Below are 119,720 nucleotides of genomic sequence, written 5' to 3' on the forward strand. Positions count from 1 at the left end.
CCAAGGGCGGCCTAGAATGACATCTGCTTGACTATTAGCGAGAACAAACAGGGCAAAGGATTCAGTATGGGTATTGTCTACACAGAGGGTGATTGGTGCGATCTTGATAGTCACATACCCCTTGTTGATCTTAGCTCCGGAGACACCAGAGATCGAAGGGGAATCAGGGAACGAAGGTTTCTCAGGAATCCTGGAGACAGTAGCAAAGGGACACAGAGGTTAGTTCTCAAAAGTACGTATACGTTACGTCATGGAGCTTCTTCGGATGAGAGGCAGGCTAAGGACGGAATCATGAGGTCTGTTCCTGTTGGAGGCTTGACGGTGAACTGAACTTGGGGTGAGTGCTTTATAGTGCCTTGATGAGATCGCTGATGGTGAACAGGTGAGGGTGATTAGTACTCAGGGGAAAGTGAGTGTTGTGGATTGGCTGGGACCGGGCTTGCCAGGTCCCTGACAAAAAGAAACATTCTTAAACTTTCAGTTTCTCATTTTTTACTGGGTTTCATAGATGCCAACAAAGAACTTTTATTTTTAAAAGTGAACTTCAACTATAAAACCTTTAACATAAAAACTAACAAAGGATGAGAAATAGCTAGTTGTAAACACATCTGTCACCCTCCAAAAACCAAAACCATACAATCATATGATGTCATAAAAATATATTTTAAGTTCACATTTTAACATCGTAACATTTAGCTATTCCAATACTCCAAGATTTTTCACAATTTAAAAAAATAATATAACATTCCTTATAATTGAAACCCACAGGAAGTGACATAATTAAAGCCTCTTCTACGACATTGTGGGAAGAAAAGTACAGATGCTTGTTCAATTTTACCAAGCTTTACGTAAAATGCAGTGTTCCCTGCTTTCATCAAGCTCTCTCTCTCTATATTTATAATTTATTAATTTATAGAGATAAAATCCATTATGATTAGAATTTAGAATTTATAAGTGAAACCACTATATAAAATATGTGGTTTGAGGTTGTTGTTCAATAACTTTTTTTCACTGATGATTTGCTGAAAAGTTCTGAGTTCATGTGTTGTTGTTTTTTTTTTTTCTTTCAATAAGAAACATCAGAGAACCAAACAAGAGCAAGGGGGGATACCGAGAAAAAAAAGAGTAATAATAATAATAATAATAACAACAATTAAACTTTTTTTTCTATAGAATGGACTGTTTTCTAAGCTTTTTTTTTATTATTATTGGACGGGATTTTATTTTGAAGTGATGACAAATATAAACTAATTCAAAAACAAATAATTTACAGTTTAGTTTATATTTATAAGGTATTTTGCTTTCTAAATGTGGTATTTATCCAACAAAAAAATTAAGTCCAGGACATCACCTACTGTCAGAAACATCAGGGTGAATCTGAAGCCAGAAGTGTTTAGTATAAGAACAGTAGTGTGAGAGATTTTGTGGAGAATCCGATTGAATTTACTTAAATACTTAGTGAAATGATAAAAATGATAAATAATTTTAAAATAGATCTTTTATTTTATTATTAAACAAAAAATAGTTCATACCTTCTGAAAATTTTTGGGTAACGTTTGGGTAAAGCATGAACCATTTTTCATAAGCTTTAATAGCTAAATTGTTACTAGAAGCAATGAAATTCCTTCCAAATTGATTTTTACATTTAGTATCCATAATACTAAACCCATAGATAAATGGCTGAGAGATATTCAAATTACAATATATTTTGTAAGAGTTTACTAAAAGCAACAAATTAGAGAAGGTAGTATTTGTAAGATTAATATAGTCCTGTTTTAAAGCATTTATTCCATATCAATACAATCATTATAGGAATATAAATCACTATGTTGCTTAGTAAATCTGAGATAAAAAAAAAAAACAATGGCCAAAAACCATTCAGTGAAAAAAGTAGGGCTGGCTCGATACCACTTTTTCAGAACCTATCCAGATCTGATACCAGAAATTCTGAGTATCGGATGATACTGATACCGAGCCGATATCAGTGCAGTTTTTTTTTTTTTTTTTAATCAGTGTAGAATTTCTATACCTCAATATGTTGCCCTGTTCATCACTCTTTTGTGTGTGAAAAACAATCCACATATAGACAACAGTTGTAAAGACAAATGAATAAATATATATTCATAATCTATATATGACAAAAGTACAGACGTCTGTCAGTGAACTTGAATTTAACGACTTAAATAAAGATCAGTTTCCAGGAGTCATGAATTTGATGAAAGTTTTGACAGTTTCATGGGGAGCCTTGTAGTAGAATTAAAATCACAAGAAAGGAAAAGTGAAAACATTTTTAGTCGATTTAGATTTTAAACATCCAGTTCAAGGTATAAACGTGTAACCCATTCAAACCTCCCTTTGAATTTGGTTGTATAGATGAACGGGCTTAAAAGAAGAGCAAGATGTTGAGGAACGGGCTTCACTAATCACACATACTATTTAGGATGGATAGTATGAACATTTGGACGCAGCCGGGGGTTGTGTACGCGCGTGCGCGCGTCCGCTGCGGGTCACGCCGAGTGCAGTGAAGCGCGCCTCCTCTGGCGCCCCCCGCAGGTGAGCCGCGGAACTGCGTCAGTCTTTGTGCCGCCGCCATCTTGACCAGGATCCGGATAATCACCACCTGAACACACTGATTTACAGCAAACACACGACTACAGGTGAGAACACGCATGATATACACATACGCCGCGCGTTCACACTCCACTCTCACGCGTGTCACTCCACAGAGCGCGTCCGTTCAGCGTTAAATTCAATCCGGAGCCGCGAATCAGCCGTTAGCCGCTCACACTAGCTAGCCGCTAGCAGCTCCAAATCACCGTAAAAATAACAGAACGCGTGAAATATCTCAAACGGAGAAATCCGGCCGTTAGCCGGTCAGTGTGTTAATGTGAGCGCTGTGTGTTACAGTAGTGTCGTTCTGATCAGCTTTATCTGACAGGAAGAGTAGCGACACCCACTCAGCTGATGGAGATTTATGTTTATGTGGGACAGTTTCACACTCAGTAACGTACAGCGCCTATAAATGATGCTACACAAAACCGTGTGCGTTAGTGTGAGTGTTTCTATCAGGACAGCCTGCTGTCAGTCATCTGATGTACACTGTGATTGCAGTGATGATGAGGATGATGAAGGTGTGTTAAGAGTGACAGACTGTCCTGCTGAGCACGAGTGTTCATCTCTCTCTGTGTGTTATGCTCGGACTGGAGTCTGTTTCTTCTGTTGTTCTCACACTCATGACATACTGTTTACCAGTGAAATTTCATCATGTTCAGTGATCACAAATTACATAACTGTGCTTTTCAATACTGATATAAATGCCATACGTGACATATATATAAATATATGTCATGTAGGAACTTCTTATGGTGGCACATTAGTGCACAATGCAGCAAAAACGCCACAACATAACAGGAACAAGCCGCAACACAAAGAAATTAGCCAACACAACGGAAGCTTCCTTTCCTGGATGCCTTAAAGCTAAGCACCAGAGGTAATAGTCTAACGAAATCCAAAATTTGGACATTTTACTGTAGTACCATTTTTTTTAAACCATTAGCCAAGTAATTTATATAGCTATGCAAATTTAAAGTGTCAATTGAAAGCCTGTTGCAGTAAAAGCTGTTTGAAATTGGTAAAATTATTAGACCATTATATCTAATATGAAGCCCAAATTTTAGCTTTGAAGCATCGTCTACGTGGTCACAAGTCATGACAAACAGCGTTGTGAAATGAATTCAACAGTAATAATCTGTGTGAAGTTCAAGAGTCCAGAAAAAAACAAAACACTGGTATAGTATCGGTATGGTATGGAAAGGTAAATTTTTCAAAATTTGTGTTTCATAAGTCCATTACCACTAGTATTAAGTGCTTGCGTGTTAGTTGCATGCACCTTTATTGAAAGGCACTGGCTATTTGCACTAAGTGTACAGTGTATATAAAATGTCTACACACCCCTGTTAAAATGCCGGGGGTGGGTTGTGGGGGGTTTGACTTGGCAATATTTGCCCACTCTTCTTTGCAAAAACGCTCCAAATCTGTCAGATTGTGAGGGCATCCCCTGTGCACAGCCCTCTTCAGATCACCCCACAGATTTTCAATTGGATTCAGTTCTGCGTCACGTATTAAAATCATTTAAAAATCATAATAAAGCATAATGCTATTGTGAATTCACAAATAAATAAATATATGCAATGATATATATGTGTAGGTTACATATGTGCATCTCAGAGCGGCTTCGTTCACAGTAAATGCTGCTCCACACAAACTGTTATCATTTACATGTGTGGAGCATCTGAAACTCCATCTCTACTGCGAGCAATACTACTTTTAACTTGTCTATAACTTGGCAGATGACCATGGAATAAGTGGGATAATCAACGGCGGTTCAACCAAACTCAAAGCGGTTCTTAAAATCCTTTAATGCATGGCAAGCCGTTGATTATGCTTTACTTAATTGCCATTATATATGTATTTGAAGTTCACTTAGGTCTATTTTTATGACTACAAACAAAATTAATGATTAATTATCTGATTACTTGATTAATCGTCAGAATAATCTACAGATTACTCGATTACCAAAATAATCGTTAGTGACAGCCCTGCTCTGGCTGGGCCATTACAGAACTTTAAACTTCTTCTGGTGAAGCCATTCTTTTGTTTATTTGGATGTATACTTTGGGTCGTTGTCGTGCTGAAAGATGAAGTTCCTCTTCATCTTCAGCTTTCTAGCAGAAGCCTGAAGGTTGTGTGCCAGTATTGACTGGTATTTGGACCTGTTAATTATTTCCTTCCACTAGGTCTGTCACAATAATCAATATATCAACTTATTGCACAATATATGTGTTGTATTGTATTGTACATGACCTCAATAAAATTTGGTGACACAATATATTGCCCATTATATTTACATAAAAATTAATGTCACCATGTTTTTTGCATTCCACTTGCGTCAGTGTCTTTTGCAGCTTCTCATACATAACGTGGTGTAGTTGGCGTTAATTCAAATTTAAAAAATGCTTCTACAAAAAAAGTTTAATCTGCAGATATGGCCTTGTTTAGGGATCTGTGCCTTTGTGCATATGGACATATGACTGCTAGGTAGGGATTGTGTTTTTTTTAACAATACAGTGCACCCTTAATTTACAGAGAAAAGAAGGTCCAGGAAAAATCTGTAGATGGAAAAATCTCCATACAAGTTATTTGTAACATTTTCTTTTTTCTACTTGTTACTTTGCACTTTTTGTTAGGAAATGTTTATTTACTATTTATTCAAGTTTTTTAATTTTTCTAATATTTTGATACTTAATTTCCATGATCTAAATATTCTTAAGAATTAAAAGTTTGTTGTCAAATGTGCTGGACTTCTTGCATTATTATTCTTTTATATTATGATTATATATTCAGTGGCATAAAATGGTCTTAAAATGGTAATAATATTGTTTATCGCGATTATTTCTGGGGCAATATATTGCACAACAATAAGTTGTTACCGTGACAGGCCTACCGTCCACTAGGGCTGCACGATTAATTGAAATTAAATCGTAAAGGCGATAAATCGCGATTAGGCAGAAGCTATGATTGCCACGCGTATCTTTCAGTGAAGCACGGTTTTGTGATCAGCAGTAAATCTCCATCCGAATGCCAGAGGGTTCTTGCACGGAAACTCCAAATAGGCCTCGCAAAAGAAATCCAGGAAATCCCTATAGCGGTTGCTGAATAAACAGAAGATTTAACTGCTTTCATTGATTCAATGTGACTAATAAACACACGACTATGACAATATATGGTTTATCTGAGTTTGTTTTATTATAACTTTTATTATAACAAAAAAAGTATATAATAATGCAATGCTAATCGACATAGCCTTTATCACTGCTTAGAATACTTTGAAATATGTTGCCTGCCTTGTTCTGTGTAAGAAGCCACATCATCTCACAAAAGGATTTACTTCAAACACTTGACTGACGTTATAAAGTGAGTTTGGAGTAAAAACATGTTATTAAATGTGGTATTTTCACGTGGTTTCAAATGGAACATTTACATTTACATTTAATCATTTAGCAGATGCTTTTATCCAAAGCGGCTTACAAATGAGAACAATAGAAGCAATCAGACCAATGAGAGAACAACAACAGTATAAAAGTGCCATGACAAGTCACAGTTAGTCTAGTACAGAACCCGTAGCTATTTTTTTTTTTTTTTTTTTTTTTCAAGAATAGGATAGACAAGAAAAGGTAAGTGCTAGTATTAGTTGGTCAAGTGCTGGCGAAAAAGACTTTAGATGTTTTTTGACAATGAGTTAAGACTCGGCTGTTCGAATTGAGATTGGGAGGTCATTCCACCAGCTGGGCACAGTCCAGGAAAAGGTCCGTGAGAGTGATTTTGAACCTCTTTGGGATGGCACTACAAGGCGCCATTCACTTGCAGAACGCAAGCTTCTGGAGAGCGCATAAGTTTGAACTAGTGAGTTTAGATATATTGGTGCTGTGCCAGTGGTCGTCTTGTAGGCAAGCATCAGTACCTTGATTTTGATGCGAACGGCTACTGGTAGCCAGTGTAACCTGATGAGGAGAGGAGTAACGTGAGCTTTTTTTGGCTCATTGAAGACAACCCTCGCTGCTGCATTCTGGATCAGTTGTAGAGGCTTGATAGTACATGCAGGAAGGCCCACCAGGAGAGCATTACAATAGTCCAGTCTGGAGAGAACAAGAGCTTGGACAAGAAGTTGGATGGCTTGCTCTGACAGGAAGGGTCTAATCTTACTAATGTTGTATAAGGCAAATCTGCAGGACCGGGTCATTGTAGCAATATGGTCTGTGAAGCTTAACTGATGATCCATCACAACTTCTAGGTTTCTGGCTGTCCTGGAAGGAGTTATGGTTGATGAACCCAGCTGTATAGAGTAGTTGTGATGAAACGATGTGTTAGCTGGAACCTCCAGCAGTTCTGTCTTAGTAAGGTTGAGCTGAAGGTGATAGTCATTCATCCAGCTAGAAATGTCACTCAGACAGGCTGCAATACGAGCAGCTACCGTCGGGTCATCTGGTTGGAATGAGAAGTAGAGTTGAGTGTCATCAGCGTAGCAGTGATAGGAAAAGCCATGCTTCTGAATGACAGATCCTAATGACGTCATGTAGATGGAGAAGAGAAGCGGTCCAAGTACTGAGCCTTGAGGAACCCCAGTAGCAAGTAGTTGTGACTTAGGAACTTAACCCCTCCAAGACACCCTGAAGAATCTATCTGAGAGGTAGGACTTAAACCACAGGAGTGCGGTTCCAGAGAAGCCCATCTTTCTGAGGGTGGACAGTAGAATCTGGTGATTAACTGTTTCAAAAGCAGCAGACAGATCCAGCAAGATGAGTACCGAGGATTTGGAAGCTGCTCAGTCGCAGGGCTTCAGTAACCGAGAGCAGGGCAGTCTCAGTTGAGTGGCTGCTTTTGAAGCCAGATTGGTTCCTGTCCATGAGGTTGTTCTGTACAAGAAACATAGAGAGTTGGTTGAACACAACTCGCTCAAATGTCTTTGCAATGAATGGAAGAAGGGATACTGGTGTGTAGTTTTCTAGAAGTGCTGGATTTAGAGATGGTCTCTTAAGCAGTGGGCTTACCAGAGCCTGCTTAAATGCTGAGGGAAATGTACCAGAGTGAAGAGAGATGTTGATAATGTGAGTAAGTGAAGGTATGACTAAAGAAGAAATCGCTTGAAGGAGGTGAGTGGGGATATGATCAGGTGGACAAGTAGTAGGATGACTGGACAGGATAAGTTTGGAAACGTCCATGGTGCGTGCTGGTCTGGATGACAGTGGGCAAAAGTTGTCCAAGCAATAGGTTAGAGTGGAGGAAGGTGTCTAGGGAGAGGGAAGTCTGGGCATCTCTGCTTAGACTGCTGCCCCCGTGACCTGGCCCCGGATAAGTGGAAGAAGATGGATAGATGGATGGCAACATACATTAATAGACTAATACTCAAAAATATAGACCTGCAAACTTCATAACTCTGTAACTCTGTAACATACATTTGTTTTAAGAAGTGAGTCTAAAATGGACATACAGCACATTTACTGTCAGCGCTGGAGTCACATGATGTTTCATGTGCTGTTATTGACTTCAGCACCGGTTACTACAAACAATAGCACCACGTTCAGGAACAACAGACATTTCAGTGCTGTAGTTTTGAAAACCTCTCTCTGAACAGGCAAAATCTGATATCAAGCCTTTATTGAACTTCTATATCTCAAAGAACTCAACAGTTTGATGAGTGTGAACATAATGAATTAAATGAAGCCTGTTAGAATTGAAAGAGTCTCCCATTGTTTTTGATCAGATGTGTGCTGATTGAATGGCATTGTGTGACTTCTGTGATTTGTCTGTCAGGCATGTTATCGAACTGTCAATGCTAACAGACAGCAGTCTTGTTCAGAAAATTGCTTAATGCACGTTTTTCCAAAAGATTTCACTGTAAATGTTAGTAGAGTAACTATACAGTGTACTGTTAAATAATTATAATAATAGACAGTCGAATCACAGAAGTCACATGCTATCAGCGTGGAGTGATAAAAAAAAAAAAAAAGATTTAGAAATATATATATTTCTTTCTTGTTTGTTTATTTTTATTTAACAATTTTTTATATTTTTTATTGAATAGGTCAAAAACAATGGGAATGTGGTCTATAAAATCTCAAGTAGCGCTGGACAGTTTGGGGGGGAAATATAATTCCGATTCATCTGGTAAAAATTGCAAAGTATTTATAAAAATTATTATAAATGTTGTTGTTAAGTAAGGGATAATGTACATCCAGCCGGTTGTTCTCTCATGGCTACTTGTAGGGATGCACCGGTTGACCGGCCATAAATCGGATTTTGGTCTTTTTCCGGCCGATTTTTCCGGAAGTGCGCCCGCGTGCACAGACTACATTGTAATCATTCGCTATGTCATTTATGTGCCAGTATTTCGAAATCTGTGCGCAGGACACGGCAGCCGTTTCCGCACTGGAAGTGCAGAGCTACATGTCTGAGGCACAGATAGCAGGAAGCGAACAGCCGTTGGTGTACTGGCGCACAAATAAGAGCCTTTCCCTGCGCTCACTGAAGCTGCGCGAGCGTACTGTACCTGTCTGTGCCCTGCACAAGCGTACTAGACAGTGAAGGGATGTTCAGCTCAACTTCTCGCGTGTTGGATGAGAAACGAAACAGACTAAACTGTGACAAAACTGAAATGTTTTTTTTTTTTTTGTAAAGTAGAACTTGCACACACGTTTGAAAAGCCAGAAGTAAACGTCAGTTCTGTATAGGATGATTATTTTTTTTTTACCTTAAAATTACATTAACTTAATTTGATTTAAAAATCACCTGCTGTAGCACACTGGAAAAAAAAGTATTTCATTCATCCAATTAAAAAATTTTAGGGTAATGATTCAGATCTATATATTTTTTTAACTTAATTTATTTTTCATTGGCTCAAGTAAAAATTATAGAGGTGAATCATTATCCTATTTTTATTTTTTTTAATTGGGTGAATGAAACACTTTGCATCTTTGTTTTATTCGCACCAACATTATTTGATTTTAACATTTTGGAATAATGTATTTATAGCATACTTTTATTTAGTCTCACTGGTAAAGACCTTTTCTTTTAATTTAAAACCAAATTTAAAATCTAAAATACTGAATGCTGATTAAGAAACATCTTATTGAATATGTGTTGATTGTGTTGTTTGGACTGTAGAACTATGCAGTTATTGCCTTTAATTTCACATGGTTACAGATAATCTTTTAATTTAAGGCCAGTTCTATGTAGTTTCAACCCAATTCAAAACAAAAGCTAAATGCTGATGCACTCTTTCTTGTTTGTTGCTTAAAGATAAAAAAAAAAAAATCGGAAATCGGTATCGGAATCGGCCAGTTTGATTGTAAAATATCTGTATCGGAATCAGCCTAGAAAAATTATGATCGTGCATCCCTAGCTACTTGCCACATAAGTAAATAATTAGATGCGAAATATTGATATGAGTTGAAATATTTGAACGTGAAGCTTCCGTGAAGTCAGCAGTTACGAGCAAGTGGCAAATTCACACTAGACGGACATTAAAGGGATACGGTGCAGTTAAACACAGCATTTCACCACAAAAATAATGAAGGCAATAAAAGAAAACGTTTTAAAACATTACCAGTTTATTAGTTGTCTTATAATCCATTACATCATACAAAACAATCGTAGCAAAATGGCAGCAGCTGCGTTTCTAGGAAATGAGAGTATTCCACAGAGCCGTGTAAAAAAAATGAAAAAAAAAAAAAATACTGTTTTAATATTTCATTGTAGAATTAAAAATGAGGAATTACTGCATTTAAGAAAAATACAATAATTTTATTTTACATTACTGTAAAAATACAATATGAATATTTGACTGTCTTAAATTTTTCATTTTCAAGTGCAAAACCATAGCACACATGGTTTCAACACACTTCAGAGGCTCTTGAGAGGTTACACAACTTGTAACTGTGGTCAGCAGCATGCTAACAATCACATGTGTGCGTATCTGTCTGTTTCAGAGCGGCAATGGCCACTGCACCCTACAACTACTCCTACATCTTCAAGTACATCATCATCGGTGAGTGAATCAGCAGCAGTGAAGCATTCAGTCGTGTGTTGTCAGGCTTTCATATCTGCTCTCTCTCCACAGGAGACATGGGCGTAGGGAAGTCCTGCTTACTGCACCAGTTCACAGAGAAGAAATGTGAGTACGAGTGATTGACAGGCCTTCCTTCAGCATGTTAAACACACACGATGCAGATTAGGGCTGTGCAATTAATCGAAATCGAATCGAAATCGCGATTTGAGACGTTGCTATTTGCTCATCGCAAAAGCCTGCGATGTGGACGCGATATTACTCTGTTCCAGAGGATATGCATGACTGCAGCCTTGAGTGGCAGTCTTACTAACCAATAGAGTGAGCGCACCTCCGTTCTCCCCAATCAGTTCTGCTCTAGCCAACTGCGTAAACACCCACCATTAAAAAAAAAAAAGGAATTTTGTAATGGTTTAATGGAAACTAAGATTTTCTGCTTTTTTTTTTCAGCAGGGTAATGATACTCATACTGTGCTTCACATTATTGACAATATTGAGCGGAAGCTTGACTTTGCAAATTTAAAATCGCAAATCAAATCGCAATATCTGTCAAAAAAATCGCAATTAGATTTTCCCCATATCACACAGCCCTAATGCAGATCAACATCTTGAGCCAGATAGAATGGTTATATGGGTTACATGAGGGTTTGCTGACAGTCCAATAGAGTTTTAAACGTCCAATCATTCATTAATAGTTTCAGTATGGTATCTTCACACGGAAATGTGCCCAACAAACATATAATCTCACACTAATGGGAATTTATGCAGATTCAGACACACTTTCCTAATGCTGACATCCTTCTGAAGTTCCTCTCAGTGGTAAGATCTGAACTGTTTTTAAGTTGACATGGTGTCCTACACACACACTGAGGCTACATTCACACGACAACGATGTAGTCAAAAACAGAAAAGTTTCACGTATACACGACAACATTTTTAAAACGATTCGTGTTTACACATATCTGCTAAAATGGCCAAAAGCTGTATTACGTATGCCAGGCCAGTGGTTGGTGCGGTTACCTTAGGGCCTTTCGCACCACGGGAACCTTTTCATAGTACCAGAACTAATTGTGGAACTACCCACTTTTTGGCATTTTCACACTGCCGGAACTGGGTCCGATTTTAGCACTGGACTGCCTTTTTCGAGAACCAAATTTGCTCCTACTCTAGAGCAGGGTCTAACCAGCACGACTGGTACTACACATGACATAAGTAGACATTGATTGGCCAAACGCATATGAAAACGCCCTCACCCGCCATGATTTAAAACACCATGAAAACATACTGTAAACATTGTGTCAACTTATTTCGCAAGTATGTAGAACAGCGATAGATGGACGGACGCTGAAGTGCAGGCACTTGTAGCAAATGTAGCACTGTCAGTTGGAGATTCTTAGTCCTACTTTTCGTTCTTTCAGTCGCTTTACGTATACGTCGGCATTCCATGTCCATTATTGTAAAACCCGTGAGACACAACAAAAACACAGCTCCAATCACAGCGTCCTCCATCCTCCTGTTGTTAACGTTGTTCTTCTTTGTTTCCGTTGTTGAATGCCACACACAAATGATGTCGCTGTCGACCGGCTTACATCACTTTCTAGTACACACTGTCGTTGTGAATGCAACCCTTTAAATGGTACTGGGAAATAGTTCGCGCAAAATCGTCCCAGTAATTTAGTACTGTACATTTATTTCTGGAACTAAAGCGGTGCGAAATGCCCTCTTGTTAGTAAACAGTACTTGTAGGGAAGTGACGATTATATGTTGTATATGATGCATCTCCGCTGTTGGTTGTAATATTGGAAGAAGCGTTAGCAAACTCTTGAGGAGCAACAACAGTTCCATGTACTCTGACATTGTTGTGCGTGTTTGTTCGCGCTTGCCTTTAAAATCGACACGTACTGCGCATGTCTACATACCTAACACCTACTACGGACGCGGATGACCTCACTGTTATAAAGATTCCCATATTGGGTGTTTACACAGAAACGATAACTGTGGCATTTTCAAAAATGTGCACTTTGAAACCCATTTTCAAAAATATGCGTTTTCAGTCCCCAAAACTCCATTGTCGTGTAAATGAACAGGCAAAACACATAAAAAGTTTCCCATTTTTGGCTGAAAATGTTGTGTAAACGACCCGAGACACGCCACAACTGTCAAGAACTTGACTGTCTAGTAAGTTTACGTCAAGAGACAATTAAAACTAGGGATGCATGAAATGGAAATCCATTTTTCAAATGCATATTATAGATCTTATTGTTAACAGTTCATCTGTACATATCTTCCTTTTCTGTTTTGACCCAGTAATGTTTAATCAAACTCATTTGTAAAAGTGGGAAGTCGTGGCCTAATGGTTAGAGAGTTTGACTCCTAACTCTAAGGTTGTGGGTTTGAGTCTCGGGCCAGCAATACCATGACTGAGGTGCCCTTGAGCAAGGCAATGAATCCCCCAACTGCTCTGTGGGTTTGCGCAGCATAAATGATACCCACTGCTCCGGTTGTTTGTTGGGAGTGTGTGTGTGTTCACTGCTGTGTGTGTGCACTTTGGATGGGTTAAATGCAGAGCACGAATTCTGAGTATGGGTCACCATACTTGGCTGTATGTATGTCATGTCACATAAATTATATTGATTATAACTGAAACAACAGACACTCTGACCTTGCCTTTGAATCGCATGCTATAAACCCTGAATTCTAATAAATACGATGTAAGATTACAAATAACTCCTTTATAACACTAATCAGTTTTGTCTTAAAAATTAAAATGAATCATAAAGTTAAAAATCTAGATAAGTTGACCAGTCAGTTTCACTTCACCCTCTTATTTTTTAACCCTCATTTTTCAAGGCAGCTTCACAGTAATAAACAGGAAAATCAGAACAGAATCAACTAAACAAATATTTAGCTATAAAACAGCTCTACAGAAGACAATAGTGTCATTATTTAGATAATTAACAGTGCTGATGTTGAGTTTCATCACTGATTTGAGTCAGTAGTTGTTGGTGTTCACCATGACCCCTCTGCTCTGCTCAGTCATGGCCGACTGTCCGCACACCATCGGTGTGGAGTTCGGCACCAGGATCATCGAGGTGAGCGGTCAGAAGATCAAGCTGCAGATCTGGGACACGGCAGGTCAGGAGCGCTTCAGGGCCGTGACGCGCAGCTACTACAGAGGAGCGGCGGGAGCGCTGATGGTCTATGACATCACCAGGTACGTCAGCCGAGTGACTCGGCTCTCATGCTGCTGTTGTCTCTAGCGATGGAAACACATGCTCTGTCTGTGTGTTGTACAGGAGAAGCACATACAACCACCTCAGCAGCTGGTTGACTGACGCCAGAAACCTTACCAACCCCAATACTGTGAGTACAAGCAAAGTCTGGACTGGCAAGGCTCAGGTGTATGTAGGTTGGGCTTAAGGCCTTTTCACACTGAATGCAAAAATTTGGCAGGAATGTAGATGGCAGTAGAGGATCACTCATTATTAGTTGCCATTCCAACTTTTTTTTTTCACATCTTGCTTTTGGATTTATTACTTTGTACTGAAGTATAAAGTATAGCAAGTGCAGGAAGTCTGTCTCATGTCATTTCAAAAATAAATAATTAACCCCAGACACGAAAAGCCTGGAAGGGTTAATTAACTACAAATTAAATAAGCTAATTATTAATGGTGTAACAATTAAATAATAATGCATAAAAAAAAATTAAAAATATTTGTAGATTTAATTTAAAAACTACATTTTTAAGTTTTATCTTTAACTGTAGAAGCTGCTTAATACATTCAGCCAATACAGACTTGCAGATGTAGTTTTGTTAGTCTGAATTTAGTCTGAATCACTTAATGCACAGCTTTATTTAAGGAAACTATTCAGCAGATTCACTTGCGTTATTTTTTACACTCGCGTTTGCCATTCCTGAAACAGTATATGGTAGTATACAGTATGGTCCTCTTAGACAAACAAATCTTTTCTTCAAATTGAGAAAGTGCACTCCCTTCCAGCATACAGTAGCTGATTTTGACAGTTGACCGGAAATGACTGAGCTGGCTTATCTAAACCAGGAAGTAACCGTGCATATAATCCATTATGTGTTCTGAAGAGCACTGTCCGTTTTCTTCCATGTTTGCGAGCGTTATGAGTCTGAGCATGGATAGATAATCGCGCTCTAACTGTCATGTCTCAGCACTATATCATAGTAGTATCATAGGGTTGAGCTCTGTTGACTTAGGGCACTGCCTGCTGCCGCTAAGCTAGATGTCACACTTTGGTGTAAGAGGTGAAAGGTATTTCTTATGATATCAAGGGTGTGATTGACAGGTTGAGGGTGGGGTTTATGGTTGGTTCTGTTGGTTTGGCTCAGAGACGTTTCTCTGGTGTGTTTGTGCAGGTGATCATACTCATAGGAAACAAAGCGGATCTGGAAGCACAGCGGGACGTGACGTATGAGGAAGCTAAGCAGTTCGCTGAAGAGAACGGTGAGTGAAGCGTATTTCTGTCACATGACAGATCACATGACACTGTTCTGATATCACGCTTGTTTGTGTTCACAGGTCTGCTGTTCCTGGAGGCCAGCGCTAAAACGTGAGTTATTCCAGCAGCTCCAGCTTTATGGATGTGACGTGTGCAGTGAAAACGTCACATATAAATCATCAGAGAATGTGTTTATTATTGTGTATTTATGAGGAAAACCCATTGTTACACACATGACAGTTCTGAAGGCAGCACTTACCTGAATATGGAAGGGCAGAAAAAATGCTTTGAAAATGTTCACAGAGATGAACTTTGAGAGAAATATGCTATTTAACATTATTATTATTAATATTTAGAGAATAACATTTCTGATACCAATTACTCTATCGTACTCTATCCATCCATAGCAACTAGCTAGAACACCCTAGCAACCAGCTTTAACACATTGCTAGCATATTCCTAATGATAACGGCATGTTTATAACATTTTTGTTATAAATATATAAAAGCTTGATGCTTGTATGTTCCTAACATTTAAGTATGTTGTTAGCATGTCATAGCATATGAATAGGACTGTGCAAATTCATTAGAATCAGCCACCGGTTCAGCAAAATGTAAAGCGTTTATGAACTGTCATGAGACTGTTTTGGAAAGCCTGGTCAGAAAGATTGAATCAACTTTTTTAAGTCTGAAAGTTTTAAAGCCATGCAGTCTCTAATGGATAGAATGTTACGATATTGGCAAGTTGCTAGCACATCTGTTAATAACATGCTTATAATGTTTTCACACATTGCTCATATGTTCCTTCCTAACAACATCATTGCTAAAGCACATTTAGCACATATTGATAACATTTTAATAGCATAATTATAACATTTTCACAAACGCTGACATGTTCCTAGCATGTTTTAGCTTGCGTGTTTTAACATGTTGCTAGTGTATTTTAATGATTTCTTAACAGGTTTTACCATGTTGTTAGTGTTTTTACATGTTGCTAGTGTTTCAGCCTTTTCTTAGCATGTTGCTAACATGTTTTATTGTGTTATTATTATGTTCCTAGCATGTTGCCAGTGTGCCACCTCATAGAATAGTTACGTTTTCTCATGAGATCAGGTTGGGTTTTCCCAAGCCATCAAGTTTGTCTTGATCTTTTATTTTTATGTTCCATTAATCTCATGTGAGTGTATAGATGCTAACCGTGTGTTTGTGGTCACAGAGGTGAGAACGTGGAGGATGCGTTTCTGGAAGCAGCCAAGAAGATCTACCAGAACATTCAGGACGGCAGTCTGGATCTGAACGCGGCCGAGTCTGGCGTGCAGCACAAACCGTCAGCGCCGCAGGGCGGCCGGCTCACCAGCGAACCACAGCCGCAGAGGGAGGGCTGTGGCTGTTAATGACCTTCATCCTCCACCCTCGCACCACAACCATCCTCCTCTTACGCCATCACACACACGCTCGCGGCCTTGGCCTGTACCAAAGAGCCGCGGGAACCGCAGACGGGAGGATCACGGCTACATGCGCTCATTTCCTCCTCCTGTCTCTCTCTTCATCTGTCCATCCTCTCTCTCTGGTCAGTGTGTTCTTACGTTCCCATCCTCACCTTCCTCTGACTGCACCACTGCTCATCACGTCACACGCATCAGTTCAGCTTCTTTTTATTGATTGATTTTATAGCTCAACAATGTGACATCACAGAAATAAGACCCATACTGAAGGAAGTGGCCAAACGTGACATGGATTCATAATAATGCTGCTGCTGCATGGGTTGTGTTAGGATCAGTTTAAGAACATCAAAAGCATATCTGCTGCCGTTTTTCCAACCGTATGAGAGTCAATGTGGTTGTGACGCGTTCAGGGCATTAAAATCATGCAGAAGACTCAATCTGGACACCCGTCTGATGCACCTGCAGATAAAAAGCATTAGGTTGAGGGTGCAAAATAATGCATCGCAGTTTTATATGCACTTGTGCTTAGAATTGTGCATTGCATTTTTTTATTCATCTGGAAATGCGCAGTGGTCGTATTGATTTCACTGATCATAGATTTAAAACCTAATGAATTGTCTCCTGTTTCAAACTCGCAATCATGTACATGTTCACATACGAGCGCATGTGTGAGTGTAGAGTCGGTTTGGGTCGGACAGCTTTATGAATCAAAGACAATTTACGGAAAGATTAATTCTTTCATCCCTCCCATCTCCTCTTCTGCTCCTTCATCATATCAACATTCTTTCCTCTGTCCTCACCACCATTATATTATGTTGCCTTATTGTTATTATTCATGTTAATATTATAACTATCACCGTTTAATCTCAACTAGCAGTTCAGACTTAAGTTAATAAACAAACGGTTTTACAACAGTGCTACTGTTTTTGTATAGATCTATGAAATGTGATGGAAATGGCTCCAGTCAGTGCATTGGCTTGTATATTAACAGCACCACTGCAAACTTCCTCTGAAGCAGCATCTGTGTCTTAATTCAGTGTATGTACCATATGAAATCGGATCTGATTCAGCTGCTGTAAATAAGGCTGTATCTGTAACAGTGATGTAAAAGAGCACTGACTCCTCACTTGGCGTGTACATCACAAACTCTCACACATCCAACTGAAGAGACAGGAGGCAAATTCTCCTACAGAAAGTCTTAAAAATGGAGATCAGATCTTGACTTATCTAAGCCAGGCAGTAGTCCTTTTGAACTGTCTGATTCTGCGATCTGAAAGACCTTGCTGTTCACATGAGCAAAAACAGTACATATGTATAAACTTTGAAGGAGCTGTGCTAACGTTTGAAAATCTGTTCTTGTGTGTATATGATTTAAAAATGTTGACATTTTGATTTTAATGACGATAATAAAAATGCTCTAGACAGAAAGTGTTTCTGCTTCATTCTGAGTCGACGTTTAAAATTAAGATGAACCACAAACACATGCAAAAGCACATTAGAATAGAGAGCAAACAACACGAACACACTGACAGAAACAAACTACGTTGTTCAAGTAGCAAAACCGCTTTGTATTTTTTGCAACAAAAATTGCACCAAGGTTACAGGAAGAATCATCTAAAAATAAGTGATGTGTATTTACAAAGACGAGCAATTAGTCTACAAAAGGGTGAAGCTTGAATACAAATTTAAAAGTAGTGGCATGATTTTAAGAGAAAAAAAAACATGAAATGTCAACACTGGTAGTACCATGTTGAATTAAAGGCTTGTCGTTGGCCTCCTCCTCGGGCGTCGCAGTCTAATGGCAAAGTGTTGGAAAAGACAAACTAATACTGAAAACAACTGCATTATTTCTATTACACAAGCAAAACAAACACGAAAGCTTTAGTAAGATAGTCATTGACTCGACTCCCACAACCTCAATTAGAATCATGGCTTGTGGTCATTGGATAAAGCTGCTCCATTTAAGTCTGTGATCCCGGAGCACTTCTGTCAGTGGTGTGTGGAAAACCTTTGAAATGACATCAAGTGGTAACTGAAGATCTTTCAGAGGACATTACAAAAACATCTATACATATACTGTTTCTGAACACCGATTCTCACTTCCAAGTCTTTCTCCTTGAGACAGTAGTGTTTCATTCGCTGACCAATGATTCATGTTCAGCGAGTCTCTTTAAGGCAACTGTAGTTTTGGAAAGGCATGTATGTAGTAATTGTGCTGTAGGAGCACTTGTTCCAAACCCTTGACGGGCCTGGAAAGGGTGATAAAACCTACTTAGCGACCCCATAAGTGAAATGTCAATCATGGCACAGTGTTGCAATCATACAATACTTGATCAGTCGGTTTGAAGTTCCTCATATCACAGGGACCGTTCACATCTCACAACAAAGCCCTTTCTTGACCAACCACACAAAGAAAACTAAGCTGGACACATCAATAAACAGTCTTTATCAATACTATGATCATGAATTTAATCAAAAATATATTTTGATCCCTTAAAAAGGTTGAAAAGTGTGAGGCACACGAGGTGTTTTTCTGTCAGTCATCTGCAATGCTGAGATAATGGTGTCTTGTAACAAATACTTTGAGAAAATGCAGAGAAGAAAAGTCAAGGAATTGCAGACAAAGACTCATAAAAAAAATCAAGTCACTAAGGCTTGGACCTGGGCTACCTTAAAATCACCAAACAGACTCTGGAGGAACATTACTGGTTCCCCTGCATTTATGCACAGTAATAAGACACTGAATCGTTCTTAAATGTTTCTCTATTTGGCATGAGAAAAGCTGAGGTGGGTCCAATGGAAATGTATGTCACGCCACAGCCAACCCAGAAAAGGCCCAGATATGTAGATATCAGTTCCATCTGTGCTCTTCTCGGCTACCTCTGAACAATGTCACTGATCTCCTTGATGGAGGAAAGCAGCTTTGAAAAGTCTTGTGGTGTGTTGGCTCCCCCAGTGGCAGCAGGGCAGATCTGCAGCTCGCGCAGGCTGCTCTCCAACTTATTGATGGCTTCACGGAAAGCGAACTTGTTGCGCATCTGCTGGATGGACTCGACATAGCTTGCGCAATACTTGGACAGATTCTTGCCAGCTTCTAACACTGCACTGTGGCTGCCGGTTTGCTCTGAAATGCGGCCAATGGCAGCCCGCAGGAGCTCCGTGCTCTCCAAAACCATCTCACGTGTGATGCAAGAGTTGGAGAGTCGCTCCGACGGCTGCCGTGTTTTCCTTAGCGAGCGGCGAGTCGTCATGAGGGGAATGAAGTTGGATCCTGGGTCACCAACAGCCGATCCCGTTCCCATCCCTGGTAGCTGACTGCTTGGGGATGTCGGAGAGGTCTTTGGGGACTGCACTTTTGAGGTGTTTTTTGGCAATTTTTTGCCACTTTCTTGGGAAAGACTTGTGCCCCTGCCTTGTTCTGTGGATCCGGGACTTGGAGGGTTTTGTTCAGAGGAGCCTTTGACTTTGGTATCCGAAGAGATATCAAAAGTGGGACTCCTTGAAGACTTTCCAGATTTTGCACTAGAGACAGGAGGTGGAGGAGGAGCCGGTTTAGGTTTTGCAAACTTCCCCTTCTCTCTGTCTCTTTGTCCAGGGACTTCAGAAGAGTTCTTTAGCCTACGAGGTCTGCATTCATCACCAGATGCTCCCAGAGGTGGAAGCACATTAGGCTTGAACAGCTCTGCTTGCAAGGCACTTGTTTTGGAATTTTCCATCTGCACATGTGGCCGACGTGTGAGCTTTGGTGTCAGAGTCAAAGGACTTGATCCAGGACTAGACTCTGAGTCCTTAAACACTTCGTCAGTTGCATCCTCAGTTTTCTTGGGAAGGCGCGGTGGCGGAGTAAGGGTGCCACCACGTGGCATGCAATCTGCTTTCTTGCGTGGTAAAGCCGGCTTGCCTCCAATGGTGCCGGAGTCAAAGTGAGATGACTGGATGTCACGCGGCAGGGTGACAGACTTCCACTCAGTGCGTTCAGACCCTGGGGGCATGCTAGAGGCAGAAGAAGACCTTAGGAAGCGCTTGGAGTTTGACATAGGATCTTCCTCTGCGGGTGGAGTTGTGGCAAGTTTCCCTCCGCCACCCGATGTTGTGGCTGTGCCCTTTTTCCGTGAATGAGAAGGGAAGAGCTGACCAGGATATACTAGGGCTCCATTGGTGACTCCAACAGCAGTCGTATTGTTGGAGCTGACCAGTTTGGAAGGGTCAATGCTGTGCAAGGCATCATTGGTGGAAGCCCCGTTGTTGAAATCATCTCTGCAGTCGGGACCCAGTCCTCTACGATCCAGGTGCCCATCCATCTTACCAAAGGAGCTGCTGCGCTTTGGGGGTGCCGGGGCGGTTCTCTTCTTTTTCTTGATTAAACTGAATGGATTCATTCGGAACTTATCTTTATCTTTAGCTAGGAGGCGGTCATCTTCGTTCAAGTTACTATCAAGGACAGGCCTCGGGAGCATTGGGGGCCCAGCCACCTCAGCCTCTGCTGCATCTGGAAAGGGTAAAACTTTATTAGTACAATCGCCCACTCTGCAGAAAGCAACTCAGAATTAACTGTGAATATTGGGAGAGTAAAACTTACCTGGACTGTCACCATCTCTACTGTCCATATGTCTTTGTAGTGTCCTCGTCTTAGTGGGAAGTTCTGGTGCCTGCTGTATTGGACCCAGTGTCAGCTTCTTACCTTTTTTCCCCAACTCCTTCTCCACCTCTGTAACCCATTTAGATTAAAGATGAGCCACGAGAAAAGTACACACAAATCTCTCTAAACCTCCAGAGACAAAGTCTTACCATCGGAGATACTGGACTCTTGAAACATTGTCTCAAATGCCTGGTGAGTTTCAGCAAAAGAAGGCCGCTCTGCAGGGTTCCATCTCCAACCTAAAGATAAAACACTAAAGTCAGTTCAAAGGGCAACTAAAGACCTGGATTAATTGCTTAATTGTAACCATATTATTCAAAAACTTTAGCTTGTCTACTTTTTGCTCCTTGGATTTTCTTCAGTGATCCGATGAGGTACTTACAGGCCCTCATGAGCTCATAGACTTTCTCTGGGCATCCTTCAGGTCTGTCCATGCGGTAATCTTTCTCTAGTAGCTCGTACACTTGGGACAAGTCAATTCCAGGATATGGAGACATCCCATAGGTGGCAATTTCCCAAAGCAGGACACCAAATGCTAAAGAGTTCAAGCAAGACTTTTAGTTTTACCCATAAGATAACATGGAGTGTTTAATTGATGTTTGCTTACCCCACACATCTGACTTAATGGAGAATTTGTTATAGGCCAGACTCTCAGGGGCAGTCCATTTAATGGGAAACTTGGCTCCTACATGGGCTATGTAGGTTTCTTCTGTCATCAGGCGACTCAGTCCAAAATCTGCCACTTTAACCAAGTGGTTTTCCCCAACTAAGCAATTACGGGCAGCCAGATCCCTGAAACAAGAACCATGTCTTAACTGGAAATGTGTCACTTCCTACAAATACCATGTTGTCCCTTATCCTTGTCCTGTAATGTTTAGTCATTTTTTAGTTCACAGAATGATAAGACTAGAATGGACACGGTATAAACAACACAATAAATACATTTTGAAAACTTCCAGTGAAGGACCTGACACATTCTGATGGTTTCTGCAATTGACTTTTTTACACTGCTATTCAGTTATTTTGTGTGCTTCTTTTAGTAAATCAGGCCGAGAGAATGATACCACTGCCTATATAGACAACTGAATTATTGTTTGTCAAAGTGCTATAAAACCTGTTCCAACTAGTGTGAAATACCTTCTGTCTGATAAAGCATCACTGAGAGAAAGGCTCAAGGCAGAAACTCAAACTATACACATCAAGCTACTATAAACAATAGTTTGAAGAGCCAAGACATTGAATATTTAATAACATTTGACTGGATTTAATACAAATGCAGCACCTATAAGTGTGTATGTAGGTGTCACATCTACACTGCAGAAGATCTTGCTCACCTGTGGATAAAGTTCTTCTTCTCCAGGTACTCCATGGCAGAGGAGATCTGTGTGGCCATGTAGAGCAGCACCACAGCATTGACCTCCTCATGATCACATTCACGCAGGTAATCCAGCAGGTTTCCATGAGTCATGAACTCTGTGATGATATAAAACGGAGGTTCCCGTGTGCAGACACCTGACATAAGAGAAAAATACAGGACATCAGCAGGTATCTCCTTCATATCCTTCAGGATCATCACATCTCTTTGTGAAGGAAACTTCATTTAGAAACAAATTCCTCCTAATCATCAGCAGCAGAGTTGGGTATAACGCGTTACAAATGTATTGGTAAGAAAAAAAATATTAAAGTAAATAAATTAAAATGCATTTCTAATCACGTTTTGGCGCGGCTGCGTCAGTTATTGAGCATGCGCTTTAATGAATTACTGGAGAACTCGTGCTGTTAATTAAAATGGACGGAGACGACAAGTGTGGTGGTTGTTTCTTCAAGTGGAAATATATACATTATTTTGAGTTTTGTGATCGTAAAAACAAAAATATAACTGTTAAATGCAAACTGTGCGCAAATTCTAAAGAACTTTCTACCGCTGTTAACTCGACCAGCAATTTGTTGAAGCACTTGAACAGAGTGCATTCTACGACAAAACTCGTCACCAAGGAGGATAACGTTACCCACGCCCGAGACGAGAGCGGTGCAACCTCGTCTAAACAAGCTAGATTGGACTTTTTTTTCAAGATCGGGAGGGAAGGTAACTTCTGGACAGGTGAAGAGAGCTGTAGCAGCATATGTGGTGGAGGAAATGCTGCCCTTGTCGACTGTGGAATCGCAGTCATTTAGAGACTTGCTTACGATGATACCCGTGACGGACAGCTCTGTACCCTTGCAGGACCGAAAGACATTTGCAAGGTATCTAGATAAATGCTATGCGGATATGGAGTATGAACTTAAAAAAACATTCGAGCGTTTGGAATATGTCTCCACAACCGCAGACATATGGACTTGTAATAATAAAAGCTTCCTTGGAATGACAGCCCATTGGATTAATCCTGTGAATTTCAGCCGTGAAAAAGCTGCCTTAGCCTGTAAAAGAATCAAAGGCAGGCACAAATATGATGTGATTGCAAGTGAAATAGAGCAAGTGCATTCAGCATTTGGATTGTCATTTAAAATCACAGCGACTGTCACGGACAATGGGTCAAATTTCCTTAAAGCTTTCAGAATGTATAAGCCTGCTGAGGATACAGAATCTGATTCTGAAGACGAATTGGATGATGATGAAGTGACATTCACAGATGTCGGCCAGGCTCTCTCCTCTGAGTCAGATGGACAGTTTACTCTTCCCCCTCACCTGAGCTGTGCTTCCCACACGCTTAATTTGGTGTCTCGTAATGATGTGGAAAAATGGCTAACAACCAAAAGTGAATCCAAAACTATATACAGAAGTGTCATCGGCAAATGCTCAGGTTTGTGGACTAAAGCCAGCCGCTCAAGAGTGGCCTCGGAGCTGGTTGAGGATGTAATAAAAGGAAAACTCGTTGTCCCCACCGCAACGAGATGGAATTCATTCCATGATGCACTATCACGAATATCTCAGATCGCACTTACAGATTTTAAACACCCTTTGCAATCAAATGGGGATTAAATGCATCACAGAAAAGGAGTATCATTTCCTTAAGGAATATTGCGCTATACTGAAGCCCCTCTCCACTGCCTTGGATATCCTACAAGGTGAAGATCACTACTATTATGGCACCATCTTACCAACACTAGAAGTTCTCATGTCCAAAACCTTGGCACTTCAGAGTGGGCTTTCTGCGATGACATCTGGTCTGCCAGATGCGATTGTAAAGGTAAGTCTATACACTAAAAAGTGGATACTGTACATTTAAGTTATAGTTTATTTTACTCATTCTAAACCTTAAAGATACTTTTGTTAGTGTCAGACAGTGTGTGATTTTTGTAGAAAAATGCCCTTAAATTCTGAAATGTATGGCTCGCTGTCAGATGATATTGCGTGATCATAATCATTCTTTCGATGACACGTTAAACCTCCGCGTTCTGTCTCCGCCCAAAACTAGCACAGATTAAACATGACGCTTTTAAATAATATATGACAGTGTATATTTGGTATGTTTTTATCCATAAAGTTTGGGGTATTTTTTTAAAAATAAATATTACTTGCATGATAAATGTTAACCATGTGCAGCTTATTATAAAAAGCAAAGAATAACATATTTCTGCATCAAATGTAATTGTATTTGTAAATACAAATAATTTTTCTTACAGGCCATACAAGTGCGATTCAGTTCTGTCTTGGACAGTAAAGATGCTCTTTTGGCGGCTGCCACTTTACCCCGGTTCAAGATACGGTGGATTAAAGATGAGGAGAGAAGAAACCATGTGAAGTCACTGCTGACTGTGGAATGTCAAGCTCAGCACTCTGACGGCCACATTGTAAATCCTGTGGAGCAGAAACCTTCTAACTCCAATGACAATGATTTTTTTGTGTTTGAAGATGAGGATGTGTGTTATTCTTCAGAGACACAAGTCATGGAGTATTTGAAGTCTTCAGGATTAGAGCTGGACATTCTCAACAAATTCCCAAACATTAAAGTCATCTCACTCAAGTACAACACTGCAACACCATCGAGTGCAGACTTTCTAGCAAGCGATTTGAGAAACTTCTTTTGATGAGATACAATCGCTATTTTACTGACAAGTAAAATAAATGAATTAGTACCCTGTAGTGTAGAAGAAATTTCCACTTTGTAGTTGAAAAACAACTACATTTCAGCATTCAAGTATGCAATGTTTTTTTTTTGTTGTTGTTGTTTTTTTACAAATACTGTTTTCAAGTGTTATCAATTTAAAGTATTTTTTCCTGTCTTTAATGCACACAAACACAGTTACAAGCTAGCACAGACATACAGTGCATGTTGCACGCAGCAAGGAATGTTGTAGTTAAGACATACTGTAGATACATTTAAAAAGACTACAGTTTTCATTGTTAGGCAAGTTTATGTTAAGTTATAGAAATGAATTGGATCTCTTTAAGTCAAGTTGCTGTTTTCATATTGCTCATAATGTGCTTTTTGATGACTGTGTTTTTACTTGTTCCCTACATTTTTAAGTCTTTTTTGGCTAATGTGTAGCCTATAGCAAACCCATTTTTTTTACTTAATGGACATGCGTCAACAAATCTAATTTAAGCCTAATGACAAAAGTAAGACTTAGCAAAAACCATAACAGAAAAGCTATGCTCTGAAATTTGCAAATATGTCACAAGTAAGTTTCAAGAAAGAAACTTGCTGCATGCATAATTGCATATTAGTACCCTGTAGTGTAGAATAAACTTTCACTTTGTAGTTGAAAAACAACTACATTTCAGCATTCAAATATGCAATGTTTTTTTCATATATATATATATATATATATATATATATATATATATATATATATATATATATATATATATATATATATAGAAATACTGTTTTCAAGGGTTATCAATTTAAAGTATTTTTTCCTGTCTTTAATGCACACAAACACAGTTACAAGCTAGCGCACACATACAGTGCATGTTGCACGCAGCAAGGAATGTTGTAGTTAAGACATACTGTAGATACATTTAAAAAGATTACAGTTTTCATTGTTAGACAAGTTTGTGTTAAGAATGTTAAGTTATAGAAATGCATTGGATCTTTAAGTCAAGTTGCTGTTTTCATATTTCTGTAATATTTTTCAGTCAATATTAAATTACGGAAAGAACTGAGTTTCACTTTGTTTGTAGTGTTTTCTTGTAGGTTTAATAGGTTTTCAAAGTAACTTGAAAGTAAAGTAATTAGTAATCTGATTACTTTTTACATGCAGTAATCAGTAATGTAATCAAATTACAATTTTAGAGCAGTAATTAGTAATTTGTAGTGGATTACTTTTTTTGAGTAACTTACCCAACACTGATCAGCAGTCGATTCATGTTTCAGCTCAAAAGCTCACAAAAATAGACCTACAGATTCTGCATGAAGAACTTACTGGTTGAAGGTGTTGGATTTGTTCCAAAGGTGCTGCTTTGATGACTATTATGACATTACCTTCCCTCGTTTAACGAAGAAATAATATTCAGTTAAGGCTGTTTCTTGTGACTTTCTCTCTTTAAAATTAGGTATTGGTAACAACTATGAAACAATGATCAATCCCTAAATTGGACAAATTCATGAAATTTATTTATTAAAGTGTTCATGTCTTTATCTATTGTGTGTGTTTTAAGTAAGGAATAACAGACGATGGGCCATTGAATTATTAGAAAAATAATGCTCACCTGAGGTGGTGATGCGGCCAACAACGTGAAGCGGAGTCAATTATTCTTCTTATACTATGGTTACCACACCTCAAGACATTGATCAGATGATATATTTAAAGGGATTCATCTGGTTTTTGTACTTAAATTGCTATTGTGAGTAGGATTATTTCTTCCACATCTCATCCAATGCCTCTTTTGCTGGTTCCAAAATGTAATTTGAAAAGCTGGAAATGGAGGCTTGAGCCATTGATAGCATTCAGTTATAACAATGCAGTTATTAATGAAATTATTAGAAAGACAGCGAGAGAGACAGAGACACAGAGAAAGAGAGAGAGAGAGAGAGCTAGTGTGAATTAGGCTCCCTCTGTATGTCCCTCAACAGTGTTCTGCAGCAGCGTGTCTAAACAGGGCTGTTATTACCTTGCTAATGAGAAGTGTCATGTGTATTACTTTAGAGAAAATCGTCTGTCATGTTGTTGTTTTTGTTAGTCCTGTGTGCTGTATAGGTACTGTATTCTAATTTCCGTTATTACAGTTAACTATCTGAAGTGATATGGAACTGTAATGCGGTCAAGAGAGCTGCCTGGAACTACGTTCGCCGTGCGTTTCCCTGAAAATAATTGCACACCTCAGAACATTCATCAGCCAATCAGATTCAAGCATTCAACAGCCCTGTAGTATAATTTAAAATAAATGTAGTTGAAGAAGTCGAAGTCGATTCCCAAACATTTGAAATCAAACAAGCCTGACAAACTGGCCCGTTACCGCTCAAACCTTTTTTATAAAAATTGTCCATGTTTTTCATGTGTATTACGTGCACATTTTTTAAATACTTTGTGACTAGTGTGAGAGGGGGTACGCAGAAGGGCGTTTATGGCTCGTTTCCACCGAGAGGTATGGGTCAGTACAGTACAGTACGGTATGATTCGGGACAGGTCACCCTGATCCAGTTTGCGTTTCCACCGCCAACAGTACCCTTACTTGATTGCCATGGTGTATGCCGGAAAGTAGCAATCGACGTCATTCACCCACAAAGAAGAAAGCGTGATATTGTCTGTGTATGTGTGTGAAAATTATAAAATACACTGCTGTGTTTGCGCACTCTCTCAAGCCCAACACGCATGAACAGCATGATGGAAAGAGTGAAGCAGACGCTTCATTCCTCTTGTAGCATGCACAAGTGACGATTCTCTGTCAACCAATCAATGTTCTAACGCAAGTCTAGCTCCACCCTTCAGGTATCAGACTACTGTGCTAGGTACCCCAACAAAAGCATCCCAAAAGAGTGGTACGGTATGGTTTGCTATTTTGGTACCATTCACAACTTCTGACAATGCAAACTTTTTTTTTCCTTTTTTTTTTTTTTTTACTATTTTGAAATACTTTTCAGTTCAATAGCATTACATTTCTTTATTAATTTAGTTTTTATCATCTGATAATAAATAAATAAAAATAAGATGCATTTCCCCAATTTGTTAGCTTTAGTCCCTGTACAAATGTATAAAACTACTGCACACTAAGAGTCATGCAATGCAGCACAGAAGAAACACTGGACTCACCTAACAGCTGCACTAAGTTTGGGTGCTTGATTTCTTTCATGACTGCAGCTTCTTTTAAAAACTCTTCCACTTCCATTGTGTCCTCCTGCACAAAAGAAAAAAAACAATTCACATCCAGCCTTCAACTGTTTTATGTTTTATGCTCAAAACTGTATGATTTAGATGATAATTTTTATGCTCTAATGCAACAGAGGGTCACATACAGCAGAGAAAAACAGCTAGATGTGGATAATTTGACAGTATTTTCATTGTATTCATCAGTCATGTGGTAGAAGCTCATCAAATTAGACAGATTTGAACGGACGTGGCCTCATCTTCAGAAAGCATGAACAAAACTACACAAGGTCCAAGCAAACACCACCCCACATGCCATTAAACAGGTGTGATGTGTTCTCAGTGTCTGAGAAGCTCCAGTCGTTGTCTCTATTTCACTGACCTTTAGTGTTTTGACAGCCACAGTTAGGTTGTATTTCTTCCAGACACCCTCGTACACCTCTCCATACTGCCCTCCGCCCAGCTTGTGTTTCATGGTAATATCAGTGCGCTCCATCTCCCATTTGTCATAGTTGGGTGAGACGCCATAGATGGTGGGCTTGTTGCGTTTGGGCGCTGGGTAATGCAGAGTCGTGATCAGACCATCGGACACCGTGGAATGATGGTGAACCAACTCCGCCAGCGTGTTGAAGCGGCTCTCCGACGACACATACAGCTGCGGGGCGAGAGACATGACAGCGTGAGCATAATAGGCACAGAACCAGCCTGATGCCAGCCTACAGATGCTCAAAAAGTTAAAAGCTCCATGCTGTCCCATGATAAAACGACTAGCCACTGAACCCAGGACAGACTGTGAGGTCACATTAAAGTCACCATGAAAACAAAATGAATCAACCACTGATGTTCAGAAGGAATTTGTTTCTATATGAAGTTTCCTTCACAAAGACTACTCTTATTTTTAAGGAATATGCAAGATTTATTATAAATGCTTTATCAGTGCACATCAATTTTTCTTTTTTTTATTAATTCATGTTTTCTCTTAATCTTTAAGCAGTCTGTCAATGCACAGGTCTGAAGTAGTAATTTAAGCCATATTGATAACTTATAGCCAATACTTGTGATTTTTATGTCCAATAATCAATATTTTAACATGATTTAATGCGTGTTTGCACAAAGACAACTAAATAAACCACTGGACTGTAACAATAAAAACAAGCACATCTTGATATGTTCTTTTCATTCTCAGAGTTGAAGTTTTAAAATTGTTTGAGTCAAGCATTTCACGCGAGTATGAATTGTTGTTACAGCATTTCCAGCTAACATTTTGTGCTCTGTTGAGCGGATTCTTAAACAGCTCTGACTGGCCTTTGTGTTCACATGCTGAAATTGTGTTCTCCTGTGTGTATCTGTGTAAGCGCTCAGTGAAGAGATGATCGTTGTAGCCAATCACAGACATATCTGTAGAGTACAAAAACACAATGGCCAATCAGGGGTGTCTGAGAATCCACACAACAACGCTCAAATTGCTAGCAGGAAATGCTGGTATCGTCACATTTGAAAAATTTCAGTAGCAACATTGGTACTTTTGACGACACTGATTACAAGAGTTAAAAATGGCACAAGAATTTAGGAGAGATGTGTCACGTGTCAAAGATTGTAACATTTCGAGAGTGATACACTGTTTCCTCTTCAAAATCTTAATTTCTGTGTGAATGCATTAATGAGGTTTCTTTAGTGAATTCATGCGTTTAAACTCACCTTTTTAATACTTTATTGGTGTAATTACTGCATTTTGAATATTTTCATCCATATGCTTCAGATGTGGCAGGAGGGTCAAGAAAACGTGGTTTCATGTCATAATCTGTCAAGTGTCCTGAATGGAGTTACATGATACTGGCTGTATATTAATTAAAAACAGCTATCCTTACTAATTGTAAATGTTTATCTTACACCTCAGAGCAGGTTAAATATGAACTGTTGTGCTGAAATGGCGTCTCAGACTCATTCCAGATGGCTTACACTGGAGATTCCAGCAGGGAAGTGTGTCGCGGCCTCATGCCGAGCCTGTGAGGCAGACGAGGCACGTCAGGCATGCGAGGAATGAGCGCAGCGGTCATCAACATGCAGCAGGAATGCAGCGCTGCAGTGCATGCGTGACACATGGACTCATTTATCTGCCCACGGGCTGCACTCATCATCGTCTGTCTCTACTACTGAGTGGTGCAGTCAGGAGAGCACTTCAGCATGCTATTGGAACACACTTGATTTAACTTTATTATTAGAAACTCAAAATACTATAAATGGAAGGTTAATTGACGCTATTGAACTAAACAATCAACTAGATGAAGCTGAATAATGACCCTATTGTCTTCTACAAAGCTACTTTATAGATGAAATTCTATTTGTTTCATAGTTTAATTCTGCAGCATTAACACTGTTATTTTCCTGTTTATTACTGTGAAGCTGATTTGAAAGAATCTGTATTGCATAAAGTATATGCATAAAGTTGTTTTAGAAACAAATGTGACTTGATTAATGCCAATAATAATTATTAATACAGTGGTTTGCCCCCAAAAAAATCTAATTCAATTTTCTTCAAGAAATTAAACTCTATTTTGTCTGATTTTACAAAAAAGTGGTAATTGCTAGCAAATGTTATTTAATTTCTACTGAAATATTAAGGGAGCTATGATGCTTCTCACCAGTCAATGTGATGTGTCAGCAGTGAGGAAATCAAGACTAGTTAGCAAACAGTTAATAAGCTAGTCTAAATAATGTGAGTGATTTCACTAGCTATTGTTGAAAACACCCCATTAAATTTCATCTGTCCTATAGGAGTAGGTAAGGAAATGAATCGTCACATTCAGCATGTGACCGACCATATGAAAAGTGCATACCTGTGCTCTGTCACAGAACTCCAGTGTGAATAAGCAATCATCTCAACGCATGAGTATCATCACTGAGAATTGCTTGCAGATTTATTTTTACATGAGAAACAATTACCATCTGAATAGTGCTTGAGCTTTGTCTTAAAAATCAGGTATTAAAAACTAGTTTTATATGTACACATCACACACCATTCTCAAAGTTACAGTAACTTCAAAGTGAGACTGAGAGTGTGTATTTTTACCTGCTGCTAATCAGATGTGTATGACATTATCTCTACTTACTGTGATTATCACCTGATCTCTGGAGTAGCACTGCTGTCAAGACATGTAAAGGGTAACGCTCTGTGGATGATGTGAGCCCAACTCGTTCTGAAGCACACTACTGCTGGAATATTCTGTGACTCTCACCTTGCCATCCGAGGCCGTGTTGATGCGGTAGTGGTAGACGCGTCCCTCGCAGCGCAGCGAGATGGACCTCTGTCCTGGGCTGCTCTCGCTCTCACGCACCAGGAAGCTGCCGTTGATGCCACTGCTCAGCAGGTACTCTGCGGCGTTGCGGGACACAGGCCCGTGGTACCAGCTGTGCTTCTCCAGGCTGTTGACGGGCGTGATGTAGTTGCTGGGCACCCAGCCCTGGCCGTTCTTGGTCTGAGCCTCGCACCACTCGCCATTGTGATTGTATCCCAGAACCCTCAGCTTCTCTCCTGATCAGAGCAGCATGAGAAATGGGTTACGTCATAGGAGTCATTCCGTGTCAAACCTACCAGAGGTCTCCGGCTCAAATTTTTGATTTTGATTTTTTTCTGAAGAAACATGTATAGTGATGAAAGCCTAAATATTAAGTGTTATGGATGAATATTTACTTAGTAAGAAAGATGGCAGCATCATAATGTTATTTTCACAGAGAGATTGGTTGGTCTGTTTATAAAATCTGTTGACTTTAGCAATCTTTGTTGCATTATATTCCAATGGTGACCATTCAAAAATGGGGAAAGAGCACTTTTCAAGTTTTTTCTCCAAAGTTTGCATGCCTGTATCTCAAGAAACATTAAAGATATCTTAATGCCCTTTAAGATATTGGGTCTTAACAAGCTTTCCTTTTGGCGTCTCCATTTTTAAGGCCCTCTATGGTTCAGTTCCAGAGATATTGGAATTTCAATATGGCTCCAGGATAATTAAACTGTACACGATCATTAAATAGCACACGTTCAGTGGTCAAAAAAAATGTGGGTCACTTTGCATAAATATGATACTTCTTTTCTTTTAAAGAGGAATGTCTGAAGAACAAATAATGTTGAAACTAGAAATGTATCTTGTTTCCCTCTGTCAAAACAACTGCATTGAACATACCTGTCTGAGTGCCATATATATACTTTTTCCAAAATGTGCGTGCCAATAACTCAAAATGTATAAAAGATATTGCAATGTGATTTTAGATTCTAGTTCTTAATAAACTTTTCTTTTGGAATCTTCATTTTCAAGGCCCTATATCATTCAGTCCCAGAGATATGGGGATCTTAATGAGGCTTCATGTCCAGATTGTTGAATATTACACATTTTCAGTGTTCAAAAACCAAATAAAAAAACGATTTACTCCTGGATCTCTGGAACTGAAACAAAGAGGGCCTTAAAAATTAAGATGCCAAAAGGAAAGTTGATCAAGAACTAGAATCAGAAATCATATTACAATATCTTTTATATATTTTAATAAAAAAAATTTAGACCCAATAACGAAAATAATTACATAAAGCACCTTTAAGCTTGATCAAGAGAAGCAGGAATCATTATAATGATTCAAATACAATTAAGTCCATTGGCTCGGAATAAAAACACCTTAATTTTGCTTAGCATAAGCTCAATAAGTATGTTTACATGCTCTTCAAAAAGTTGATTTCAATCAGAATGCCTTTTTAAAATGTGCTGATACTGCATTGAGTGATCAGATGCACTCTCCTCAACGACACACATGATCTGAGGAATCATTCCTGTCTGGAGCACAAGATTGCTTTCATCACATCACGAGCAGCACCAGTACATCACTATTATGTGAAATTCTTGAAGTGTTCATCAAAGACTCGTGACTTGGGCCAGTTTTTCATTATGTACTCTCAGACACAACAAGCAATTCACTCTCAGACAAACTGCTTGTGGGGTTCGCATTAGATTAATTTAGCAAATACTTTTATGTAAATAACCAAATCTGTACTAATTAACGTCCTGTCTGTGACTTCTGTAGTATATCCCGTGCCCTAATAAGAGCTCTTTATAAAACAGTGGTGGGAAATATCCAGGTACTGACTCCACACTCTCTCATTATCTAATGAAGTGATGGGCGTCTGGACGGCTGTAGATCTTCCCCTCACTGTTTTTCATGGGATGAACGGAAAGATCTTGAGCAAGATAAAGGAAGAGAGATGTGGATTTCCAGTCAGACATATGACCTCATACTGCGGCTAATAAATGGAACAAAGAGCCGCTAAATTAAGAAAACACATGCAACAACAAAAATAAGAAAACACATGCAATAATGTGCAGTCTGTTATTCTGAAAGATGAGCATGGGTACTAATATTTCTGAACAGTGTTGATACACAATAGTATGTGAGTGCTCAAACACATTTCTAGACCAAAATGGCCATCTTAGCGAGACTTTATTGTAAACAGTTCCTTGGTTAATGAAATCTGATCTGTGCATTGTTAGTTTGTAGATACATTGTTGTCTTGCAGATACCTGAAGGCACTATTTTAACAAGTTTGTGCTGAAAATCCTTCACAGGGTGTCTTCAGATATATACAAGTTAAATTTAAGACCTTTTTAATACCACCTTATATGAAATTTAAGACCTAAACCTATAATGGAAATATTAGATATGCATAATGTTTAATGTGTTTAATGTAAAAAGAAAAGAATATATCATTGCTGTCATAAATGTTATTTATTATTACAATATACAGTGAACTTTTCATATCAGCAGATAAAATTCCATACAAAATATCCCCACAAAAGCACCGCATCACAGAGATTTTTGTTTGTGTAAACAATGTACTCTGAAGCAATGTTTTCATTAGTCTATCAGTTTTTACATACTTAAATCTGCCTTTTTTTAAATTTACCTTTATAAAGGTCTGTTTTTAACTTTATTAAATGTATGCATCATCTTTCATATAAAATTTTTACAATTGATCCAGAAATTCAATATACACTATAGGGCTGTTATCAGTCAAATTAAATAATTTACACCACAAAATTACAACTGCAATAGTGTTAACAGATCAATGTTTTAAATACATTTTTTAAATATACAAATAATAAATGGGGGGAAAATGCATACTTTTAAACATACTAATCCACCAGTATGTCATTGAGTCATTCATTCAACAGATTCGTTAAAGATGTTGAAACATTCAGTAGCAAAACACCGCCAAGTATTGCTTGGAGAATATGCAATACTTCTTCTGTGATCTTTGTTTGGTCTATTTTCATAGATGAAACAGAACAAAACAATAAATATTGTGTCTAAAATGTAAGTAACTTAACTACTTGACTACTTAACTACTTGTTTATTGAACTAAAATCAATGTAACATTTGCAATCATGAGAAAAATCAGCAAAACAGCTCCCTTGTCATGGTATGTTACTTAACTATATTATGCTATGAATGAACTAAACATTTTGAATTTTTTACCAGTTTTTCTTCCGAGTTTGTGTGTGCCGTTACACTCATTTGTTTTGAAGTCTCTCATAAAGAAACAGGCAGCTCAAGCCTTAACAGTGCGACCATGATATCAGAAATACACTATCCATTATCAATTGCTGTTAACGTTAAATGTAATATAATCAGAAGAATTATTCTGGCACTTTGATGGTTCACTGTTTATTTTTTGTCACTAAAATTTTATTAGGGCTATTTGTCTGGTCGGGCAAGTTAAAAAAAATAATAATATTTTAAACCAGCTAGAAGGCTGGTCAGCAAGCTGTAGCTCGACCTGTATTGAAAACATTATATAAAGAATGTAGTTCGATCTGTTTTCTGCTACTGCAGTTCTCTCTGATGACACAGTAACTACCACAGGTGAAAAAAAAAAATACAAAATCTTTGGTCTGTCCGTAATGTGACCAAAATGTTTAAGGGCCACCGAATCTGAATTTAAGACTTATGGCCTTTTATTAGGAAAACTTCAAGACATTAAGACTTTTCAAGGACCTGCAGACAACCTTCTTCACCTAATTTGGTGTTCCTCAACAAAAAATGTCCAGCCTTCTAAAAATGGCTTGTAATCTTGTTATGCTATATTATCATAAAATCTTGGATTCAATCTTTTTGTCAACTTGTCTTCTTTCAATTAGCACAGGCTTTGTGTTTCTTTTGGGAACTGACTGATCGTAGCTCAGATCAATGAGGCCTACAATTAATCAGCTCTGAATACAAACACAAAACCTGTGATAATTAAAAGAAAACAAGATGAAAAACAAATTGAATCCTGTATTTGGTTTTAATCAAATTAGCATAATGATAGATTTATAATATTTATCATTTTTTGTAGGCAGGTCATTTTTGACGGGAAACACCTCAAGGCCCGGTTTCATAGACAGGGCTTAGACTAAGCCAGGATTAGGCCAAAGTTCAATTAGGACAAGTAATTTTTATAAACATGCTTAGAAAAAAACATTACTGGTGTGCAATCTTGAGACAAAACAAAGGCACTGATATATTTTAAGATCAGTCAGTGCAAGTTTCTTTCAGCTGAAACAGTTCAGACTTACATTTTAGTGTAGAACTAGGCTTAAGCCTTGTCTGTGAAACCAGGGCAAATGTATCAATGTGGGAAAAAACTAAAGGAGTAAAAAAAAAATATTATTCCAATGTCATCAACTTGCATATTCGGGAAAAAGAAAATCCTCAGCAGATCAAAATGACCGGAACACAGCATGAGCGTTAATTTAATAATACCTCTAAACTTTCATAATTAAAAGGTTGCATGTTCAATATCACATTATTCACAGTTGAATATTTCTGTGGTATTAAAACTAGCAGTGATTACAGTGTAATTACACTTGTATTGGTTACAACTACTGAAATTTTGCCCTAGCCTGAGTCATTAAAAAGTGTTTAATGTGTTCAGATGATGAACCATGTAAAAATAGTTTTTCTCACCTTTGGTGATGCTGAGAGTGTTGTCGCCACTCGCGACAAAGTCATACAGCGCTACAAACAGATTGGGGTCATTTTCACTGGGTCCCGCCAACAGATTCTCTTTGGAGTTCCAACGAGCCGCTTCAGACAGACCCGGGGCCTCGAAATCCGGCCGCTGAAGAGCTTCTGCAAAGATGAGGGAAAATTCAAAGGTCAATAAATAAGTGAATGCATGTTAACATATGAATATAATTCTCAGTGTAACAGAACAACCTGACCAGTTTGAAATAAATATTTACAAAAATGTTAAAGCACAATTTGCAAGTATTTGTTTAAATGTATTTAATAATTAAAATGGAGTAATGTGTTCAATCATGAGAACAATGACAATGTACAAATTCTCTGAATGGAACAAGGGCTTGAGTTTCTTAAATGAATATTCTTTTGTTGATTCAGCGTAGGGTGATATCTGAACTGATACACTCTGATAGTAACACATGCCCCAGATGTTTCTAGATGTAATCAATACAGTAGGCTCGCAATAAAGGTACATCACCACAACCATGTGTGTCATAAAACACCATGGACATAAACACCAATCTGAACATTATTTGCATCTCCTTAATGAGTCACATTCCTCAACCCCAGAGAGTTTTCACATTCATTGCTCTGTGCCATGAGGATCATGACTGATGACCTCAAGACACATAAACATGGCAAATACAATACAGCAGAAGATCTGTTTTTCATATACAGGTCCTTCTCAAAAAATTAGCATATTGTGAAAAAGTTCATTATTTTCCATAATATAATGATAAAAATTAAACTTTCATATATTTTAGATTCATTGCACACCAACTGAAATATTTCAGGTCTTTTATTGTTTTAATACTGATGATTTGGCATACAGCTCATGAAAACACAAAATTCCTATCTCAAAAAAATTAGCATATCATGAAAAGGTTCTCTAAACGAGCTATTAACCTAATCATCTGAATCAACTAATTAACTCTAAACACCTGCAAAAGATTCCTGAGGCTTTTAAAAAACTCCCAGCCTGGTTCATTACTCAAAACCGCAATCATGGGTAAGACTGCCGACCTGACTGCTGTCCAGAAGGCAATCATTGACACCCTCAAGCGAGAGGGTGAGACACAGAAAGAAATTTCTGAACGAATAGGCTGTTCCCAGAGTGCTGTATCAAGGCACCTTAGTGGGAAGTCTGTGGGAAGGAAAAAGTGTGGCAAAAAACGCTGCACAACGAGAAGAGGTGACCGGACCCTGAGGAAGATTGTGGAGAAGGACCGATTCCAGACCTTGGGGGACCTGCGGAAGAAGTGGACTGAGTCTGGAGTAGAAACATCCAGAGCCACCGTGCACAGGCGTGTGCAGGAAATGGGCTACAGAGAAGCAGCACTGGACTGTTTGCTCAGTGGTCCAAAGTATTTTTTTTCGGATGAAAGCAAATTTTGCATGTCATTCGGAAATCAAGGTGCCAGAGTCTGGAGGAAGACTGGGGAGAAGGAAATGGCAAAATGCCTGAAGTCCAGTGTCAAGTACCCACAGTCAGTGATGGTCTGGGGTGCCATGTCAGCTGCTGGTGTTGGTCCACTGTGTTTTATCAAGGGCAGGGTCAATGCAGCTAGCTATCTATAGATTTTGGAGCACTTCATGCTTCCATCTGCTGAAAAGCTTTATGGAGATGAAGATTTCGTTTTTCAGCACGACCTGGCACCTGCTCACAGTGCCAAAACCACTGGTAAATGGTTTACTGACCATGGTATTACTGTGCTCAATTGGCCTGCCAACTCTCCTGACCTTATGTGGGTAGGGAATATTTTGGATATTGTTGATGGAAAGTTGGGAGAGGCAAGACCCAACACTCTGGATGAGCTTAAGGCTGCTATCGAAGCATCCTGGGCCTCCATAACACCTCAGCAGTGCCACAGGCTGATTGCCTCCATGCCACGCCGCATTGAAGCAGTCATTTCTGCAGAAGGATTCCCGACCAAGTATTGATTGCATAACTGAACATAATTATTTGAAGGTTGACTTTTTTTGTATTAAAAAACACTTTTCTTTTATTGGTCGGATGAAATATGCTAATTTTTTGAGATAGGAATTTTGGGTTTTCATGAGCTGTTTGCCAAAATCATCAGTATTAAAACAATAAAAAGACCTGAAATATTTCAGTTGGTGTGCAATGAATCTAAAATATATGAAAGTTTAATTTTTATCATTACATTATGGAAAATAATGAACTTTTTCACAATATGCTAATTTTTTGAGAAGGACCTGTATAAACTGACTGACTGTGACATGAATCAGCTTAGAGGGTAAAATAAGTGCTTTAATCACCCAAAAATGTGAATTCAGTCATCATTTACGCACCCTCATCTTTGTGAAATGCAAAAGGAAAACATTTGAGCAATCTTCAGTGGTACCAATGACCTCAAGCCCTGGCATGTGGATGACTGCTGCTTTTATGGTCATTTTGGAGCCTGACAACCATGATAAAGATTTTCCTCGTGTTCCACAGAACAACAAGAGAGCAAAATGAGAGAATGGTAAACTAACCCTTTAACCGCCCATACAACACTAGTGCATTTGGGTAGTTGACAAAAAAATATGGACTTTTTTTATGGCATGTACAGGAGAATGTTTTAGATTATGTAACTGGTCTTTGACAATTTTTTAACCAACATTTTTTTTTTTTTTTTTTTTTGCAGTTCCCTATTAACATTATTTCATGTTGATGTCATGAGGAGCCAGTCACCAAATAGCCACAAAGGACATCAGTCACCATAAACTGCTCATTCTTTGTGTCAAACTCAGATCAGCCATCCATCGCTATGATCAAACACCAGCAAGACAAGACGAGCTCTGAGATAAAACATCAGGCTACAATCAGAGGATTCTTCACTTTGACATTTCGGCTCCTTTATACGTTCATGCCATTACAGCAACATTTCACACTTAACAGACATTGTTTTTTGTTACTGGCATTCAGTAATCTCTGTGCTGGTTAAATCTGCCTAAGAGTTAAAGTCAAAAACACTTTCACTAAGATCACTGAGTAAACTGACTCTTGTGAGCTCACAGAAGCATAGATGCATCCAAACTCTCCACACACACAAAACTGCACAGATCTATCCAGACAGGAATCAGATTTCCCAGTGTTCCTCCTCCCTCGTTTTTTCCTCTCTTTCTTTTACGGCGAGCCAGTATGTCTGGCTTTCCTCTCGCTCGTTCCCCCTCCTCCACTTTCCAAACAGACAGAAGGAGCACAGAGGCCTGTGATTTTCACGAGACCATCAACCCCAGATCCATCTGTTTGTTCATCTGAAGACCATGTTCGGACTCTGCCGCTCTGTAATTGAGATTCTTACACACACACACACACACACGTTCGCCATCACAGTCGCTTACCTTCCAAGTAACAGCTGGAGGATGAAGACAGACCTTTTTTGGATTTACACCCCACCAATTTTAAACAAATCTCCAACATTTTCATTTGCTTCCCAACACGACCAATTGAACAAAAAAGTATCCAGTTCCCGAGCTATATTGCGTTTTCTTTTATCCAAATGGTTCACTTCAAAAAGTAAAACGAAAACACAAAAAATCCGTCCACAAAGTTTGTGTTAGTAGCTTATGCCATGTATACTGTGAAGATGAATTAAAAGATGTTTTTTCCTGGCAAAAACACTGACATCCTGACTTCACACAGCTCTTCTAGCAAGTTTCCAGCGTAAGAGGCTCCATTTTTTCCCCGCTCCAGTTCTTCTCGTTTTCTCAGTCCAGTGAGGAACTAGCCATCCATACACATAATTCTCACAGAAAAAAAACATAAACACGAGTTAAACGAAGCACTTTGATGACAGTGTTGTCTTTTTCATGGTGTTGTCGACAGAGACGATCCACAGAAAAAGCAGGACGCTCGTGCTGATCTCTGCCAACAAAGAGGCCCTTTCAGGATGGAGCGCTGGAGCCGATGACATCATGGCACTGGCCCCGCCCCCTCCCTTAAACCTGCAGCTGAGCAGCATTATCTGCAGTGAGAGAGTGTAACTGGAATCTGCCTTTGTCTTTCAGTCCCACACAGCTCTTGTCCCAAATATTTTCACTTTGAAACAAAGGCACAAGTGCACTCTATAGGGTGAGGTTTATTCCTGCCAAACAGTTAGCATGAATTAATCACAAATATCTTCACCTGCACTTTAAAGTCTGCTTTTAATGCTCAAAAATATCATGGTAAATATTAAGACACGATTACGGACACTGGGTCTCATTTACTAATACTTCTGTGGATTATTCATCCAAACTATTCACAAAAATCTTCCACCAGATTCACAACAGGTAAATACACACAATTTGATCTAGGGCTGCAACCAGAGGTGGACAAAGTAAACAACTCCATTACTTTGAAAGTGAAAGTACAGATATTGCTGGTCAAATATTACTCCAGTACAAGTGAAAGTTTGTATTTAAATAAAAGTACAAAAGTAAAAGTACTTGCTTTTAAAAGCACTTAAGTACCAAAAGTAAATTTCTTTTTTTTTATGTACAAGTTTTATTTTTTATTTTTTTTTGTTGTTGTTTGTATTACTTGTGATTCTTTATGAATTTGAAACAACTTACAATACATTAATACTATGAATTGCTTTGAGTATTGCACTACACTAGCTTATTGCAAAATAAAATTTGGCTTAAAAAAAATGTATTCCACATCCGGCACAGTGCTGTCCTCCAAACAACGTCCAAACTGAAGACTTAAAAGTATCCATTTTGTCTATACTACACAGAGTTGAAATTGTCTACATATTTTTGTTGTCGAATAGTCACTTGATCTTGTGGCGCTTTTCCACTGCATGGTACGGTTCGGCTCGGTTTGCGTTTCTACTGCAGTTTAGTACAACTTTAGAGTGGGCGGTATTATAGACATGTCATTATAGTTGCGCCACCTCTATTGCAGTGCTGAGTGACCTCCTGAAAAACTGTTACATTCCGTGTCATCCCATCAAGCTCTCTCTGGATCCGCTTCTCCGCTATTAACGAGAGGAACGTCTGTACTTCCTCAACAGACCACAAAATTATTATTTTGTTGTTTAAAAAGGTGCGCTCATTCAAAACTGTTGCGTTCGTTCAAAAACATAATGCGTTCAATCATCGCTGGCTGTGCTGATTTTAATCAAGCAGGTCTAGTGTCGCAAGTTCAATGCCGCAGGTAGTGACGATTCTCTCCAGCTAATCAGTGATCAGCAGGGTTTACACGTCACATTTTGGTAACGGAACGGCTCACATGGAACCTCAGCCGAGGTGGAACTGAAAAAAGTACCAGGTACTGTACACAGTGGAACCCCCCCGCCCCCCCATGCGGTACCATGCAGTGTAAAAGTGCCATTACATGACCTAATGTAAGGGCCTGCAATAACACATTTTGACCAGTGTAGCACTGTAACGCAAGACTGTAATTCAGTCCTCCCAGCTGCAGTCCAAAAGAAGATGACATGCAAATGAGAAGTGCAAATGAAGCTGAACCTACAGTGGCCAAGGGAGCTCAACGCGCTACAAATGAAAAAAACACATGCAAATAGGAAAACACCTGCAAATTAAGAAAACCTCTTCATCAATGCGACAACACATGCGCTGCAAATACTCACAACACAACCAAATGCAGAAACGCAATGCAATTAGTCACAACACAAACAAATGCAGAAACAGGCTGCAAAATTCACAACACAACCAAATGCAGAAACCCACTGCAATTACTCACAGCACAAACAAATGCACATTGTTGTGAGAATTGTGTTGTGAGAAGTTGAAGCGCATTTCTGTTTTTGTTTGTGTTGTGAGAATTTGCAGGGTGTGTTGTCAAATTGATGAAGATGGTTTCCTAATTTGGTTTCCTAATTTGAAGATGGTTTCTTAATTTTTTTTAATTTATTTTTTATTTGCAGTGCACTGAGCTCTCTCAGCCACCATATGAAACAGTAGAATGTGGGAAAGTTTTACAAAATTACAAACAAACAAACAAAAAAATTCTGTCATACCCAATATACTGAGGTTCTTCAGTTAGGGGTAAAAAGCAGTTCTACATATACATAAGCAGCAGTTTACTGTTTCCAAACATCCTGATGCTGCTCTCCTCTCAATAATGAAATAAACACACAACAAACATGATGGTGTGGGAAAACAGCAGTTAAGAAAGCATCTGGTGTGGATGTTTACAGCAGCTCTGCAATCGGCACTCAAGTCATGCCATATATATTTATATAACACTTTATGCAATAGATTGCTTTAGAGCAAGCAGCTTTACAGTATAAAACATGAAAATCCATCAAGTGTTGCTTTTAGGTAGATTACAACTTGATTTTATGCTATAAAGCAGCTCTATATGTATACGAATATGTATAACTCAGTATCTAAACAAAATCAAAGCCTGCTGATTAATCATTGAAAGTGAAACCGATTAATTGATTAATCGCTAGATTAATAAATAAATAAAATAATCATTTGTTGCAGACCTAGTTTCAGTATGTCATAAATAGAATAAGGCATCAGTCACACAGGTTTGAAATATATTTGCGGTAGTAGCCGGGTGGAAAATCCTCCTATTACCCATTGCACAAAAATGTTCTACTACATTCGACAAAAAAAAACAATGTGTGATTTTTAACAATATTTTAATTTATTTATTTAATGTATTGAAGACTTTTTATGACATTAAATTTAAGAAAAATCACCTGAAGGGATTTTGCTTTATTCGCACACGTGCTCCTAATACATTTCACAGTAGCGACTGAAGCGCCCACAGTGTCACGCTCTGTCTTTGTCTGTGAAATATCCACCCCGTCTCTGCAGCACATGTGGGAATGTCAGCAAGAGAAAACGGTAGACAGAGTAGACAGAATCACTGTTTATATTAAGATTAAAGGTCTTTACATTGTGTTTATACTTTGTTATAGTGAAATGATTGTGGCCTATAAAGTGGATTCTGACTTAAAAGCCTCTGATTGGCCAAACCTTTGAAGCCCTAAAGTGTTCCAGATAGTTCTTGAATGAGTACTGGAGCAACATGTGGGAAATGGCTAATGAGAGTGAGCTCAGATACGAACCCATTGGCCCGGAGGACACTGTGAGTGTGTGGCAAAGGGCATTAGCATTTCTCTGGGACTGACATCACGAGTCTCTGAGCCTCTCCATTGGTGTCTCCAGACAGACGGGAACCTGGGCTGCTCTGAAGTCCAATAACATGGCAGCCAGCAAATATGAAAGAGTCTCTGAACTTTCCAGTCACAAGAATGAGACAACGGCTGATATGGTTGTGCTGATGCAGTCCAGCTAGAAAGAAGAAAACCCAGCAGAGGTCTGAAATGATCCATACCACACAGACGTCAACACGAGTCTAATGCTCTGCTCCATTAACATCAACACTCGACTCATTTTAGACACAAAGGAGAAGGTCCCTGTACCAAAGAACTAAACCACTTAAAGCCATTGACATCTAAAGAGAAACAGCTCTTCTGATATAGAAATATGCTTCACTAATCGTGCCTTTTTTCTCTGCGGTCTGACAAATCGTCAGCTAAAGCGCTTCTGAATGAAATAACTTTGTGTTAAACTAGTTTAATCCTTTTCGACTCTTGACAACTACACAAATTCCGGTCTGTGATAAGGTCACATTTAATGTTGTTCAGCAAATTTTTGCAGGCAAAATCTAGTCATTTTAACAGTAATCCATGTGATCTGGAATTCTGCACAAAGGTGGAAGATTTCCCCATGCAGATTTTGCAATGGGATCAAGAGGTTCACGTGAATTCACTGTGCTGACCAACTGAACTGAAAACCTTACTCTACACTAGGGCTGAGCAAAAAATCAAATGCGATTCTCATACGCATCTCATCAATAAAGCCGCTACTGTGATTAGTAGTTAATCTCCAGCACGTGCGTTACGATCAGAGTATTTGAGCGCAGTGGAGCGGGATTTACAACACAGAGCCATAGTTCACTGACAAGCTACACAAAAACGATTCACTACTGATTTTGAATGCAATTTTGTGTAGCTTGACAGTGAACTACGGCTCTGTGTAATAAATGCCGCTTTTTTACAAAAAACTTATAAGAAGTTTAAAACTTGCTTTGCTGTGCAGTTGCTTCATTCACAGTGGTGGTTAGGATGCAGCAATATGAAGTATTTCTGCAGGTTTTATGAAGGTAAAATTAAGACTTTTTATGGAATAAATTAAATGGAACACAATGTGTCAACATTAGGGCCTTTCGTACCGCTTTAGTTCCAGAACTAAATGTACAGTACTAAAGTACTGGGATGATTTTGCGCAAACTATTTCCCAGTACCATTTAAAAGGTTGCATTTACACTGACAGTGTGTACTAAGAAGTGCCGGTCGACAGCGACATCATTTGTGTGTGGCGTTCAACAACAGAAACAAAGAAGAACAATGTTAACAACAGGAGGATGGAGGACGCTGTGATCGGAGCTGTGTTTTGTTGTGTCTCACGGGTTTCACAATAATGGACATGGAATGTCGACGTACACGTAAAGCGATTGAAAGAACGGAAAGGAGGACTAAGAATCTCCAACTATCGCTGTTCATCATACTTGCGAAATAAGTTGACAATGTTTACAGTATGTTTACACAGAGTCTTAAATCATGGTGGGTGAGGGTGTTTTCATACGCGTTTGGCCAATCAATGTCTACTTACGTCACGGGTAGTACCAGTTGTGCTGGTAAGACCCTGCTCCGGAGTAGGAACTAATTTGGTTCTCGAAAAAGGCAGTCCGGTACTAAAATCGCACCCAGTTCCGGCGGTGTGGAAATGCCAAAAAGTGGGTAGCTCCACAATTAGTTTTGGTCCTATGAAAAGGTTCCCGTGGTGCGAAAGGCCCTATTGTCTCTAAATGCAAATGTCTTGTATTAACAATGCTTCAAAATTTTAAAACATCTAATAGATCTCCATTGCTTTTTAAAATCATTTTAATGCATGTCTTGTTTTTCAGCATAAATGTCTAGAGATTCTTGAATCAAGATATATTTACTTAAATAAAATGACATGTCTTGTTTTCTGTGAAATTGACCAAAATAAAGTGAGTTTGATTAAAACAAGAACATATCTGTCAGTAGACTCAGACAAATCAACCTAATTCAAAGGTTTTAAATAGAGTTGAGGTACTTGGACTCTAGCATTTATAATATAACCCTAAAAAACAAACAAACAAAAAAACGCTCAAATATTAGGCCGTGCCAACTGTTCTGGACCCAGGAAAAACTGTAAAAGCTGTTCTTTAAAAAATGTTTTTACAATGGTAATGGTGGTAATGGATGTTAGCCAATCATTAAAGTGGGTGGTTACACTGACCTCTTAAAGGGAAAACACCCCCAAACAGGATGAGAAACAGGGTCATAAATCACTGAAATTTGAATGTTTTTCATCCAAAAAACTTTAGTCATTTTATAATTACACCTCAGGGAACATAATTAAATAAATAAAAAATAAAAAACAAAAAACAAGTCATGACCCCTTTAAGTGAACCTGAACAGTTGGGAGAAATACAGATGTGTCAAAATATTTGATCCGCATGTCAGGTCTTGACTGATAACCTGCTGACGTTAATCAAACAACAAAAGAAAAAGAGAAAAATCACTCACTGCTCTTATCTGACTAACTTTAGTAACTTTAAGAATCCTTTTTATTTAATGTATACAGTGAAGATTGTGCAGTGGTTTTTTTTAACCTTTATTACTTCATTAAATGTCTGAAGTAGGCTATTTGTGTAGTAGCCTTTACTATACAGACCTATCTGAAAAACTAAAAAAATAAAAAATAAAAAAAACCTAATTAATTTGTATTTTTGATTAAAATATTTATTTATCCTTTTGCTTCTAATTAATAATTACTGCTTACTTGCGTTCAGTAGACATTAGAACATTTTACTTACATTAGTTTAGTATTAGTTTTTGCTGTTGTATTGAAATTATTTTTTTTAAACATGGTGGGAGCTTCTAGCTTCAAAGAAAAAGAATGTTTCAAACATCGTTGCGGAAGTAGTTTTTATGGATCAAAAACCACCTTGGGTGTGCATTTTTTCTAATAATTCAACAGCCGGTCATCAATTATTCCTTACATAATGTAATTTCTTAACTATAAATGCATACAAAAATAAAACGGTTGTGAGTTGGCTGTGATTTATGGAAAATACATGTGTTTTTATACAGTGAGCCATTGTAAAGACTAGGTTTATCCCTCACAGCTTCATTTTCATCCATGAAGTAGTTCAAAATGCCGTCTACCCTGAACAAGGTCTAACCATTCGTCATATGAAACCCACACAAAACACACACAGTCACAAACAGAGATAAGAGGTGCATTTTCTGCTCTTCAGGTCCCATTCACCAAACTACCCCTGTCACCACCACCAAGCTAGAATTTATACATTTTAGGGATGCACCGATCATGATTTTTCATGGCCGATTCCGATACCGATTTTTTTCAAGCAAACTGGCCGATTCCAAGACCGATTTCCGATTCTTTTTTTTCTTTAAGCAACAAAAAAGAAAGAAGGAAAATATACATAAACAAGATGTTTATTTGGTATTTAATAGGCCAAACTGGCTTTTGGCTATTGAAAAAAATAACCGGAACCATCTGAAATTAACGGCAGTGACTGCACAGTAAGTAGCCTACATTCAATACAAACATAGATGGTACAGACATCAGCATTTAGCTTTTGTTTTTGAATTGGGTTAAAACGACATAGAACTGGCCTTAAATGAAAAGATTAACTGTAACCATGTGAAATTAAAGGCAACAACTGCATACTTCTTCAATCCAAACAACACAATCAACACACATTCAATAAGATGTTTCTTAATCAGCATTCAGTATTTGTTTTAGTTTTTAAATTTGGTTTTAAATAATAAAAAAAGGTATTTACCAGTGAGACTAAATAAAAGTATGGTATATAAATAAATTATTCCAAAATGTTAAAATCATGTTGGTGCGAATAAAACAAAAATGCAAAGTGTTTCATTCGTCCAATTTAAAAAAAAAAATAGGGTAATGATTCACAACTGTATTTTTTTACTTGAGCCAATGAAAAATAAATAACGACTGGCTTAAGTTTAAAAAATATAGATGTGAATCATTACCCTAAAAAAAAATTTAATTGGATGAATGAAACACTTTTTTTCAGTGTGCTACAGCAGGTGATTTTTAAATCAAATTAAGTCAATGTAATTTTACGGTTCAATAAAAATAATCATCCTATGCAGAACTAACGTTTACTTCTGTCTTTTCAAACGTGTATGCAAGTTCTACTTTACAAAAAAAAACGCATTTCAGTTTTGTCACAGTTTAGTCCGTTTCGTTTCTCATCCAACACGCGAGAAGTTGAGCTGAACATCCCTTCACTATCTCCACTTGTGCAGGTACAGTACGCTCGTGCAGCTTCAGTGAGCACAGTAGAAGGGGCTCTTATTTGTGCGCCAGTACATCAGCGGCGGTTCACTTCCTGCTATCTGTGCCTCAGACATGTAGCTCTGCACTTCCAGTGCTGAACGGCTGCCCGTGTCCTACGCACAGATTTCGAAATACTTCCACACAAATGACATTATAACGAATTATTACAATGTAGTCTGTGCACGCGGGCGCACTTCCGGAAAAATCGGCTGAAAAAAGACCAAAAACCGGCCGATTGCCGATCGCGTATTTTAAGCAAAAACTGGCCGGTTCCGATTTATGGCCGGTCAACCGGTGCATCCCTAATACATTTACTGTATAATGTTGTATAAAGACAAGTCCCTCCATACAATTATTCACAATCTAAAAGCTGTTACACTCTGAAATGTGTCAAAATACATAAAACATAAATCAAGTCTGACATAACTTCTGTTACATGACTAAGTTTGCCGAGCAGTACACTAATTATGAGATGATGTGAAATCAAAAAAACAAAATGACAATAGAGGTTTGCTTTTTTTACATTTAAATTTACATTGCCTTTTTCTAGTTGCAAAGCAAGGTTAAGATACTGACAAACAGTAGCATTTATTTGGACTCAGACTTGGACTTGAAAGTTTTTAATCCCCACTGAGAGATTTTAGTTGTTGTTGTTTTAAACATATATTCACTTATGTTTGTTCAGTTTCTCAGAAAATAGGGAATGTTCAGTTTGCACCTCAAGTAAATGTATCTTGATTGAAGGACGTTAGATATTTGTATTGGAAAACAAATACTTGGGAAGATGCATGAAATATTTAATGTAATGCCTTTATGAATTAAAAACTTTCTTTAAAAAACTTTTAATGTTTTAACTTGTGGAAGAGGGAATTAAGACTTAAGACCCTCTATGCAAGTGCTAGGGTGTTCAGAGTGTATTTTTTGTGGTTTATAAGTTGTTGTAGGCAGTTGCTAAGGCATTGCTAGCTGGTTGCTAGGTGTGCTCCAGGGCTCGAAACTGTGCCCGTTTTGGTCGCATATGATCCCGAAATTGAATCTTGATCTCAAAATATATTTGAGAGCATTTGTGTGAGTGACCTTGTTCATGTACTCATATTTTCATTCTTTCTTGTCTCTTGCTTAAAAAAAATTAAAATAAAAGAAATATTTAAAAAAATCAGCACATTTGCTTGTAAAACATCAGCAATCAAAATCATTCTTGAAAAGTCAAGATCGTGCATCACTAACAAGAAATGCCAGGACAGGTGTGTGGTGGATGTGAGTTTGCGCTCAGTTGGCAGCTGTGGTGCTCAATATTCTGTGGGTGCTCCTAAAATTATGTTGGTTCTCCTAACGCTTTGAGTCCTTTGCTCTATGTGTTTTTTTACCTGTCTGTTGTTCAACATACATGATTTGAGGTATCATTCATGTCTGGAGCACAAATGCTGCATTTACACACTCGACTTTGAGAATCAGTTTCAATGTTTTATCCTTGATGAGCACTAGTGCTGGTGATGAGATACTTAAACAGCTCTAATAACTGAATGCTGAAAGGGTTTTCTGATCTGCGCAGACAAAAGCAAGGGCTGGAGAGGCAGGTTTTGTGAAAGAGGGGGAGGTGACAGATTTAGAAACATGAAGCACATTGCTCAGAGATGAGCTCATAGAGAATCATTTATATAATCCACTCTCAGTTAGCTGACGTACACCATCCCTCACCATCATTAAAAACACTCTGTCCAAACTGCAGCGCACGAGTGAATGAGAGCCTGTAGTGCTTTGCGTGACAATCTTTTCAAGCATTTATTTTAATGCAAAACAGTTAGTTAAATGTGGACGTCTGCAGGGTTTCAGCATTAGCGCAGGAACGGAAACATGATCCAGGTGTACAGGCCGCTGGGAAATCACAACAGGCTTGACGTCACTCTCAAATCTCTCTCTCACTCACACACACACATCAGTCACTCTTTAGCCCAACACCCATCTGACCCAGTTCAGACTCCAGCAGAGCAGCTATTTGCATCAGGATGACCAGCTGCAGAATTAACATCAACAGTTACCATATCTAGAGAAATAATCAACCTGATTTCTGTTTTTAGTATTTGACACAGCTAAGGTAAAGTTAATAACATTAGGGCTGCAACAAATGATTATTTTGATAATCGATTAATTGACGATTATTCGAGCGATTAATCGACTAATCACAGATCATTTCACTGATTAATCAGTACACATTTGATTATTCAGCTTTTGCAATAAGTTAAAATATTGTATAATACATCCTCTAACAAATAAATTAAGGTTGTCACTTCAGCATTTGAAAGTCATAATTGTAATTACGTAATTAATTTATACAAATAAATATATTTTGGCAAACAAAGGGTTAGGGTTAGGGTTAATGACATATCATTCTGCCTAACATCTCTTTTTGTAAGTCATATGAGTAAGAAACACAATAAATATGGAAGAGGATTAGGGCCAAGCAATAATAATAAACATTTCAGATCATGATTATGTTGTACCTGACCGAAGTTATGATTACTGACTTTATATATTTGAATGTGTATTTTCATCCCAGGCCGGGATGATAGACTTGATGTCACTACGTCATTGCGAATGACGTCATTACATTAGGGCATAAAAGAACCGATTAACTGTTTTTTTGAACCGGTTCATTGAAACAAACTGTCCGAAAGAACCAGTTTGTGGAAAAGAACCGGACCAACTGAAGCACTGTGTCTTCTCTTGAATTGCATCCAGGAGGGCTGAATTACAGCCGCTACAGGGCCACACTGGTCAAACTGCATTATTGCAGGATCTTACATTAGGTGATATGAGATCAAACAACTACTCGACATCAAAAATATTTGTCGACAATTTTCTTATTGTGGATGTTGTCGATAATGTCGACTAATCATTTCAGCCCTATAACTGAGCCGAAGCATCTCTGGCCCTGAATACTGCTGCTGTTAACATCTGGCTCGATTGATCCATCACAACTGTTCAGGAAAGACACTTCGCCGTTTACACCTGATAGTAATGTGTCACAAACACATCTCTTCTGAACAGATTTTGTTGAGGGAAGAGTCTGATTTATTTCAGGGCTCCAGACTCATTCTTCCCACTGGTCACTTTTGCATCTACTTTTTCAGTTAGTTGCACAAGCACATGATTTAGTCGCAATATTTTACTTTTATTATTATTATTTAATTTTTTGCACAACAAAAAGGGATTAATCAATGCATGCTGATTAACTTTTATCATAGTTTATAGTTGTATGGAAACGAAAGTGGTTTACATTCAACCCGTTCTTTTTCATCAGTAGTATTATTTGTGATTTGAATTTTGTGAACGGGAGTTCCCCTTTTGCTGTGTTATAAGTCGAATTTGTTGTCTTGTCACATTTCACAAGAAAACATAACTGTCTGTTTTGCTTACATCTACACACCTTTCACTTTTTAATACTAAAACAAAAGATGGATTCATTGTAATTCTTAATTAAAAAGCACAACAACAATAAAAGATACAATGAAAATACAACTAGCTTACAAAACGTTTATTAACAAAAACAAATAAAATGAGGCATGGCATACACCAGGCTGTAGGCTATTATATACCAATTAATAAATTACAGAACATTTAGCAAGCACTGAGGAATCAAATAAAAAAATTAAATAAAAGAGAGCCTCAGCGTAACGTCAGGTCAACAGCAAAGATAACAAGCTTTTCAAAATGAAACAAAAAGAAAAGTAAAATTAAACTTGCTGTCGGTGACAGAAAGTGCTTGCATGTTTTTTCCACATAAGAATACCAACATGTTCACCTTCTCTGGTTTAAGAAGCAGTCTTTTACTTTTCTTTAGCTTAAAAACCATCCATCATTTCCTCAATAGTCGTGTAATTTTTGCTGCGTGCATCTTCGCGCTTGTGCTAACGCGGCGAGTATAAACCAGGATTTACACTTGAAGCGCTGCATAGTTCAAACGAGTAGAGCAGTTTCGTTATTCTTTTTTAATTTCGTTTGCCATTTCATTGCAGAGCTTATGAGTTGAACAACGCAGTGGTCATGCCAGTGCCACTTATATAATAATATTTGTAAGGCTAAATGGTATAGAAGATAAAGCAACCTTTTGATCCTCAAGTAAAACTTTATATACTTTCTTTTAGGTAAGTATGGATGAATGATCAAAATCCAAAGTTATCTGCTACAGTATAATCACATGAAGTAATACCATATAGCAATTATCAAATACTTAATATATTTCATAGAAAAATGTAATTTTCACCCAGTTTTTTATATAAAGTTGAATATATAAGTATGTTCACCTTTATCCACAAACAGTATGTGCATGAAAAGCAATATACACTATCAAATGTCAACTGCTTGATTGTTTGTATCTTTGCAAAATGTAACTATATCATCACCCAGCTCTAATATGATAAATGTGACTATAAGGCATGAGGTCTAAAGGGCCATTCACACCAAGAATTAGGGGTGTAATGATATTTAAACTGAACTGAAAAACCACAATACACCACGACAATACATATTGTGGTACTCTTGGTACGTACTGTGGTCCAGCCCCGTCAGAAATTCAAGACAGACAACGCATGTGTATCAGTATCAGTGTACTGGATCTGTGAATTATGTTTTAAAGGAATAGCAGTCTATTCCTGCTGTCTGTGTTTTTAATGTTAAACAACAAAAGACAAGGAAATCACTCACTGCTCTTGACTGAATAGCTTTTGTAACTTCAACAAGGATTGGTCTTTAATTCATACAGTGAAATATGCACTGTGTGCATGAAATGTGCTATTTTACATTTGTTTACTTTTGAATTTCTGTACCTGAAAATTACTGTTAAACACCTGAAAAAGTTTTATTATACAAATATATTTTATTTGTATCTTTGCTCTATTGTATTATTTGTGCTGTTGCATTTTAGTTTGATTATTTATTGCTTTCTTTATTTTTATTTGACCAGTCATTTTTTCCATGAAAATAGCACATACCGAACCGTGACCCTAAAACCATGAACCAAACTGAACTGTGAACAATCTGAACCGATACAAAAAATCTTTCTGATATTTTTATTGTAACCAGTGGTTAGTTTCAAGTCTAAAAGTTTGTGTTCTACTGTAGAAACAAAGTCACCTACATCTTGGATGCCCTGGGGGTAAGCAGATAAACATCAAATTTTAATTTTTGGGTGAATTATCCCTTTAACTTCTTGAGCAATTTGAGCTACAGTAGCTCATCTGTTAGATCGGACCACACGGGCCAGCCTTCTCTCCCCACGTGCATCAATAAGCCTTGGCCGCCCATGACCCTTTTGCCGGTTCAACACTGCTCCTTCCTTGGACCACTTTTGATAGATACTTACCACTGCAGACCAGGGACACCCCACAAGAGCTGCAGTTTTGGAGATGCTCTGACCCAGTTGTCTAACCATCACAATTTGGAATTTGTCAATCTTTATTATATCTTTATTGTTTATGATTTTTTTATTTTTTTTTGCTTATAAACTTTGAGGACAAAATGTTCACTTGCTGCCTTATACACTATTGCATGACAGTGTGACTGCCTGAAGGACGATGACATAAAAGTCATATTTTTGCGGCGATTGTAACTTTTTAAGGCTATGATCTTAAACTTTTGATCAACTGACGAACAGCCTGTTTGAGTTTAAATATAGTGTTCAATAAATTGTTTACTCTCTATTTTTTGTCTCTTGCTCCTGTTTCTTCTTTTGACATTTTGAAACAGTACTTACAACCTGGTTGCAAATGCAAATACTTGTAATGTTTCCCCCGGTCTTAAGATTTGGTTCAGGAGTGTTATTCACTTCACCTGTCAGTGGTCATAATTAGCTGGGTGTAACGGTTCCGTTCACAGTTTTAGGGTCATGGTTTGGTATGTAGTATGTTCAGGGAAAAAAGAACTATGGTCAAATAAAAATAAAGAAAACAGTAACAAATAATCAAACTAAATGCAACAGCACAAATATATACAATTACAAAAAGCTATTCAATTACAAAAGCTATTCAATCAAGAGCAGTGAGTGATTTCCTTGTCTTTTGTTGTTTAACATTAAAAACAGCAGGAATAGACTGCTATTCTTTTAAGACATAATTCACAGATCTAGTACACTGATACTGGTACACATGCATTGCCTTTCTCAACTGTTTACGTTCACTTAAGACAGTTTAGTTTAAAGACAGATGGTGTGTGCTGTTCATGTCTCACACTTTCAACACCTGGGTGATGAAGGCATAAATTTCTGGTATACTAGCGTGCATATGGCATTCCGTGTTGTTTGTCCACATTTTTTGATCATTATTGTTGTAATGTGGGAAGCCAATAGGTCTGTTTCACGCATTATTTTCAACAAATCAAATGCATGCATGGTCAGATTTGATATGAGCCGTGGTGCAAGTGGGGTCAACCCAAAGTGGACGTGGGCGGAAAGTACCAAGAGTACAAATAATACCAAAGTTCATTTGATGACCCAAAGTAGCATACATTTAGATCATGATAACCATGCATACAGCCCCTCAATACCATGGTAAAATACAACTATACGGTTTCTAGGTATTTGTATGAAAATCTAAATACATTTAGTACAAATGCAAAAACATAACAGATTAATCACAAAAAATATTGTAATTAAATTTCATTACTCCTTTAATACATTGCAGGTATATATTAATAATATAATATATTTGATATGAAAATCCCACATTTATGCTACAATACCATGTTTTTACCAGGTAATATTACTACAGTAGATCCATGGTAAATGATGATGATTTGTAGATTGAAAAGCCTTCTGACTATCTTTGTGCAGTGTTTCTCCATTTGTATATATACTGCAGTCAAATGTTCAGACGATATAAACCGTCATACCGCCCAGCTATGCAGTGTTATTATTTATTTAATTATTATTTATTTATTTAATTACTAATTATTACATTTCTAGGCCTAAATACTACTGTTAGACCTTTTATTTATGAAATTGTTCTGTTGTATTTATCTGTGCTTGTAATTTGTGTTTGTTCTTATTTTATTACTGACTGTTTACCTGTCCATTATAATGCATGAATTTTCTTAGTTAGGCTAGTAGTTTTTACAGTAGCATTGAAGTATTTAAAGTGTTCTTTACAGGGATACTCCAGGCTAAAATGAAAATTTTGTCATTAATCACTAAAGGCGGGCGTACATGGTGCGATTCTGAAGGTCGGAACGTCATGAGCCCTCACACACGTCATGATTTAGTTTATCCGAAAATCGTACGGAGGCAGTCACACACAACACAAATTTACTACGATGAACAGCGCTCTCTTCCACCCTAAATACCCATGGCTGAAGTGCCCTTGAGCAAGGCACTGAACCCCCGGTTGCTCCCCGGGCGCTGGATATAGCTGCCCACTGCTCCGGGTGTGTGTTCACGGGTGTGTTCACTTCTCACTGCTGTGTGTGTGCACTTGGATGGGTTAAATGCAGAGCACCAATTCCGAGTATGGGTTACCACACTTGGCAAATGTCACGACTTTCACTTTATTTTACAAACTCTGATGTAAGCATTTTCATGCCATTCATAAAAATATGGATTCTGAGGATGAAATAGTTTTCTTTGTGGCAGCTATGGCTTGTGACGTCCAAAAAAAGAAACGAATACATGGCAAAGAGAATGACTGAAAAGAAGAGAAAAGCATGGACTTTCTGTCCTTCATAAACAACTGGAGGTGAGAAGGATATTTCTGAATTTCTGATAGTTTTGCAGGAAATACAACAGGTAGCCTGTATTCATTCATAAAGCTGAACAGCAAATTTGGCACAATTCGAAATAACAAATAAAAAATAGAGCTGTATAATTAAACTACAATTACTATATAGACTATTTAAATACATAGTATGTGTTTTTTGTCATCTTCTGATTGGTCAACTTCAGATGGATCGCCAAATTGTCTGGTTCAACCGCACATATGCCACGAATTGAAACCTGAAGTCCGATTTTTTTTGACAAGTTTGAAAATTATCGTGAGGTTGGGACGTCCTTGTAACATTCTCGGATCGGCCCGTAATTATTCTCACACGGTACGAGCTGCAACCATGAGAAGGCAACGAGTGCGATTTTCTCCCGAGAGAAAAAAAACGCCTGCGAGCTCATACGACAGCAAAAAACGCACCGTGTACACCTGCCTGTACCATGTCTTTCCAAACCCATAACAGCTCTGTTCGTCTTTGGAACACAATTTAAGATATTTTGGATGAAAACCTGGAGGCTTGAGACTGCCAAGTAAATAACAGTGTCAAGGTCCAGAAAAGACATGAAAGTCATCATCAGAATATAAAATCTGCCATCAGACGTGCAATCTGGGTTATATGAAGCGACGGGAACACTTTTTGTAAGCAAAGAAAACAAAAATAAGTTATATAAAATAATACTTTATTCAATAATTCCTTTGTCAACGGTCTCCTCTGTCTCTCTCCATATCACCGTATGCTGTGTATGCTCTTCTCTGTCATCCACGCCACAAGGATGCACTGTTTCTACATGTATTTAGCTTTGATTTTAAATAAAACAGCGCATCCTTGTGGCGAGGAAAAAAGGTTGGGAAACGCTGGTATAGAATATATTTTCTGCCTCCTTCTGTCATAAAAAGCCACTGATGTTGCATAGTAAAAATATGTTTTAATGTTCTCTTTTGCTCGACGACAGACTTAGAAACACTGTCATTACAAAAGATGTTTGGTGTGTGTTGCTTTTTCAAATGCATGTTATAAGCGGGGAGGTGTTTCCTTATCTCAGAGCGTAGACTCACAGGTACACATAAACAGAGAAATAAAACGGACAGAAAAAAAGTGTTAAAAAAAACGTGATTGTCCTACCGAACGGTTCACTATTATTTTAAGAATTGTGTTGTCCCCTAGATATACATACATAAACACATCATTTTGAGCTACAGGCAAAAAAGTTACGAGAAAAATGTCGAATTTGGTCGAATTTGAGGTTTTCACAAAAATTAGTTCATTAAGCCCTCATCTAGCAATCCCAATGCTCCAAATAGAAATTAAACATCTAAAATTATCTTTATTAGTATGTTTTCTGAGAGATGTAGCTTTTCTCTGCTTGCTTCTTGAAGGCTGGTGCTTTCCCTCAGCACAAGTTTGGTTTAGTTGTAAAGCTCAGCATTCCAGCTTTGTGAATATTCAGAGAATCCTTGATGAAGTCTGCACCAGTGAAATGTGATGTTAAAAACCCAAACTGAAAGCTGAAAAGGCATTTTATAATAATTCCAAAAGATTGAAAAAAAAAAAAACTAGGGAGTTGAAATGGTAACTGAGCTAATGGGTGATCCTCTGCTGCCATCTACTGGATATAATGGTAATTTCATGTCATTTTCCTCTTAAAGGATTAGTTCAATTTCAAATGAAAATTTCCTGATAATTTACTCACCCCCATGTCATCCAAGGTTGTTTAGGTCTTTCTTTCTTCAGTCGAAAAGAAATTAAGGTTTTTGATGAAAACATCCCAGGATTATTCTCCTAATAGTGAACTTCAATGGCTACCAAACGGTTGAAGGTCAAAATAACAGTATCAGTGCAGCTTCAAAGGGCTCAATATAGCTATTTTTATTTTATCTTTGTTATTAAAATTTAGAACAACAATGCAAATAAAAATAGCTGTATTGTGATTATTAATGTAGTAATTATTATTAAGAAAAGAAGTGGAGGAAAGGACACAATATTGCTATGTGATTTTGCTTTAACTTGATTTTTCTCAAAATTGACTTTGCTGACTATCAATTTCAAACGGGTGTAGCTCAGTCAATTTTTTGGTAGTTTCTAAGATTGTGAAAATAAAAAGATTTTGTTTTTTTCATTTTTTATTGTGATTTGTTTGGACAGAACAGGTCACACACACACACACACACACACACACTTTACAGTACTAATTTAAAGCAACACTATGTAAATTTTGGTGCTCTAGCGGTTAATAAACAGACCTGCATGCATCCTGCGGAAGAACATTCAAACCGGAGCTGCTTTTCTTTATGTCTTTGGCGATTCACACAGGTATGTGTTACTCCGCCGTGGTGACGCCTCGAACAGGCTACAATAGTCCAAAAATAAACACTTATTATAAATGTACCGTAGTGATTTGGGATAAGACAAAAAGGCAGTTTGGTAGATAAATTTATGATGTATTTGCTCATTATATACATTTTGTAAATTCTGAACACAAAAAGTTACAGTGTTGCTTAAATTTAATGACTACAATACTAATTTATCACTAGAAATTACATCAAAATTGTAGTCATTAAATGTAATTAATATTGTAGATGATTTGGTGTCAAAGTGGAAAGCAAAAGCTCCTGTTCAGCAACATTTGCATACTTAATAATATATATATCGTGAGCTGGTCTTAGTTTGTTTTACTATTGCTGTGTTTTTCATTAAAAATAATAAACTTTTTAACAAAACAGAGAGAATGTGAAGTTGTACTAAACTGGCCGACAAACACAGCCATGCAGGAACAGCATGAAGAAATCAAGCATGCTGTGATAAAATAATCAAAACTATCAGCCACAGAACGACAAACACAATCAGAGGAGACCCGTAAGAGCACGTGACATCTGATCGTCACCAACATCAATTATTCTTACACCATACAAACACTGGATGAGACAAACCGCAGCTGCACTATCAGCTCAAATCACTCCATTAATACAGCAGAACCTCTTAAGGATTGTGAGAATAACTGTAAAAACACGTCCCAGAGCACTCACTCATATAACAAGATGACATCAGCAGCAGCACACTGACAGGTCGCTACATGTCTGCACCGTCTGAACGCATCCGGCTTGAATCACAGCAGAAAACACTGCGGCACTGCCACAGTTTCATCCATCTGTCCGCACTCATCACTACATAAGAGTCATTCAGCACACGACCTTACACAGCGACTAATGAAGGCGTCTGTGTGTCACCAACATAACAGGGACTGACCCAGCAAGCTTTTAGCTATAGCCTTAACCACTACACCACAATCTGAGAGCCTTCAGGAAAGTATGAAAAGCATCGTCAGAATAGTCCATTAAAAGAATCAACATTCTATTCTGATGATGCTTTTCATACTTTCCTGGTCCTTGACACTGTTATTTATTTGGCAGTCTATGGGACAGTCTCAAGCCTACCGGTTTTCATCCAAAATATCTTAAATTGTGTTCCGAAGACGAACAAAGCTTTTATGGGTTTGGAATGACATGGGGGTAAGTGATTAATGACAAAATTTTCATTTTGGGATGGAGTATCCCTTTAATAAATATATGCTTTATTACGACGTGTCAGTGTCTTGGTTCATTTACTGTGAATCGATCCATTCAGAGATGTTGATATCATGAGCTGTATGCGTGCAAATGAACACAGAGCCAAGCTTCACTCTGAAAACGGCAACGCATGTTGTTATTTGCCACCAACCCCTTTAAAATAAAAAAGCATGATGGTCTATTGTTTAAACATTTGCAAATTAAGACATATTTTTACAAAGAATTACAATTATTGTTATTACTCAATTTTTCTAAATTTACAGTGTAATTACTGACATTGTTCTTATTTATTTATACACACACACACACAAAGAGCTGGGTAGTAACGGATAACATGTAATCTGGATTACGTAATCAGATTCCAAAACTCAAGTACTTGTAATTAGAGTAAACTACTTTTTAAAATACTTGTAATCAAACTAATCCATACTTTTTTATGGATTACATGATTACATATTATTTACACAATGGTAATAAGTCATTCAAAATGCATTGATTCTCCTAAGTTTCCTGTTTTTAACGTTTATATTTTTCCTATTAAACCTGGCGTTTATATACCTTCGTGATTCTTCGAGTTTTTCCGGCTGAAGGGGGGGGGTGTCAGAATCGTGCTCAGAAGAAATCGGTAACAAGATAAAGGAAAATGGAGGGGAACGCAGCCTTTAATCACTGGATGTACTGACATGATTAAATTTTTAAAGAAAGACATGGGAAAAATGTCACTGTTCAGTGTAAACTCTGCCTACCACAGATTAATTTGCTGTCCATGGAAATCTTTGACCTAGCAAAGTTATTGCTGGGAATTTCATGTTCTTCATGTTGATTTTTCTTCATTGTTACTACCTTATGCACTTCCAAGTGTTTTGAGTTGAAATATTTGACCTAGAAATGGTCTTTAAAATATATATTAGTAATGTTATTGTGAGTTTTGTGTTATTTAATATTCATTTTTGTAATGTTGTTATTGTTTGTCTTTAACTCATTTTTACTATGCACTTAAATGTTTTGAGCAAGGTACATTAGTGTTAGTATTTTTTAATTATTAACTTTCCATACATTGCACTTGAAAAAGAAGCAATTGTGGCTCTTGTTGTTGAATTAAATATATTTTTTGGAATATATTTTTTTCTTTGTATCTGTCAAAATAATACAAGCTTAGGCTAATTCAATAAATTAAATTACATTGACATTTAGTCATTTAGCAGACGCTTTTATCCAAAGCGACTTACAAATGAGGACAATGGAAGAATTCAAAAACAACAAAAGAGCATTGATATTCAAGTGTTATAACAAGACTCAGTTATCTTAAACACAGTACATGTAGCAAGGGCTTTTAAATCATATAATAAATAAAAAGAAAACAGATAGAATAGAAAAAGAATAGAGCAAGCTAGTGTTAGTTAGTTAGTGTTATGTGATATCAAATAAGGGTTAGCACAAATGTAATCTAAATGTAATCCAAAAGTAATCAGATTACGTTACCAAAAATGTGTAATCTAAGAGATTATATTACTGACTACAAATTTTGTCATGTAATCTGTAATCAGTAACTGATTACAATTCATAAGTAATCTACCCAGCTCTACACACACACACACACACACACATATATATATATATATATATATATATATAAATATTAAACCACAAAAATTATAATTGCATGGTCATTAAATTGGTCAGAAACAGTGGGAATGTGGCCTATGAAAACTCATGTGGAAAGAGTTTTTTTTTTTTTGTATACATACACAGTGAAATGGTTACTGAAAGAATCCATTTATGAACACCCTAATCCTTCAAGTTGTTCCCAAATTGTTCAGCCTAAATACTCCAAAATACATAAATAAACAAATACATACTACATACATAAATCTGAGTAAAAATTAGGTTACTTTTCAGCTTGTTTAGAAAATAATTGTTATTTTCTTTGCAGATGTACTTCCCACCAAAATCATTCCACTAACTCTAAAATAATTAATTCTTTCATAATATAGCTATTCAAGTCATCTGGTAGATTGTTTTTAGAACAGTATATAAACTGCAAAAAATAAAAATCTCAGTTTTTTCCAATATTGTGCAGCCCTACTTTTATTTATGCAAGTATGCATTAAGTAGAACAATATTTTTTAACAATATTCACAAAAAAATCTGAAAACAGACAGTGTTTCACAAGCGAAGCTGTGACGCTGCTGATCTCAAACAGGCAAAAATGTTGGTTTATCAATTGCTGCCCTTGTCAATCGTCACATTCAAGGACAGAAGCCTGTGGATGGATGAACTTTATGAATGACATGCCTGCAGACATGCAGTCACATGATGTGTATGTAGGTGAATGAGGTTATTACATCTCAAGTGTATGAAGCTGGACTCACCGTGGACGGTGAACACATTGAAGTGCTGCGCTCCCTGCCGTGAGGTCTCTCTCTTCCCTGCTCCCTTGATGAAGGGCAGCGCCGGCAGACTCGGCCTCCTCTGGTCCCCGACAAACTTCCCTGGCTGCTGCCCCATAAGGGCAGAAGGCCAGGCGGCGGCCGGACACACAGCGGATGAGGATCACACTCCAGCAGCTAGAGACGAGCGGGACGTTACTGAAGACGGCAAGACGGGGACAGTCCAGTCTGCTATTCTGTGCAGGACATGCATCGACTGCTGGGTGACTGACTACAGAGAGCAGATCACTGCTTTAAAAGCTCAGTCTGCACACAAGCAGATGTAATAGAGCAGTGTTTTCAATGCACCGTGGGATTAAGAGTAATGTCATTCTCACACAACAGAATGCGAAGAGGACAATACATCCGTTTCTAGGGTCAACATCAATGCATGAGGATGTCCCAATCACCCTCACTGAAATCTCCAGCGCAAATACACTAAAAACATAAACTCTGTGCACAGCAGTGTTGACCTGTCAATCACAGTGACGTCACATTAATATGATCGTCTCCACTTACAAACTACTGACCCATCAGACACGTCAATAATTAGTTCACAAGCCCTGATGTGCAGGATATGCGTTACAGTCCAATAAATGCTAAACCTTTTGATGTGTATCTTAGGTAGTGATTGTTAGACGAGTCAGTAGTTATTCTTACACATCTGCTTCATCTGTAAACGAGGAAATCGTCGTCACTGACGTAAATAACTCCAAATTAAACGCATTCAGAAGAGTTCAGCGAATTAAACCCAAGTAATAATAGTTGCGAAATAAGTCATGTAACTGTCTGAACCCTAACAGAAACACTCAAATGCGCATTCGCGCAGTTTTAACCCGATTTAACTCTCAGTTCAGGTAACTTTGATTTGTAGTGTTTAGTTGGAGTTGTTAAAGTCTCTCGTCACTTCCGCGTGTCTCTCTCTCGCGCGCGCTCCACAGGCGACCGTAAACTCTCTCCGCGCCGTCTTTACGTCTCTCCTGTCGGGCTCGTTTTCTCACCGAACATTCGCTGGACTCTTCCGCGGTCTTTTAATGTTGATTCTTGTCATGTTTCATAACTTTCAGCACTTTTCTTGTAGTCGTTCGTTGTCGCAGGAACCGCCATATTCGCGCACGCGAGCTGCGCTCGTGACGTCACACACCTCGCTCTTCCGCCAACAAGCGCTTCAGATTCAAGAAACTGGTTTAACAGGAGTATTAATCACCTCGTGAATATGATTGATAATTATGGGAATATTTTAACTTATGCACCATCTATGCGAACCCACAGTTGTCCTGTCCAATTTAAGGAATTTAATTCTGTTATTAAAGCTCTTGTTCAGCTTGTTAAAAGTCTACTATAATAACTCTATAATAATGACAAAACCAAAACATTAAATGGTGCTGAGCTGACTGATATAAAATGCAATAACAAAAATATTTGTACTATTTTTCAAAAACAAAATAAAATATCACTAAGAGGAAATTTTTTTTGGAACTCTGTTATTAAATAATAATATAATAATAATTAATTTAATTTAATTTAACTCTGTTATCGATAATAGTAGACTGCTACCCTTTAAATATTGTATTAATAATAAAACTATAGAAGTACCTTTTAAAATTAATTAAGGTACTCTGATATTAATGCTTTATGTTCCTAAAAGTGAGAGAGAGCTGGTGACTCATTTTTTTCTTTTGGATGGAAATTTTATGAAAGTGACGTGACATTCAGCCAAGTATGGTGACCCATACTCAGAATTCGTGCTCTGCATTTAACCCATCCGAAGTGCACACACACAGAGCAGTGAACACACACACACACTGTGAACACACACCCGGAGCAGTGGGCAGCCATTTATGCTGCGGCGCCCGGGGAGCAGTTGGGGGTTCGGTGCCTTGCTCAAGGGCACGTCAGTCGTGGTGTTGAAGGTGGAGAGAGAACTGTACATGCACTCGCCCCACCTACATTTCCTGCCGGCCCGAGACTCGAACTCACAACCCTTCGATTGGGAGTCCGACTCTCTAACCATTAGGCCACGACTTCCCTGAAGTCGTTTTATTTTTAATTTAGTAACGTCTTTTATATATATATATATATATTATTTATTATTTAATATTATTATTATTATTAAATGATATTATTGTGTATTATGAAAACAAAACTAACAAAGGTCTTGAATACATTAATTTATTTATATTGCTGGCAAAATGTTATATACATTAGCAAACTTGTTTAAATTCATCCCCATTGTTGTTTATTGTTGAATTTGATTGTTTTATGTCTTCTTTGAAATTGTTAAAAAAACAAAAAGTCATTAATATGTTTCAAATATTATGATAGAACAACTTAAACTATATTATTTTATGCTATGATTTGTTCAGTACTTGTTTCTCCCTTCAATAATAATAATAATAATAATTATAATAAAATAGTAATAATAATAATAATATAAAAAAAACAGAGCAAAACTTAAAAAAAAAAAAAAAAATCGCTTCAGTTCCTAAACTTAAAAGCAATAAGAACAATGGCTTTGGCACATCCTCTGGACTGAAAGATCCTGGTTTGGTGTTGTTATGATTTGACAATGATGACAATTGTTGTTGTTGTTTTTTTTGTTTGTTTGTTTGTTTTTCATTGTTTTTTTCTAACATTCAGTTAGGCAAAAAATAAATAGTTTCAGTTCCTTGATATTTTTTAATACCCGGTTGTAGTTTTATTGGTTATTTTTATATTTCTACTTGTCCTTGGCACATTTTATTTATTTATGTAGTAACTTGCATCTGCAGTCCCTGGGCAGGATGCTGTTAAAAATTACAATTCTTCATTACAAACAATACAATACATAGCCTATAATATTACATCACACTCCATAGAAATAAACATCTGGTCAGCGATCGCATATTTGATTTTCCTTAAGCCATACTTTAAGTTGTCTCTCTGAAAAGACTGAATGTTGTACACTCTCTAATATAAACAGGTAGTGAATTCCATCTTTCTTGATATGTGGATTATACAAACTTAATTGTATATTTTTACAATTGAAAAATTTAATTGCTTCAGTTCCTTCAACAATAACTAAAACAACTTTTAGATAGAAGATTAAGAAAGCTGCAAATGTATTATGTTTATTACTATTACTATATTTTGTTTGTTTATCAATTCCCCCAGGCTGTATTTGTAGATCTTTAAAAACAATTATAAAATCAATTAATTTACTCAAAGCTCATCAATATCAGATTTCTCATTATTTTTAACTCAAAGTATCTGACTTTTTTTCTTCAATTAAGCAAACGAATTTGGTTTTGCCGTTTTAAACTGTGTGCTACCGACTAAAAGTAGTATAACAAAGTATTTATTTTTAAGTTGATGATTATGATGATGTTATCTACTTCATAAACACGTTGCAGAAGCGCTCCGCTACTGTGTTTAATGTGTGGTAACTATTAGCGCCCTCTAGCGGCCTGATACTGCAGCACAAGACCGAACCACTGAGACTCTCTCAATTATTAACACTATACTAACTCAACAAGCAACAAGTGTCTGAAATTGAGAAATTACACGTGCAGATTCATCACTAGTATAACTGCACATACACAAACTTCCATTACAGTTTCTAACAATAAGAAGTGGTTTATAGATCAAATTTGTGTTAAAGGAACAGTTCACCCAAAAATGAAAATTGCTGAAAATAAAGCTTCCTCCAGTGAAAAAGTCCATCACATCTCAAATTAAAATGCACCCTTCTTTCATTTGCTTGGAACGGTTTTGGCTTGTAAATGGTGTTTGATCCGTGCATATTTCTCTCCTGATTCAGACCAGGAAGCGTGATTATGAACTCATATTTCAGCACAAGATGTTAATTGATGGACTGGAGTGGTGTGGATTACTTGTGGATTATTGAGATGTTTTATCAGCCGTTTGGACTCTCATTCTGACGGCACCCATTCACTGCAGAGAACCCATTTTTGAGGAAATGACGGAATGCTACATTTCTGCAAATCAGTTGCCATAAAGAAGCAAAGTCATTGCCTGAGGTTAAGTACATTTTCAGTAAATTCAAAATTTTTGGGGTGACCTTTTCATTTAACACACTTATACGTTTATGCATTTGGCAGAGGCTTTTATCCAAAGTGACTTACGTTGCATTCAAGGTACACTTTTACATTTTATCAGTTTTTGTTTTCCCTGGGGATCGAACCCATGACCTTAGCATTGGTACCACCATTGGCCTGACTGTTGGGTTTCAGAGGCTGTGCATGATGGGTTTCTGTTCGCACGAGGAGCAATAAAAGGCACTTGTTTTCTGACAAACTCGTTTATTCCAACATATTAAACTATAAGGGTTTATATGAAACATAAGATGACGGTCAGCGGTTTATCCTTCATGCTCAACTAGGCGCTGCCTTGTTTCCAGAATGATCTCCTCCATGATCTCTGGCTTCAGGATATCTTTAATCTACAAGGAAACAAAGTGAGATGCAAAGCTTCATGCTTCATGGACATGCATGTAGAGCTCACTGAGACATCACGTGATGAGAAATCCTAATCAATAATACCTGGTGCGTAAGAGATGCTTCGTAGCAGTAAAGCACGCTTGTGTCGTACAGCAAAACCTTATGAGCCGCAAGAGCCAACAAACAGTTCCTGAGCCTGGAAATCACCTCCCGATCAGACAAAGACACGGGCTGAGAGAGAGAAATGATGTGTTTAGGTACTCGTCTCTGTATTATTCGTGTGATTTCGTGAGCAGCAGCAGAAGTCTGACCTCCATGCTGGTGTAATATCCTCCGGCCTCCTCGTCCTGGTGTCCCGGTGTGGGATACAGCCACACATAGCCGTTGTTGCCCAGTATTATGGAGGCGCCGCACGGCAGATTGTGGAAATGAGTCTTCTGTCTCTTCACTATGGACGGTGACACGAGCACCAGCACACCCTGACCCAGCTGACAGAACAAACACAGCGTCATTCACACTCAGCTCATAACACTCCGTTTTAATACAGTGATGTGCGTCATTCTCACCTTGCCGTACTTTAAACTGCGTGTGTGCAGAGAGAGAGCGCCATCTGAAAAGATCGACTGAACCTCTGCCTTTGAAAGGGGTTAAGGAGCACAGCTGCAAATAATTATTATAATATTAATAAATCTGATTTAAGCGAGATGCTGATACACTCTTTAAACACTTTAAAGTCAAGATAATAAGAGTCATGACCAAACATCAGACAAGACATTCAATGCACGATGAGAATCACATGATAACCAAACAAATCTGAGAGATGGTACAAGAATCACATTTTGATGAAAGATATGAAAAAGGTATTGTATTGCTTTGGAAAAACAGTATTGTTATTTTAGGATTATTTATATACTATAATAATATTAGCTTTTGTTTTTATATTTTCAATTTTCATTTTAATTCTAGTCCATGTTTTACGTGCTTTTATCATGTTTGTGAATTTTCTATTCTGAAGATGTAGTTCTAGCAAATTTTGTTATGATTTCTATTTAGATTTATTTAAGTTTTAGTACTTTTGTAGTGTGCTTTTGTCCTTTTTTTATTTTTAAATATTTCTATTCAGCTTTATTTTTTTATATGCTTGTCATTTTTATTTGTTTTTGTTTATAACATTTCTATTTAGCTTTATTTTGTTTCAGTAATTTTAGTTTAATTTAAACTCCTAAACTACTTAACTTAAGCTAATTTTATTTCAGGTAGTTGCCGAGGCAATGTTTAAAATTTTCCTTAAAGTTTGAGTTTGTCATCTTTACATCGAATGTCAGATTTATTTCAATTACTGAAATGATGTGTAATATTTTCTTTTTTTTAGTTAACAATAACAGTAACTGATCGGAAATGAATCACTGACTATCAGAGCAGGAACACGTAATAAGCAAGTCAACGATGATTTCATGACTGATGTGAGGATACACTGATGAGATCTCCTTCCTGAAGATAGTCTCTCATGGCCAGCTCATCCTGCGCAGATCGCCTTCTCTGAGACACAAACAACAACATCTCATTCTCTTTGACTCCTACGAACACTTAGATGTGGTTCTATGGGCATTTCAACTAAGACACCTGCTGTAGCAACTAGTATAAGAAATAAATTAGTAAAATACTAGAACAAATGTGACTAGTCAAAGGTATCACTGTGTTTGATGACACCAAACTGCCTCACATAATAAGTCATTTCTAGTCAATATTTCATATATGGTCTTGGTAAGCAGCGGAGCAGAATAACATTCTGGCTGTGTAATATCCTCACCAGCTCTCCTCCGGGCAGATTGACTGAGGACAGCAGCAGCACTGAATCCAGACGTGAATTAGTCTCGACCTTCCATCGCTTCTGCTGCACCTGGACACACACATTAGAGACACACATCATCAGAGAGCCCCGGCCACCACAGACCTCTCACTGAACAAAACAAACCTCTGTGATTCTGCCGATGACCACGTCGCCCACCTCGCCGTTGTACCTGCGGGAGTGAGATCGAGACGCGGTGAGTGTGAGTGTGTGAGTGCAGTGCAGTGTAAATGCAGTGTTTAAGTGTGCACCTGGTCTTCAGCGGTCTCACACAGATGAGTTTGTTGACCCGCTCCACCTCTCCAGCCACTGAAGCCGTGAGTCTGTCTTCATCCATGTATGTGCCATGACCCCTGAGGAGGAGGAGGAGGAGTTTCACACACACACACACACACACACACTTATATACTACATTACTTACACTCATTAGTGAACAGAAATCTCCAATAAGATCCTCGACACATGATTGATGTTTCTAACACAAACGATCTCACTCTACATGAATAGTCAATTATTTTACAGTAAGAAAAACTGACATTAACTATTATTAATGTCTTAACTCAGGCTTTTTACAATAAGCTTATCAGCTTTACAGACGTGTGCGCGTGAGTCTGATGGTAACTCTCCTCAGCACAGAGTGTTTTCGCTCATTTAAGGACAGGCTTTTACCTCATGAAGCCCGTGTCAGATGTGATGACATCGCCAGGAACCACCAGATGTTTGTCGTCCCGGTTAGACTGTGATGCTGCCAGTGAAATGGGTTTGTGAACCGCTGGGAGCCTCATCTCCACCGCCATGCTTTACACCGGGCGCGTGCAAAATGGCAGAGCGCGCGACCCGATTTCATAATAAAAGCTCAACTGTATTTGTTTGAATCATCGATGAACTGACTTTATATGGACTTTGTTATTGTCTTCTTGCATTATTGACAAATTATTTTCCTGCTTGACACTGTAAAGCTGCTTTGACACAATCAGTATTGTATAAATGTCCCTTATACAAATACTGGTCAAGGTGACATGACTTGTTTAAAATCATTAATTCATCGGCATTTGATACTGTATTATTAATTAGTTAAATAACAACAAACAACTTAATTATTAATATTATTATTCTGCTTTTTTTGTTTGTTTATTTATTTATTTATTTTTATTTGTGGTGTGAAAACCTGTGAGCTTTTATTTTGTTATAAGATGAGTGTCCGCTAGAGGGAATCATTGATTTTATTATAAAACTGATTAAGGTTGATTTATAAGGTGAATTTGGTTTGATGGTGTACATTTACGCAAACAATATACAGTGCATACAACAAATACATTCTTTCAGCTAAAAAAAAGTATAATAATAATAATAATAATAATAAATGTTTCTTTCGACTTTGAGACAGCCTACTTTGCACATTAATGCACTTAGAACTGTCTCTTTCTTTTAATATAAACAAACAAATAAACTGTAGAATAATAACGTAAAAAGTTGGTGTGTTTTAATCTGAAGTGGGCGTGTCTTGTTGTCGCCTGTCTTCCGGGGGCGTCACGAATCGATCGCCTCGCGTTAATCAGCAGAAAATTAGAACAGCGCGTGTCCCGGAGAGATGAGCGCTGTTTCGGGTTTCGGTAAAGCGCTGGTCATCATCACCGGAGCGTCGAAGGGTTTCGGCCGGGCTCTGGCTCTGTCCATCGCGCCTCGTCTGGCAGCGGGTTCGGCTCTGATCCTCGCGGCCCGATCGGATGACAAACTGCGGGAGCTGAAAGCTGATCTGTCCCGCGGTGAGTCCGGGCTGACGGTCCGCTGTGTTGCAGCTGATTTAGGGTGTCAAACGGGTGTAGAGAGAGTAATTGGCGAGATCAGAGACATCGATCCGGACATCGATCATCTGCTGCTCTTCAATAATGCAGGTGCGAGTTTAATATTCTCACAAACTTAATTTTCTAGATTAGTTTTGCACTTCCCTGAACTACACATGTATTTGCATCCAATGTACACGCGCAGAAAACATGATAAAGGAATAGTTCACTCAAAAATGAAAATTTACTGCACTCACCCCCAGGCCAACCAAGATCTAGGTTTTTTTTTTTTTTTTTGGCTTCAGGTAAAAAGTAAAGTAGATTTAGCTGAATTCGTTTGCCTTGGTGATTCATAAAAGGCAAGTCAATGGCTACCGTCACTTTGAGAGTCAAAAAAGCATATCAGGCAACACAAAATTAATACCCTTAGCTCCAGACGATATGTTTAGGTAGGGCTGTGCAAAAAATCGAATACGATTGTCATGCGCATCTCATCAGTAAAGATGCTCCTGTAATTAGTGGTATATCTCCAGCATGTGCGTTAAGATCAGGGTTGCCAGGTTTTCACAACAAATCCTGCCCAGTTGTTTCTCAAAACTAGTCCAAAACTAGCCCAATCGCGTTTCCAGGAGGTTCCCCGATAAAAATTGCATCCCGGAGTTAAAATATACGTTTTTTGGCAGGGTTGCCTTGGTAAAATTCTCATTTTAGGGGCTAAATATCACGTTATTGGTATTGGGGTCGCATCAACCCGCGGACATGAAAAACAATCGCAGACTTGGCAACACTGGTTCAGGTGGAGCGGCATTTACTACACAGAGCCGTAGTCCACCGACAAGCTACACAAAATCGCTTTCAAAATCGACAAAGAATCGCCTGCGATTTTAAAATTGATTTTGTGTAGATTGTCAGTGAATTACGGCTCTGTGTAGTAAATGCCAACCAGGGTTGCCAAGTCTGTGGTTGTTTTTCACGTTCACGGGTTGAAGCGACCCCAATACCAATAACGTGATATTTAGCGCCTAAAATGTGAATATTACCTAGGCAACCCTGCCAAAAAAATGTATATTTTAACCCCGGGATGCAATTTTTATCGGGGAACCTCCTGGAAACGTGACTGGGCTAGTTTTGGACTAGTTTTGAGAAAAACTGGGCAGGATTTGTTGTGAAAACCTGGCAACCCTGATCTGAACGCACGTGCTGGAGATATACTACTAATTACAGGAGCGTCTTTACTGAAGAGATGCGCATGAAAATCGTATTCGATTTTTTTGCACAGCCCTATGTTTAGGTCTTATGAACCGAAATTATGAAGGTAAAACAGTAGCAGAACTCGAGAGCTTGTTGGTTTGAATGTGAGAACTTTAATATTCGTGTTTGTAAGTTTTAATTTATACTCGTAGCTCTACCCGTGTTTTGAATTTGAAGTTGCAGATTAATAGTTACAAATGTGTAAAAATGACATTCACATAAACAAAATGACAGACACAAATGTGTACAACATATTTACTTTTGCACTTTACTGCAGTATTGCAGAACAATCACAAGTCTCTCAGATCTGGCAGCACAACCTCAAATCTCAGTGCTTTGACTTTTGCTTCTTTTGTGATATTCCTGTAGCCAAACCAAGCGGCAACCTTCCGCTCTCTCCCGTGAAACATACATGGATGTGACTAAAACTGCAATTCATCGACTGGCCGCTAGAGGCTGGCTTCAAAAGGGAGTCAGTCCCCTAAGCCCCTTTCACACTGCGATTCCAGAAAACACACCAGCAATGTGTCCTGGCAATTGTTCTCGGGTCACTAGATTTTGCCTCTTTCACGCTGCCAGTGATTACCCGGAATATGTGCGTGCGTTCACACACAACCCGTAAAGGTCCCATGAAGACACGTGATATCAGGGTGTGATGTGTAATGTACGACTCGAAAACGCTAGGCACGTTAACTTTAACTTAAACTGGCGAACGATCTCCGCTTCAGCATGGATTAGTGAGGAACTAACTGATCTCTGCTTCGTTACAGTTTGCACATAATTGTTTCATCGCGAACACTGATCTGCCTTCAAAACACCCGCTTAAAGAGTCGCGTGATAACGTGCGTCATCACTACGACACACCCTTTATGGCAGGGATAGGCAACTCCGGTCCTGGAGGGCCACTGTCCTGCAGAGTTTAGCTCCAACCCTAATTAAACACACCTGAACAAGGCAATCAGTGTTTTCGGGATTACTAGATAGATACAGGCAGGTGAGTTTTTATGAGGGCTGAAGCTAAACTCTGCAGGATAGTGGCCCTCCAGGACCGGAGTTGCCTATCCCTGCTTTACGGCATTGGTTCTGGCTTTTGTTCACACAGCGCTCGTTCTGGGACTGAACCCGGCAATGTTACTAGGTCCCCGACCGGGGATCAACCCCGGGACGTGTTTGCGTTCACACAGAAGGCGACCCGGCAATGTTCCGGCAATTTTCCGGGTCGAACGTGCAGTGTGAAAGGGGCTATAGACTCCCCATGTCAAAATGCCCAAATTTACAGCAGAAATATATGTTTACAGCCTAGTACAAAAAGTGGTTTGGTCAGTATAGCTAATTTTGCCCTTCATGACCGCTGTGAGGGGGTGAATTTTTTTTCAAACTCATCTGTTTAAATTATATTAAACCTTAAAGTTCTGCATAATTAAGGGCGTGGCCACTTGAGTGACAGGTGGATTGCCGCTGCTGACACTGCCGTCGCACTTGGTGGGCGTGGCTTCAGCAACCAGCTCCCGCCTCTTTGCCCATTTTTGATTATCTGGGAGTGACGTGCAGTGACGTGCTGTCAAGGTTGTGATGGCCGGAAAGGCCTTCTGAATGCTAAAATGACAAATGGGACACCCTACGGTCTCATGGACTTAACGGACACGTGCACGCGGCGGCCATTGTAAGACTGCAAGTGCACAAGAAGTGTTCCAGTTGGGACAGGGCCAAAATTTCTGTGTTGTCCTCAGTTTCTTGTGTAAATAAATTACAAAGGTAGACTTGTAAAAGTAAAAGACCATGCAAGAATGTGAAAAATCAACTGTTGTCTGGTGATGCACTGTGGACCTGGATAAACATCAGTTTGACACATCTTCAAGAATCGACTAAAAACACATTTCTTCCATCTTTATTTGACCCTCTAACTCTAGCACTATCTACAGAAGACAGCCGTGTTACTCTGCAATATATTGCATAAACATATAAAAGATGTTGCATTGTTTGTCTACCAGATAATACTTGAATGCCAAGATTAATGTAGTAGTTTAAAATCCTGTAAAAGCAATAAAATGCACATAAGGCATGGAGGGCTGTTTCGAGGGAAGAGCTATATTAACCTCTGCTCTTACGCCAGTTATATATAGAATAACCCAGACTTCCCTCCAGGCAGATTTGATAGGAGGTTTAAAAATAATTTTGGGTGAATCAAGGTATTAATCGGCTTATGGATGTGTTTGATGAAGAAGGCCTAATGTCCGTTTAGGATCTGAGACAGAAATATCAATTATTAAAACAGGAATTATTTCCTTTTTTTACAGATTAGAAACTATATTTTGAAAGAAACCTCATTATGCACTAATAGAAGTCTGTCTCCTATAGAAAAACTACTTTTTCAAACACCTGGAAAGAGGTCAGTGGGTTTGTTATATAAGGTTCTTAGTGTTACATTTGAGGGACAAGTAGTTTTGAATACTAGACTTGCTTAGGAGAGGGAAATTTCTATCTCTATAAGTGAGGAAGAATTGGGTAATATTTGGAAATATGCCAAATCCATTTCGGTATGTAACCATTACAAGGCGTTGCAATTTAAAATTGTACACAGAATGCATATTTTACCAAACTGTAGACATGCATTAAACAGTACCCTTTCACCTCTTTGCCTTAAATGCACAACACAAGTTGGCGCTCTCACTCACTGTCTTTGGTCATGTAATCAGTTACAAATATACTGGGCCAAGATTGTATCTGAAATGAGTAATATCTGTGACAAGGTGTTGGTTTAAAGCTTTGATTTTATCAAAAGTAAAGAGACTTTGATTACAATCTTTTCACATTTACAGCCAGGAAAAACATGTTAATGAGGTGGATAAGTGATAAGACTCTGACTATATCGGGATGGCACAAGATTTTAATGGAACTAATCCAACTGGAATATTTAACATGTTTAGTTAATGGTCAGTCAGGTTAGCTTTATGATGTCTGGAAGCCTTATATCAGTAATCTAGGGACTGATTTGTCAACTATCCTGTACCCCAAGTGAGTGTATACGATTTTGATCTTGTATTGTACTACAACTATGTATTTAGTGAGGTTATTTACTTAATTTGAGTATCTAATTTTTCCTTTCCTTTTTAGTGGCTTAGGATAAGTCTGCTTATTCTTATTTTGCTGACTCACCCTTTTTTTGTGGTTTGTTTTAAATTGGAAAATGTTCAATAAATATATTGGTGAAAAAAAAAATCCTTTAAGAGCTAATTTGGCTTGTGCATAAAAATGTTTCTTTCCACACGGCATTGTTCACTGGTCAGGCATCGACCAATAAAATGGCTTCATTCGCACCCCAGCCCCTCCCCCAGATCTTTCTCCTCACATCTGCATGTACAAGTGCACAAGTGAGTTTTGCTACAGGAATATCGTGAAAGGAGTAGCAAAAGTCAAAGCACTGAGATTTGAAGTTGTGCTGCCAGATCCGAGAGACTTGTACAGCGAAACTGAAGTAAAGTGCAAAAGTAAATATGTCGTACACATTTATGTCTGTCATTTTGTTTATGTGAATGTCATTTTACACATTTGTAACTATTAATCTGCAACTTCAAATTTAAAACACTGGTATTTTGATAGTTGTCTGTGTGCAAATTGTATGATTCAGCTTTTCACATCAGAGCTCAGAGTGTCAATTTCAGCTTAAAAACAAATATTAATATGACAAGTTTTCACTTTCAAATCAACAAGCTCTCGAGTTTTGCTTCTATTTTATCTTCATATCAAGTTCAAGTTCAGTTTCTTTATAAAGCACAAATAAAAAGAGCCACAGGCCGACCAAAGTGCTGTACAAGTTAGAAAAAAATAAAAGATTAAGTACTCTAAAGTCAGCAAAACAGTTTAAAACAAAACACTTATAAAGTACACAAATAGTAGCAAAACAATTTATGATAGAACACTCTTATAAGCTAAAAGCAACAGAGAATAGATAAGTTTTGAGACATGATTTGAACTCAGACAAAGTGGAGGCAGATCTAATATGGAGTGGGAGCTTCATATGAAATGATTGGTCTGTGAATAATTACCATTAGTTGTGGCCTAATGGTTAGAGAGTCAGATGTGTTACCCAAAGGTCGCTGGTTCGAGTCTCGGGACCGGCAGGGATTGGACAGTGGGGAAAGTATTTATTTGATGCCCTGTTGGTTTTGTAAGTTTGCCTACTTACAAAGAAATGAAGGGTCTGTCATTTTTATGGTAGGTTTATTTTAACATATTGAGACAGAATACCAACCAAAAAATCTAGAAAAAAAAACATTATATAAAGTTTAGAAATTGATTTGCATTTCAGTGAGTGAAATAAGTATTTGATCCCCAAGCAAAACATGACTTGGTGCAGAAACCCTTGCTGGCAAGCACAGAGGTAAGAAGTTTTTTGTAGTTGGTCACCAGGTTTGCACACATCTCAAGAAGGATTCCTCTTTACAGATCCTCTCTAAATCCTTATGGGTTCTTGGCTGTCGTTTGGCAGCTCGAAGTTTCAGCTCCCTCCACAGATTTTCTATTGGATTGAGGTCTGGAGACTGGCTTGAGCCACTCCTTAGTTGCCTTGGTGGTATGTTTCGGGTCATGGTCATGCTGGAAGACCCATCCATGACCCATCTTCAGTGTTCTGGCTGAGGGAAATTTGAATCAATTTCTAACCTCTATATAATGTGTTTTTTATTCTGGATTCTTTTGGTTGATATTCTGTCTCTATCTGTTAAAATAAACCTACCATAAAAATGACACCCTTCATTTCTTTGTAAGTGGGCAAACTTACAAAATCAGCAGGAGATCAAATAAATATTTTCCCCACTGTATATCATCAGAAGCCACGGGTATTAATTTTGTGATGCCTGATATGCTTAAAGTGCCAGTAGCCATTGACTTTCATTTTATGAATCACCAAAGACCACAACTTTAGCTAAATTTTTTATTTTTTTTACTGTTCTACTGAAGAACAAAAGTCATCTACATCTTGGATGATCTTAGGGTGAGTAAATTAACAGCTAGTGTTCATTTTTGGTTGAACTGTTACTTCATCATGCTGTGATATGAGGTGAGTGTTTCTTGTGTCCTGTGAACGCAGCTTCTCTCGGGGATGTGTCGCGGTACTGTCATGATTTCACGGATGTGGATGAGGTGAACTCGTACCTGTCACTGAACGTGAGCTCTGCGCTCTGTCTGACCGCGGGAGTTCTGCGCGCGGTCCCACAGCGCACTGGCCTGACGCGCGTCATCGTCAACATCAGCTCGCTGTGTGCGCTCCAGCCCTTCCCGTCCTGGGTTCTGTACTGCAGCGGGAAAGCGGCCCGGGACATGATGTTCCGCGTGCTGGCAGAGGAAGAACCGGATCTCAGAGTCCTGAACTACGCACCAGGTATGAGATGTTGACCAGACAGGGATAAGTCACTGACACTGACTGTACAGAAGCTTGTTTTAAAAAAAATAAAAAGGTAATTGAGTTTATTTCTCACAGACTTTTTTGTGTATATTTCTGAGGGGGAAAAATGAAATGCAAGATATGAACTCTGTAAAAATTCTGTATAAAATCTGAATTGTGAGATGTAATCTTCCAATTTTGAAGAATTAAGTCAGAATTGTGAGATAAACTTGCAGATAAACTAGCAGAAACTATTCTGTTTATATAAACTGTAAGAATTGTAAGAAAAAAGTTTTTGTTTTTATTCTGTGGCAGAAATTGGCTATCATACATTTGTACAGATATGAAGAGACTGTATGATTCACTGATGTCAGAACACTGTGACACAAGCTTTTGTTGTGCATGTTAATCATTTCACCATAAACATAAAAATACACAATGTATTTACATTTTTCATGTATTTATAAAACAAAGATAGTTTAAGCAATTTACCAATATCTTACAATATTTTTATTTGACTCTAAATTAGGGGTGCACAATATTTATCGGACTGATATCGGAATCGACTGATAATGGCTTTAAATGTAAATATCGGCATGTACCGATATGAAAAATTATGCCGATATGTCCTGCGATAAGAGGAATACATTAACTCACATGTGCTCAGGGTGTGCTAGTGATTAGATCAAGTCTGCACTGTGGATCATTCTTGAAGCAAAGTTTTGTCTGAATGATGATTAGATTCACTCTTTTGGATCGCTGCATTTAATCTGTGAGAGTTGTACAGAATGATAGAATAAACAGTGAGCACGTGCAGCAGCGGCAGCCGCCCCCAGGTCCTAGCGCCTGTTCTGTAAGGGGTTTTAATCTGTAGGTGGCGCTGTTGTCCTACTTCTAATTAAATTAAAAGCAAAATAGCCTACACAAATGACATTTAGACTGTGTTTCTGATTAAGAAGCAGTAATTGATGTCATAAAATAATGAGTATGTTTTGATTTAAAGGTCAGAAGCTATAGCTTACATGAAAAAAATCACAAACATGACACTTGTAAATTAAATAATTTTATATATATTGATTTATTCATTAATGTGTAATATGTTTTATTTTTTAAGCAAATCATATGCTCTAAAATATTTTGAGAATTTTTACAACTATTTTGCTTTAGACCATCTACAAATTTTAAATCTTAAAATAAAATGTTAGGGTTAACACAGCGTGTTTTTTGCACAGGAGAGACTTGGTGTTATTTCCAAACAAAAAAATATATATATATCGGTATCAGTATCGGCCAAAATGAGTTGGCAGATATTGGATATCGGCAAAAATCCAATATCATGCATCCCTACTCATAAATCTTTAAAAACATTATACTCACTAAATTAGGAAACCATATTTTAAGATTTTCTGGCCGTTTTGTTCTCCAGAGCAAAAATGCATGCACTGTGCCAGAAAATGATTGTGAAATGTGACTGTGAAAAGGCTTTGGTTTTGATTTGTTTAAACTCGTGAACTGTTTGATTAAATTCTTACATGCATCATGGGTTTGTTACGCAGAGGTGGCACTGTTCAGTTATGATTCAAACTCATGTCATTGGCAGGCCTACAATGATTTCTAATACTTCGGCTCTTTTATAGCACCTGTATCTTACTCTTGCAAGTATATGTGCTCATCCTGTGATGTGTTAATGGTGGGATTGTGGCGTCCCGCAGGGCCTCTGGACACAGACATGCAGCTGCAGGCGAGGAGCAGCTCTGCAGACGACGCTCTGAGGAACTCGTTCAGCGTCATGCACGCTCAGGGTCAGCTGCTCACCTGTGATCAGTCCATCAACAAACTCATCAAGGTCCTGCTGGAGGACAAATACCCCTCGGGAGCACATCTGGACTTCTATGATTTATAGAGATTGTGCCTTAAACAACCACTCATTCTCTAGAGTTCATCCCATTTGATTAATAATTAATTGATTGATTTGAGGGCAGACGTTATGTAATGTACCTTATTTTCTTTAATGAACCAATGAATCTCATTTATGAGCCATTAATGATCTCTAATTTCTGTCTGATATGTTCTAGTGTTGTCGAACTTCAATATTGTACTTTGAAAAAAATATATTTAAGCTTCACTGATATTGGTGTATTGAAACTGCTTCAAATATTTACATTTATTCATTTAGCAGACGCTTTTATCCAAAGAGACTTACAATTGAGGAATACAGCAAGCGATTCATCTAAAAGAGGCAAATAAACACAGGAAGTACTCATAATACAAAGTTTCATACATTGTTCGGATTAGTACAAGTGCTAGACGGAGGGATTAATGAAAGAGAAAGCAAAGGTTTTTTTTTTCCATAATGCTGTCAAATTTTCAGTATCGCTATGTATCAAAAATGTGATATTTTGATAATGTTGTGTTCATTGGAGTGATGAGCCTGAGAGTATAGTGTGTTGATTTATTTGAGGTGTTTCATGAGGATTTTACTTTCAAATTACTGCCAGTCAGATCTGCTTCTGGACCAAAAGAAAGCTCTCTGTTTGTGATCGTTTGCCAAATGATTCTTCATTATGTGTTCAAACTCATGATTGTTTACTGATATCTTTCTAGCTGCTGCCGTTTGTCATAAATACATGACAGCTACCATGTATAAATGTGTCACTTACGTTATTGAAGTCCAGACCATGTGATGTATTTTATTCTGAAATGTTCACTGTGTCTTGAATTGCCAGCATTTTTTTTTTAAATAATAAATAAAGATTATTTTCTTTAACTTGTAGTTTTTAAGAATGTTTTTTCTATAATCAAAACTTATGTTTTATGTGTTATCTATTGAATAAAAATGTAATAATAATTATGAATAATATGGCATTGTGAGTCATTCTTCTCTGTGGTTTTATATACAGATGCAGATTCTGTATTCCAGTCAGTTGACCTTTACTGGTATTGTTTGTCGTCACTGGAATAAATGCTGTGTTCCTGCAGTGTTTCTCTCTGTCATGTTTGTGTTGATTGTGTCCAGTGTCTCTGGATGCTTCTGCTCATATTCTTTCCGCACTCCTACTGTAAACAGTTGGATGAAACATACGCAGATGTTTGGAGAGATGGTACTTTTTCCAAAAATCAATCAAGTTTGGAAGCTCTGGATTTTACACACCTGATGTAAACCCTGTACATGTAAACTCTGACAAATAAGGAGCATTCTGTGTCAGGGAGCGCCTAGAGCTGCTTTCATAATGACCTAATTTCTTAGAAATCATTCTTGGGAACGTAAGTGGTTGATTTTATAGATATCAGCTTTATTGGTTTCCATAATTTCCAATTTCCATCTTTTCTAAAAGTCTTAATTTGGCCTTTCACAAATTAAGGACATAAAGGTCTTTTCTGAGGAGAAAGTCTTAAAGTCATGGTATTAAATGTTAAATATATATATTTGTTTTATATATTAATAGTAATATATATTGTTTTCTGAGAATAAAAAAAAAAAAAAAAGAGTGCTTGTTTAAAACAAGAACAAATATCTGTCAATGGGGAATGAAAACCAGTGGAAGTTATTTCTCTAGTGGTTGAGAGCAGTGTTACTCAACCCTGTTCAAACTAGATACCAACACTGAACTATGGATTTTCTTTCTGGGAAATTTCCACATTTACTGCTATTTAGTTTGGTGTATTGGTTCCGGTCCAAATGTAATTGTACTGTAACAAGAGTAAAACAGCCTGTTTTTGGTATTTTGCTCTCTGAACATAGTTTTGACAGTCTGCAAGTGTTACATTTACATGGATTTATCTGCACAAAATAATTGTTTTAGTAAAAAAAAAAAAAAAAAAAAAAAAAAAAAAATGTAGTTCACACTTTATATTAGGCGACTAAACTACTTTTTTACTGTGTATCTACATGTTTTTCTGGAAGTTTCCGGCCCTGGTTTTGGTTATTTCACTCTTTGAACACAGTTTTGTTGACAGTCTGTAGGTGGCACATATACATGGATTTATCTGTACAAAATAATAGTTTTAGTAAAAAACATGGTCAAATGCCATTGGAGAAGTAGGGGGTGTACATGTACATAAAGTGGAACAAAAATCACAACACAAATATTTACTAAACCAAATTAACACTTGATAATATATATATATATATATATATATATATATATATATATATATATATATATATATATATATATATACACATAATTTTCACAAAATCATGAAAATTGCATGTTATTTTTTATTTAGTACTGTCTTGAATAAGCTATTTCACATAGTGGATGTTTATATATACTCCACAAGATAAAATAATAACTGAATTTATAAAAATGACCCCATTCAAAAGTTTACACACCCTTGTGTCATTCCTGAATGATCCATGACTGTTTTTGTATTTCGTGATAGTTGTTCATGAGTCCCTTGTTTGTCCTGAACAGTTCAACTGCCTGCTGTTCTTCAGAAAAATCCTCCAGCCCCTGCACATTCTTTGGTTTTCCAGCATCTTCTCCATATTTGACCACTTTCCAGCTGTATGATTTTGAGATCCATTACAAAAGGACAAAACATTTACTGATGCTCAAGAAGGCAGCACGATGCTTTAAGAGCCGGGGGTGTGTGTGGGGGGGGGGGGTTACATAAGTACAACCTGTCTGTCTGTGGTTAATGATGGGCAATACATCTTTGGGAAATTATAGTAGACATTAGCATTGCACTGACCTCTGACATGTGCACCTGTCAGTATTCAACACAAATATAATATCTTAACCACCTGTATTCTAAATGAATATTAGAGGGTAATGTACTGGATTAAGCATAATTGGAACGTAAGTCTAATAAACCTCTCCAAAGTCAACAAAACCATAAACACTAATAATGCAGAGAAACACAGGACCATAAATGGCATTTTTAAAAGGACTTCACACACTCCTGCTATTGAGATGGTGGTGACCTCATCTTAGCCCTTGTCATCACAATTAAATGGATTTACTGTGTTATCTACACGTTTTTCTGGAAAATTCCCACATTTGCTGCTAATGAGTTTGAGGTATGGTTAGGTTTAGGAGTAAAGTTAGGGTTAGGGTTATAAAGGTTAAAGCTGTTCGATTTGTGGCCTAGGTTTGGGTTAGGGAAAAGTCCCTTAAAGGCAAGATATGTCACTCGGCGGCCATCTTTGAAACGCCTCAGGCATGCAAGTGCAGATCTCTTTGAATGGGGATACATCAAATTCAACAAAACTGTTCACTAAGCTTACGATTAAATTCCATATTTGAAATCATCAATGAAATCTGACAGCAACTGTATCAAACTGTTGTTTATTTTGCTCAAATAACGTTAAAAAAAGCTTATTTTTCAGGCTACGTCAGCCAGTGCGCATGCGCAGTCCTAACCCTACGTCTCAGAGCGTTGCCTGTTTCTATAGCAACCGGGACGCTTCTATGGCAGCTGCAGTGATGCGATTTTACCGATTAGCGGTTGGCTCTTTTGCTCAGAGGGCGGGGCTTCGTTCGATAGAGCTGCCATATTGAGTGTTGCCTTTTTAACAAGCTGCTATAGCAAAACTATATGAGTGACACGTCTTTATTCTATAGCCTTTGGTTACGGTTAGAGATAAAGTTAACAGTGTAACTACAAATGTTAATGAAATTCAAATACTTTAAACGTAATTACAACAACATTTAAAAAATAAGTATGTTGTACTGGTAAAGTAGATAAAGCCACCTAATATAAAGAGTAAGCCAAAAATATAAATATACTTGTTTCTCAATAAAATATGGGACTTGTTATGTGTGAAGAAAGTTAGCTACGAAATAAGCCTTTGGAGTTAGCCACTTTATTGCATAACTATTCAGAGCAGATGCAACATTTAAAAATGTTTAACATCATTTCCACCACTGAATGAATGATCTTTTGAGATGTGATGAAAATGAAATTATTCTAAGACGATATGAATGATGATGGGTGAAGGTAAAAGATGATGTACTATATCAGTTTCTGAACTCCAACGCTCATTCCCTCACACTATCAACTCCAGCATTTAAGCGCTTTCACTGACACAGTCAGTCCGGTTCTGTCAGCTCATGTTCCCCATGATGAGCACACACAGCTGACAGACAAAAATACTCCTGGGGCTCCAACCACGTTCTCTTGGTTTGCTTCCTTCATGCCAGAAACAGCACTTCTCCTCACTGTATCTGCTGTTTGACGGCAGGAAAGGAGCGGCTCTATTTTTAGCCATGCTGTGGGGAGTGGACAGGGTGGATGGGAAGGTAAGCACTGGGAACAGCAGTTCCTCCCTCAGCTGTAGCGGACAGCAGTCTGTCACCATGACCGTGGAAAAGATGGATCCTGTGGAAGTGTTTGCAGCTGGGGAGAAAGGCCGTGGCCTCCGTGTCACCAAGGAGATGTCAGCTGGAGATGTTGTGTTTGCTGAGGCGAGCTTCGCTGCAGTTGTGTTTGACAGGTAAGATCAGGGTTTGGCAACTAGCTGCGAGTTGACCTGACTGGTCAGGAATGGCTTACTTTGGGAAGGGAGTATTTGAGAGAAGAACTAAGCTGAATGTTGTGGACCCTGACCTGTTGACATCTCAATGAAGTGATCCTTGTTGTTTTGGGACATGTAGATGGTGAAGTTCTTTTCACATATCACAAATGTGACTTGATTGAGAGAGATCATATTGAAAAACTTGTTTTCCAATTGTAATTGCACTAAAATAAGAGTAAAACACCCTGTTTTTGGTTATTTTGCTCTTTGGACTTTGAAGAGATTTGGTTGCAGTATGTAAGTGCACTCTTAGAAAAGTACACTTCAGGTACTATATTTACATTTAAGGTACCAATATGGACCCTTTAGATACAAAAGTGTGCCTTTTGAAAAGGTCCTGCCCCAGTGACAGCTTTTGTAACCTTTTTTTCTGAGAGTATGGCAACTCTACATAGATTTATCTGCACAAAATAATTGTTTTCTCTTGTCACAAACACAACAGTGCTTGTGGTAGATTAATAAGTGTCCTTGTACGTTAACAATCCAGACAGTTTTTCTATAGATGTACCTTCACAAATCTATATGGAATTGGTGTTTAAATAATGGAAAGTTTCATTTCTGGGGCTGGTTTAGTTCTGTTAAATGGAGAACAAGGTTTACTATGTACATATTCTTCAGGTTAAGCTCTAGCTGCAGTATGTGAAAGCTCAGATTACTGAGCGGCCAAAGTATCTCATTCAGGATCAGCTGTGCTAAACATCTTAAAATATTGAAAAATGGGCTTTCACATTGTGCTTTGTGAGTAAATATTCGGTAGATTGAAGGGTTATCCCTAAATGAGTTGCTCATGTAAATGTTTAAAGTCTGTCTTTTGATGATCTGAGGAGCTTCATTGTTCAGAGTCACCAGAATGACTGAAGGGCATGCTTTAGATGGAACATTATTTATAATCATGTTAATGTGAAAACATTCATAATTAATCAGTTTTGTTCCTGCAGTCAGTGCGAACCATCTGCATTGTCACGTTTCTCCTCAATGCCTTATTTTCACTTCCTAATAGAGAATTTCAGACTGTGTTATGTTTAGTCACTATCGTGACGTTTTTGTGTACTTGCAGATGTTAAGAGTGCTAAACAGTGTGAGAGATTCCATTCTCATGTGACAAGATCATAGTTCCACCTCCATAAAAAGACAAGAGCCACTGCGGAAAACAGCACTGAGTTCTCAGCCCTTTGAGCTTCTGTAAACACAAACATGTTTCCATGAGCATCTGGATGAAACCAGTACAAATGACAACAAAGAGTTAACCTGGATGTCATGTCTGCTTACTGTACGCTGACTTTTAAAGGAGGAGGCGATGGTGCGTCCAATGACATCAGTGTTCAGTAATGTCATCTTAAAATAGAAAATTCTGTAAATCACATGAAGCATGCTAGTTGACACCAGAAGACTGAGCTGACAGTTCCTCACCTTTATAATTAAAGCAAAGTTCAAATATCTAAATTGGTCTAAAGGATATGCCCTGCAGAGTAGAATCACCTTAGTTAATTACAGCAAATGTGTTTATTCATTTTTACATTGTTTATTCCTTAATCACATTACTAATCAAAAATGGTACAAAAATGACTCAATACTGCATACAATCTGCCAGTCACATTGAATATAACCCATTTTTAGAGATATAAATTTATCACACAAGTTAAGCATCCAGATGGTCTTTTATTTGATCCTTTGGGATAAGATTTGAGTTTAATGTTGCCCATATATAGAGCATTTATATAAAGGTCCTTCTGAGAGTTATCTGCCTGTCTAATTCACATGTCTCTGAGGAGGGGTGGGATCATAAAAACAACCAAAGACATCAGACTCAGATCCAGATTTACTTGTTTATATTAACAGATACATGCAACAGAACTGTCAGGATAAAGGAAGCATAATGGAGGAGAAAATAATACAGGCATCCAGAGTTTGTGGTTCAAATTTTTTCTGTATGAATAAATGTATATATTTTTTGTTTCTATATGTAAACACAGAATACCTACCGTTCAGTTATAGCCATGAAAATATATGTCGGTGACCTTTAATTTAAACATTTTCTCTATGCTGGTCATCTGTCCAGACTGTTTACCCCAGGGTTCATCCCTGGGACCCTACTAAGGACAAGTGGTTTGCAGAATGGGTGGATAAAAGGGTTACATGATGACACTGTGGCAAACTAAGACACCTGTTTTTGATGGCAAGGCCACTGAAAATGGTTGTGGAGTTTTAAGACATCTGCAATTTGGACATGTGAGTGTGGAGTTGTGGGATATCTGTGGTTGGACCTTTTTCTCATTTTTCATCTTTCAGTTTAAAGAAATGGTCTTCAACCTTGGTCCTGTAGACCTACTTTCCTACAGAGTAAAGCTCAAACCCCAATGATCAAACATACCTGAACCAGTGAATCGAGGTCTTCAGGCTTGCTTGAAAATTACAAGCAGGTGTGTTGAAGCAGGTTTGAGATAAACTAGGCAGGACAGTGTGGGTCTCCAGCAACAGAGTTGAAGACCTCTGGGTTAAAGGACTATTAATCAGTAATGACCAAGAATGCCATCCTTGGTCGAGAAAGGCCAGGTAATCAGCAAACTGGTGTTCATGAATCCTTCATATCAGAATCTTTGTTGTGGCCTGCACATGGCAGATGTAGAATAGGGTACCATTCTGCTTAAATGTGAGATAAATTAAGATAAACATGGTTAACATGGACCTGTCCTCCGGTCCGAGATATGCTGGGAGAGGCTCCAGCACTCCCATAACCCTACAGGGGATATCTGCCATAGGACAAATATCATGTTAGAGGTGGAAGGTTTTTTTTGGAAGGATATTTTCAATGATGTATTGTGCGAGATGGAGGATCATGCCTCTGATCAGTACTTTGCCTTCTGCTGGCAGCACTGAAATGCCATAATTCCTTCAGCAGGTTCACCAGAACCCTGTCTCTTTTATACAATGCAACAATCTTGCATCTTTCCAATCTGGAGGAACAGTTGTACTCCCAAATTCTATGGCTGACATCATGAAGACTCTGTTGAAGCATCACTTTTTTTAGTGCTTCTGCAAGAACTCCATCAGGTCTTGCTTTCTTGTTCTTAAGTCTATTTACTAAGGCAAAGATCTCAGTAGGGATCAATCAAGTTCATGTACTGAAGGGAAATTTGGTAGGGAATTGAACATGCTGGAGTTTGAAGGTTTCCTTTGGTTGTGGTCTTCATTTCAATAAGTCCATGTATTCAAATAACCTCAGACCAGTGTGTACTGCTTTGGTTCTGGAAAATTGCCATCAAATTGCATGAGGGCCTTCTGCATAAATTCAGGTCGGAGCCAAAATACCAGTTTCAGACCCTTACTGGGATCCAACAACATGCCAGATCAATCCCGGAATTGAGACAGACAGATCCAGAGCTGATGTGCAGCTTTGTCTTTATGGTACTGTCTGGGATATGTGTCAAATGAAAGCACAGAACACGTTATATTCTGGCAGCGTGTATGGACAAGATCATGCAATGCCAGTACAGTTATCAGAACATATCAGAGTTTGGAACCTTCCATGCAACTGAGTCCAAGGACTCAACAAACCATTAGGTCAGAGATCTTCAATCCTGCTCCCGAAGGGTCAAGTTATGCCTGGAAGTTTGATTAGACCTGAAGACCTTGATTAACTGCTTCAGGTATGTTTGATTAGAACTGAAGCTAAACTCTGCAGGAGTTTTTACTTTTGACAGGAAAGCCCCTTCCATACTGTTGATGGGATTTAACCTTTCCAAAGGAGGGTGTATTGCTCAACTTTAGTCTAAGACTACAGAGAATCGTGTATTCTTCAAGACTGTGAAGTCTTCATTGTGTATGTATGCTCAGTTGCAGCATGGGGTGTGCAGTGGTGGTGCTTTTGTCATTGTTAGTGTTTTTAGTAGAGTGTGTCATTTCCATATGTGATAGTTTACTTAGGATGCTAGGCCACTGAGGTAAATTTTGTAATCAGCAATTTTAGGTCACCATTTAAGTCCCTTCCCTGTCAAGGGTTGAGCAGTACAGACCTTAAAAGATGCTGCTCAGTGATGTGAGTGCTGGTCCGTCACATTCACATCCACACAATGAGAGTCAAAATTCAACGTCTGCCTCCATCACCCCTGTCCCATCGTTGTAGGACATGCAGGTGAAAGTGATAACCTGTCCAAAGAGTCCTGGCAATACAGCTTGATTCCATGATTTAGGTACTAGGGCAAGAGATAAACTGTAACCCAACAGTGTTAGGACTAAGCGGTAAGGGGACGAAAGTCTCAGTCTCAGTCTGTCGAGCCTTCCTCTCACATGCTCCCAACACAGTCCTGCCAATAAGAACAGGTGTCCTGATAAAATTAAGTTCTGTCCTTCTGCTTTTGTTTGATTCTGTGGACTTTTAGTATGCTGTTCAGTTAGTGTTCCTGTTAGCTTTGTTACCCCTTGTTTGTCACTTAGCCCCAGTGTATATTTAAGGCATTGTATTTCTGTTGTTCATTTGTCATGTCTTGTCCATTTGTGGTTGTTTCTCCAGTGAGTCGAGTTCTTGTATCTTGTTCCTTGATTATTGGTTTTCTAGTTTCTTAAACTACATATACAAGAGTACAAGGGCTGAAACATCATCACAACTTAAAAGACTAGATTTTCTGATAGTGGCCCACAGTTTGTTTTCATAGTAAAAGTTATTCTTTCAGAACATCAAGGAAATATTTACTTCTCATGATATGACCGTTGTGGTGGATTTGTAAATTTAATAGAAACTAAATTTGTATGCATGTATACTACATATTGCCTTTAAATTGCCTCACATATTTCTAAGAGAACACCATGAAATATATAGGGTGCTAATTTAAGAATGGTACGTCAAGACTCAGTGCTATGCAATATGTCATATGTCCAGAGTTTTTGGGAAGCATGAAGGAGAACACTCTCAGTTTCAGGCATAGGTGCGTTAAGTGCTCAGGTTGAGATCAGTTCATTCAAGGCCAAGACCTGAGCAGGTTGAGTTGTGTCAAGACTAAGACCAGAAGAGGGTCGACTTTGAGTCAAGAGCTAAAGAAAATCGAAAGGATTCAGACCATGTAAATAAATGTTTTTCTTTGGGGTGAATGAAGCCTGCTTTCACATCAGTGTTCAAAGCACACACAGACATGGTAGCACAGAGTGGATCACAGACCACAAAACGTATCCGCAGCATTGTACTTGTGACTGGAATTAGTCTTGAGTCCAAGTCAAGACAGTGTCCAAAAACTCCAAGACCAAGCTGCAAAAATATGGTCTTGGACTCAAACTCAAGACAGAGTCCGGTACAACTATAATGGAAATCATGGGTCGTACAAATTCCATCCATTCCCAGTCAAGCAACAATACAAATTAAGACATTCCAAGTGTTAGATGGCATGCCATGTATTTATATACTTGATATACACATGGAAAAGCCAGCGCTCATCAGGACTAATAGGATTTCCCAATAGATAGAGAATGAATCATTAATCATACATTAATCATTCACTGTAATTAAATATTTCAAACATTTGATGGCACTCAGAATCCCAAACTGAGTTTACATGTAAAAATAGACGTGGTTCTCAGACTTCAAAAGTATTTCTTGCAAAAATATTTTATTAACTTTTACACCATTTTAATGAATATTATACAGTATAATGAACACCCCTGTGTTTGAAACTGATAAGAAAATAGGGCACATAGTATGTTTTCAGTGAGGATTCTACTAGAACAGATATGTTGTATATGTTGTCTGTCAGTCTCTCTCTGCAGGTGTGTCACAGCTGTTTCCGCCGGCAGGCGAACCCTCATCGCTGCGCCCAGTGCAAATTTGCCTACTACTGCGACCGCACATGCCAGCGTGCCGCATGGGATGAACACAAGCAGGAATGTTCTGCCATTAAAAAGATAGGAAAAGCTCCCAATGAGAACGTGCGGTGAGTCATGTGATCTCAGACTGACCTTTAATAAAAATGAAACATTTCAAATGTAAAATGTGTGATTACTATGATGATGCTGAAACAATATAGAGCTTCAGTGTTTGTATTAGAGTTAGTAATGATAAATAAGTTTTAATACTTGTGGCTGCAGCCATATTTTATCAAAAGAAAACAAATCCTGAAATGTTCAGGCTCAAATGGCACATGTTTATTGGTGATCAATGTCCTGACGTTGCAGTCTGGTCGCTCGTATCCTGTGGCGTATCCAGAAGGACACGGGTCTGGTCTCAGACGCTCAGCTCACCACCCTCGACCTCCTGGAGGATCACCTGTCCAAAATGTCCCCTGAGGACCTGAAAGAACTCAAAGTTGATGTGCAACACTTCTATAATTACTGGCCTAAAAAGAGCAAACCCGTCGGCGAGGACTACGTGTCGCATCTCTTTGGTGTGGTAGGCACTGATTTACCCGACCACATACTTCTTCGCTTGCATTCCTGAAACTCAGATGAGAAAGATGTTTCTCTCGTCCTCAGATTAACTGCAATGGTTTTACACTGAGTGATCAGAGGGGTCTTCAGGCGGTGGGCGTGGGTCTCTTTCCTAACCTTTGTTTGGTCAATCATGACTGCTGGCCCAACTGCACCGTCATTCTCAATCCCGGCAAGTGAGTAGATGAGAAGTCAGTGAAGAACCACCATTTGTCTATCAGCTCCAGTGAAAACATCCTAAATCATACAGAAGCTTGATACGGTGTTAATCCAAATCTAAATGGCTGGTGTGTGTTTCTCTCTTTGCAGTCAGACGGCTCTGGATGCTTCATTCCACTCGAAGAGAAGGTGGGTCAGTGTGACATCTGCCCTTTGACCCCTGACTTACTCACAGTATTGTATCCATGTCATGTCAAAAGTTCACCTACAAATGAAAATTCTGTCATTGTTTACACACGTCGTTACAAACCTGGATTTTCTTTCTCTTTTCCATTCAATTACAGTGAATACTGGAACTTTAATGCTTCAAAAAGGCCATGAAAGTCATACATTTAATGACTTGTTTTGTCATTTTGAGAGTTTGACTGTCCCGGACATCATATATGGAAAATAGGGCAGGATTCAAAGAGTTAAACTTTTTGTGTCCACCTCAGTCTTATTTTAGTATCACTGATGTACTGTTATAGTTTTGGTTAATATTTTGAATTAAATTTTATTTTTATGTTTTCTGATTTCAATTTAATTTTAGTTAATGGTTTAGTAATTTTGTTTTGTGCTTTTGTAATGTTTATTATTTTTCTAATATGTCTATATAGTTTTTAAAAATTGTTATTTATTAGTTTTACTTTATTAGGTTTAGTCCCCTTTTAATACTACACTTGTACTGTGTCTTGCTAGACGGATATGAGAAAAAGCCTTTTTTCTCCATTGGTTCATTCAGTGTATTAAAAACGAACCTTTCTCTACGCTCATTGCTGATCCTGAAAGCCTGCTTGCCGTTGACACGCCTCGCAGCTGGACTGAGACCTCCCTGCTTTGCTGACCGCCTCTCTTTGTGCCTCAGCATCTCAGCAATTCCGGTCCTGCTTCCCTGCCGCCATTCGGTGATTCTGAAAGAGCTAATTCTAGCAGGTAAGCCCTAAAAGAGCAAATTCTAGTGACATTATTGCAAATGTCACGCTGCAAGTGTGGCTTGTGCAGGGAATCTTGTATGATTCAGAAGGGCAATGAGTGCATCACCTGTCTGGGCATCCCCCACGCAGAGACTGCTTGCTCACTGAGACGGAATGCTCTCGTTGAAAGCATGAGACTCGACTATTCTCCACTCAGAGATGCCGGCACTGTACCCGCGTGCTCGCTCTCCCCGTTGCACTTGGATCTGCCGCAGAAGGGCATTGAGCTGCGTGCTTACTGAGACAGAATGCTCACTCAGAGCATGAGTCTCGTTCTTCTCCACTAGTGGACCACCTTTCAATGAAAGCAGCCCTGTTCGCCCGTTTCTCCTCTCTCAGCAAGCCACAGAGAGAGAAACAGCGAAGCCTGGGAACTAAGCAACCAGGTCTGCGCGATCTCACACTGACACAGAACCTGCGTACTCGCTCTCCCCACTGCTCTTCGATCTATGTCTCACATGTAAGGATCAGCGCCCCTCTTTACATTGAGTGGCTCTATCCTCCTAAGTAGATCGGAGCAGATGCTGCCATTGGCAGCTACAAAATTGTGTGTCACTATGGCTGGGCTCACAGACACGGACTGCTTTTAGCACAAAAGCAGTCTGTACCTGTTCGTTCTTGGAAGGCGGCCCCGGCTCCCCGCTCTCATGTTTCTCTCCTCCCAGTTACCTCAGAGGAAGCAATGGTGAGCTTGCGGGTTGAGCGATCAGGCTGGAGCAATTTCATGCCAACACACATCATGCGTGCTTAATATGCCAGTGTGTGTTACACATGAGGATCAGTGCCCCTCGTCACATGAGCAGCTTAATCCTCCTAGGCAGATCAAAGCAAAACGCTAGCAGCTTCGCATTTGTGTGTGCGTCACTGAGCCTCGCCTCCCCCGCTCTTGGGTTTCTCTCCTCCCAGTTACTCGGAGGTAGAATAGGCGAACTCACGGGTATGAACGATCAGGTTTGAGTGATATAATGCCTGCATAGCCCCTGCATGCATCACTCTCCACGCAGCTCTTTGATCTGCCAGTGTGTTTACACGTGAGGATCAGCACCCATCATTGTCGAGCAGTTCAATACTCCTGGGCGGTTTGGAGCAGAACGCTGTCACCAATGATTCAATATTGTTGACAGCTTTGTATTTGAACGTGCCTCTCACCTGGGCCACGCCCATGCTGAGGCTGCACTGCTGAGACAAACCGCTCTTACTGCGAGAGTTCATGTCTTGCTCTGCTTTGCTCACAGCTCACCTTCTTCAGTGAGATGGCCCAACCCCTCCCATCATCTGCTACGAGTGGATTTGAGAGAATGCACGCAGCATTTTTGATCTGCAAGTGTTTACACATAAAAACTCCTCTTCTAACAAGCGGTTTAATCATTTTAGGTGGATTAAAAGAGAATGCTGTCACTAATGAGTATTATCACTGACAGCTTCAAATTCCACACTGAGACAACATCCACGGGGGCTGACTGATCTCACTATGACTGCTCTCACTATGCTCTCACCATCCCTGTAGTGTCAAACTGGGTGTTGGGGACAATAAAACGAGGTTATTCACTGCAATTTGCTCGAATACCCGCAATTCAGCTGCATGGTTCCCACCTCAGTTTAGGGCAAAGATGCACACATCCTGCACTCAGAGGAGATGAATTTGCTGGTGATAGGAGCCGTAGATATGGTTCTCCCAGCTCAGAGCAAGTCAGGCTTCTACAGCCGCTACTTCCTCGACCCCAAAAAGAATGGTGGCCTCCGGCCCATCCATATGAGATCTGTAGTCACGCCGGGATGGGCTCTGGCCATATGGAGGCTGGCGAACTCCTTCGAGATTGGTACCACTCGCCTTCTCAAAGCATTTCAAAGGATGCTGGGCCTAATGGCGGCGGCATCGCCAGCTCTACAAGTCGGGTCTGCTTCGTATACGCCCCCTTCAGTGCTGGTTGAAACCACGGGTTCCATCCCATGCATGGCATCTGTGTAACAACCCTGGCCCCCAGGGAAAACTCCCGCTGGATGGAACAGGGCGTGGCCATAGGGATGGTTTGCAGAAGGACAGTTGTCATGACAGATGCCTCCGACTCAGGTTGGGGGGTGTTGTGCAACGGCATACTGACTTTCGGCCACTGGTCGAAGGTGAAAAAGACTTCTACATTAACTGCCTGGAAATGCTAGCAGTATGTTCGAGTCTGTCAGTTCTTCCTGCCAGTCCTAAAAGGCCACCATGTGCTAATCTGATCGGACAACATGTCTGTAGGTGTCCTACATAAATCGCCAGGGAGGCCTCTCCTCGAAGCATCTCTTCACTCTGGTAGAGCGCCTCCTGGAATGTGCTCAACTCAACCTGCACTCGCTGAGAGCAGCATATATACCAAGACGCAGTACAAGTGTAGTATCGAAAGGGAATGTACTCGGTTACTAACGTTACCTCAGTTCGTTGAGATATACGGGAATGAGTACTGTGTTGCTAGACGTGTTATGTAGCTGCATGACTCAGTCATCACTTCAGTCGGAGTAACCTGAGAATCCTGTTGAGAATGCTCACTTATATAGCCAGATGCCCCGCCCATTCTAGTACTTATTTTAGTACTTCAAGTTAAATTAAATGAAAATTACTGAAATAAAATAATTGTATTTATTTAATTTCAGTTAACATTTATTTTGTTTCAAGTAATGAAAATTATTTTTATGGTTTTAGTTTTATTTAATGAAGTGTCTATTTACACTAAGTGCAAACAGCCCGCCTTGTTGGCAGAGGCTATTTACACTAACTCCGCCCACTAACGTGTGATTGGAATAGTCAACACTGAAAAAGGACACTTGTCAAGTTTGTTTCAGTTGTGTAGATGGTAAGGCGTGTGCTTTTTAACGCGATCGACCCGAGTTTGAACCCGCCTTTTGCAGAACTTTTTTCCTCCATTTTCAAATCTCAAATTGCATCGGAAAGGCATTTATTTTCAATAAAAATTAATGAAATAATAAAAAAGTTTAAAAATAAAGTATTGGGTAGGGTTAGGGTAGGTAGGGAGGGCTATATTGTACCAATAAGGCCGCATCCATTTAATAATTTGAATTAAAATTATAGTTTACACTGAATACATTATTAGTGCGTACTGTTTTATAATGTACTACAATACTAAGGTGCAGATAATTTCTACTATTTGCAATAAGTAGTATAAATAGCAGAAAATCGAGCTGTTTTAACAGTGTAAATATAATCTATAGCTATTTGCACTTAGTATAAATAGCATATTGTTAAAAAAATACTGCTATTTTCACTTACTGTAAATAGAAACCATCGCTATTTGCACTTAGTGTAAATAGCATCTATCACTTATTACACTTTGTGCAAATAGCCGCTGCCTTTATTTAATGATAGTAACCCTGGTTCACATTTGGAAGCATTAAAGAAAACTTTTTGATAACACTTTACAAAAAGGCTAAATTTGTTAATAGTTAAGTACTGTGACCAAACACTGAACAACAGATTGTTTCTATAGGTTAATCTTAATCTTATAAATTTACTATTGTTCATTGTTACAATATGTTTGGTCATAATGCATCAACTAATGTTAATTTATACAACTTGAAATGTTCCAAATGTATTAGTTTATTTTAAAACTCAACAATAACCTGGATATTTAAATTTAAATTTAAATTAAGTTTAGTTTAGCAGTAATCAATGTTTATGATCTGAACTGAATTGAAAAGTGTTACCAGCTATTCCTTTAATTGCAGAAAACATTGAGAAATCAAGAATAAGAGCTGTTCATGTTTAGTAAACATTATGTAAAACGGCTCCAGTCATTCTTATCAAATCTAGTCTAAGTACTCGTCGAGTCATCATGTATTCGTGCTCTGTCACATGTTGAGTTGTGATCCGCTCTAGGGTTCTCATTCAGTGTCTTCATCATGAAGTATTTTTGATTTGATTTAGCATGGTGGTCCATGTGAGCTGCAAAAATAGCTTTTATAAGTTTTTGTTGTTGTTTTTACTAACACAGCAAGTGCATTTTATAATTCCTCACTTGTGTGAGACTGAATAGATGTTGTTGTTGAAGAGAATCGTTCTTTCTGTGACTCTGGGAATGAGCCAGGATCGAGCTGAGGGCTCTGGGGAAGATCTCTGAAGGAGAAGAGCTGACCGTCAGCTATGTGGACTTCCTGAACGTGTCCAAAGATCGCCAGCGGCTGCTCAAGCAGCAGTATTACTTCGACTGCAAGTGTGAGCACTGTACCAGCGGCATCAAAGACGACCTGATGACGGCCGTCAGAGACACTGATGGACACAAGGTTCATATCGGCCTCCAAATCTGTACTATAGTAAAATACAAGAAACACTGTCCCTGGCAGTCTGAGTTTAATATGACTATCTGAATTCACTAGCTGATTCAAAAGCAGTTTGTACAAGGTAGTCGTGTTTATATGTGGATGAAATAGTGCCTCTTTGTGGCAGGGAATGATAATACACTCATGCTAGAAGGTTTGTGAGAGTTTAGAGGTCTGATCTTGTGAACATCCAGTGATCTCCTCAGATCATCAGTCTGTAGTTATAATGAAGTGTGTCTGCTTGTCTGCAGCCGTCTGCTGATGTGGTAAAGGCGGTGACAGATTTCAGTCTTCAGGCTCTGGTTAAGATCGAAGAAGCTCGTACTAAAGGAAACTTTCATGAGGTGAGTTTCATTGGGATCTAAACAGCGTTTCCATACATCAGCAATGAGCTTTACACCGTGTGTTCACCAAAGCAAGATGAAGTGTGTTATACTTAAAATAATAATAATATTAATTTGTTGAAGCCAAATTCATTTTTTTTTTCAAATAATTTTATCAAATTAAATATATATATATATATATATATATATATATATATATATATATATATATATATATATATATATATATATATATATATATATACACACACAGGTCCTTCTCAAAAAATTAGCATATTGTGAAAAAGTTAATTCTTTTCCATAATGTAATGATAAAAATTAAACTTTCATATATTTTAGATTCATTGCACACCAACTGAAATATTTCAGGTCTTTTATTGTTTTAATACTGATGATTTTGGCATACAGCTCATGAAAACCCAAAATTCCTATCTCAAAAAATTAGCATATCATGAAAAGGTTCTCTAAATGAGCTATTAACCTAATCATCTGAATCAACTAATTAACTCTAAACACCTGCAAAAGATTCCTGAGGCTTTTAAAAACTCCCAGCCTGGTTCATTACTCAAAACCGCAATCATGGGTAAGACTGCCGACCTGACTGCTGTCCAGAAGGCCATCATTGACACCTTCAAGCGAGAGGGTAAGACACAGAAAGAAACTTCTGAACGGATAGGCTGTTCCCAGAGTGCTGTATCAAGGCACCTCAGTGGGAAGTCTGTGGGAAGGAAAAAGTGTGGCAAAAAACGCTGCACAACGAGAAGAGGTGACCGGACCCTGAGGAAGATTGTGGAGAAGGACCGATTCCAGACCTTGGGGAACCTGCGGAAGCAGTGGACTGAGTCTGGAGTAGAAACATCCAGAGCCACCTTGCACAGGCGTGTGCTTTTGAACCAGAAACAGCGCGTCAGAAGCGCCTGACCTGGGCTACAGAGAAGCAGGACTGGACTGTTGCTCAGTGGTCCAAAGTACTTTTTTTGGATGAAAGCAAATTTTGCATGTCATTCGGAAATCAAGGTGCCAGAGTCTGGAGGAAGACTGGGGGGGAGAAGGAAATGCCAAAATGCCTGAAGTCCAGTGTCAAGTACCCACAGTCAGTGATGGTCTGGGGTGCCATGTCAGCTGCTGGTGTTGGTCCACTGTGTTTTATCAAGGGCAGGGTCAATGCAGCTAGCTATCAGGAGATTTTGGAGCACTTCATGCTTCCATCTGCTGAAAAGCTTTATGGAGATGAAGATTTCGTTTTTCAGCACGACCTGGCACCTGCTCACAGTGCCAAAACCACTGGTAAATGGTTTACTGACCATGGTATTACTGTGCTCAATTGGCCTGCCAACTCTCCTGACCTGAACCCCATAGAGAATCTGTGGGATATTGTGAAGAGAAAGTTGAGAGACGCAAGACCCAACACTCTGGATGAGCTTAAGGCCGCTATCGAAGCATCCTGGGCCTCCATAACACCTCAGCAGTGCCACAGGCTGATTGCCTCCATGCCACGCCGCATTGAAGCAGTCATTTCTGCAAAAGGATTCCCGACCAAGTATTGAGTGCATAACTGAACATAATTATTTGAAGGTTGACTTTTTTTGTATTAAAAACACTTTTCTTTTATTGGTCGGATGAAATATGCTAATTTTTTGAGATAGGAATTTTGGGTTTTCATGAGCTGTGTGCCAAAATCATCAGTATTAAAACAATAAAAGACCTGAAATATTTCAGTTGGTGTGCAATGAATCTAAAATATATGAAAGTTTAATTTTTATCATTACATTATGGAAAATAATTAACTTTTTCACAATATGCTAATTTTTTGAGAAGGACCTGTATAAATATATATTTATTTATTCAAATGTTTAAAAAAAAAGTCTTGAATACAAAGTAAAAGATTTTATAGTTTGATATTTTTTAAGATTTACTATAAAGACTGCAGTTTAAATCAATACATTTATTTATCCATAAGCAAAAAAAAAAAAAAAAAGTTAAGAATTTTCACTTAAGATTAAACTAGCCTACTTACTATAAATAAAGAACACAAAGACCTTAAAGGGTTAGTTCACCCAAATATTAAAATTATGTCATTAATGACTCACCCTTATGTCGTTCCAAACCCGTAAGACCTCCGTTCATCTTCGAAATACAGTTTAAGATATTTTAGATTTAGTCCGAGAGCTTTCAGTCCCTCCATTGAGAATGTATGTACGGTATACTGTCCACGTCCAAAAGGGTAATAAATACATCTTCAAAGTAGTCCATGTGACATCAGAGGGTCCGTTAGAATTTTTTGAAGCATCGAAAATACATTTTGGTCCAAGAATATCAAAAACTACGACTTTATTCAGCATTGACTTCTCTCCCGGGTCTGTTATGAGCACGTTCACCTCACATCCGGTTCGCGAACGAATCACTCGATGTAACCGGATCTTCTTGAACCAGTTCACCAAATCGAACTGAATCGTTTGAAACGGTTCGCGTCAACAATAAGCATTAATCCACAAATGACTTAAGCTGTTAACTTTTTTAACATGGCTGACACTCCCTCTGAGTTCAAATAAATCAATATCCCGGAGTAATTCATTTACTCAAACAGTACACTGACTGAACTGATGACCGAGCCAGATAAAGAACGAAACATTGACTCGTTCTCGAGTCAAGAACCGGTTGCATCGGTTTTCGGATCACCGGTAGTGATGGGAAGTTCTGTTCTTCTCCGCGAACCGGTTCTTTCGGACAGTTTGATTCAATAAACCGGTTGCCGAAAACGGTTCACCAGTTCTTTTGCGCTCGACGTAATGACTTCATTGGCGATGATTGCCCTTGATTGAAGCCTTCGGTTTACCCGCGCTCATAACATTAGCACAGAATCGGTTCAGAATCAATCACCAAAAGAACCAGTTCAGTTCAGACGCGCTGTGTCAGTCTGCTTCACGCTGAATCACGCATGCGCAGTATCATCAGCTCCTCGGTTCTCGAACCGGGACGCGTCCGACAGAAACGGTTCTTGACTCGAGAACGAGTCAATGTTTTGTTCGTTATCTGGCTCGGTTCAGTCAGTGTACTGTTTGAGTAAATGAATTACTCTGGGATATTGATTTATTTGAACTCAGAGGGAGTGTCAGCCATGTTAAAAAAGTTAACAGCTTAAGTCATTTGTGGATTAATGCTTATTGTTGACGCGAACCGTTTCAAACGATTCAGTTCGATTTGGTGAACTGGTTCAAGAAGATCCGGTTACATCGAGTGATTCGTTCGCGAACCGGATGTGAGGTGAACGTGCTCATAACAGACCCGGGAGAGAAGTCAATGCTGAATAAAGTAGTAGTTTTTGATATTCTTGGACCAAAATGTATTTTCGATGCTTCAAAAAATTCTAACGGACCCTCTGATGTCACATGGACTACTTTGAAGATGTTTTTATTACCTTTCTGGACGTGGACAGTATACCGTACATACATTCTCAATGGAGGGACAGAAAGCTCTCGGACTAAATCTAAAATATCTTATACTGTGTTCCGAAGATGAACGGAGGTCTTACGGGTTTGGAACGACATGAGGGTGAGTCATTAATGACATAATTTTAATATTTGGGTGAACTAACCCTTTAATGTTTCTTGTGATTTCTTTTTAACACACACACACACACACACATACATATACATATACATAAGATTTTTATACATATATATATATATATATATATTTTTTTTTTTTTAGCCTACTAACCAAAAATAAACAAAAATGCACACGGAAAATGAATGAAATTTTTCCTTTTTGTAATAAAATCATTTCTGTGGTCAGTAAATCATGTGCTAAAGTAGGCCTATTAGTATTTATTTATTTTTGCTATGCGTAATGCTATTTGCTTTTAGACAAACTGTTAGTTTACTGAACTGAACCGGTTTAAACCATGATTTTTGATTAGACTAATATAAGACTATGCATCTGAATAAATGACTCATTCGAATCACTGTACTGTGCGGTTTAGTGTGCGCTAATTAACGGCTGGTTGGTGCTGTAGGTGGTTAAGATCTGCCGCGAGAGTTTGGAGAAGCAGGATCCAGTGTTTGGAGGCACAAACCTGCATCTGCTGCGCGTCCTCAGCACCGCCAGCGAGGTTCTGTCCTTCCTGCAGCAGTTCACCGAGGCGGCGGGTTACGCGCAGCGCATGGTGGACGGATACACGTGAGTCTGCTGCTTTACCCGAAACCTCGTTAATTCCTGAGATTCTGAAATCACCCGTGCTCCTAATATGAGGTCAGCTGGACTCTGTTCTGCTCTCAGGAAGCTTTATCATCCCAATAACGCGCAGCTGGGCATGGCCATCATGAGAGCGGGCGTCACGCACTGGCACGCGGGCCTGATCGAGGCCGCGCATGGGTTGATCTGTAGCGCCTACGCCATCCTCATCATCACACACGGAGCTCATCACCCCATCACCAAAGACCTGGAGGTAAAACAGCTACCGCTACACCATCATCCTCAGTGGAGTCATTGAATGTTACTGTGGTGAAGTCAGTTCAGACGTCAGTCAGTCTGCTGCTTATTAAAATCTCATCGAGTTTCTCCTATAACAGCTGAACCTTTGATCTTAATGAGGTCAGTACAAATCAAGACTGTAAGAAACACTTGTGCTCACTTATGGTGTCACTTTAATATGATGTCAGAAAGATCACAATGTGTGATGGCATAACAGGGCTGAAGAGCAGAATCTTCTCAGCCAAAAATAAAAAATTACGTTTGGAGGACAAATATGGCATAAAATTATTCTTTAAACCAATTTAAAAAAATATATAATATAATTTATAATAATTTATAATAATTTGTTACAGCCAAATATATAACTGAAGTTATGGTTTAATATTAATAAAATATTTCTTTTCCCAAAGGAAAAAAAAAAACATTCAGACATAAAAAGATTGTTTATTACAAGACCATTTACTTTAAGACACAATCCACAATTTTACTTAATGTACATCAGTATAATATTTTTTTTGGCTTTTTACTATTTAATTTCACCAGTAAACAAAAGCTAAATCAGCTAAAATACAATTTTTTTTTTTTCTTAAGATAAAACTTTTTGAGCCAATGTTTGATTTAGTTTACTTACTATAGATTAAAATAACTTCAGAAGACCTTAACACCTGTGATGTCTTTTTAAAAACATGCATCATATTTCATATTTATATCATATTTGGAAATAAAAATACTACAAAAATTCACTCAGTAAATCTAGACATTGAAAGTATGTTATTTTAATTTTAATAAAAGTAAAGTGTTGGTAAAATTTGAACCCAGTTTACAATTTTACAGTAGTAATGATTATGAATATATGATATTCCAATGAAAACTCTGTTTTCGAGGCAGAGCTCCACAGGTGAATAAGGTAAAACTTACAGAAATCTAATTCCCCAGTTGATTGATCACAGTCCATTTTATATTACAGGTTTTCTAATGTTGTGATATGCAAATGAGGCATTATCTATTTAAATTTGTTTTAATTCGCATACTTTTCCAGTACAGAAATCTGGACGTTGGATCAAGCCAAATTCTTGTTTGATTTGTCGATATATTAGAGGTTTTTCCAGAGGGGATTTTGGATTTCTCTTTTAAATCACTCCATCAGAAAATACTGTCAACAGTCAGAAAACAAATACATTTTCACCATGTTTTTATGAATTAAATGTCATATAAATCAGTGTGAATGATTCATGAACAAACCTTCAGAATATAGAAACTGTATAGTTTGCTGTTTGTAATAGAAAAAAGCTGTGTATTTATGAGTTTTCTTTCCACTAATCTGAATATACATGATATAGACCAAAAACTGACTAGTGCATGAAAACACACTGGTTTTGCCTGTAGTGTCTTACCTTAGCTTGAGTTGAATCTATCACAAAAGCTGGATGTTTAATGTGAAGAAGCACATGAGAATGGGTCTGTGAGCGTTTCTTTGATCATGATTGTTTGTGAACGTGTGTTTCAGGTGATACGGACGCAGACAGAGATGGAGCTGTGTTTGTTCAAGCAGAACGAGCTGGTCTATCGCAGCATGAGGGAGGCCGTGCTCAGCGACAAACCCATGATGCATGCTGGAGAACAAATCAAAACCACTTCATAAACCAGCTCCTCAAAACGTGCCTGAATCTGCAGAGTAATAAAGGCATTTTCAGCAGATCTCTGTTTTGTGCTGTTTTGATTGAATGTGCATGAGAACATCACCTACGTCTGATCAGGAGATGCGTCTGCTGATCCTCTGGTAGACGATGCCATCGAAGGTGAGGATCTGAAACGACACGCAACAGCAGACGGGATTGAGCGTCATGTGGTGTACAGAGATGATGAAGATGATGATGATGATGAGTCTTACATTAATGATGGTGTCTCCGTTCAGCTCCGTCACAGACTCGATCCCCTTCAAACACACCATCAGCTTATTCCCGTCCATGTGAACCACAGTCTGACACACACACACACACTGATGCAAAATTTTATCCAATTCAGATGGTCAAGGTGTAATAATATGTAAATTTATTAAAAAGAATATAGAGAACAGAAACCACAAATCATAACTTGGAAATAAAGTTCTGGATAATAATAACAACCTTCAAATATAGAAAATGTAAATCCAATGTTAGTACATTTTTAATAACAATCCATTTATGATGGATTGAACCCAACCAGTATTAATCAAAACATTAATAAAATTGTAAGTAAAACATAAACAATTATTCTGTTCGAATCAAAAGTACCAACATATTAGTATTAAAATATCAAAGTATCAGAGTATCAAAGTATCTGAATTTCAAGGTATCTGAATTTGAATAAAAACCTGTAAGAGTTCTAAGTCTGAGTCTAAGAGTTGTCGAGTGAAGCCAAAGAAGAGGAAGTGAGCTGAAAAGATAGAGAGACCAGAAAGTCAAAAAACCCATTCTATTTTGCAGAGTCTATCTTATATACTGTTGTTCCAGACATAAGTCGTCATCTGGCTATCACTAATAACACCTGACCTTTAAAAATAGTCTAGTCAATGTCTCAATTTTGGACTTCTTCCTCTTTTAGATTCAAAGTATCATACTGATAATTCTAAGAAATATTGATATAAAAGAACAATACTCAGAATCTCTATCACCATGTGGATTTCTTAGAATCTCCACACACCACACACACACACACACACACACACACACACACAGCTTTAATATCTCATCAATCTCACGACCACCAGATCATATTACACTTGATTTTGATTGAAAATTATGCTTATTTAAAGCAACTTTTAAGATTCAAACATTGTGACATAATTTCCCCCCTAAATTCTCATTAACATTATGCCAATGAATAAATAAATAACTCTACAGAATGATTGTCTTAAAATATGTTTGTTTATTATATACTATAAAAGAGTAATGCCCTATTTTTTTTTTTCAATTTACAGTAATAAGAAATTGGTAGGAATGTCCTTAATTGTCAGTTATAATGTAAATATGCAAAGTATGTTTATTATATATATATAGAGAGAGAGAGCGAGAGAGGGAGAAATACTAATAGATTTTAATATTTTGAACTAGTTTTTAGTTTTAGTTAAATTTTTAGCATTTTTGTATTTTTTTTTAAATATATGTTTGCATTTTTATTATTTTATATTTTCTTTCTAATTTTAATTATTTTAGTACATCAAATTACACTAAATGAAAATGAGAAACTAGATGAAATAAAACTAACTGAAATAAAATAAAATAATTTAACTGAAATAAACTTAAGTAATAAAATGTAATTTTTTTATGGTTTTAGTTTTAGTTAACTACAATATGTGACCATGGACCACAAAACCAGTCTTAAGTGTTAATTTTTCCGAAATTGAGATTTATAGGTCACCCGAAAGCTGAATAAATAAGCTTTCCACTGATGGATGGTTTGTTAGAATAGGAACATTTTTGGCAGAGATGCAACTTTTTGAACATCTGGAATCTGAGGGTGCAAAAAAAAAAAAATCGAAATATTGAGAAAATCGCCCTCAAAGTTATCCAGATGAATTCCTTAGCAATGCATATTACTAATCAAAACTCAAAAAAAAGTTTTGATATATTAACGGAAGGAAATTTACAAAATATCTTCATGGAACATGATCTTTACTTAAAGGGGTCATATGATGCGATTTAAATTTTTTCTTTCTCTTTGGGGTGTTACAAGCTCTTGGTGCATAAAGAAGATCTGTAAAGTTGCAAAGACTAAAGTCTCAAATACAAAGAGATATTCTTTATAAAAGTTGAGACTCGTCCACACCCCCTGAAATGGCTCGTTCTAACACACCCCCACATATCTACGTCAGTATGTGGGGAGATTTGCATAACACCGCCCAGATCTTTATGCAAAGAAAGAAGGCGTACCTTTTATTCTCGTTGTAGTATTGTTGCCGCCGCCGCCACCATGTCGTATAGACGATGTGTGTTTCACTATGAAAGCGAAACTTCTTTGTTTGGCCTTCCAAAAGAGGACGATATTCGCTTCGTCATGCCTGGAGCTGATCCGTGCTGGTCGCTGAGGGAATACATCAACTTTGCACTGTGTTTCACCAGTTCCTCCATAGAATCCGCCAGCCGCACTGTTCTCAAGCCGCCCGCCTCTGCTCACACAAGCCGGCCGCGGTTCACTTTAGGCATCCAGCCTCTGCTCACTCATGGCCACGGTGTGTGACGCTGTTTCGTTGAGAAAGCGAAACAACTTTGTTTGGCCTTCCAAAAGAGGACACGACTAGAAATCATGTTTATATCACATTTATAATGGGTTTTATGTTTTTGTCTCGTCGCTCCATCCGGACAAGGCTTCACAATATGTTAAGAGGCGTAACATTTCAGTCTCACGCTTGAGGTATTCGGCCACATCTTGCTTTTCAGAGAGATGGGCCTTGTGACAATCTACGCGTTTCAGAAGGCGGGGCATAGTGGAGAAACAATAATGTACAGTATGTGGAAAATAATGTGTTTGTTGAACCTTAAACAACATAAACACATTTCATTACACCAAATACACATAATAATGTTCTTTTTAGCAGCATCATATGACCCCTTTAATATCCTAATGATTTTTGGCATAAAAGAAAAATTTATAATTTTGACCCATTCAATGTATTTTTGGCTATTGCTACAAATATTCCCCAGTGACTTAAGACTCGTCTTGTGGTCCAGGGTCACATATATTAACTACTTAGTAGCTATAATAACCCCCAAATATATATATATATATATATATATATATATATACACACACACACACAAACAGAGAGAGGGAGAGAGCTTTTTAATGAAAGCTAATTCATTCATTCAGCATGAACACATATATTTATAATGTTACAAAAGAATCCTAAAGAAAAAAAACAAAATTTGGTTTCCTCAAAAATTGTTAGGCAGCACATAGAAATCTTTTTTACTTTTGATTTTGTGATTTGTTTTGTTACTGTAATTGAGAATGTGGATTATAGTGGACTGATCTTACTTTAGCTTTCTCTCCAGTGAAGGTCTCCAGTTCACACTCTGCACCCACAGTAAACGAGTACAGGACGACTTTAGTTCCCGCCGTCACCGTCACTTTGAACTCGTTTCCGTCCTGATGGATCTCTGAGATGCTCTTGATGTCTTTTCCTTTCTCAATCTCATCATCTGGCAGCCCTGCAGCAGAAAACACACAGATGATGTCTTAAATAGTGTTAATATGTTACACTCACAATCACAAGCAAACACTCAGATATCAGTAGTGTGTTCTCACAGACGCTGTAATGATATAAATGTGTTTTTTTCTTACCAATGGCCTTCATGAACCAGCTGATATTTCCCTCTGAAAGCCATCAGCAGCTGCAGACACACTTCAGAAAGCCATCAGCAGCTGCAGACACACTTCAGGGTCATTCAATCACAGCTAATTACTTCCACACTGACATCAAACTATATCATCTTCATCAATGATCTGATGCTCAAGCCTGATTTTATTCCAGTCATCAGCAAACTCTGTATACATCAACTAAAGTTTGAGGGCAGACTTTGAATCTCACCGTTAGTGTTTTTTCAGATGCGGTTCAGAAGACTCTGCAGAAATGCCGTGTTTGGCTTCGACAGGCTGGTTTCACTGCATTTGTGCTCAATAAGGGTTTGTTACATCAGACTTTAAACCTATCAATGCACAATAAGATTATACAAAGACAGATTATGATTAAACCGCTGAGAAAAACCTTCTGTGTGGCATAAATGTCCAAAGGTTATGCTGAAATAAAGACATTTCCATCAGCTGATGATCTTCATATGACTCTGAGATAATATTCATTAACACTGGAAAACCGGACACAGATTTATCTGTAAGATATTTTAAACACATTACTTACATTCACAAATCACTGAAATTACAGCAACCAATAGAAGTTTCTTCTCATGTTGGTTCCGATTTTCACCAATAAATCACAAGAGCCAAAACCCCCAAATCCAACAGAAAGGACTATAACTGTCATCTGTCTGAACGCCAAAAACTGTTCATCGTTGCAATATTACAGACTATTCAATTTATAATCTAATAAGATTCGGCCATTACACTTTTTAAAAATTTAGTATGTTACCTTTTACAAGGTGTTGTTTCAAGAAACGGTTTGTGATTCATAACTGTTTTACTGTTTAGGGCTACATCATGCCAGGGGCCAGCTCTGATTAAAGCATAAAGTGTTATATAAAGGTGACTTGACTTGACTATTTTTACATTTTTTATTTAGATATTTTACATATATTTTATTGAGACATTCAGACCTCATTAGAGATCTGTAATCACTTCACTCTAAACATTACTATGTAGTTTCTTCTTCTTATTATTATTATTATATTAATGGTTGTTACTTTTTTTTTGTTCTATTTGGATTTGTTAGGATTGTATTAGGTTTGCTCTTATCAAGGTATGTTTATGTCATCCAAGCAATATACTGAAAAATGCAATCCTCTCTTGTAATCACAAACAGCTGTGATTGATTCTTCCTTACAGCGCTGTGAAAGCAATGGCGTCTATGTTTCGCCTCAGATGCTAAAAAATGAATTTGTAAACGCACAAGGAAAGTTAAAAATAGCATAATTATTATTTAGACCAATTACGTCCGATACACTAAGCCCCGAGGCGCGCGACTGAGTTTATGTGTGTCGCTTTTCTGTCCGTTTATTCCACATGAACTATATAAACTAAATGAACTACATGTTTAACTCCATGATTGACTACATGTCCCAGGAACACTCCGTGAACGCGGTGGTATGAAGTGAACACGTAGTGATGGGAAGTTCGGCTCTTTTCAGAGAGCCGGCTCTTTTGGCTCAGCTCCCAAAGAAGAGCCGGCTCTTTCGATTCCCGAAGGGCTCTTAATTGAGGATTTTTTTGTAGGCCTTTATTTTACCATAACTTTGCAAAAATTAATGGTTTGTGTGTTGAAAACCGTTTCATGTGCAGTATTTTTATGAGAATCCTTATAATTTGCTTAATTTTGTGCATTTATTTTGTTAAAAAACCATTCTTTTTTTTGTTTTGTTTAATATTTTAATCAAACATTTTATTGCACAAATTAACAACAAAACAGCAAATAAATCCAAAGAACAGAACTAGAACCAAACTCAAGCAAACAGTATTAATGTCCTCAGTGAAGATTGGCATTCAAAAAAAAAACAGATGCCTCAGCTTTGATGGACTGATCCTATTCTTCTTCTTTCTGTGATTATCTGCCCTGTTTCACCCCCCCCCCCCCCCTCTCTGTTTTTACATAATGTTATGATCCCATATCCTCACATCTAATTGGCCGCGATGCGATTGCTGACCAATCAAAACAAAGTTCTGCCTTGAGGTAAGCGGCGAAAGGAAAAAAAACTGGGAGCCGGCTCTCACTCGATGCGAGCCGGCTCTTCTGATTCACTACAAAGCATCGGCTCTCAGAGCCGCATCTTTTGCGCATGACACATCACACAGCGGGTCGGGTCAGAGTGCAGCAGATCCGGCTGTTGAGAGTCCAGTCTGTAACAGGTATCGATAAGCTTATTCTGCTTCATTCATAACATAATATGTTCATGAAAGTAAAGACACGAGTAAAAAGCTCTGATTAAACGTCATCTTTAACAAAAAATAACACTGTAAGCAGCTGCAGTGCATGAAAAAAAAAGTTTTTAGACTTTTGATTTTGTTATCAGATCTGGAGAATTGAAACTGAGTAAAAGTCCTTTAAAGTTTTTACACCAGGCAGTCAAACGTGTTGTGGGTAAATTAGTGGTAATGCATTCATGTAATGCCTACTTGGGAATAAATTTGTATAGATAAAAACCATCGAAGTGACCTTTGACCACTAAAATGCAGATAATGCACCCTTTGGATGATCTTAATCACTATTACAAAAGCAAAGTGCAGTATCTAGCAACTAAATGTGTTCAACTTTCTTATTGTGATTCTTACTACATGTTGATTGTTTTTAATAACTTTAATAGTTGTATTGATGTTTGCATGTTGTGAATATTAAAATTGCTCAGTAGTAAGTAACCCTGATAGCACATGTAGCCTACATCACGGAGATATCTAATTGACATCTGCATTCACATCTGCAATACATCTATAGGACGTTTCCTATCAGATGTTAAAGAGATGTTAAAAAGATGTCTTTAAGATGTTTATGATTTTGAATGTATGTAAAACTGACATCTTCAGCTGTTTCAAAACTGCTTCTGTTGCTGCTGTGTGCGCTTGTCCAGTTGTCACTTTGCTGAGGAGGCGCAGTTAACTTTTAGATAACTTTGCCTAACAATATAACTTTAATGGAGCCAGCTAACTTTCTGTGTGAGTGTTATGGCTACCAAGGCAGACCGCAGTATCTGCTACGGTGGCCATGAAGGGCAAAACAGATTACAATTCTGAAAACAAAATAACAAATTACAAACGCAAATCTAAAAAACAAAATAACAATTCACAAAACATTATAACAATTCAGAAAACACAATTGGCAAATTCGAAAACAAAATAAGTCAGAAACCACAAACACAAATCAGACAAACTGGAAGAAGTAGGTATAGTATTAGACTGCGCCATTGGTTTGGGATTACTCACCGCTGACTGGATGAGACATCTGTCAATCAACGTATACAGAAAGAACCAGCCGAAAATCAGCGTCCTGGTAGAAAGTTCGGAGATGGTCTTAAAATAGCTCGGTTTAAATGTATTGTATGAATTGCGCTTACTATGGAATAAAACATATTGAGTGTCTATTTATACTTTGTCCAAATAACCTGGCTTATTAGCATTTTGGAATTGGTCTTTTGTCAGCTCCAGTGGTGCAGGTGATTAAGTGTGTGGCCTTGGCTTTTGATGCGATCGTCCTGGGTTCGATCCTACCTTTTGCAGAACTTTTTTTTCTCCCTTTTCAAATCTCCTATTACCAATCGATTCTATTTACACTAAGTGAAAATAGCAGTATTTTTAGCAATATGCTATTTACACTAAGTGCAAATTCCTTTTTACACTGTTAAAATGTAACAAGTAATATGTACTACTTGTTGCAAATAATGGCAATTATCTGCTCTTCAGTATTGTAGTACATTATAGAACAGTATGCAGTAATAACGTATTGAGTGTAAATTTATAATTTTGATTCAAATTATTAAATGGATGCCACCTTATTGGTACAATGAAGACCTCCCTACACCTACCCTAACCCTACCCTATACTTTATTTTCACCTTTTTGATTATTTCCGTAAATTTTAATGAAAATGGATGCCTTTACGATGTGATACGATATTTGAAAAGGGAGAAAAAAAAAAGTTTGGCAAAAGGTTGGATCGAACCCGGGTCATCGCGTCAAAAAGTCAAGGACACACGCTTAATCACCTCCGCCACTGGAGCTGACAAAATACCCATGCCAAAATGCCAATAAGGCAGGTTATTTGGATAAAGTATAAATAAACACTCCGTATGTTTTATGAGTGACATGACATACAGCCAAGTATGGTGACCCATACTCAGAATTCGTGCTCTGCATTTAACCCATCCAAAGTGCACACAAACAGCAGTGAACACACACACACTGTGAACACACACTCGGAGCAGTGGGCAGCCATTTATGCTGCGGCGCCCGGGGAGCAGTTGGGGGTTCGGTGCCTTGCTCAAGGTCACCTCAGTTGTGGTATTGCTGACCCTGATTGACAGATATTTCGTCTTGTCAGCGGTGAGTAATCCCAAACCAATGGCACGGTCTCAAACTATACCTACCTCTTCCGGTTTGTCTGATTTGTGTTTGTGTTTTCTGACTTGTTATTTTGTTTTTGAATTTGTCATTGTGTTTTCTGACTTTTTATAATGTTTTCTGAATTGTTATTTTGTTTTTTAGATTTGCATTTGCATTTGCGGTTGTAATTTGTTATTTTGTTTTCAGAATTGTAATCTATTTTGCCCTTCACAGCCACCATAATCTGCAGTGTCAAAGCCAGAAAAACAAAGCTAGAGCACAGTAACAACATTTACTGTGGTTTGGCTTGATATTAGCTTGGATTTTGTAGTTACTGCAATTTTGAAACTCTCGTTTCTCTGAAACAGGGCAAAATTGAACTAGGAGACTTTGTCACAAGACAAAACCGATGTCACAAAGCCCATTTTAGGCCTCAAACTCAATTTTGACCAAATGTGTAGTTACTACTACTACTTTTCCTGGATGGTCTGAGGGTGAGGAGTTTTTCAGCATTTTTTGGTGAATGCTGTTTCTGTAGGATGCGTTACTGCAGCACGCGTGCAGGCGTTCAGGGCCGCAGCTTCAGAGATGTTCTGTTCTCTGGATACGCTGCAGACGGAGGCATGTTCATGCCAGAGACCATCCCATCACTCTCTCCTGAAACACTGCTCACGTGGAGCCGTCTGTCCTACCAGCAGCTGCTGTGTGAGATCTGCTCCCTCTACATCCCTGAGCAGGAGATACCGCGACATGATCTAGAGGGTGAGATGCGTCCTGGACCAGACACTCATCAGACATCATGAACCAGTCCAAACCTCCTACTGTCTGTCTTTCTCTCTTCAGGGCTCATTTCGCAGGCGCTGTCTAGCTTCTCCATACCTGAAGCTGTGAGACTGGTTCAGCTGAAGGACTCGCTGTCCATCCTGGAACTGTTTCATGGAGAGACGCTGGCGTTTAAGGATCTGGCCATGTCCTGTACCTCTCAGTTCCTGCAGTACTTCCTGCGCAAAGATGGTAAACGGGCCACAATACTAGTAGGTATGAAGTGACGCCCTTCTCACATATCCTCTGAAGTCCTGTGATGGAGATTCAGACGTGCTGTTGTTTCAGGTACGTCAGGCGACACAGGAAGCTCGGCCATCAGAAGTGTGTTGGGTCTCAGCGAGGTGGACATAGTGGTGGTGTATCCCCACAGACGCATCACCAGAGTACAGGAACGACAGATGACCACCAGCATAGCAGACAACGTCCATGTGTTTGCAGGTAAAGAGTAACAGTCGTCTTTTTTTTTTTTAAGAAATTGACCCTTTTATTCATAAAGGACACATTAAATTAATCAAGTGTCAAAAAAAAACATTTATAATGTTACAAGATTTTTTTTTTTCAACAAAATGCTGTTCTTTTCAACTTTCTATTCATCAAAAATCCTGATAAATAAAATGTATCACGGTTTCCACAAAAAGATTCGGCAGCAACTGTTTTCAACACTGATAATAATCAGAAATGTTTCTTGAGCAGCAAATCAGCACATTAGAATGATTTCTGAAGGATCATGTAACACTGAAGAAAGTCCCTTCTCTAATCAGCGGTAAATTCCATCAGGTGCGTGATTTCACATAGAGCAGCTGTTACACAGCTACACGGAGCCTTTGTTAACTGACAAGCTGCGCAAATCCACGCTGATAATGAACGTTAATTATCGGCCGATATTCATCGTGCACCCCTATTTAATATTAATGTATACATATAGTTCATGTTACATTTGTTTATGAAATCTATTGTTTCAGTCAAATATTGCATGTCAGCAGTGTGTCTTGACCCTCTCTGTGTGTTTGTAACTGCAGCTGACGGGACGTCTGACGACATCGATGTTCCGCTGAGGAAACTGTTTGCAGATCCAGACCTGGTGCTACATCATGGTCTCATGAGTCTGAACTCTGTGAACTGGTCCAGGATCCTGGTCCAGCTGGCACATTTCCTGTTCGCATACCTTCAGGTGAGCATGCCGCAGGCCAGAGGAGATGCTCTGCCCGTGCTGGAGGTGCTGGTGCCTACAGGAGGAGCTGGAAACATTACAGGTACAGAACAACAAACCTGCCGACAACACCACCCACAATCACAAGAGATAATGTTTTCATGACAGATTAACATGTTACCTGCTCATATTTTAATATTTGATATAGACTCATAAATAACTATAGTATTTGTTCTACTATCTTTAATATATGCTGATTTTAATATAAAACAGAAAAATAGCAATCCTGCACATGACTCAAGTTTGCATAATATTTTGCATAAGTTTGTATAATGAACAACATTTTGGTCAACTGAAGGGAGCAGAAGGTTGAGTGACCGAAACATTGCTCATTAAGATATTTTTGTGATGATGCAAACTTGAGTAGTGTGCAGGATTGATATTTTAATACTTTATATTGTAATTTCTAGAGTCCGACCGATATGAGTTTTTTGGGGCCGATACCGATATTAGGGAGTAAAAAAAGGCCGATATCGATATATATCGCCTGATATTCTTTGTGTATATTATAGTGCAGTACCAGTCAAAAGTTTGGACACTTTCCCATTCGTGTGTCCAAACATTTGACTGGTACTATATATAGAATACAGTATATACATAAGCAGAATATAGATACATAAACACATTTTTTGCAATGATCACTCAAATATGGTGATCAAACACTTATAATGATGTGACAGAGATATGTAATGGAGGCGGGGCATTTAACAATTTAACAATAAACTTCATTATCCAAAATGAGTCTGACATCAGTGCACTGAACAGTAAAGTTGAAGTTTATTTAACTTTAATTCAATTAAATTCCAATCAACTTTATTCCGTTGAAATTTATTTCACTTCAGAACATTCATTTACAGATTTGGGTTTGTGTTTTTGTCTTCACACACAGATTAATATTGATGTGTGAGTTTTGAGTTAATATAACTCTGTAAATAAATACAATATAAATTCATGTCTCGCGCACTTTAATGGCCTTTGAATGTATCGTGTAACTGGAATCATGGCGGAATTTCATGTGAAGTCCACTTCACAGGGCACTTACGGTCAAATAAGACCATGCTTGAATGCTGCTGCCTGAACAAGAGACCTCCTTACTGAAGTGAAAGTGTTGACTCGTGTCACTATCTCGCGAACGTATTCAGGGGATCCCGAATTCAATTTCATTCAGTCTGCTGGACAAACTAAATAATTACACCATTTCAAGCATTTTATCTGCGTTATATGTTCTGTAAAAAAATGTGCATATCTGCGGCATGTTCACTGATACGATATATCGGCGACATGCTCATATCAGCCGATAATATCTATATATCGGTCGGGCTCTAGTAATTTCATCTAAAGCACCAGTGATTGTTTTGGGTGTGCAAGGCACATTTTTTGCTAATATAAAGAAAAAATAATGCTAATTATCTTATGTTTTAATAATGCTAAAACAGAATAATGAAATCAAAACTTCCAGATTCATTACAGTATTGAAAGCTTGGGGTGAATGTGCTCAGTTGGCATGATAATAATCTCATGATACAAATCGCATGATATCCTAAAAATAGGCTGCATTTTCTTTATGCAAAATATAATTTCAGATTTCTTTTTTTTGAAGTTTGGATGAAATTTGACTTAAAGGTTTAGTTGTTTAAGGGTGAGTTTGAATTAGATGCTCTTACTGTCCACAGCATGGACTTTTGTAATATGTGGAGCTGTGCATGTTACTGGATTCATTGTGAGCAGTTCATCTGTGCGTACATTTGATGGCAGATTTCAGATCATGTCCTTCTGGGTCTGAATGCTCCAGCCAAGCAGCTGCCATTGAGATGAATGTGAACAGAGAATCCTGGTATGCTTGGGTTTTATGATTGTTCATCACTGGCTGTGTGCTTGTTCAGCTGGATACATCATGAAGCTGATGGGAGTCCCTCTGCGTCTCGTGGCTGTGGTTAACTCCAACGACATCGTCCACCGCGCACTCCAGAGCGGAGATTTCTCTATGTCCGACTCCGTCAAGCAAACTCTTGCTCCTGCCATCGACATCCAGGTGCCGCTGCTCTCGGTGGTTTATTTGTGTTCATGCTGTCTGTTTGTGTGTATGTGAATACAGCTGTGAATGTTCACAGGACCCGTATAATATGGAACGCGTGTTCTGGCTGCTGTCTGGTCGAGATGGAGCAATGGTTAAGAGTTTGATGGAGGAGTTTCAGAGGACACACAAACTTACTCTTCCTGCGTCACTCCATCAGCAGGTGAACAATAAACTCATTTACATCACTGACACGTAGAGCTGTGTCTGATAACGTGTGTCTGTTCGCTGTAATAAAGCCATTTTATTCAAATTTACGTTGTTTCAAAGCAGCTGCAGCTTTACAGGAAATCATGATGTTAATGTTTATAATATCTTCATGCATATTAGAGCTGGATGATAATGGGGTTACATTTTCCACTGTAGTTGTGTGAGGTGTTGTCATCCGGGTCGGTGTCTGATGACGGGATACTAGAGGCCATGAGGAGATGCTGGCAGGACAATCACTATCTCATCTGTCCGCATACAGCTGTGGGCGTGTGGCATCACTATCACACACCCATCAGACCCGGAGAAAACAGGTCACACACACACACACATGCACACACTTGACTTATAAGACTATATTTTGTTTATTCCTAAGCCTGTCATAAAATTTATCCTTTATTATAACATTTCATGTCATATAATTTATCCTTTATTCCTGTAGACAATTCATAGATAACGTGAGGTCATCCTGCAGTGTCTTCAAATGAACTCCGGACAAAAATTTCTTAGAATCAGCAGCTGAAATAGTTTTGGAACAACATTAAAACTACATGTTGTTGAAACAACACCAATGTCTATTTTAACATCCTAACTTTAAAATGATTGTTAAAAACTATGATTTAAGGGCTGTTCACACCAGTGCTGTAACAATAAAGATATAGTTTTAAAAATAGATCTAAATGTCAAAGATTAGCGAGTCCACACCACAACTGTAACGATAACAGCACAGAGGAACAATATCGCTAGAATCACTTTTACAATGATTTTTCCTGCTGGACAATAATAACATTGACAGCCAATCAGAATCCATCCTGCTTAAAGAGCGTGAGCAATTAAAGTGGCAGATGACAAAACTGCAGCTTGTGCTTGTGATAAAAAGAATGGTAACGAAGAATGTTATCATTATAGTCATCTGGTGTGAATGGGCCTGTTACAGTTCAAATAATGCAAGTTTTTATTAAAATAATAGTAAAAATATTTTTATAAATATATAATAATAAAGATTCATATATTGTTATTATAATTATTAATAATAATAAATTGTTAAATATGTAAATATCATTTGCCTGAACAAAAATGGCAGATGGACTAAATGAAAAAAGTCACTTTATGATGGTTCTGGAAAAGCAGAAATACAGTGGTTACCCCAGTACACAAACCAGTGCTGCGTTTATAAATGTCATATGGAGGAAAGGTGAAAAGAAAATTCTGTTGAAACCTTTCTGACAACATTGTTTCCCTCAGAGATTCATTCATAATCCTTCTAACACATGATTTGCACTAATCATATGAATGATCTATTTCAATATCAGAACTGTGAATTTCACAGTGAAATGAGTTTGCAGGTCTGATTTTGTCCTCTATCTATATCTGATCTCAAGCTCTCCTGGTGAAGTTGTAGCATGTAGGCATGTATAAATCACACTTGTAACAGTAACTATTCTTCCTGTTTTTTAATGAATTGTACCGTGTAATTAAGCCAAAAGCTCTTTGTACTCAGATGCTGCATAGCGACCGCATCACCTGCTAAGTTTCAGGAGGCCGTGCAGAAGGCTGGTTTGACCCTTGACCTCCCTGAAGCAGTGAAGGTGCTAGACACGCTGGAGACGCGCTATGAAGTTCTGGAGCGATCAGATGACTGGGAGTCCAAGCTGAGACGACACATCGAGTCCATCAGCTCAATGAGACGACTCGGAGCAGCAGCAGAGACCAGAGATTGACATGGAGATGATTTGATGAGCATTTAAAATGCATGAGGATCCCTTTTTTTAACACCTGAAAGACTCGCAGCACTTTTTGATCATGAACATCATGCACTTGTTCTGGAGTTCTGGCTCTTCTTCCGAAGACTGTGATCATGATAATCTAATGGTGTAATTTTATAGTATGCATGAAGGCTGAATTCAAGTCCTGATATAATATCATTTTTTTTTATAATGAATCAAGCAAAATTGCAACTGAACTCAACTGTCAGTGATTGCCCAGTGTTTTCATGTGAAGAACACTATAATCAGCTTTTAGATGACACTGTGTTTCATAGGAAAAACCCACCTCAAGTAAAAATTACTCTTATTATTTATAATGAAACTTTACTTAACCTTTTCACTCTAATAATTATTGCAGTGTCTTCAGACCTAGTTATATAGCTGAATTGAGAACATGCTTTATTAATGCCTTTGCTGCTGCCATTCCAGAATAATAAGGATATTATAAGTCCTGCATTGATTGTGTCTTCTGTAGAAACAAATGATCTGAAACCATAAGCAGTGCACAGCAAGGCTGAACTACACATTATCATGGTGTTTAACTGCACGTTTTGTGAATGAGTTGTTCTCTGTACTCCTTCAGAGAAACGCACCGGAGATTTAATTGAATATATAATACATATCTCATTAAATCAGTGCTTCTCAACTCCCGCCCTTTGAACCCCCTGCTCTGCACATTTTATATGTTTTTTATGATTTTTATCTGACACGATTGATTGATGATTGATGATTCTGCCTGTAAGTGTATTTGCATTTGTATATGTCAGTATTGTTAATTTTTCTGAATAAATGGCATAATCTCACTGTTAATATCTTAGAAATACTCATGCAACTGTTAGGTGTGTGTGTGTGTGAGAGAGAATGTGTTTGGTGTGTGTGTGTGTTTTTGTTGTTTTGGTTTTTTATTTTGAGTTGGTTTTTTTTTGTTGTTTTTTTAGTTATCTCCTGCCCAAGTGTTTGGGCCTGAATAAACTCCACTGACCATAACCTTAAGCAGTTGACACATGCGCATCATGGTGGTCTTGCAATGCTTCATCTGACCTGCAGAGGTCAGCAGGGATTCAACATTGTGCTCTCTTTGATTTGCTGGTACCTCCTAGCACATCCAGTTTGTTGTTTCCACATTTGTCTTCTGTTGTTTTTATGTTGTTGTTGTTTTTTTTCAGCATCTTTGAGTAGTTGCCATTGTGTGAGTGTTGCCATTCTCCAATAAGTGCAGTTCCAGACACATGCACAGGCAACGATTATGGAAATGCAAAATGTGCACGAGACTAGAAAATTTGGGCTGCAGATGATGGCATGGTGTTGTGTCTAATCAGGACATGGTTATGGTACAAATGAAGGCTGGATTTTGTGTCTTGGAAGACTCAAGCCTGCGTTGTGGTTAGAGGGGTGTTTTGACCTCGCTGTTCTGAATAGGGCTTTTACTGCAAAACTTGCCCAATGGCCATATCCCAAATATCAAAACTCGTTATGTCATTTCCATAAAATATTTTACAGTCATTATTATGCATATTGATCATAAACACAGCTCAAAGGCTTCCTACCAGTGGGCCTACTTCACAAAACTTAAAATCTTAGAATGCAAAATATTTCAGAAGAAGCATTTCATTGAAATGTAATTTGGACACAAAAATCTCAGTGGTGGGAAACACGTTGCTGGAGCGAGATTAAGAAAGCAGCCCCGCGCACTAGACGTGACTGATACCAAGTGTCCAAAAAGCATTTTGTCTCTGACACTTGGATGTGTTGTCATTAACTAATCTTGTCTTAACAGAGATAACCAGCCTGATGTTGGAAAAGGGGAAGGTTTGCAAAACATTCAACAGGATAAACTGAATAAAGAAGTACTGTTCATTTACTGTTTTAACCATCACTTGCATTTGGTGGTGATGATGCGCACAATGTTATTGGACAAAATGCTGGAGCGTTTTTTCAGTGTGTGACATCCTGTATAAATTTGTTAAGAAACCAACAGTGGCTGCTCAGTACAATGGCAAAATGACTTCTTGATCAATGTTGGACTGAAATCTGAAATGGATTTCAAATTTATTGCTCTGATGGTACTAATATTCTCCTCCTCCTTGACCCCGCAAACAAGATCAAAGCAAATGACGGCCTAAAACTTGTGCATTATGTGTGCTTGCATTCAGAATCTCAGGTGTGTGTGTGGTGTAAATTTTGTATTTTATATATATACGCAAAAAATAAAGTTTTGCAAAAGAAAATAAAGTTTTGCAAACAAAAATTAAAGTATTGAGGAAAATAATTTTGCTTTTTGCAAACAAAAAATAAAGAATTGCAAAACATAAATGGTACCGCGCGAAAGCAATGATTTTTGCATACATATTTTCCATGGTCATATCTACAATTTTATTTGCAACACTGATTTTATTTTGCGCGTCAGTCTAGTTTGAGCTTGCGCTGCAGTTTTTCCTGTGCGCTTCATTTTTCTGCGCGTCTCGCTTTGTGGCGCTGTTTTGACGTGGGGGTGGAGTTAAGGGGCAGGGGCGTGTACAACATGCCTCCCTGGAAGTGACGTCATCGGCCCGAGACGCAGCTCACTGATCCAGGTACTGTCATGATGAGCAGATGCATGCGAGTGGATCGCTTCCTTTTATTCACTAGCATTTAAAACATGCATGGTTTCGTTTTATTAACTTTATTAACAAATGTATATGTGTATTAGCAGCGTTTGCTCAAGTTAAAGAAGTTGTAACCATGCACATCTGTTGTTTATTTCTCTCGATGTGCACTTTTACTGGCATAAAGTTGGCTTGACGTTGGACGTTCGATATTCGCAAATCTAGGGACCGTCTCTAAAGTTACATGCGAAACTACTATACACTCCTCTAACGTCAATAGCATGCAAGGAGAATGACTAACAGTCATGAAAACAACTGTTAACTGTTCATCCAGCATGTCAACTATAATGCACACCTTTTATATTTTTTGATAATTATTAAAATAAACTGTAAATCATATGTAAAATATTGCTACTTTTCATTACAATTTTCATTAAAGTGCACTTTAGAGGATGAATTTAACAATAACCCTATAATAATAAATACTAGAATTATAATGAATAATTTGCTAGTTTCATTTGTAAATGAAAACACTAATTTAACAAAGAACGTTAATTAGGTTAGCAATACACGAAATTAAAAGGGGAAATAAGCATAACAATAAATATAAAAATATAGCCCTATTTAATATAATATTATTATCAATTATTATATACGGTTAGCCTATATGAATAAATGAATGATGCATTTATATAGCGTTTTATAATGTATTGTTGTACACCCAATTCGCTGTACGATCATGTGGGGGGTCTCTCCTCAACCACCAGCAGTGTGCAGCATCCACTTGGATATATTATATATATATAATGATAAAAATAATCAAAAGCCTTATATGCACATATATTACATAAAAAGACACGATCAACGGACTGTGGGATGGATAAAAATATTTGATCAATCTCTGATAATCTTAGGTTGCTATGGTCACGCGGGTTTGTTTATGCATTAAACTCGTGGCAAAATTAAACCAAAAAGATTCGAGCTTCATTTTTTTTTTATCTTACAATGACAGGTCATTTATTAATTTTATGCCAGGAGTTTATGTAAATGAAAAACGAAGTCGAGATCGATATAAAACTTGAGTCGTAGACCTCTTTAATGATGTACGTTATAGTTTATGAAGTGAATTGCATAATTTTACATTAAAACTAGGTGTCAACTATAATGCACACCATTCATATTTTTCATAATTATTCAAATAAACTGTAAATCATATGTAAAAAAATATTGCTACTTTTTTCATTACCGAATGCACTTAAATACAAATTTAAAACTCAATAGCATTTGAACAGAATTACTCACTTTCATAAAACATACTGTAAAAGTGTTCATCTTCGTGTCAACTATAATGCACACCGTTCATATTTTTCATAATTATTCAAATAAACTGTAAATCATATGTAAAATATTGCTATTTTTCATTTGAGCTTTTGAGCTTTAAATTAGTGTTTACGTCCATTTGGTAATGAAAAGTAGCAATATTTTACATATGATTTACAGTCTATTTTAATAATTATCAAAAAAAATATAAAAGGTGTGCATTATAGTTGACACCTGGATGAACAGTTAACAGTTGTTTTCATGACTGTTAGTCATTCTTCTTCTTGCATGCTATTGACGTTAGAGGAGTGTATATTAGTTTCGCATGTAACTTTAGAGACGGTCCCTAGATTTGCGAATATCGAACGTCCAACGTCAAGCCAACTTTATGCCAGTAAAAGAGTGCACATCGAGAGAAATAAACAAAAGATGTGCATGGTAACA

At 38.1% G+C, this 119,720-nt stretch overlaps 7 protein-coding genes across 8 annotated transcripts; 4 read left to right on the top strand and 3 right to left on the bottom strand.

Annotated features, from left to right (window-relative positions):
- Positions 1-2,504: 2,504 nt before the first annotated feature.
- LOC109057557 (ras-related protein Rab-14) lies at positions 2,505-17,963 on the top strand. Its single transcript, XM_042715748.1, has 8 exons — positions 2,505-2,657; positions 10,545-10,603; positions 10,676-10,729; positions 13,658-13,835; positions 13,918-13,984; positions 15,009-15,096; positions 15,172-15,202; positions 16,307-17,963. The coding sequence occupies exons 2-8, from the start codon at positions 10,552-10,554 to the stop codon at positions 16,482-16,484; spliced, it is 648 nt and encodes a 215-aa protein (XP_042571682.1). The 5' UTR covers positions 2,505-2,657; positions 10,545-10,551; the 3' UTR covers positions 16,485-17,963.
- Positions 17,964-18,075: 112 nt separating this feature from the next.
- Positions 18,076-62,779, bottom strand: abl1 (c-abl oncogene 1, non-receptor tyrosine kinase). Of its 2 annotated transcripts, none has more exons than XM_042715736.1 (11): positions 61,553-62,779; positions 36,409-36,573; positions 31,662-31,957; positions 28,808-29,080; positions 28,372-28,456; positions 22,509-22,686; positions 21,782-21,966; positions 21,557-21,709; positions 21,324-21,413; positions 21,115-21,243; positions 18,076-21,024 (listed from the first exon to the last, which is right to left on the bottom strand). In XM_042715736.1, the coding sequence occupies exons 1-11, from the start codon at positions 61,686-61,688 to the stop codon at positions 19,412-19,414; spliced, it is 3,303 nt and encodes a 1,100-aa protein (XP_042571670.1). In that variant the 5' UTR covers positions 61,689-62,779; the 3' UTR covers positions 18,076-19,411. The 2 variants fall into 2 exon arrangements, with proteins under 2 accessions (XP_042571670.1, XP_042571674.1); XM_042715740.1 differs by lacking the exon at positions 61,553-62,779 and adding an exon at positions 39,817-40,374.
- A 3,119-nt stretch (positions 62,780-65,898) lies between these two features.
- exosc2 (exosome component 2) lies at positions 65,899-68,728 on the bottom strand. Its single transcript, XM_042715757.1, has 9 exons — positions 68,567-68,728; positions 68,149-68,250; positions 68,024-68,069; positions 67,859-67,948; positions 67,522-67,587; positions 66,615-66,683; positions 66,360-66,536; positions 66,151-66,279; positions 65,899-66,050 (listed from the first exon to the last, which is right to left on the bottom strand). Exons 1-9 carry the CDS (start codon positions 68,692-68,694, stop codon positions 65,970-65,972), a joined length of 888 nt encoding a protein of 295 aa, XP_042571691.1. The 5' UTR covers positions 68,695-68,728; the 3' UTR covers positions 65,899-65,969.
- Positions 68,729-69,390: 662 nt separating this feature from the next.
- spra (sepiapterin reductase a) lies at positions 69,391-79,293 on the top strand. The gene is made up of 3 exons (XM_042715769.1): positions 69,391-69,792; positions 76,022-76,312; positions 78,028-79,293. The coding sequence occupies exons 1-3, from the start codon at positions 69,489-69,491 to the stop codon at positions 78,216-78,218; spliced, it is 786 nt and encodes a 261-aa protein (XP_042571703.1). The 5' UTR covers positions 69,391-69,488; the 3' UTR covers positions 78,219-79,293.
- Positions 79,294-82,469: 3,176 nt separating this feature from the next.
- On the top strand, positions 82,470-101,250 carry smyd1a (SET and MYND domain containing 1a). Its single transcript, XM_019064610.2, has 10 exons — positions 82,470-82,757; positions 88,580-88,756; positions 88,998-89,211; positions 89,295-89,425; positions 89,559-89,597; positions 94,504-94,699; positions 94,987-95,079; positions 99,095-99,258; positions 99,358-99,526; positions 101,060-101,250. The coding sequence occupies exons 1-10, from the start codon at positions 82,531-82,533 to the stop codon at positions 101,192-101,194; spliced, it is 1,545 nt and encodes a 514-aa protein (XP_018920155.1). The 5' UTR covers positions 82,470-82,530; the 3' UTR covers positions 101,195-101,250.
- A 55-nt stretch (positions 101,251-101,305) lies between these two features.
- Positions 101,306-104,887, bottom strand: fabp1a (fatty acid binding protein 1a, liver). Its single transcript, XM_042715173.1, has 4 exons — positions 104,875-104,887; positions 104,569-104,768; positions 101,444-101,533; positions 101,306-101,359 (listed from the first exon to the last, which is right to left on the bottom strand). Exons 1-4 carry the CDS (start codon positions 104,885-104,887, stop codon positions 101,306-101,308), a joined length of 357 nt encoding a protein of 118 aa, XP_042571107.1.
- A 1,267-nt stretch (positions 104,888-106,154) lies between these two features.
- On the top strand, positions 106,155-115,636 carry thnsl2 (threonine synthase-like 2). Its single transcript, XM_042715785.1, has 10 exons — positions 106,155-106,366; positions 107,058-107,106; positions 109,828-110,051; positions 110,133-110,327; positions 110,400-110,552; positions 111,134-111,367; positions 113,208-113,356; positions 113,436-113,561; positions 113,765-113,919; positions 115,107-115,636. Exons 3-10 carry the CDS (start codon positions 109,829-109,831, stop codon positions 115,324-115,326), a joined length of 1,455 nt encoding a protein of 484 aa, XP_042571719.1. The 5' UTR covers positions 106,155-106,366; positions 107,058-107,106; position 109,828; the 3' UTR covers positions 115,327-115,636.
- Positions 115,637-119,720: the final 4,084 nt, after the last annotated feature.

This window comes from Cyprinus carpio, chromosome A3, assembly GCF_018340385.1.
Source record: "Cyprinus carpio isolate SPL01 chromosome A3, ASM1834038v1, whole genome shotgun sequence".
In the NCBI taxonomy this organism is placed as follows: Eukaryota; Metazoa; Chordata; class Actinopteri; order Cypriniformes; family Cyprinidae; genus Cyprinus; species Cyprinus carpio.

Bases quoted from the DNA above. Each gene is read 5' to 3' on its own strand.
- LOC109057557 (XM_042715748.1), top strand. From the start codon at position 10,552: ATGGCCACTGCACCCTACAACTACTCCTACATCTTCAAGTACATCATC. The intron at 13,985-15,008 runs GTGAGTACAAGC...GTGTTTGTGCAG, and splicing joins ACCTTACCAACCCCAATACT to GTGATCATACTCATAGGAAA. The intron at 15,097-15,171 runs GTGAGTGAAGCG...TTGTGTTCACAG, and splicing joins GCAGTTCGCTGAAGAGAACG to GTCTGCTGTTCCTGGAGGCC.
- abl1 (XM_042715736.1), bottom strand. From the start codon at position 61,688: ATGGGGCAGCAGCCAGGGAAGTTTGTCGGGGACCAGAGGAGGCCGAGT. The intron at 21,710-21,781 runs GTAAGCAAACAT...TGAACTCTTTAG, and splicing joins CATTAAGTCAGATGTGTGGG to CATTTGGTGTCCTGCTTTGG. The intron at 21,025-21,114 runs GTAAGTTTTACT...TACCCTTTCCAG, and splicing joins TAGAGATGGTGACAGTCCAG to ATGCAGCAGAGGCTGAGGTG.
- exosc2 (XM_042715757.1), bottom strand. From the start codon at position 68,694: ATGGCGGTGGAGATGAGGCTCCCAGCGGTTCACAAACCCATTTCACTG. The intron at 67,949-68,023 runs GTTTGTTTTGTT...GTGTGTGTCCAG, and splicing joins TCATCGGCAGAATCACAGAG to GTGCAGCAGAAGCGATGGAA. The intron at 66,280-66,359 runs GTCAGACTTCTG...TCTCTCTCTCAG, and splicing joins GATATTACACCAGCATGGAG to CCCGTGTCTTTGTCTGATCG.
- spra (XM_042715769.1), top strand. From the start codon at position 69,489: ATGAGCGCTGTTTCGGGTTTCGGTAAAGCGCTGGTCATCATCACCGGA. The intron at 69,793-76,021 runs GTGCGAGTTTAA...CTGTGAACGCAG, and splicing joins GCTGCTCTTCAATAATGCAG to CTTCTCTCGGGGATGTGTCG. The intron at 76,313-78,027 runs GTATGAGATGTT...GGCGTCCCGCAG, and splicing joins AGTCCTGAACTACGCACCAG to GGCCTCTGGACACAGACATG.
- smyd1a (XM_019064610.2), top strand. From the start codon at position 82,531: ATGCTGTGGGGAGTGGACAGGGTGGATGGGAAGGTAAGCACTGGGAAC. The intron at 88,757-88,997 runs GTGAGTCATGTG...CTGACGTTGCAG, and splicing joins GCTCCCAATGAGAACGTGCG to TCTGGTCGCTCGTATCCTGT. The intron at 89,212-89,294 runs GTAGGCACTGAT...TCTCGTCCTCAG, and splicing joins TGTCGCATCTCTTTGGTGTG to ATTAACTGCAATGGTTTTAC.
- fabp1a (XM_042715173.1), bottom strand. The intron at 101,534-104,568 runs GTAAGATCAGTC...TGTGTGTGTCAG, and splicing joins TCACTGGAGAGAAAGCTAAA to ACTGTGGTTCACATGGACGG. The intron at 101,360-101,443 runs GTAAGACTCATC...GTGTCGTTTCAG, and splicing joins ACGGAGACACCATCATTAAT to ATCCTCACCTTCGATGGCAT.
- thnsl2 (XM_042715785.1), top strand. From the start codon at position 109,829: ATGCGTTACTGCAGCACGCGTGCAGGCGTTCAGGGCCGCAGCTTCAGA. The intron at 110,328-110,399 runs GTATGAAGTGAC...CTGTTGTTTCAG, and splicing joins ACGGGCCACAATACTAGTAG to GTACGTCAGGCGACACAGGA. The intron at 113,357-113,435 runs GTGCCGCTGCTC...GAATGTTCACAG, and splicing joins CTCCTGCCATCGACATCCAG to GACCCGTATAATATGGAACG.